General features: G+C 46.4%; 1 long non-coding RNA gene across 1 annotated transcript; it reads left to right on the top strand.

Annotated features, from left to right (window-relative positions):
• The first annotated feature begins 30,268 nt into the window (after window positions 1-30,268).
• Window positions 30,269-142,087, top strand: LOC142069802 (uncharacterized). The gene is made up of 3 exons (XR_012665776.1): window positions 30,269-30,405; window positions 74,560-74,853; window positions 141,960-142,087. It is a non-coding gene; the product is annotated as an uncharacterized LOC142069802 (long non-coding RNA).
• The last annotated feature ends 2,092 nt before the right edge of the window (window positions 142,088-144,179 follow it).

The following is a 144,179-nucleotide window of genomic DNA, read 5'->3' as shown; positions in this document are numbered from 1 at the left end:
AGGTGGGCCATTTCCAGCACAAATCCAGGTTTTCTCACCCTCCACCCCCCCACACAAATTCACTCTCCTGCTGGTGCTAGCCCATCCAAAGTGACAACTCTTTACATAATCAAGTCGGGCTATTTCCTGCATAGATCCAGGTATTCTCACATCCCTCCACCCCCATACACACACAAACTCACTCTCATGAATAGGTTGGAATATGAACAAGAGGCTGCTCGGCAGCTCTCCAACACGAGTTTCTACAAGCCATTACCCTATGATCCCACTGAGAGTTACCAAAAGCAACTCCAGCATTTGCTCAAGAAACTTCCTGAAAAAGCACAAGATCAAATCCGCACAGACACACCCCTGGAACCCCGACCTGGGATATTCTATCTACTACCCAAGATCCATAAACCTGGAAATCCTGGGCGCCCCATCATCTCAGGCATTGGCACCCTGACAGCAGGATTGTCTGGCTATGTAGACTCCCTCCTCAGGCCCTACGCTACCAGCACTCCCAGCTACCTTCGAGACACCACTGACTTCCTGAGGAAACTTCAATCCATCGGTGATCTTCCTGATAACACCATCCTGGCTACTATGGATGTAGAAGCCCTCTACACCAACATTCCACACAAAGATGGACTACAGGCCGTCAAGAACACTATCCCCGATAATGTCACGGCTAACCTGGTGGCTGAACTTTGTGACTTTGTCCTTACCCATAACTATTTCACATTTGGGGACAATGTATACCTTCAGATCAGCGGCACTGCTATGGGTACCCGCATGGCCCCACAGTATGCCAACATTTTTATGGCTGATTTAGAACAACGCTTCCTCAGCTCTCGTCCCCTAAAGCCCCTACTCTACTTGCGCTATATTGATGACATCTTCATCATCTGGACCCATGGAAAAGAAGCCCTTGAGGAATTCCACCATGATTTCAACAATTTCCATCCCACCACCAACCTCAGCCTGGTCCAGTCCACACAAGAGATCCACTTCCTGGACACTACAGTGCTAATAAACAATGGCCACATAAACACCACCCTATACCGGAAACCTACTGACCGCTATTCCTACCTGCATGCCTCCAGCTTTCACCCTGACCACACCACACGATCCATCGTCTACAGCCAAGCTCTGCGATACAACCGCATTTGCTCCAACCCCTCAGACAGAGACAAACACCTACAAGATCTCTGTCAAGCTTTCTTACAACTACAATACCCACCTGCAGAAGTAAAGAAACAGATTGATAGAGCCAGAAGAGTTCCCAGAAGTTACCTACTACAGGACAGGCCTAACAAAGAAAATAACAGAACGCCACTAGCGGTCACCTTCAGCCCCCAACTAAAACCCCTCCAATGCATTATTAAGGATCTACAACCTATCCTAAAGGATGACCCAACACTCTCACAAGTCTTGGGAGACAGGCCAGTCCTTGCCTACAGACAGCCCCGCAACCTGAAGCAAATACTCACCAACAACCACATACCACACAACAGAACCACTAACCCAGGAACTTATCCTTGCAACAAAGCCCGTTGCCAATTGTGCCCACATATCTATTCAGGGGACACCATCACAGGGCCTAATAACATCAGCCACACTATCAGAGGCTCGTTCACCTGCACATCCACCAATGTGATATATGCCATCATGTGCCAGCAATGCCCCTCTGCCATGTACATTGGTCAAACTGGACAGTCTCTACGTAAAAGAATAAATGGACACAAATCAGATGTCAAGAATTATAACATTCATAAACCAGTCGGAGAACACTTCAATCTCTCTGGTCACGCAATCACAGACATGAAGGTTGCTATCTTAAAACAAAAAAACTTCAAATCCAGACTCCAGCGAGAAACTGCTGAATTGGAATTCATTTGCAAATTGGATACTATTAATTTAGGCTTAAATAGAGACTGGGAGTGGCTAAGTCATTATGCAAGGTAGCCTGTTTCCTCTTGTTTTTTCCTACCCCCCCCCCCCCAGATGTTCTGGTTTAACTTGGATTTAAACCTGGAGAGTGGTCAGTTTAGATGAGCTATTACCAGCAGGAGAGTGAGTTTGTGTGTGTATGGGGGTGGGGGGGATGTGAGAAAACCTTGATCTATGCAGGAAATAGCCCGACTTGATTATGTAAAGAGTTGTCACTTTGGATGGGCTAGCACCAGCAGGAGAGTGAATTTGTGTGGGGGGGTGGAGGGTGAGAAAACCTGGATTTGTGCTGGAAATGGCCCACCTGTTGATCACTTTAGATAAGCTATTACCAGCAGGACAGTGGGGTGGGAGGAGGTATTGTTTCATGATTTCTGTGTGTATATAAAGTCTGCTGCAGTTTCCACGGTAAACATCTGATGAAGTGAGCTGTGGCTCACGAAAGCTCATGCTCAAATAAATTGGTTAGTCTCTAAGGTGCCACAAGTACTCCTTTTCTTTCTGCTGGTAATAGCTCATCTAAACTGACCACTCTCCAAGTTTAAATCCAAGTTAAACTAGAACATCTGGGCGGGGGGGGGGGGTAGGAAAAAACAAGAGGAAACAGGCTACCTTGCATAATGACTTAGCCACTCCCAGTCTCTATTTAAGCCTAAATTAATAGTATCCAATTTGCAAATGAATTCCAATTCAGCAGTTTCTCGCTGGAGTCTGGATTTGAAGTTTTTTTGTTTTAAGATAGCGACCTTCATGTCTGTGATTGCGTGACCAGAGAGATTGAAGATTGTCACTTTGGATGGGCTAGCACCAGCAGGAGAGTGAATTTGTGTGGGGGGGTGGAGGGTGAGAAAACCTGGATTTGTGCTGGAAATGGCCCACCTGTTGATCACTTTAGATAAGCTATTACCAGCAGGACAGTGGGGTGGGAGGAGGTATTGTTTCATATTCTCTGTGTGTATATAAAGTCTGCTGCAGTTTCCACGGTATACATCTGATGAAGTGAGCTGTAGCTCACGAAAGCTCATGCTCAAATAAATTGGTTAGTCTCTAAGGTGCCACAAGTACTCCTTTTCTTTTTGCGTGCTTCTTAGAGTTCACCAAACATTTTCATTCCTTAGGGAAAAGTTCAAGTTCTGTTCCAACTTTGGAACAAAGATTCAAGTTAATTCTTGCTATAGATGATCTCTTTAGTATAAGCATAACCCATAGGACAAAACTATATGTCTTTGTCCAGTTCTAGTACAGTCAGTTGCAGCTCTCAGCCAAGAGATTTCGGGCTCGTCTTCACTGCAAAGTTAACTCAAGTTATAACTTGAGTGTTGCTCCTAACTCTGTTGCGTGGCTTCAGGCAAGTCTGACCTGAGTGCTACTAGTCCTCCCATGCCTGCCCCACAATTCCCCAGAAAGGTCAGAGAGGTTCTCCCACAATTCTTTGGGAAAGAATTCAGAGCAGCTCAGCCCACTGCAGGGCAAAGAGCCATGGGATGTGCCCCCAGGAGTCGTTGTGCCATTCACAACTGAGTGAAGCGTGAGTGTTGTTTCACCGTGTGGCTGCTCCCACTGGAGCTAGGCTGCTTCCTGTGGAGACAACTCGAATCAACTCTGCAGTGCAGACAAACCTTTAATTCAAGTGGTGAAGCCTCATGTGTTTAGCGCTGTAGGTCTCAGCTTCACAACGTGCTGATAGCCCAAGGGGGATGATTAGAAGGATCACTCTTGGTTTAGTGAAAACTCTAGGGTGAGCCTCTTAGATGAAAGTCCTTGCCTTCTGGACTGATAGTCTCAGCCACTGAACCTGTTCCAGCCTCTCTCTGTTCTCTGGTGCAGGCCCAATCATTCTTATGACAACACTAATTCCTTGTCTCCTTCTCATAGCTTCCTTCTCCTCCTACCAGATTTCCTGGCTTTGCTGCAGCACTTACTGCCCTGGGGAGTGAAAGCCCATTGGTCCAGAATCCAGACTGTAGTGACATAGGTGCTGGCACTAAATAGCTGGTGCATCTGATGCCCCTGCTTTTCCTTCAGCCTTAGCATGTGTCACAACACTTCACAATGAATTCAGCTGTCGCTCATGTTTTATTTAGTATAAGTGCCTTAAAAACAGATCAGAGATTCAACTAATTTAGTCGTTAGTAAACGGAAATTAGCCATTTGAGATTTCTTCTGATAAAATTAGCTTGGTGACAAATGCTTTGTTGCTGTTTTTATTAGATTACCATTCTTTCTGCGTTTTAAAGTCAGCACTAGCCCTCAACAATCCTTCAAAAATATTCCCACTGCTTCAATCTTCCCCTGACTTATTTCTTTTAGGGCCTTCTTAATTTGTCTGGAGGGTGGGGGAGGAGAGAGGCTGGATGGCACTGGGCCACAATAATCGTGTTAGGCTTAATTAAAACCCGAGACCAGTAAAGGCTGAAACAAGGTGTCATTTGCATTTGGTGCAGGTGGAAGGTGCTGGATGAACAGCCCTGGAGACTGACCTCTGCTGTTTATCCGCAGGGCACAGGTGCTGGGAGCACAAGCTTCCCATGTGCTCTGTCCCCTGCCAATGCACCCCAGCCCTGAGGTGGATGAGAGGGAAGTTTGGTTTCTGGTGTCCATTCAGTCCTTGGTCTCTGTTGAGACTGCCGGTGAGCAGGCCAGTTATGCTAAATATGGTGAAGGCTTTTGCAGTAGGGTCTTCTGTCCCACTGTTAGATCAGCAGCTCATTCCGCACGGGCCGCTACTCACCATGGAGGGGAGCTAGCGGACTAGATGGATTGTCTGACAACATGATGTTCTGGGCTAGGGAATTGGTGTTGCCAGAAGGCTGAGCTGTACCAGCTCGAGAGCGTCCGGGAGAAAGCCATGAGGACTGAGAGTGGATCCTTAACTGTAAGGTACTGCAGAATGCAAATCAGCCTTGTTTCTTTCCCATCTTCCCAGCCTTTCCTGCAGGCTAGGAAGGAGGGGTCCCCATGGCTCCTTTCCTCCATCCAGGTGGGGAGTGGATCATAGCTCCCAGGTGGCTGATGTGATTTCTCACCACTCTGTGTGTGGCACGGAGGTTGAATATCCTTGTGTTAGGCTAAGAGATTTGCTCTCACTTTATGGCTGGGAAGCAAATCTGGAGCCAGACTGTAAGTGGTGAAAGCCCAGTGCACCATGACACTAATGCCCTCCCCCAACCAGCCTGGTGCACTATCCATTTGCGTTCACACCTAAGCCATTCATTCTCTGCATTTGGGTGCATGCATCCTTGGAGCCTGGCAGCACCCTTGCCTGCTCTAGGAGCTAGAAGGGGCAATCATCTTCAAGCAGTGGCATCCTGTGACTAAACCCCAGTACCACCAGGGTAACACTTCCTGCCCTGCATGTGACCCTGCTGGCTGTGGTGTGGCTCTCACGGCTTAGATGTTCATTTCCTTGCACCCGTAATCACCAGGCCACCAAGAGAAACAAATGCTTAAAAAGGAGTGAGAGGGAGGAAAGGAAAGTGTCTTGGGTTTTGTTATGGGGTCAGTGCAGGGCTAGTGAGCCAGGTACCACCAGGAAGCATATACAACTAATTAGATTTCCTTGTAGCTGCTTTGCTGATGCTGCCAACTTCTTCCACAACTGTGCTCCCAACAACAGACTCTGATCTCCATTCAGCCCCGACTTTCTCTCCATTAAGACTTACCATTAGGCAGCCAGAATGGCTGGCTTGCAATAAAGGTTTGTGAGGAGAGATTGCAAAAGATTAGGACTCTTTTTGCTGGCAAGGAGGAGAGTTAGAGGGGACGTGATTGAACTAGCCAGAATTTGAAAGGGCTGAACAAGAAGCTATCAGTCCTTTTTGCATACCCTGTCTTGCAGCTGGGGATCAAGGAGGGAACTCGGTGAATTTAAAAAGCTGTCCCTTTAGAACCAATGACTGGAAATACTACTTTGCACAGCATGAGGTCACTCTTTCGCAGTATTTGCACAGGGCCCCAAAATGTGCTTCACACAGCAAATAAAGACACCACACTGTCTTTGCAGTGAGTGAGAATAACAAACACCAGGATAACGAAGGGCAAAGGGCACAGTAATAAGATCAAATGGTTACTCAGGTTTGGTAGATGCACATCTTGATGTTTGTCAGTTTCTCCATTTACCTCTAGAAAGGCCCCGGTAAGAAGGACCGTAGCAGGGAAAAATAAAGCTGGATCCATAAGAACTTTTGCAGCAATGCAGGAATAAGAGCAAACAAACGTGATGTGGCAGGGTGTAGAGCATCACCACCTTTCGGGGTCAGGAAGGGACTCCCACCCACAAGATACAGCATTGCACTGCATGCTGGTGCATTATAGGATCTTTTGCCTGGCCACGCGTGGAGGCAGGATGTTAGGCTGGATGGACTGATGCTCTGCTCTGGTGTGGCAAAGCTTCCGTTCCTGTTTGCATAAGGGGTCTGCTGTGCCTGCCTGTATCTCTCTACTGCAGCTAGGCAGCCTCCTGTTTGCTCCATTTTTCTGCTCCATTCTTCCTGGTACAAATCATCTGCTCAGATAACAGCCGACATGTTCATCCCAGGGGATATGACTCTGAATATTAGGATGTCAAAACCAGACGCATTTGCAATACATTACTGTCAAATGGGAAATAAAAGGGGAGTTGCCGTTATTTAATTTGGTGCCCGTGCACGAGAGTCTGGGCAGGGGAAAGGGAGCCTCTGCAATCTCCTCGCCAGCTGGTGGTGGGAACTGGCACTTAATAATGACGTAATCAAGCTAAGTTGAGCTGTGGGGCTTCCTTACCTCTCACCCGGAGCATGTTATCAGCCATTCTCTTGGCACAAGGGGCAGGGAGATCACTTTAATTAGTCCCTTTGATGCAGCTGCACAGGCCCTGTGACTAGTAAGCAGGCACCTCCTGTGCCGCGGAATGGGCTGAGGACGTATGGCAGGTGGACGCTCACTGTGATTTGGAGAGTACCAGGCGCACACAGCGTGTGTGTGGGAGGGGTCTCCTGTGCCCCTGGGCATGCCAAGCATAGCCTGGGGAGTTACCCCCTTTGACACGTTCTCCTGTAGGTCCCAGAAATCTCACTGAAGGTGCTCACTCTGTCAGGGTCGCTGCACGTAATTAAACGCATGCCCTGATGCAATATGTGGGACTTTGCTGAACTCCTCCTACCCCACAGCTACACCTGGAGTTTGTAGAGCACATTCCCAGAGCAGCACCTGGCAGCAGCCTCCTCTCCTTAAAGTGTGGTGAGTTGGGGTTTCCAGTCCAGTTCTTGGAGGATAGGTATCCATGTAACCCTAAATCCCCAAATGTCCCCACACACACAACTGATGCTAATTGGCACTACTTACTAACATGCTCAGTGGAGATGCTGAGCTATGTCTGCTGTCTGGATAGATCCAGAGCTTCAGGGTTCCAGGCTGTCAGTCCAGCACAATTCACACCAGTATCAGAAAGGGGCACACGTCACTGAGGCTGCCCACGGAGATGCAGGGAGTTTTGCAGGGCCCTTTATACCAAAGTTACAAATTCAGGCTCTTCCTCTTTCTTGCTAAAACTTTTGCTTTAAAATCAGCAGCCCCATCTGTGGGCCGGTTCACCAGAGCACAGTGCGGCTCATTCATGCATGCCCAGGAAAATGTGTATTTAATTTAATAAAATAAAAGAAAGGCTTTTTGAAGACAAACATCCCAGCTCCTTACGGGAGGCCCTGAGTTTGTGGAATACCAATTAAAAATATAAAAGTGCTTACAAATATCTACGAAGCAAAGTTCTGAGACTGGAGAAGCAGGAGGTGACTAGGGGGGAGGGGGAATGACAGCATGTCCTTTGGCAATAACATGTTGCAGGGAGGGGAGAAGAGGTAGTGCAGAGCTGGTATCACAACTGTGTCCCTTATCAATCAAGGGCAAGTTCTTCGCACAGGTGTCTCTGCCCTTTGGATTCCTGGCTTGGAGGTGTGTGAGTTAAGGCTGCGTCTGCTTCTGGACTGAGGGGGGACGGAGGTTCCAAAATCTGCATCCCAAAGTTCATTAGCTGAGGGACAAGAGCCATCTTGTAGACGTACTCTGCTGTATGGATTAACATTTAAAATGCGATTCCACCCTTCGTGGAATGCTTAATCAATAAATAACTGCATCCCTTTCTGGGTTCCTTGGGGCCACCGATGTAGCTACTGAAAGTGATGTTTGATCTTCTGGAGAGCTTGAAAGGAGGGATGGAATTTGTTCCCAAGCTCCTTCTCTGCAGGGGGAATCCAGGGGTGGGAGCACTCTTCAGGAGATAGGAGGATCTGATCACCCCCAAACCCCCTAATCAAACACTATGTGCAGACAAGCTGGGAAAGGACAATGCCTTGCCCAGCCCTGCTAAAACTTGGGAACTGGTTGGGCAGAGGGGGCACCGATCAGCATGGGGGACCAGGGATGGTCCAATGGTGAAAGTGCTAGTCTGGGACTTGGAAGAGTTGGGTTCAAGTTGCCCGCTCTGTTCCAAACTTCCTGTATGACTTTGGGCAAGTCTCTTAGTGCCTCCGTTCCCCCTCTGTAAGATGGGGAGCGTGGTTATTCCCTATGTTGCAGGGCGTTGTGAGTCAGGCAAATGCATTACAGACAGGAGGGTGTTCAGATACCAACAGTAAAGAGGGCTAGATAGCTGCCTTTGATAGAGAGATTCTATCCTTCCTTCTGGATCAGAGCCCTGTGTTGGGCTGGGTGCTGGGGAAGTTGCTGCTGTTCTGATAAGACATAACACTGGAGCCCTGACCAGTTATGGCCAGTAAACAAACCAGAGGTCTTTGTGCAGCCTGTGAATTGGAAGGAGCCACATCTCTGTGCGGTTAAATCAAAGCTGTTCCATTTTCTTGTATATTGGGAGCTCCTTCTGGCAGGGATAGTCCATGTGAGTCCCTTTGTCCGGGTGTAAGTGACTGCACAACGTGCAGGGCAATGGTGAATTGAGACCAGAGCTGGGCAGGATTGGCCCCGCAGAGAAAAATTGGGCATTGACAGGCCAGAACTCAGCATCCATTTAGAATTCCTGTGAATATTCACAGACTCCGTCTTTGCATCCTCCCCCAGCACTGCTAGGAACACTGGGTGATAGTGATAGTGGTTTTTTTGTTTTATTTTAAGAGAAGACACAAAACCCAAAGCACTAAAACATTCCCCCCTCCGAAAATACACAAATCCTCAGGTGGTTTTTGCAAACAAAAAATATGGCGAGTTAAATGTTGAACCTACAACGCTTCCCAACTTTTATTTTCATTAGAGTTCTTGCATATGCACCCCCAAAATCAACAACACAACACAACCCACACACAGCAACCCACATAGGGGTATGTAGAGATAACGTCGATAATAAATACAGCAAATACATGATAAATGCACAGTGGAGACCTGTGACAGCCGCAACTTGTTGCAGAGAAGACAATTTTACTGTTTCTTCTTCTTTAACTAAAAACGATTGATTGTTTGTTTTTTGCAGAGGATCGGTGCATAAAAAATGATGTCCACAGTTGCACAAAATCGAAGAAGGTTTTTTGATTAACTGTGTAGTGAGATGGTAGCCAAAGCATACAGCTGGGAGACAGCAGCACAACGGGATCTATAGATGAAGCTATAAGAGCTGGTCTTGTCTGTCTTTTTCAGCTGCCCCAAGAGTGAAATTAGACTTGGAGGGCCACTTTCTTGGTGATTTCATTTCCACATGGTATTGCCAAAGTGATACCTGTGTTTGGCCCCTTTCCAAGGCCCTGACTTGGGAGAGTAGTTAAGCAGGTACTTCCCTTGAACTTGCATGGCAGTGGGACTAAGGCATGTGCTTAGGTGCTTCCCTGAATCAGAGTCCAGATGTAGACATCCAGCTCTGAGGAAGTTCTGGGGGCATCTGGAAGCTATTTTTATTTGTGGAGATAGGCAGGACTTGTCTGGCAGATTACTTTTCATTGTATTTGTTTGCTCAGCACTTGTTCAGGCTCCAGCTCCCAGGGGAAAGACACCGTAGGGGTAATACTGACCCCTACAGCCACCCATAGGGGTCAGTATACTATGACTCCTGGCCGTAGGGGTAATACTGACCACAGTGGCCAGTGCCAGGTACCCCAGAAGGAATGAACAGAATAGAGCAATTGAGTGATCCCATGTCGTCCACTTCTGGCAGTTAGAGGCTTAGGACACCCAGAGCATGGGGTTGCATCCTTGGTCACCTTGGCTAATAGCCAAGTTCACGGAGGATCAGTCCATCAATAGCTAATTCTTTTTTTAACCCAGTTATGATTGTCTGATCTCCTGCATAATGCAGGACAGAGATTATGCTTGCCTGCCTCTTCATCCCAGCCTGCATACATGTAGCATCTCACATCCTCGGGCGATGCTCCCATTGGACAAGGTACCATCAGAAAGTAACAAGTGGCTACATATAAACCTACAAGGGTTCAGTGAGAAAGAGCTATTCCTCTGCATCTACACCCATTTGTCAAGAGGGTTAAATCTAGACCTACCAACTGTAATGTACAAAAGACTGAAAGGACTTGGGACAGGACAATATGTCACAGGATAGAAGTCTCCTGCCGCTACTCAAATGGCAAGGGGCTTAGCCAGCAAGTCAGTGCGGTTAATCCTTTGATGTGTTCAGTTCCATTGACCGTGATTTGTTAATTTCCATGGCTCTTGCCAGAGGAGGGAGAGTGGAGTAAGACAAATGGTATGAAACAGAGATGAAGAAATTCTGTCTTACTAGTTCATCTTGTCCATCCCCACAGGCCCCAGCACAGGGTTGTTGCCTAGAATCTATTCTCTTGGGCAAAAAAAAAAAAAGATTTAAAAAATGTTTTGGTCAAAATTTTGCTTGGGGTGGGCCTTCTGCCCCTGCCCCCCCACCCACTTATTTTCTTTCTATTTATGACCTGACAATTGACTCTCAGAAATGAATGCTTCCCCCTCCTTAGTGCTAACACCCTTCAAACACATGTAGGGATTGTCACCAATACCATCCATGAACATGTAGACCTGAGAGTTATCACTGAATCCACCGCCATGTGGGGACCAGAGTGAGTAGGGTGATGGAATTCCTTAGACAGGACACTGTCTGAACAGGAGAGGTTTAGTGCAGATCCATCAGCAGCGTAGGTATTTTGACCCCGGCCATTCCTTCACCTCACATTCTTCCTTACGAAGAAGGGGCTGGTAGAGTAGGTGGCAAACCCATCATTTCTGTTTCAGGATGACCTTCCAAAGATGACCTAGGTCTGACGGGGGAGAGCTGGCACTAGTGTCAATCCTGCTTAGGCCTGAGCAGGGTGAGTGACAGAGTGCCAATGTCAGAAACCAGTCCCTTCGTGCTGGTGTGGAGATATTGCATTAGGTAATAGTTTTCGACACGTTTCATTGAAATGTAACAAAATATTTGCATTGGGTTATGAGATAAATGGGAGTTGACTGGAGGCAGCGCTCATTTGGAAATGTGATATGAGAATTCATTTAAAATGAAAGAATGTGGAAGCTTACGTTTATGGTAATGGATTGATTGCAGATAGTATCTAATAACTCCCAACAAATCTGTTTCAATCATAATATCCTTTCTCCTGCTTGGCTGCTGAAGTGTGTGTGCGCACGCATGAGTGTTACTGGCTTTCCTCGTGTGTAGGATTAGAATTCAGCAATGGCTAATATGCTGGCATTATGTCTGAAGTCAACAAAGGTCTTAATGTATAGGAGCCAAATAACTAACTTGTGATTCGATTGGACTCTATCAGGGATAGAGGGAATTAGTGGAGGGAAAGTGATCTGTACTAGGGGAAAGGCATTGCCCACCACGGTCACGGGTCTGATACATTAGCCGTAGCATTTGAGATAAGTGATGGTGTAATAGAAACGGAGCACCAGAACTGCGCCCCCAACTCCTGGGTATCTGTGGGGATTTCACTTTGCTTCTAGATATTGAACAGCCTCCTGCTGTAAAATGTTAGCAATGCACTGATGTTGAACTCTGCCTATGTGTGCTCAAAACATCTCCCCGTTGTGCCTGAAACTTGGCATATGCTTGTCAGACCTCAGTGATCCTGACCTGTGCTTCAGTTTGAGATGGGAACATAGGATCAGATCAGCAGTCCCTCCAACCCTGTGTCCTGTCTCCCACAGTGGCCTGCACTGACTGCTTCAGAAGCAGCAGCAAGAAATCCTACAAAAGGCACGTATAAGATCTCCACAGGGACAGTTTCTTCCTAATCTCCATTAGTCAGAGGTTGGCTAGTGCTAGATAGGGCCTGATTCAAACCCGACTGAAATCAATGGGAGTCTTTCTATTGGCATCAATGTGCTTTGGAACAGACCCATAAATGAGGTGAGGTCTTGGCTGTGATAATCAAAGAGACAGGATGAAGGAGTGAGAAAGGAGGCTGTGTTGCTCTGGGATAAATGCCTGGGTTTAATTTTCATCTCCTGATACTAAAGCAGATTGAAAGAAAGCAATAGAAAAACTGCCGATGAGAGGGGGGGAATTTAATAATGTCATAGTAATAACAGTAATGAGTGGCTGTACCTGTGCTAATTAGTTTGGAGCTCTGTCTCCAACATCCGTGTGTGTATAGCTTTAGCAGGCTAGCTCGTGAATTCTGCAACAGTGTTCTCGCTCTCAGGTGAGAGCGAGATCCTGTGTCCACCTGCGGAGAGTTCTCTTTGTTAATGTCAGATGGCCACTCCAAGAGCTGGGGGGATAATTATGCAAACCAAGCGCTTGGGAACATGGGCGGTCATAAAATGTGTCTCTGAGGTTCCCAAAGCGGTGTGAAATCCATTCACACCACCACTGGAAATGAAAGTAGATGCACTCCAGCTTCAGAAACCTACTAGACCCTCAAAGCAAACTCCATCATGTACCTTGGAGAATCCAGATTTTTGTTACAGAACCGCCTTTGGGGTGGGGGTGGGGGAATAAACTCCTCACTAGAGAAGCATCTTCCTCCTGGGCACAGGCCATCTTTCCCCGTAAAAGGGACAGTCAAGGGACGCGTAAGTGTGCTCAGCAGCCATAGACCAGCTGGTAAACCTCAGATTGTGCTTGAGACTATAAACAGGAATAGCAATGACGCTACAGAACTTAGATAAAAGCTAAGGGTTATTCTCTGGTAATCAAAACGAATGTGTAATTATTACCCTCTAGTTACAAAACGTTTACCTAGTAAGCCCTTTGTAGCTATTGCAAAAAGAACAGGAGGACTTGTGGCACCTTGGAGACTAACAAATCTATCTGAGCTATTGTGTTACTAACAGCATCTGTACAGGAGAACTAGGAGCTTTGGTCTTGGCCTATGATTAGAAAGGTGTTCAGACACCAGGGTGAGGGGCAACTTCATAAAAACAAAAATCTACAGAGAGGCCTCTCAAGCACTGTTCAGGTTATTACATAAGGGGACAGACAAGCCAATGCTCCAGCCTAGCCGTAATTCTGCCTGTGACAGCTACAGGCAGGCACTGAATTCTTGGGTGGTTGGGGATGTTATGTGAAGGGGTACACAACACTCCCCTATTCACTTTCTCCAGACCATTCATTATTTTATAGACCTCTGTCATATCCCCCCTCAACTGTCTCTTTTCTAACCTGAACAGTCCCAGTCTTTTTAATCTCTCCTCAGACAGAAGCTGTTCCAGACCCCTCATCATGTTTGTTGCCTTTCTCTGTAACTTTTCACATAACACAAGAACCAGGGGTTACCCAATTAAATTAATAGGCTGCAGGTTTAAAACAAACATAAGGAAGTGTTTCTTCACACAACACACAGTAAACCTGTGGAACTCATTGCTGGGGGATGTTGTGAAAATCGAAAGTATGGCTGGGTTCCAAAAAGAAGTAGATAAGTTCATGGAGGATACGTCCATCAATGGCTATTAGCCAAGATAGTCAGGGATGCAGCCCCATGCTCTGGGCATCCCCAAACCTCTGATTGCCAGAATCTGGGACTGGACGACAGAGTATGGATCGCTCCATAATTGCCCTGTTCTGTTTGCTCCCTGTGAAGCATCTGGCACTGGTCACTGTCAAAGATGCGGTATTGGGCTAGATGGACCATCGGTCTGACAAAGTCTGGCCCTTCTAATGTCAGAGGTAGCTGCGTTTTAATGATGGCTGAAGTGATCCCACTGTATGGTTTGTAATACGTTGTAGTGTGAGTAACTAACTATTGGAAAAACTTACCTAGAGATGTGGTGGATTCTCCATCACTTGCACACTTTAAGGCAAGGCTGGTTGTCTTTGTAAAGGTTCACTACTGCTCAACCATAAGTTCTGGCCTGGATACAGGAATCCCTGGGTGAGGGTCTCTGGCTTGTGCTATGCAGGAGATCAGTCTAGATGATCATAAATGGTCCTTTTTTACCTTAATAGTCTATAAATTTATGAAGTTTGTAAAGAGCCGTGTGATCCTTGGCCTGACAGGTACTGATTATTATTAAAGTAAAATCCATGGGTTTCAATTTGTGTTCAAAGCCTTTTGGTAGCTTAGACAACCCAGGAGAGGGTTAGGTTGGTGTGATGGAGGGTTACTGCCTTTTAAGGGCTGGCCAGGAGCTTCAGTCAGAACCACCTGCATATTATCCAGTAGGGTCTCTGTTTTGCTCTAGGGCTGTCCAATTTTGAACAGGAGGCTGAGAAGGTGGGGTGTGGAGATAGAGGCTGTACAGCTGGCAAGGGGTGGTGATCTCTGGACCCACTTCCTGCGTGTTGGGCTGACCAGACCCATAGATTTTTTGGTTTGGGGCTTTAAAGTTTTGGGTTATCCAAACTTGGGTCCTGAGGTGAGAGCCTTTAAGCAGTTCAAGTGCTCCTCTCAAGGTGGCTTCATTCAAGGGAGACACCCTTATGTTAACTAGAATGTTTGGCTTCTCCTTGGCTGGGCTGTTAAAGTGAACCCATTACTGCCCTATTGAAGGGGAAACTGAGGTAGATCTCAGCAGAATCCCACTTGGCCAGAAGGTGGTGCTAAAGGACACACATGCCCTTTTTGCAGTAAGTTACTCTTCATTTTCTCATGGGTTAGAAATAAAGAAGCATACCTTAGATTGGATCACTTGGAGTGGGGAAAAAACAGCCCTGAAATAAAACTCTTTTTCAGTAACTAACTACTCATGGACTCTTGTCAACAGTCAGTGATGTAATCTTGATCCCTCACTAACAAAAAATATCATCTTGAGATCTAAAAAAAGGAAATCACTACTTGCAATACAAAAAAGTAGAGATTTTGTGAAGAAAATGATGTGCCAAAACAGCGAAATGAAAACTTTCCAGCCTGCAATTTAATATTGGGCTTCCTCTCTTGAATGTCAGTGGAGCTGCCATTAGTATTCGGAGCCAGCACAGGAGCCATTTAGGCCTAAAGCCACTTAGGCTTCGCTGACACACTATTGAAATATTTGTATAAATGACCAGTGGAGTTTGAGTGACATGCCCTTCTTAAGCAAAATAAAATTAAAGATAAACCTTCTAAAAAACACATGAGCTAAACATCCTCTCTACATTTCATTATGTAAATGCAGCTGTCCATTGCTGCACAAATTAGCTCTCTTTAGAAGTTGCTTGGTTGTTGCTCTGGGAACAGCTTTGTGTTTTTGGCTAGACAGTTGGAAACAGAGGAGGAGGGTGGGGGATGAGGGGAAACCCAATCCACAAACAATTCCCCAACTTTCTTTCTTTCTGGGGGAAAAAAGGAAGCAAAACAAAACAAAAAAGTCAAAATCAGACTCCAACTTTCCTTCCAGGCTGCTGAAGGAAGCTGTTGATGTCAGGGGAGATTAGCTAACAAAAGCAACTGTAGCGGCATGTCTCAAGGTGACATGCTACGTATGGCCCAGGTAGTGTGAGTTTGATAGAGAGGGAGGATGATCCAGAGGTTAGGATGCCAACATGGAACTTTGGGAGACCTCTATTCAAGTCTCCACTCTGCTACAGATTTCCCATGTGACCGTGGGCCTCTCCGTGACTCAGTTTCTCATCTGTAAAGATAGGGGTTGCTACCCAGTACTTATGTTAGATGTAGTATACACCACATTAATCAGTGTTATGTGCATGGTATTAATATTTTATATGCATAGGTGTTGGGAAGTTATGTTAACTGGAAGTATTATGCTCTTCCCACAATTCTGTTCACTCATGTCAAGCATCTCTCAACACTTTGCAAAGCTGAAGTCAGCTTTGACATTAGAAAATAGGAAACTTGTCAAAGCAAAGATGCCTGAATGTGACGGCGTACTCTCTTGGCTTGAAGAAAAGGAGTACTTGTGGCACCTTAGAGACTAACCAATTTATTTGAGCATGAGCTTTCGTGAGCTACAGCTCACTTCATCAGATGCATACCGTGGAAACTGCAGCAGACTTTATATATACACAGAGAATATGAAACCTCTGAAACCTCTCTTGGCTTGGAATGTAGTATTCAAAACAAGATATGGGGATGTAAAGGGTGGGACCAAGGACAAAGCTGGCACAAACTAGTGGGCTAAACGTAAGCTTAAGTGACATGTTAAGAGTTTTGTCAGTTGTAAAATCGTATTATAACTAGTACCAGCTGAAATGTTCTGTGAAAGGTGAACACTCTGCGAGAGTTTGCTTTCCAGAAGGAGGATATGTGTGTTTCCTTCTGATATTGTACTGCTCTGTCTTTTAGACAACCAGTCTTAGCCAAATTTATTATTTGGCCTCTTGAATGTTTTAAAGAATGAACTGTTTGCTCATACAGTTGGCCGCACCTTGTAGTCAATAGGATAGTAGTACTGCCCTGCTGCATGGAGTGTGGTGAGGAAAAATACACTGGAGATTGTGAGGTGCTCAGATACTTCATGTTTAACTGTAAGCATGCGAATAATCACGTTGAACTCAATGGGAGAGTGTAACCGCTTCTACTCACAGTCTTTTTGTCCAGCGATGGCTTTGCATTGACCTGCACTTCGAGCACCGCCTTTGGCTGCTTCTACTGTGTTACACTGGCTTATCCTGTGGTCACGGCTTGTTCACATTTATAATGTGCACACAGAGAAAAATCCAAACCAGACATATATACTTAGTGCTTTAAAAAGGCCAGTTTCACAAAGCAGAAACCAACTGAGCCAAATCTGCTGGGAAGAAGAACTTAATCAGAAAAAGGTGAATGCTGGTTGGGAATTATTTAATAACACATTACTAAATATCTCAAAAGCCACAATCAAAGAAGTCTGACTTGATTAAAAAACCAACCTGAGGGGATAAACCTGGGACTTAACAAATGTGGAAGGTCTCAGATATGGTGCTGAGCTGCACAGATAAACTCATGGGCTCAGTGGTCAGTGCCGTCACCTCTGGGTTAGCATGTTGGGGGGTCTAGTCCTTCACAAAAGCTTGGGACTAGTGCTGAAGATGGGTCTGAACTGGAACATCGGGTTGGACCTCTGGCCACACAGGAGATTGTGAGAGTCCAAATCTAGATACGGATGCAGGTTTGGACATTGTTGCATTATGCAAAGAAGATCAGACTTGAACCCTAAAAGCAAGCAACGGCAAACTCTGGGGAAGTATGTAAGCAAACACAAACTTAGCAGCATGGTCCCATCTCTCCTGATTGCAGGGGAGTGGCAGGGAGGGTGCTATACAGTTAGAAGAGCTGTGCTTCAAGTGTAATGTTAAACCCTAGGGTCCTAGAGTCTTTGGGGCTGGGCAGACATCCATTCTGGGAAGAGCCAGTGGCCCCTCTCCCACACCTTTGCATAAAGCCCACGGAAGTCGGTGGTGAAAGTTCCATATTCTTGGATGGCAGCTGAATCAGGGCTGCAGTCCCAGTGAGCTGCCAGCTGATTGCTTTGCCAGGTTCTCTCAGATGCCTGGAGTAGGAAAGGTGCAAATGAAAAACAAAATTCTAGGTCACACATTAGTGCCTTCAGCCGGATTGCTGGGTGACATATTGTAACATCATGTGAGCACGATATCACCAAGGTCCCTGGGAGCTCACTCATCTTGCTGCCAGGGGGTTTGTTAACTGGACTGCGAGGAAGTGATTTGCCATCCACTGAACCTCAACATTTTTCTGAGTTTAAAAACAGACTCTGATTAACTGTTTAGAAAACAGGCCACGATCCATGTCTGAGCCACGCCTGCACTGCCTCGGCCTGGCGGGAAGAGGAAGTGGCAGAAATGCTGGGTTAGAGCCTGTTCATAGCAGGAAGGATGGGGACTCTTGGATGGTTCCCAACAGAATTTTGCAGTCAAGGATGCTTCTCCTTTGGGCAGTCCATAAATATCCTCAGTAGGGTTTGTTGCTCCTTCCTCTTAAGCATCTATTGCTGACCACTGTCAGACACGAGAAATAGCATGGTCAAGTGGACAGGGCACCTGCGTGGGGCTAAGGACACATGAGTTTTATTCCTGAGTCTGCCTGTGATCTGTTGTGTGGACTCGGGTGAGTCTCTTTGCCTCTGGTTCCTCTCCCTTTCTTTATCTGTCTGTTCTGCTTGGATTGTAAGCTCTTCGGGGGTCTCTTACTGTGTGTTTGTACGGTGTCTAGCACAGTGGGACTCTGATACCAGCGGAAGCCTTTGGTTGCTACTGGACAGAGAGGCATCTGGTCTGACTCAGAATGCCAGCTCCCACCCACTTTTCCTCCTGGAGGATTTTGACGTTCTTTGGTCACTGGCGATGGCCAACAGCTACACAAGGAATAGCTGGGTGGGCTCATGATCACAGCCCTGAAATCATGCTCAGGTTCAAGAATAAATGGGCTGTGTGCATTTCTGCTGTGATTTGCTGTCTAATTGCCGCTGTCCTTGTTAACATGTTCACCCCTTCTTTGCACTCCCCCTAATGAGTGACTCCTGCTTGATGTACAAGATGTAAGTATACAAGTTATTAATCTTGCACTAAAGCAATTACATCAGCACAAAATTCCTCGCTGACGGTGCGCTTGTTCTCCTCTGGCCCCTTATCAGGTTAGCAATTTCAGATCTACATTAAGTGTTCAGAAATCAATTTTCAGCTTATTTTGTGCTGCAAAATTTTCCATGCCTGAATCTGTGATACTAATTGAACAAGAGCAATTGATGTTTTAGCAGTAATTAAAGATGGTAATTATTACCAAATCTCCCTATGGCCCCATGTGTTTGCTTTGGACCTGTCAAAACTACACGCAGGCGGAATCAATCTTAATAAAGTTGGTACTTCAAAGCTTCTTCCCAGTAATGGTTTCCCACAAGGTCAGGGATGGAGTGATTGGGAAGGAAGAGGAGAAATTATGAAACCCTGTAGCGTGCAGGGTCACTAATGGATGTTTCTTCATTTTTTAAAAAAGTATTTATCCAAAATGAAAACTTCTCATTGCTTTTTAATCTGAGACTCCTACAGGGCAACATTGAAAATGACAGGGACAAATATTCTGTGAGTTCTATTTACTTACATAGGAGCCACAGCGATTTTCCTTAGTAAATAGAAGGTAACTACACAGTAATTAAACATCCCTGCAGATTACTTGTTAATTACACTAGAAGTCTGAACCTTTGCTCCCAACAAGGACAAACCTGAACTGGCTATGGGAGGGTTTTTTCCCCTGCCCCAGGCTGTTGATATTTGCTTTGTAAAATGTATTTGGGATTAGAGACCAGAAATATCTGAATTCCAGGCCACCAAACTTTGCTCCAGGTATGAATTAAGCTCTGCCACCCCTGTATATTCTGGGATACTCTTTGCATATTCTCTGTTATTAAGTCCCATGTTTTCCCTTGCTAAGTACGGGTCTATGGTGTGATTCTTTTGGTCAGCACCTTTTGCACATTCATCCAGCTGCCCTATGGCCGGCCTGCCATGGCAGATGTTCTGGCTTCATTCCTCACACACGTCCCAGATATTTCCGTCTTCTTTTCTGTAGAACGGTTAGGGGGAGTTGAACTCTCTGACCAGTCTCAGCACTGGTTATAAATTCATTCCATTTAACACCTGATATTTTCCCAGGGTATTTGCTTTCAGAAGCATTCAGATGTCTGTCTGTATCTTTGTTGATTTCCAACTCTCACATTTAATCTATCATTGCTTGGTGAGCATTTACCATGCAAAATTACCCCACTACTGCAAGATGGCTACCGGTGTCATTAAATAGCCACCAGCAGTGTCCTTAACAAGGGGCCAAATCCTGTGGTCTTTAACTGAGCAAAAGTCCCTTTGAAGTCAAGTTACCGGCAAGCCCTTACGATGCGATGCTCCTGTGTCATCGTCAGTCTTACTGTGCTGTATGGATTATCACCAAGAGCATGCTAGTTAATCTCCTGGGCTCCGAGGAAAGAGGGAGAGCTGCTTTAATAACACTTGATATGGAGTAATGGGGTGAAATTGAGCAAAGGAACATTTAGGCTGAATATGATCAGGGGAAAAAAGTCCTTGATGGTGAGATCTATCATGCCAAGCAATCACCTCCCAAGGGAAGTGAAGGGAGCCCAATCACTTGAGACGTTTAAAACTAAGCTGGGTAAAGTACACAATAATGTACCACTGGGAGCAATCCTGCACTGGCAGAGAGATGGACTGGATCGTTTAATAGGCCTTTTCCATCTCGGAGCTCTATGATATAGTGAAGGGAAAGTGGCTATTGTTATTTTTATTTATGTTACAATAGCTCCTAGAGATCCCAGATGCAATCAGGGCCCCATTGTTGTGCCAGGCACTGTCAGAGACAGTCCATACCCTAAAGAGCTTACAAACTAAACAGGCAAGACAGACAACATATGTTTCGTCTCCAGCCCTTTGTCGGTCTCGTCTGTTCAGACGACAGGGTCTTTGGGGTAGAGGCTGTTTCTCACTGTGTGAATGTGCAGCACAAGGGGGCCCTGATCTCAGTTTGGACCCAGGGCGCTTCTGTAATATAAATAATGACAGTAAAAAGGGCCTGCATGAGCCTGTTGTGTCCTGAGACCACCGAGACTGGCACTGGATTTATCAGCTAGCCCTCCGGAAACCCTGTGTTATTGCTTGTGTTAAATGCTGCCATGTTGCCTTTCAGCAAAAGCTGGCTAAGGAGATTTCTCCTGGTCTGTAGTGGCTATATCCGTTTCCCACATCTTCCCATCAAAGAGGCAGGTGCCTCCTTGTCTAACGGCAATTCCATAACTCTGTCTGGATCCATGCTCCTGAATCTCCTCTCTTGTTGCTGTGTTCACCACTGGAATACCCAAGTGCCTTACTCCGGCAGCAACCAAGCTAACAGAATCTTCACAGGCTTTTGAAAAGTTGTATTAGGAAGATTCCTTTTTATAGTGAAGCTTAATAAAATTAGTACTTTGAATTTCCCCCCATCCTGAAGAGGTTAGCCTGGGGTAGGGGGCGTGGCCAGAGCTGGATTGCCTCTGTTGTTTGAGGGCTGTTTCGAGATCAGAGCCACCATCTCTCTCTCTCTCTCTCCAAGGTACTTATCTGGCCCCCATTCTCACTTTATCTGAGCACTTCACAGTCTCTGATGTGTTTATCCCTGTGAGGGAGGGCAGCGCTGTTACCCGCATTCTGCAGGTGGGGAACTGAGACATGGACTTGGCTGAGGTCACACAGCAAGGCTGGTGGGCAGCAAGGGATTAAACGTGGGTCTCCAAGTCCAAAGCTAATGCCCTACTCACCGGACTCTCTTTCCTGTCCACTCCGGGGGTCTTGTGCAGAGTGGATGGACCAGAGGATCTGGCCCTGTACTTCCATCTACCATGTGATTTATAGTGCCGCTTGACTATGTTCTGGAACCTCTGCATCCCATGCTGATTGATGAATTGCTGACATATAAATTAAAACATATTTTCCTGGCATTTGTGCCCTTTCATGCCACATCTCATTCCCCATTGTAGTTGCAGTGACAGCCTGAGTTGCTAATGGGAAGACAGTTTACAAAAGCATTTAAATAGCACTTGCCATTAGCTTGAAGAATGAGCAAAACAGACCTAAAATGCCAATGAGGAAAGGGGCAGCTTTGGGATGCGAGAGACGCTAGCTGGCTGATGGATGGGCTGGAAGAGCAGCAGAGGCCATTAGCCATTCCCCTCTTGTGGTCTGGCTTCAAGTGTGGATTAGGTCACAAGTGAAATGAGTTTTATGGTCTCAGTTTACTCCTTAGTGTGCTTCCTTTTTTTTGCTGAAGACCGTTTAAATGCAGCCTGGTTCGTCACCTCTTCTCCGAATGGAATACAGCTCTTTTCTGCCTCCCTCATTTAGGAGCGGGACCCACATTTACCTGTGGCCAGTACCAACCTGCTGTTTCTCTCTGTTTTTTAGTGTGAAATCCTTGCCTTATAAAGGCTGGGCCCAGAAAGGAGAGCGTACAAAACTTGTATTTAAGGTGGAGTAGCCCAGGTCAGGCGCACGACAGATTTGCGGGAGTGGTTGGGCTGGAATATTAGGGCTGGAGGGCTTTAGCAGAGTGGTCTGCGAGGACAGAGGGTGCAGCAGGTCAGGAGAGAGGTGCATGGATTAGGCTGTGTTGGTGGCTGTCATAAATATAAAGGGAAGGGTAAACCCCTTTGAAATCCCTCCTGGCCAGGGGAAAGCTCCTCTCACCTGTAAAGGGTTAAGAAGCTAAAGGTAACCTCGCTGGCACCTGACCAAAATGACCAATGAGGAGACAAGATACTTTCAAAAGCTGGGAGGAGGGAGAGAAACAAAGGGTCTGTGTGTCTGTCTATATGCTGGTTTCTGCTGGGGATAGACCAGGAATGGAGTCTTAGAACTTTTAGTAAGTAATCTAGCTAGGTATGTGTTAGATTATGATTTCTTTAAATGGCTGAGAAAAGAATTGTGCTGAATAGAATAACTATTTCTGTCTGTGTATCTTTTTTGTAACTTAAGATTTTGCCTAGAGGGGTTCTCTATGTTTTTGAATCTAATTACCCTGTAAGATATCTACCATCCTGATTTTACAGGGGGGATTTCTTTATTTCTATTTACTTCTATTTTTATTAAAAGTCTTCTTGTAAGAAAACTGAATGCTTTTTCATTGTTCTCAGATCCAAGGGTTTGGGTCTGTAGTCACCTAGGCAAATTGGTGAGGCTTTTTACCAAACCTTGTCCAGGAAGTGGGGTGCAAGGTTTTGGGAAGTATTTTGGGGGGAAGGACGCCTCCAAACAGCTCTTCCCCAGTAACCAGTATTAGTTTGGTGGTGGTAGCGGCCAGTCCAAGGACAACGGGTGGAATATTTTGTACCTTGGGGAAGTTTTGACCTAAGCTGGTAAAGATAAGCTTGGGAGATTTTTCATGCAGGTCCCCACATCTGTACCCTAGAGTTCAGAGTGGGGGAGGAACCTTGACAGTGGCCCTGGGCAGCAGTAGCAGGGACCTCGGTAGAGCTGTTGAAGTGGGGCATTCCTGATCCCACTCTGGCTCCATCGACACTGGGAGCTGGGGAGGCTGATTCCCAGCTCAAGGAGACGTACTTGTGCTAGCTGTCATCTGGCTCTCACGCCATCATGCTCTCGCTGCTGCACTGTTTTTAGCATGCTAGCACGAGTACGTCTGTGTGAGCTGGGCCTCGCACCTGAGCTCCACGCGCAGGCATTGCCTGTGGTATATTGTGGTAACGAGCAATAAGATTCCTGCACAAAGCTGGCTCGCAAGAGAGAAGCAGACATGATCTGGCTCTGGGGGCTGGTACATTTGACCATGGACCATACTCGGGGCCCCTGGATATTTCTGGCGTCTCATCCCTCTTTGATGTCGCTGACTTAGGCAGTCTCTGTGGCATTGTCAGGGGAACTGAGCATGCAGCAGAGCACTTTGCCCACTGGTGGAAGATGGTAGAGGTCCTACGTATCCCGCGGGCCTCTGTGTTTGCATGGAAAAGTAACCAGACCCCTCTGAGCCCAGCGAGAAGGCAAGCTGCAGAGAGGCCCCTGCCGCGAGCATGAGCGGGCTGCATGGGGACTTTCGAGGGTTTGTGAGTCAAACCCAATGAGCTGTAAAAAGTTAAGTCTCCGAAGTCTTCCAGCAGCCGCAGCAGAACCTCAGCAGGCTGTGGGGTGGGGTGAGTGACACATGGACCTTGCTACTGGACACGGCTTTGTTCTGCTCTCGGTATCACCAGTTCCTCCCTCCCCCCATGTAACGCCTCTGCTTGCATGCAGTCTCTCCTGACTTGCATGCAAGTGAGAGCAGGATGAGGCCTGCTGACTCTCTGTCTTGGTCCCCGTGGAAACGGATGATGGGATGCCGTGGAATAGAACAACTTGTAGCTTTAACCTATGTGAGTGAGAGAGTCCTGATCCCTGGTACCCTGTAGAAAAGCTATTAAGAGAGGAAAGGGGGGAAAGAACCAAAACGAAAAACCCGACTGAAATCCATCTTCCCTGAGAGAGAGGAGCAAGACTATTTCTTCAGGGAAAAATGGAAATGTAATCAGATCAGTTTGTATAGTGCCAATAGAAAATCAGTTTTAATAAAGCCAAAAGGAAATGCAAAGCAGCCTCTTGAGATGGAAATTGTGTTAAATAGACACCTCTTTAGGAAAAGGCAGATCCAGGGATGTTTTTAAGGGAGCCATAGAGCAGCGGGTTTTTCTTTTCTTGAGCAATAATTCAAACAGCAGTGTGATCAGCTTTCGGTGATGGGGCTAGCGTAGCGGTCAGTGTCAGAGCAGCTTCATCTCTCTGTAAAGAGGCATAATAACTGCATTGTAGGCATGTCTTTCCAGGGGCGAATCAATAGCTTTAGAGTAACCCCCTTCTCTAAAATGCACCCCCTTCCCAGAATGCCCCAAGCAGTTCTACGCTAACAGCCTGTGTAACTTGGAAATAGCTCTTTCTCCAGCCTCCCTGGCTTTCAGCCTGTGTGATTCTTAATTATAGTTCTGGGAAGGCACTTTGGCTTTACTGCTTTCATTTATTATAAAAAGACCAGTGTCTGTTTTGTGAAATCGCTATCTGCTCAAATCATGGTTTATAAGCAACACTGGTCTGTCTTCGTAAGACAGCCAAAATTTATCGTTTTTTTGTTTGTTTGTTTCTTTGCAAGGCTTTGCTGGGTGTGTGTGTGTGTATATATATATTTTCAGAAGTGACATTTTGCAAAAGGCTTTATTTTTCCTCTCAGCCTTAAAAAAATTGTTGCCTTTTAAAAAAACCAAACCAAACCGAGCAAACAAACCCCCCCCCAAAGGCCTCTCAATAATAAAATCTATCCTGAGGGGAAGGTGATAACTTTGTATTTGTTCTAACGGTGCTGAACTCCTCAAGTAGTGTTTGTCAGCTGCTATTTTTTTTTTTTTTTTTTTTGCAATTAGCTGTTAAGTTGCATGGTGCCTTTCTGAAATGCAGGTCTCAGAGCAGCAGCCGTGTTAGTCTATCTTCGCAAAAAGAACAGGAGGACTTGTGGCACCTTAGAGACGAACCCATTTATTTGAGCATGAGCTTTCGTGAGCTACAGCTCACTTCATCGGATGCATTCATTGGAAAATCACTGTATTTTCCACTGAATGCATCCGATGAAGTGAGCTGTAGCTCACGAAAGCTTAGGCTCAAATAAATGGGTTAGCCTCTACGGTGCCACAAGTCCTCCTGTTCTTTCTGAAATGCAGTTATTGTAAATTATAGCACAGAGACTTGTGCTGGATAAATTTGGAGCATTATGCACCATGCAATGCAACATGGGGATTTGGTTGTGCGGGGTAGGGAGGCTGTTAATGCATTAATCTTTCATCTTTGGATAACTGAGCTCATATCTTTGATTATTGCATGGAGTGAGTTTGTCTGGCTCACTCTGCTACCTAGTGGATGCCTGTCCATATTGCAAAGCAATGCACAATAAAGCGTGACTGGCAATCTCTGCTTGCAAGAGAATGAGGGCTGGAACACAAAGGATGCTGCAGAGCAAGACGGAGACATATACAATAATTGGAAGAACTGCTTAGATGGCTCGGGACTGGAAGAGTGGTGCTTGGGCAGAGCTCTATGGAGGAGGTTAGGGGGTGCTGTGGGTCAGAGATGAAGGGCTTTGGCAAAGCAGCTAGAGCTGGAGGCAGGTCTGGAATAGGGATTCAGCACATCAAGACTGAGTGGTGTGGGAGAGGCTTTCAGGTCCTGTGCATAGCACTAGGACCTCTCTCAATCTCTCACTGTCCTGAGTGGCAAAGATCCCCACATTTACCTCAAAATCTTCATGGCAAATGAAGTGAAAAGAGGGGGAATTCAGTCCATGAAACTGTCCTCAGAACCCAGGAGCAGCATAATCCCTTCAATGAGTGAGATCATAGGGCTGACACGCTTACCCCAGCTCCTGTAACATGGCATGAGGTTTTCCATGCCACTCGAAGTCAGTGGGTTTTATCAGCCATGCACAAAGGGGCCGGAACTCAGGGTAGCTCAGGGTAGACCTTCGGAGCTAAATGCATGAGCCTCTACTGCATGAGCTAAAAGCCACGTGGCTCTTAGCTAAGGCTGTAGCAGACCCATTAATCTCTAAGTGGTCTTGGTGCCACTAGAAGGTGACAGAGCACCACACCCAGGAGGTGTGGGTTATAAATGCACAGATTAACTATCCACCCACGGCTGGTTTCCATTCTTTGTGGGAGACACTGTCATCTAGATGCCCCTTTTGGGGGAGGTTTCATCAGGGGTTGCTCTTCAACCATGAACCTCTGTTGGTTGAAGTAGGTAGCAGATTAGGTAGCAAACCGTGACTTTGTCCTTAAAATCATCTCTTGTCCCCCTCCTCAAGAAAAAAAATTCAAATCCAAAATCATTAACCCTAGTATCATCTTGAAAAGAAACCAAAAGACAAGAGGAGCAGGTGCTTTGAACTCTGAAAGTCACAGCTCCACCTGGCTTTGTGCTCCTTTTGAACAGAAAAAGATGTGTCATGAATATTCTAAAAAGCAGACAGTATTTTCAGGCTCTTTGCAGCATAACCCAACCCAACCCACAGGAAGGAATCAGAGATATTTAGAGAAAAGATAGGGCTTGAAAGACCTTTGAGGCAAAGGCATGACTTATAATTGGGCAAGTGTAATTTCATAATTTATCTCCCTGAACCACAATGAAATTGAAAGAGTTTAGATTCCAAAGCATGATGATCATCACTTACGTTCTGCCGGGGCTGAGCTCTCTTCTCATTTGAATTTAATTTAATTTTATTATTATTTTTTCTGTGATTGCAGCGGGCGAGAAAACAAATGCTATTGTCTGATGTGGCTGTGGCAGGAGCGAGGGGGGTGCGGGGTGCAAGAATTAGAGACAGCAATTTCTATCCAGTGACAGGGAAGACTGAGGGAAAGCAGGTTTTTCCTCTCCTTAGCACAAGTGCCAGGCAGGGAAATCTATCATTCTGAGTCTAATCAGTTAATGCTGATAAACTGCCAGCAATAACTGACAATTGAACTGGGGTTTTCAGGCTCTGAGTTCATTCATTTTGGAAGTGCCATAACTAACCTATTTAAAAAGAGGGCCCAGCCTGGGTCCCCTAATGAAAACTGCTGTTTATTCTTTTAGTGGGGGTGATGATGTGTTTAGCAGCTGGCGATGCCAGAGGTTCGGCCTCTGCTGGAAAAGCTGCTTGTTGCTTTGGTGCGTACCCTCTCGAAGCTTGTGTCTTTGGCGTCTTCCTGCGTGCCCCCTCTGGCCAAACTATGGGCTGTCTCAGCAGAAAGGGCCAAGAGGGAATGGGCCACAGAGACTGAACACTCCTCTCCCTCCTAGAGGCCTTGTTTCCTCCAGGATGGGGCTGCAGCACATGGCTGGTGCAGGGTGGAGGTAGCTTACATCAAATCTGGGTGACCCTGTTCGGAGGATTAACAGGGACTTGTGCCCCCTGGGACTGCCAGGGCCACCTTTCACCAGCGTCAAATTCACACACAAGTCAAAGCGACCGAAAAGGCAGAAGAGCAGATGAACAAGGCGTGTGTGCATGATGTATCCTCAAAGCTGTGTTCTGGATCAGCGCAGGGAGTGAATAAGGGACTGCTGTGCCCCTGCTGAGGGCTTGTCTCAAGTTCTCACCCTTTGGGGATCAGCAGAGAAACCGAGCTGGCACTGGGAATTCAGGAATCCCAACTCATTTTGTCCATGAACCCAAACTGCATTCAAGGGGTATATTTGGCATGGCAGTGCTGAGCATGGAAAGGAATATGTCCAAGCTGCTTCAACATGGTTAGTGATGCTAAAGACAGCTTTGGGAGCATGAGAGAGAGAGGGGTAGGAGCCAGGGGTCAGTGTGGCTGGGGCTCAGGCTGGAATCTGTGAGTTGCTGGGTGACCACTGAAGTTAATTGAAAATACTTGGCTTGAGGCACTCAACCCTTGTAAGACTGGGTCCTTGCAGAGTTGTGTTCCGATAAGTAGCACTGTGTTGTTATGGTCTACAACGAGACCTGTGCAAAGAATTTGGGGTTCAGTGGCAGTTCTGAAAAACCTAAAAAAGTATTTCATTTTGGGCCTAACTGAATATGAAATTTTTGGTGAATTGAAAAGTAGAAAAGAAATATTTCAGGTCAAATGAATTTGAGCATTTTAAAAATGATTTTAAAATAAAATGAAATGAAAGGAGGTTTGGAAATGAAAAGTCGTTTCAAATAGAAAAACTGAAATGTTTAGTTTAGAAAATGTCGAAACAAAATATTTTGTTTTTTTCTCATTTTTTTTTGTTTTTTGCAACTGAAACCATTTGCCGAGATTAACCCATATTCACAAAGTATTTCAATCAAACCTGAATCTTCATTTTTTGCTGAAAAAAGTTTAGAACATAAGAAAGCTGGGTCAGACCAATGGTCCATCTAGCCCAATATCCTGTTTTCCGAAAGTCACCAGTGCAAGATGCTGCAGAGGGAGGGAAAAGAACAGGGTAATTATTGGGACTGTACCAAAGGGGATTGATCACTCATGTTCTGGCAGTCCGAGGTTTAGGGACACCCAGAACAGCTGTTGCATCCCATCTTGGCTAGTAGTCATTGATGGACCTATCCTCCATGAACTTACCTAGTGCTTTTTTGAATGCAGTTATAATTTTGGTCTTCACAACATCCCCTGGCAATGAATTCCACAGGTTGACTGTGCATTATGTGAAGAAGTACTTCCTTTTGCTTCTTGTAAACCTCTGCCTCTTAATTTCATTGGATGACCCCTGGTCTTTGTGTTATGTGAAGGGGAAACTAACACTTTCCCTATTTACTTTCTCCAGACTTTTCATGATTTTATAAAAAAAGAAAAGGAGGACTTGTGGCACCTTAGAGACTAACCAGTTTATTTGAGCATAAGCTTTCGTGAGCTACAGCTCACTTCATCGAATGCATACTGTGGAAAGTGTTTTATAGACCTCTATCATATCTCCCGCTTAGTCGTCTCTTTTCCAAGATGAAAAGTCCCAGCTCTACATGTAACATCTTGTTACTACTATGCATTTTCTGCATCCCCAGAATGCAGACACGTTATACTGATTAAGACAATTATTGGTTTTCTGTGAATTCCTAATACAAGTATAGTCAGACCAGAATATACTGGCTAAGCCTGCAAACTGCCTTGGACTTTCAGATGGTGACACTTCACTCCAGAAGGCAGATGTACTCTGTATATATTCATTAATTGCGAAGTGGTCTGGGTACATACAGGCTACTGGCGAAGGCTTAGTAAAACAAGACAACATTAATGCAACTTTATGTCGCTTCTTTCACAGTCTGTATCTCCCCAGAGCACTCAAAGAGCTAAGCAAACCAAACCTGGGTGGTGTAAATGATAGAAAACTGATAGGAAAACACTGAGCCAAATCCATCCCTGGGGTAACTTCTCCACAAAGGCTGCACAAGTGAGTGGTATATGGCCAGCATGCACCCTCTGCCGTGGGCACTAATATAATATCTGCCATCAGTTCCAGTTGTTCCCCATCCTGCATGCCGCATCACAATCTTGTCTAAATGGAGCCTTGACCATTTAGCCTACTCTGCTTCCATGTGTGCCCGACACTCCATTCAACACCTGCACCAGGAGGGTAATAGGAAATGAAGTTTGTTGCTGCATTAAAGAAGGTGATGAGCTGCTAAAGGACATGTGAGGCAGCCATTACACCGTGCTGCAGCTGTTAACCTCAGGATTCCCATCGTGCCAACGAGAATTGGGTCACTTCATTTGCACTTTGCGTACAGATTTTGGAATGCAACAGCCAATCCATTGCTAGAAGCAGAGTAGTCTGATAGCTACAGCAGGACCTGGGACTCCTGACTCTACTATTAATTTGCTTTTTGGGTTTAGCCAAGTCAGTCATGCCCATGTTTTCAAAAGCGGCCTCTAATTTTAGGTGTTGAAAGTTTTCAGTGTCCAAATTGAGACAACTAGGACTGGGAGTTTCAGATTTGCTTATGAGATTTAGATAGACAGCTATGGTTAATCTCAACTGGTTTTTTTCCTCCCATAGGTTCACAGATAGTCAAGCTGTAAGAGACCATGGTGATCAGCCACAGAGCTTCCCAGAATTACTTCCTGTTTGAACTAGACCAGATATTTTAGAAAAACATCTAGTCTTATTTGCCAATGACAGAGAATCCACCACAACCTTTGGTAAGTTGTTTCAGTGGTTAATTACCCTGACTGTTAAAAATTTGCACCTTATTTCTAGTCTGGATTTGTCAATTTGCAGCTACTGCATCTTGCTATATCTTTGTCTGCTAGATTGAAGAGCTGTCTATTATCACATTTCTGTTCCCCATGTATGTAGCTATAGACTGAACAAATCACCCTTTAACCTTCCCTTAGTTAATCTAAACAGATTGAGCTACTTGTGTCTTTCCTATAAAGCATGAATTGTGCATCTAAATCGCTTCGATTACTCTGAAAATTTCAGCCAAGCTGTCTGAAGTTAGGTACCTAAAAACTACAGAATGCTTTGAAAATTCGACTCTTTATGTCTTTATGTCTGTCTCCTAAAATTTATTTTTGCAGCAAGCTTTGGGCACTACAGCCATCCTCTGCTAGAGAGCTGGTTGGAAACTTTCTGTTGATTTTTGTGTGTGCGCGCGTAGGATAGGAAATAGCTTGACATTTCAATAAAAATAGCCTTCATTGAAAAATCTGAAAACCAAATGAATTTTCAATTGCTAAAAAAAAACAAAACCAAGCCCCCAAACCATACCAAAACAACGAACCCAAACCCAGAGAAATGTAAAAGAAAATGTTGAACAAAAAAGAAAAAAAAAATTCCTTGCAATTTATCATCGGGGGAAAATATCATGACAAATACAAAGTATCTGCCTATCTATTGATCTGCAACAGGGTCTCGTACAAACAAGAATGAGATCACAAATATAGCACATATTGGAAACCTTTGCCTGCTGTGGGAGACGAGGGACAAACATACAGGGACTTAGCATGTGGTCAGCTAGAACACAAATAATGGAGAAATAATCCCAACAGTGGCCATTGCGGGCATCTCTGAGAACCCAAAGGCTGCAAGTTTTCAGTATTTGCTAAACTTTATGGGCTACAGCTGTATGTTTTATGCTGCTCTTTGGAGAAGGTCTTTTATTCCTTGCTGCTATGTACTCCATAAGGTTAGGAGATTCATTCACAGGTTAATAATTGTGCAACCATCACACACCTTACCACTTTCCACTCCAACTGCAAGGTGCTTCTCTAGCATAAATACAGAGCAGTCTACCAAAACAAAACCCTCCACTGCACACACAGTTTCCTCCCTGGAGGAAAGAAAGAATGAACCACATGTGGCATACGTTAGTCATGACCCAACTTCCGCAGTGCTGAGGCAGGTGTAAGAACCTGAAGAGAATAGAACCAATAAACGATATGCTGGGAGTGGGATAGTGTAAACTAGAGATGGATGAACTATATGTTGTGAAAAATAGATCAGTCTCATTAACTCTCCTTTCCTGCCTCCACTCCTGCTTGGTTCTGTCTCCCCCACAGTCTTGGTTTATAACAGGGGTATCCAACTGTGCAACCCACAGCATCCTAAAGGGCAGGCTGCGGGTGCCCTAAGGGCAAAGGCAATTCACCTCTGGGGCATGCCAGCTAGCAGGCAGATGTGACTGAGCTCTCAGCGATGAGCACATATTCTTTGTTTACTTATTTCAGAGTAAAAAACAACCACCTCCCAAAAAAACCCTTTACGCAAGACACCAGTATGAGTCTTGCTGTAACAAATATTGAGCATCCCTGGTTTATGTCCATGTCTCCAATGAGATGTGGAAGAATCAATCTCTTGGGAAGACAAAGAAAGTTGATCCGACAATAAGCAAATTATGATCCCCTCTTCCAGAGAGTGACGCTAATGTTAATTTACAGCCGTTCTGTACAATAATACTTTCAGTGAGCAGGGTGGGGAGGGGCACCTCTCTCTCTTTGTCTCCTTTCTCCCTGCCACCTCCCCATTGTAATTAGTTGTCAAAATTTTGTGGATGGAAGGGGGCGCACTCGGACCCTGATGAGATGATACAGCAAAGATTCCATTTCATCTTGAATTTGACATTAAACTTTAATAGTCTCAAGGACAAGAAGCCAAGAGATATCAGATGTAATGAGATAAAGCAAAGTTTCTCTGACAGCAAATTTGATCACAAATGGGCTCTGAGATTGCTTCTTTGATATAAATGAAACATAATTCATCTTCCAGTGCTTTGAATGGGCTTTGAGGCCATGTATAATAACTCTGTCGCCATTGCCTAGCCCGGACAAGTGCCCGCATAGCAAGAGGAGAAAGGGCTCGCTGAGACCCCGCTCTCCTTTGTGGTTCTGGATGGGAAAATCAAAGGGAAGCAGTGAGCTGCCAAAAAGCTAAGTGAGCAGCCTGGTAAATGGAAGCTGGTGACTGAGATAGGAGGAACCATTCCTGCCAGGCACACCGAGCCGTGGAGCTTTGGAGCCGGAGTGACTTTTGGGCTCCCCTCTCCCCCCATTTAGTGGAGCATGATAACACCTGCCTGGGCTGCTCATGAACAAACGGGGCAGGGGGCTCTGTATGCCAACACAACGGTGGTAAATCATCGCCCTTTGCACAAAGAGCCACCTGCCCTCTGAGGGTTTCCAAAGGCCTCCCAAATGCACTGAATGAACTAAGCGCCAATAACACCCCAGTGAATTTAGTGTGTCCATTTTACAGAGGGGAAACAGAGGCACAGAGACACGCTTGCTGAAAGTTGCTCTGTGAATCAGTGGCAAAGCTGGGAGTGGGACGCAGGAGTCCTGACTGCAAGTGCCTTTCCCTAACTACTGGACTACATTCTGCCAAAACCAGAGCCAGGTGAGACAGCCACAGGGCAATAGTGCTGCTGGCTTTTATTGAGGGGTTTGCTTTCCCTACTGCCTGCCACCATTCCCTTTTTGCTTATCACTGGTGTCCAGTGTGAGTGTGTGATCGGCATCCAGGAACTCATAACTCTGGTAACGACCCTCCTCATGGCCTTGGACAGGGCCACTTATTCTGCCACAGTCATTCCATCAGTAAAATGGGGATAACACTCCTTGCAGGTATGCTGGGAATACAGCCAGGCAGATATTTACAGTGCTTGCCAATGTCAGATCAAATAGGGAACATATAGCTCACTAACGATGCTTGCAGCCCTTTGTGTTCATATCTAAAATTATTAATGAATTTTTTATTTTTGCTATTCTCAGGGATGTTAGTAGAAAGCTGAAGTCTTTTTTTATACTGGTGCAAATATGTGTTCACATGAAGTTTTGTGCTGGGACTACTCAGGCAATCATCTTTAAATTGCTTTGAGCATTGGCCAAGTTTCACTCATCCAATCAGCAAGCAGAAATGACAGCATGTGACTTAAGGACCCATATAATACAAATACCATAAATAAGGCATAGCAAACAGTCAAAGACACAAGTGAAGCAAACTGTTTACAACAAGCCATAGGCTGAAATAAGTTCACACAGAAGGTACATTGAACAATTCTGAAAAGCAAGTTCATGAAAATCCATGTGTTTGCACTGAGCTAAACAGAATAAAGGGCTAAATTCATCAGCTAAATCATTTGTGACAAAGAGTCAGCCCAGCTCTGGTTGTGAGGATTAATTAGTTAATGTTTGCAGAGATGAAAAGAGTTGAAAGACTGCCAAATGTTGTTATCAATTAGAGTCATTTGAGAAGTAATACTTGCAGGGAGGATTTGTACATTGTGGCTACATTCTAACAATAGCACTTAAGCATGCTCTTAAATTCCATTTAATTCAATGGGACTTAAGCATAGGCTTAAAGTTAAGCACGTTGTTATATGTGCAGCTGCAGAAACCACTTTTCATTTTCAAGAAAAAAAATCTGCCATGAGACTGCAGTGAGTTCTACGTTGCCTGCTCTGTACCGCATAAGAAACACCCCCCACCGAATCCTCCCCCAGGTACCTTGTTGCTACTGATGTTGTATGAGATTGAACAGAAAAAGCACAGCATGCCATTTTCAGACAATAGCTGCAAGTCGTGCCACTGGGCCAGTTCAGAGAAAATCTGACTTTGATTGAACAATTTGGACCTGGAAATGCTTGGCCTGGGACAGTCAAGATGCCACTTTTCTGAGCGTAAGTGTCACATTCTTTAGAGAGCAGCTATGACAAAGGGACTCAGACAGCTGGAGATGTTACAGGAGGGTCTTGGAATATTCATCAGCCAGGAATATCTGGAATCAGGGTAAACCCTTTGCTGAGCACAGAGACTGGGAGGCAGGATTCCTAAGTGATATCCTGCTCTGCCACTGACTCTTTGTGACCATTAGACAAATCTCTTCACCTCCCTGAACTTCAGTCTGTAAAAAGGGTGTAAGAATCACGCTCATATGGAAAAGTTGTAAAAACACCTTTATCAAGCACCTTTGGCTGAGGATCTCTACCCACTTATCTAGCTGTCACCAAATTTTTATACTGTGTGTATCCTAATAGCTGAACAAATTAAGCCCCACAAGAACCCTGCCATCCTTTCCTAGGCAGGGAAACTGAGGCTCTTGAAATTAAGGTCACGCAGCAGGTCAGGTGGCAGAACCAGGTCTCCTGATTCCTAACCTGTGCTGTTCCTACTTCATGCTTTGTAACAAGGCCCGGTACAATGGCAGTAGCCATGATATAAATGAAATAGCAAAGTATAAATTGTTTTGAGATCCACAGATGCAAGTAGCCAGGGAAGTGCAAAGCGTTTTGCGATTCCTAACAATCACTGTCCCTGCACGGCTGAGGAGGGGACCTTCTACCATGCTACCTCTGTACCCAGTGGCCTCCCACTAACTCCTTAAGAGGCCCCATTCGTCTGCGTCTCTACAAGATGCCTCCGAGGAGAGGACCTTGGGTCTGACAGTGCTGACGCTCTAATTATAATGGATTCATTTTGCACCATTTCCTGATCCTGTTATTATCTTTGTCATCAGAATTAATTTAGTGCTGTGTGTTCCCCTCTCCCCCCCTTTCCCCTTTCTCATTACAAGTGTCTCAAAAAGGATCTGACAGAATTCTAATGACAAACGTGTTCTGTGAAGTACAATGATGTGTGGTAATAGCATGACCTTTTCACAAAGCTCCCTGGAACACAATCACAGAAGAGCCCTTGGTGCCAAGCCACTGTCTGGGCAGCGCTGCTCCCTTACTGCCCTCTCTGATTTGCAGGTCCTGAGACACCCTTGTGGAGACGGACCTAAATTCTGCTGGGTTGCCCTGGGGTAAGTGGCAACCATAGCAACATTCCAGATGGCGCAGCGCTGAGGGGCTGGAATGCACCAATCAGCGCCTGCCCTCAGCATTATATCTGTTAGGTATATTGCGCTGTTTGTGTGCCTGGTGATTTTCAGAACAAATAAGGGTGGATTCTCTGCCCAGATGAGATCATATCTAATATCCTTCTCAAGCAGGTGCTTCAGAGCATGGCAAACATCCTCCTATCCCTGGTCAATTCAGGGCAATTCACTTTTGTGCACAATGCCTCTGGCCGATTGTGCAAATGTCTTGAGGGGGGAAAAACTTTCCTCCTAACCCTTTGGGAGAATCAGATTATGCCCTGAAGCATGAGATCTGATACCGCTAGCCTGCTTGTAAAATCCGCTATAGATTTTTTTAAGGCACTCTGTCTTCTTTGGTTCTCACAGACGCCTGGCCTGACCTGGAAAGGATATTTCCAGGATGTTATGTCAAAAGTGTATCTCCAAGGAAGCACCCAGCCCTAGCCTCTCTGAGGAGCTGGGATTCTGATTCCGAGCTGAGGCAGTGTTTGGCTTTTGTAATGAATGCCATGAACCTTTTGCTTTCACAGACTGGAACCAGATAATGTCTAGGCAGGTAAACCAGCTGTTGACTAGCTCAGAATAGTGCACCTTCTAGTCTATTGATTTGTTATCCTGTCTCCTGCCCAGCCTGATTCTTTGTCTCTTCCACCTGTTACATCTTGTCTTTTAGACTGTAAGCAATTTGGGGCAGTGGCTGTCATTTATTATTTATTTGTACAGCTCTCAGCAGGGGGACAACCCAGCCAGGTTGTGCCTTTTAGGTGCTGATAACTAAATATTTCAAACCAGCAGGGATTTGTTGTGGTGGTGGTAGTGATTTTAGCTTTTACATGAACAGCGCTAGAATCTGCACGGGTCATCTCCAGGCAGCTTTCCTGGCCTAGCACCATGGGGTCCTGGGCTCTGCAGCAATACAAACAATAATAATAAGGGAAAACACACCAGAAATTTTAGAGACATGAAAAGTGGTGGTGGTGGGAATCCTTTTCTCTGTTGTTTGGCTAGCTTCAGATCCTCACTTAACCAGAGAGGACCTAAATTCTTGCTGCGGTGCTGTGCTCATTGGAGAAGGAGTCAAGGCTCTGAGCTGTTTAACGGGAGTGTGCCTATTCATTGTGGTGAAGAAGAATTCATTTTCTTCATGAGCCTGAGTAGACGCATGGGGCAGGCTCAGGAAAGAAGAAGAGGAGAATTTTCCGTTGCAATTGCAGATACATTAATCGTCTGCTGGGAAATGAACAGAAGGTTTTTACATGATAAAGAAGCCTGAAAATTAAGGATGGCAGCCTCTTCATTTTCTGTGGGTTTTGTTATTTTTATTATCATTAAATTGCTTCTAGTGACCTGTAATATTTTTGTACAGTAACAATTGCAAACCTTGGAGGGTTAAGCCCTCCCTACCACACCACACACAGAAACACCTGTTAATTTTATCCTTAAGGGCATGACTGATGCTCCCCAATGCAAAGGAAACTAATTCAGCTCTTCCTAACTCATCTTGCTGGGCCCATGAATCCAGTACCTAATGTTCCCTGGAGCACTGGGGCGAGTTTAAAGAGGAGCTAATTATACAAAAGCTATATACTTGCAAAGATAGATAAACAAATGAAACACTTCTGGTTCATGACTGGTTGAAAGCAGTCATGTGACAAGTCAGAACTTTGCTATCCAATCAGATTCCATATACAATTATCTGCTCGCTCGTTGGCCCATCAGCTATCAGGCATACTTGTTCTTATTATTTTATTATAATCATATTTATTGTTATTTTATTGTTTACTATTGTTATTGCAGTAGTACCCAGATACTCCAGTCAGGACAGGGGTTCCTTTCTGCTAGGAGATGTACAAACGATTAGGAAAACACAGTTCCTTACTCTAAATGCTCAAAGGCCCAGGGACCTGAAGATCTTCATCCACTCACCAACCCCCTTTATTTTATTTATTTGAAAATGTACTCTGCATTGAGCTCATTACAGCATAGGGGCTTCAGCAGACATGTGACATATGAAGGTTGGAGAGAAGGGCACAGGTGAATATATACAATTCTCTTTGTACATATGCTTACTGGCCTGGCTCACATACGTATATCATGTAAATGTCAGCTAACTCCCGAGATCAGACTCTTTAGAATCTGAGTTTCAGTTACATGTGATGAATTCTTGGCTGCCGTGAAATGCTCTGAAGAGGTTGCCGTTGAAGGCATTCAGAACGTGTGTAACAATGCATGTTTCTATGACTTTCAACATTTGGGACTATTTTTTACATGAAAAACATCAAGATCCCTCTTTATTTTGTTTTTTTTTTTAAACACAAAACCACTTCGTCCAATCTCCCTACTGAAAGCTCCACGTTCCCTTCAATCTGTAGCTCTTCATGGTATTCCAGGGCTGCCGAGCCTGACCCTGTAGTCTCACTCATGTGTTGTGCTGTGCAAAAGCCTCTTGCTCAGCCTTTCCTGGGCAGATTCGATTTTGTTCTCAGCAGATTATTGCAGAATTCATTTAAAAAGAATCCAATAGTTATGTTCCCATGAGTTTAGTGTTCGGCTGGCAAAAGGCATTACCCTGGGACAAGCAATCTCCTCTTCAAGCATAGCATGAGGCTATTCACTGGCGAAGGTGCTCCCTTCCTGTGCCAGTGTGCTGCAGCTGTATCCTCGGGACACCATCACTGGGGATGGGCCAGAGTTCATTTCCCATCTTCCTCTGACAAGGGAACCAGGTGCCTGTGGCCTGGAGGCCTTTTCACTAGGAACTGCCCCCAAACTCGTTTCATATGGACCACCTGAGTGAGAACTGCGGGTCGCTACTGACGGCGCGTTGATTTGAACCAGCAAGCTCAAGGCTCCTTGTCCCTGTTTCCATGCCCTGAGCCCCCCCGACTCTGCACCCACTGTCTGGAGATGCTGAGCCAGCTACCCTCTCACCTATTCGGGTGTAAATCAGAAGTAATGCTAGTGAAATCAGTGGAGTTACACAGGGGTAAAACTGGTGAAAACGAGAGGGTCCGGCACTGTGTGTCCAATATGCTTTTCTGAGCCTGCTACTTCCTGGGTTTGGAAAACAGCCCCAGTGTCTGACGCTCTGCGGCGCGAGAGATTTGTCCTCCCCTGGTGTTGTACTCCTGCTGGTGCTGAGTGGGTTTAGTGCCTGTTGTTGACAGGGCTCTTCCTGCGTGAAACTCCTCGTGAATATGAAAAGTTGAATTGATTCGCTCTAATAAATGAAGCAGTTGGATGTCTCATTTGTGGTTTGACATCCATGCCAGCACCGCAGCTGCTGCTTCTCACCCCTGCCTGGGAGATGCACTTATTAAAATGGCATTCTGCAAAGTTGCTGCAGTTTACCAGGAGCCAGTCTATTTGCAACTGGCTTCTGGTAGGGAAGGAGTCGCTGCTGGGGGCAGAAGGAGGCAGGGGGTGCTGGGAAAGCTGGAGTTTTCTTTTGATGTCAGCGTTCTGTCAATAGACCATTGGCTCATTCATTGCGTCCCTGTCACCAAAGGAAGTCCATTAAGGATTCCTGGGGGACCTTGGATATTCCATGCATGGTTCTAATGTATTGGGCCACTGTGTCAGACACGATCTGGGCTCTGAAGAGTTAGTATGTGTTTTGCCACAGGACTTGCTGATTCACAGACCAGAGGCAATTGCAGAGACCGAGAGCACAGCCAGGCGAGGCTACAGCAGCAACTTGCCAGAAATGCTGGGGCGTGGCCCTGTTCCCCTAATAGAGGAGTTTGGGATTGGGTATAGCCGCACCCGCCTGTGCCAGATTTCCTAGCTGTGCAAGTGGAACGCAGGGAAATGAGTCAAATGACGCATTACAAACAATAGTAGAGAGACCAGTGTTCCTGTGTCTGGATCAATATCCCCATAAACAGCGGGTGAGGAGTGTTCTGTGATGCTGTTGTAGCAATTCCTTTGGTTATTTAGTGCACTGGTAAATTGTTTATTAGCAAGCTTTAAAACTAAATAAAACCCCCAAACCCAAGCCCTACAGCAACAAAACTTTATGATGTCACAGAATCCCCTTCTCCTGTCCTCCATCTCCAGACTCAGCCTTGCCCACTGGATTCTACCCAAAGTGCCTTAGCAGCACTGAGCTTTCTAGAAGCTCAGTTAGATATGGAAGCAGAGGGCAAGCTGGGAAAGATTCCCCAGGATGCTCACTGCTTTGGTTTGGTGCTATAGCACTTTATTGGGCATTCCCATGGTATTCATCACTGTTGAATTTGAGCTCTCACAAAGATGAATGAATTACCTCTGGGAAGTAAGCCAAAGACTTTGTCTTCTATTTTACAGGTGGGAAAACTGAGACACAGAGAGGGGAAGTGACTGGGGTAAGGTCACGTCAGTAAGTTTGTGGCAGAACCAGGAACACAAGCCAAATCTCCTGAGTCCCATTCCTAGATCTTAACACTAAGACCATCCTTTCTCTTCAAAGGGGCAGTATGGGAAAGGCTGAGTTTGGTCCTGGGTTTCAATAGCACTTCAGGGAACTAGTATAGGTGGCAGGGTTGGAGAGGAGAGGGGTGACGGCTCTGCCCCTCTGTGCCCTGCTGGGTGGTGCCCTTCTCTGGCAGGTATCTCTGACGAGGAAGTGATTTTGCCCTCTCCTGCTCCCCTTCACTTGGTACTGTGGTTCCATCGCAGGATTAAAAACAATCATGATAAGTCAAACGCTCTCCCCCGGTCTCTGTGAGAGGCTGAGAACCACGGGTAAGAGTTTATCCATCCTCAATAATAATGCACTAGAGTTGCCAGTTCCCTGCTGACTCAATTTGCGTGATGCTAAAAAATCAGTGACCCAGGCGACCCTTTGATGCTAGCAGAAGAGAGTCTAAAGACTCGAGGCTGGACCATCCAGGGACATCAGGATGTTAGGAGCTATTAACAATGTTGTCATGGGCTCAATATGCCCGGGATTTCACACCAATCCAGGTAAGCGGATAGTTGCTGCGAGTGCAGAGATCAGGTTAATTAAATCTTTGTTTAAAAACTCCAAAGCGCCATTACTGAGATCAGGAGGGAGTTAATTAAACAAGAAAGGTGGGAGGTGGCAGCTGATGGGGGCTCAGGCATTTCTGCAGAGACTGAGCTTACACATGGAGTCAGGTTCCAGTTCAGGATTTGCTCTTTGGGCACAGCAAAGGGAGGCATCGGCAAATCTTGACTAGTCACGTTATTGCTAGAGATGTCTGGAGGGGCTCAGACATTTGAATGCATCTCTGGAGTTTCTCCAGAAGGATTTCTCATGAGGTTTCTAGCATTTCCTGCTTCAGCTCAGGCCAGAATACTAGGAAGGACCATCTGTCCGCACTTCCACCCCAGCAGGAATGACCAAGTGCAGAAGCAGCGCAAAAATGGGTTAGGATGAGGGTGGAGGGAGGTTATGGGGGGAAGTTAACCCAGTTTAGTAAGGAAAAGGATCAGGGGGTCACATTTGAGTTTGAAAATGTTTAGAGGACAGGAAGTCATAAGTGAGGAAGCATGGTCCAGTGGTTAGAGCATTTGGGGATCCCATTTCAGTTCCCTGCCCTGCCACAGACTTCCTCTGGGACCTCAGGCAAGTCACTTAGCCTCTCTGTGTCTCAGTTCCCCATCTGTAACATGGGGAGAATAGCCCTGCACTCTCTCAAGAGGGTGTTGTGAGGATAGATTCATTAAATTATTATGGGGAGAGCAGGTTCTGCAGTGTTGGGGGCCATATCAATATGACAGAAAAAGAAAGGAGTTTTGGTTGGTCTCAGACTCATCTACAGCAGACATTAGACCACAACACAAAAATCACTGCCTAACTACAAAAGGAGCTCAGAAAGAGCTGTTCCAGAACAGCAGGGGGTTTTCTGGGTCGTGAATGAGGTGCATTGGCAATGCTGTGTGCGGGCTCCAGACTGGACAGCCAAGCATAATGGGGACCTGGTCCATGACGGTAGGTTCTAGGTTCTACGATAACACTGTGATGTTACACCCCATATTCTTCATGGAAATATGGTTATGATATGAATATGGCTTAACTAAGATATACTTTATGCAAGATGGCTCATGTGAGGTATCATTGGAAAGGTTATGATTTACTGAATGTGTTTATCCAATTTGTATGCATGTATCATTTCTGTATCTGAAGATGGGAATATTGACCATGTCTCCGTACTTCAAATGGGCTATATTGGATGAGGCCAAACAATGTTAATGGCTTATTGAAGAAATGCACACAAGCATAAGGATTGCCCCAGGAACTGTGTGCAACAGAAACCTCTCAGAGAGAGCACGACACAATGGGAACTGTTTGACCCAGTCAGACAGCTCGGATGGAATGGGAACTGTTTGACCCAGGTCACAGCAAAAAAGCTTTCCAGCAAGTGTGGGGAAGATATAAAAGAGGAACAATGGCAACAGGAGGGACCTCACTCTCTGTACAACAACACACCTGAAATCACCTGAGGAACAAAGACTGAACTGTGGGAAGTGATGGTCTCAGGCTGGAAGGATTTTTAGCCTGTGTAAGAAAACGTGGGAAAGCCAAGGCAACTTTTGCCTTAGGAATCTGCCAGCATGTTTATCGCTCAGGGTGAGAATTTGCTAATTTGTATCCTATCTGTCTGGTGTGTTAAACTCAGTTTGCGGCTTTTGTTTATTTACTAAGGTAATCTGCTTTGTTCTGTTTGCTATCCCTTTAACCACTTAAAAATCTACCTTTTGTAGTTAATAAACATATTTCTTGTTTATTATTAAACCCAGTTTATGTAATTTCTAACTGGGGGCGGGCAAGAAGTCATGCACATCTCTCTTCACATTGAGGAAGAGGGCGGATTTTTACGAGCTTGCGCTGGGCAGATTTTTCTATACAGCGCAAGACAGTATTAGTTTGGGTTTATCTCGCAAAAGGGGTGTGCACATGAGTGCTGGGGTAGTCCTCTTACACAGAGCTGACTTCAGTCTGTGTCTGCCGTGGGGTGTAGCCATACCTGTGTGTGCATGCTGCAAGAGGCCGGAGAACCAAATTCAGCAAAGCAGGGAGAGGGAACCCAGGCTGGTTGAGCAGGAGAGGCTCAGTGAAATCTCTGTACATCAGGTGGCAGCCCACAAGGGGCGGGGGTCCAATCCGTCTCAAACACAAATAATAATAAGGATCAAGGCAGCCAAAGATATTCAGCATGTCTTGTACTGGGACAGAGCTGTAGAATCATTACCGGTATCCATTTTCTTCTTGTTTACTCTGAGTTCAGTGGAGTTATTCCAGACTTCCACCAGTGCAAGTGAAAGGAGAATCAGGCCTATAGAGTGAATCCCCTTGTCTGCTTGCACGCACATCTGTGTGTGATTTCTGTGCATGTGTCTGTGAACTGCCAAGTGCTTTTCTACCTGAGGGAAGTCTGAACTAGCACCATGCTCAATTGAAAAGGTAAGGGGAAGCGGATGGGGAAAACCAGTGGAACTTCTTTCGCACATCAGTAAGACAAATTTCTCTCCAGGAGCCGTATTTGTTATTTGGATATCAGACTAGCTGTAATCTGTTTCCATTTTCATTATGTGTGTCCCCGTCAGAAGCTGCAGGCTCAGTGGCAGACACCCTGCTGTTTCCATTTGGCTGTATGAGGCGATAGATTAGATTCCTATTTGGTTCATGGAAGATCCCTAGTGATATCAATTAGATATGTCAGAGGGACTCAGGGGAATATTTCTTCCTTTATTTATTTATTGGAGTTGAAGACATCGCATGCTATCACTGAGTCACTTAATGTCTCTCTCTCTCTCTGGCTTGTAATAAATCACAGCAAAGGTTATTTTCATGAGGAGAGATACTGTTATCGGGTCTGTACCCAGGAGTGCAGGATTAAGAGTTTCTGCTTTAAAGATCTGGACACTCAGTCTGTCTCTCTCTGACTGGTGCTTGCGCGTTTATTTAAAACAAAGTTGTCTCCTTTGTAATGAACTGGTTCCATCAAGGCATGGGAGGATGGGGCTGGCAAGAAATAAGAAGCAGCTCACCAGAACCTTGCTAATGCCCAAAACCCTCACATTTTTGGCACCTTAGAGACTAACCAATTTATTTGAGCATGAGCTTTCGTGAGCTACAGCTCACTTCATCACATCTGATGAAGTGAGCTGTAGCTCACGAAAGCTCATGCTCAAATAAATTGGTTAGTCTCTAAGGTGCCACAAGTACTCCTTTTCTTTTTGCGAATACAGACTAACACGGCTGTTCCTCTGAAACCTCACATTTTTAACATCTTTGAAAACTTTGGGTAACATTTTTCTCCCCAATTTTCACTGTATGCTCCTGCTGCAGTTTCGAGCAACTCTTACAATGAAATTCCAAGGGGGTAGCCATTCTCTGAGGGATTCCATCATAACTCCTGCATCCAAGGGAGTTCAGACTTCAGCAGGGCATCAGATATATTAATAATGAGCATTTTTTATACTCTCCTGTGCAAAGCCCCCTACAGGCAGGCCTTAACTAATTAATCCTCACAACATCTGGGGGAAGTAGGTGGATAAATATTTTTAGCCTCATTTTACAGGTGGAGAAGTTGTGTCAGAAAAGTGAAGTGAAGTGACTTGCCCATGGCCACACAAAACTTCAGTGGCAGAGCCAGGACGAAACCTCAGGGCTGCCTGTTTCCCAAACCTCCATATCATGCTCTCTTTTTCGCAAGTGTCCAACCCACACTCATGTATATGTCCGAGAACTATGACTCTTCTATCAATATCACCTAGTTGATGCCCACAAGGACCCCAGACTGAAGTCTCTATTCTCTCACTTGGCCTAATCCTGAAAGGTTCTGAGCATTGGTTACTCCTACTGAAATTACTATTAAAAGATTTAAAGCAGGCATAATCAAATACAGAGGAGAATGGTGCAAATAACAGATATGTCAACATCACAGAGCATGAAAGATGAAAGCAGACCAGAGAATGCCTGTCACCTTAGCTCCATCAGGCACTTCATTAAAATGGTGTCATCACCTGTCTAGGGGGGTGCAAGGGGACATGTTAACTGAGCCTCTCATTCTTCCTGTGTCATGTAGGAATAACAGGGCTAAAGCAAGCCTGACTTGGAAAGAGTGGGGATTGCTGAACTGATGGGGACATTTCTGGTTAAACAAAGGAAAAGCTTTAGCCTGTTTGAGAGCCAGTTGTTTGTCCCTGTAACCATGAAAAAGCAATTCCTGCATCATAAAACTACCAGGCAGTTTGGCATGATTGGCAGTCAAAGAGAGTCCTGGATCTGGAACAGTGAGGCAGGACTAAGTGGCATTAGCAGGACTGTATGGGAAGTCCAAACTGGAATAGCCGGGCATGGCTGGTTAGGAGGGCGGCTCGACAGGTCTGACTGGGAGCCAAGGGCTGGCGTAGCTGGGCGGTCTGCTGTCCAGGCTCAGGCACACTGGCGCTGGAGCAGTAGAAGCTGTGTGCAGGCCATAAGTGAGGCCTGTCTTTCAGCTGTGTTTTACTGAATTCCACCGGCAGTGATTTTAGAGGTGTGATGATGCAGGGCTGATTTCTGCTTTTTCGTAACCATATTTTGCTCATATAAATGGGCTACTGACTAGCCTATGGAAAATCTGGTAGCCTAAGGGATTGTTAATTCTGATATATCCTTGGACTTCCATCACTAGGGATCTCCCCTGCTCCTATTGAAGTTGATTGCAAGACTCTCATTATAACAGGCTATAAACATTGCTGTATGAGCATGATCTTATTAATCCCTCTCATGAGACAACTGTTATAAACAGAGCTGGTGGGGAATTTTTTCCCCTCATGAAAAAAATATTCTTCAATGTTTTGGGGGGTTTTCATTGAAAACCAAACTTTTTTTTGGAGGTGGGGAAGGGGAAGAGGGTTTGGTCAATGAAAACCCAGATTTTTTTTCTGAAAATTGGCATTTCCCAGGGAAATTTCCATTTCAGTATAAAAGACATTTCCCACAGAAGAAACATTTTGATAGAGAATTTGCGACCAACCCTAAGGTACCGTATTAGCCCCATTTTATGCATAGGTCCACTGAGACCCAGAGAGGGAAGCTACAGATCTCTGGTGCCAGGGTCAGGGTCGGAGCCAAATGGGGATTCTGAGGTCTTTTGCTCCCAGTTCTGTGCTCAGGTCACCAGCAATTTGTCCTTCAGGGTGTTGTGTCCTTCACCTCAAGACTAAAAGAAACCTCTTGAATAGCTACAGTCTTGCTCTGAGTCTGAGGCAGAGAGGAAGCTTGGTTCATTATTTATTGCCGCAAGTGCTAGGGACTAGCACAGAAGCCCCTCACAACACCAGCCTCCTCTACCTCATTTGATTTCATATTTAACCTGTGAATAACCCAATGAATATCTAAATCAGCAGCGAGAGATGCGCCCGGCTCGCAAACACCCATTATTAATGCACAAACACCGCTTGAATCGTCAGTTTACTCTGGCTCCATCTCTGGGAGTGAGTCCTGTTTGAATGTTAATGCCCGTAAGATGAAACCTAGCTGATTAAATTTTAGACTTGCAAATGGATTTGGTAAATAGACTTTAGGAAAGGTGGGACAGAGACTGCCTGCTTTGATAGCAGATACCGTGAAAAGCAGCACTTTGTGATTAGGTGAGAGATTCACTCTTGGAGAATAGGCGTCTCAAGGGGCTGCTTTCTGGTGAGAAATCTTTTAAGTAAATAAATTTATGGCAGTTTTTCTTTTCCCAAACAGAAGAGTTCCTCAGCAGCTTCTCCTGGGCTTTCTGAGGCAGACTTAATGGGAAATAAATAAATAAAGAGAGAGGCTGGAAGCAGAACTCAGCTTGACAGTTCTCGAGAAACGTCCAGGCTGATTTGGGACTGGGGAGAGGTTTGGATCAGGTTGGTGCAGCAGGACTTCTACATGGAAGTCCAAAGCCACTTCCTTGTGTCTGTCCCATGCTCGGAGTCGTGGGGAGGAAGATCGAAGACGACATTTAGCGCTTCCCTTGTGGCTTTGATTCCTAGTGCTCCGGGAGGGAAGTGCGGGCTTGTGGGTAACACACTAGACCTGAGACGGAGCTACAGTTCCTGACATAGCAATTCTGTAGCAACAGAAAGAGCTTTTCTGTCACCGTTGCGACGTGGCGGTAATTAGGTTGACGGAAACGTCCTTCCTCTGACCTAGCTGCGTCTACTTTGCTGAGGTTGGCCTAGCTGCAGCAGTTGGGATATGGATTTTAAGTGTAGACCATGCCTCTCTGTCTCTTTATGCCTCTCATCCCTGCCTGTAAAATGAAGTAAACAACTTTCCACTGTCTGTCTTGTCCACTTGGAGTGTAAGCTTTTCAGGGCAGGGACTGCCTCTTACCATGGCCTGGTCTACACTTAAAAATTAGATTGATCTAGCTGTGTTTCTCAGGGCTGTGAACAATTTCTGCTCCTTGACTGCCTTAGTTAGGTTGACCTAAATCCCAGGGTAGACATGGATAGGCTGATGGAAGAAATCTTCCATCAACTTAACTGCTGCCTCTCAGAGAGATGGATTAACTACATTTATGGAAAACCCCTTCCCTTGATGTAGGAAGCATCTACGCTATGGTGCTACAATGCCACATCTGTGCCACTATAGTGTAGACATGTCCTGCGTGTATGTGCAGAACCTTGCAAAATAGGATTTCAAATCAAATTGGGACCTCTTGGTGCTATTGTAATACAAATAACAATAATTCACAAACATGAATGAATTAGGCCTTAGAGTTCCCTGGGGAAGTGTATATGTTTCATTATCCCCATTTTACAGATGCAGAAACTGAGGCACAGAGAAAAAGACTTGCCCAACATCGCCCAGGGCGTCTCTGGCAAGCAGGCAATGGAATTCCTTCTCCTCAATTCCTTTCCCTAACCTTTTTTTCTAATACAGGAGCCATTTTTATTCCTACTCAGCTTTCAGGTTTATTTAATTTTTCACTGTGAAAAGAAAACCAGTTTCTGAAATACTTTTAAAAATGCAGATGACAGGGCACCTCACACCAACCTGTATGTATAATATATAGGGAGATTTTAATAACAGTGCTTGCATTAGTTCTTATCTGGAGCCATATGAAATATTAAGAGGAAAGAGGGGAAAAAATAAGTGCTGAAGCCGGAGTCTGGATTTTGCACATATTAAACCATTTATCTTTTGCTCCCCTGCTGAGCTCAACCATACATGGCTGCGTCAGCCCAAAACCTCGAGAGAAACACAGCACTGGGAGGGAATGTCCTAGGGGAAAGGGCTGCTCAGCAGCATGGGAACGGAGGAGCACTTTCCCTTGCCCCATCTCCCAGTGCCTCATTCAGAGGGAAAGGTGCTGCAGGAAATGGTGCTGGTTATTCAGTAGGGCTGCACTCCCTGCTGAATCAGCACAGAACTAATGCCCCGGTGCTGCAGGGAGGGTGACTCTTTAAAGGGTGCTTTCACCTCTCTGTTCATCCTGACCCCAGGACCCCAGGGTGGTGTTAGGGAACCCTGTGCTGCAGGGAGCCATGTGGGCGAGTTAGTTGGAGCATATTAGTCATAGTGGCGTGGCCAAATTCTAATCCAAGCATGGCCAATTCGTGCCTGGTGTCATGCCACAGATTGTGGTAGAGTTACTTGAGAGAAGAATCTGCCCCGTTCTGTTGATATACATCCCTCTGCAGTTCAGCTGGAATGAAGAAGGGCTGCTGCACCCCACCCTAGAGTTGGCTGCATTGTAGTGTCCCAGTACAGGTAGCCTGTGCTTTGTTGCTGTGATGGGATACACAGGTCTTTTGGTGCCTACCTGTCCCCCTGGAGGAATCCTGCCAGAAAGACCCCCCACCATGTATAGAGAGGCCCCCGTGAGCCAGACCATGCCATTGTTTTTGGGGGGGTCGGAGCGGAGTCCCAGCTAAAAGGCTGCACTGAGCTGAGGTAAATGGGTGCAGCTGAGAGTGATGAGAGGCCTTAAAAGGAAGGGGTGGGGCTACCTGAGAGCGGTGTAGGGAATATGAGGGTCTGCAGAACCAACAGCATTTGGGTCTGAAGCTGGGCACAGGGAACGTGGGTCCCATTTACTCAAAGCCTCTAGAGGGTGAAGGATGTTAGGAGGAGGTTCTGGCCCATTGCTGCGGGCAGCCAACCTGGAACCGCAGGGGGCCCTTCCTATGCAGGGGTCTCTAATCCCTTAGTGCTTGCAGAAGCTGGGGTGTTTCCGAAGCTGGCCCCATGGCTCAGCCCTGGGCAATCCCACCATGCGCTAACACTTGAGCAGTTCTTCTGGCCAGGGACAGGCAGGCACTTACAGTATCCATAGTGACGGGGTCCCTGATAACATCAGCTACCTGCTATTGCCAGCAGCCGTGGGTGTCAGGGACAGGGAAGCAGTCACTGTGTACTCCCATCCCTGTGCCCTTTCCCTTTATTAATGAAAAGCCAGAACCAACTGTTGTAGAGGAGCAAGCCCAGAGCAGCAGAATCTCTCCAGATTTCCAGCATCAAGGCAGTTCCCAGCACAAGCTGGCTTCCATAGCTAATGCGTGTCAGGGTCCTTCAGTTCTCTTTGCTACAGATCCTTTCTGCTGCTTTTGAAGGCATACTGCCTCCCCAGCCCCACACTCCTGGCTTACATCTCAACCCTTAAACCGCTAGAGGGTGCTAAGAGATGATACATACCATCTATCCTTCCCGACCCCCATGACCACTTTGTCCTGGTAGCAGAGCATCACTGTAGTATGCCTTCCCCATGCAGCAACGGACAGCATGAGAGCCCTAAAAGCAGGATTAGCCCAGAGGGACCAGAGGCATTTGAAAGTCCATCATGCAAGAGCCATGTGGCTGATGGGGGCTCCTTGCCTTTCTTCCTTTTTTGAGGATGAATTCTAACGCAAGAGTTTTATTACCACGGCAGCTCGGCGTTCTGCTGGGGGAGTTGGGATTAGTTAACATCAGTCAAGAATTATGCTTTCTATTTACCTGTCTGAAATTTCCATTACTTTTCTTGTTCTGTATATTGAAACATACATCATCTGTTCATTAAAGCATAATCTCCAAATTATACCGTCTCTGAGCAAACAAGGTTACACTGGCTGCTCGCATTAGAATGAATCAATATCGCACCATGCCTGCTGCAGCTGCTTTGGAGAAACCAATGCTAAATCCTCAATTGCTTGGCCAATCCTGCCTCCATACAATCTGCCAGGGGTTGGGAGCTAGGTGTTAGTTTGGCAGGGCAAGGCAAGGAGAAGCAACAAGGAGGCCTAAGGATGAATTTACACCATCTGTTGCTGGAATCAGGATCTGGTCTGGTATGTGCAGTGTTTGTAAAGCCCTTTGGCTGCTGCAGGATGAACGCTCTGCATTAATGTAATTACACGGTTCTTATCTAGTGCTTTCCATCTGCAGATCTCAAACCACTTCATAAAGGAGGACAGTCTCATTATCCTCATCTTACAGATGGGGAAATTGAGGCACAGGGACATGCTGTGCCTTCCCCAAGATGACCCCGCTGGGCAGTGGCAGAGCCAGGGCTAGAAGCCTAGTGCCTAGTCGCTAAAAGATGCCAATCCCTGAACCAAAGGGAGTTGGGTACAACAGGCCCAGCCTCTGAATCAACCCTTTCTTTGAGTTTATAACACACACACCTGGTGGATCAAAGTCCCGCCCTACACATCTGTGCCCATTGTTCTTTATTTGTGTTGCCCCTGGGGCACGAACCCAGGATCGTGGCCTCAGCATAATGGCTGCTGTACGGACACACAATCACTGCTCCAAGAAGCACAGAGTCCATCCCACCACTGCCACACCCACTCTGAGGCTGGGTGAGATGAAAGCCAGAGTCTGATGCTGTTCAGGGCCTCATGTCGCTGCCCACCCTGTCTCCCCTCATCAACCCCGCATGCAGTCTTTGGCAATGGGAATGACTGTGCCCACTGGGGAGCCGACCACGGGAGGGGATGGAATACAGAGCCCAACGGCCAGGGTAGCCCGATGAGCTCATCGTAGCTGGACTAATTACAATTAAAGATGAAGTCAGGGGGGCTGTACTGGGTAGTTGGGGCGATGCAGGTGGCAGAAGTCCGCCCTTCCAGTGTGTTTTGCAGCCAGCACCATCAGTGTTTATGGGGCTCTCACAGGGTTCAAATCTAACATGTGGAATTGCTGATCTGAGACTAAAGCAGGTGGAAAACATTTGACACCAAATGTTTTGGCAGCAATTTTTTGTTGTTTTGGTTTTTTTTACCAGCCCGTGAGCTGTATGTGGTCAGCAGTTTTCAAAACTTCAAACTTGACAAATTTTCATGGAAAAAACGTCAATAAGTGTTTTGTGACAAATGTTCCGTCTTTTTCTGACTAAATCTGCCTGAGATTCCTTTTATTCCCCTGGACTGGACACCTAAAATCCAACCTCACTGACTTGTAGATGGAGGAAATTCTATTGTTGTAAATGGTTTGACTGATGGCTTTTTGGTGACCTGTGCAAAAATGTCAGATTTCACCCCCACCTCCAACACCTTGTAATTAGCCCTCCATAATGAATGAGTGATGTGAGCCAAATTTCAACAGGCTAGTTTACAAGGAGATTTGAAGAGCTGAAGTCTGATAAGAAACACTGGTGAACTCTTGGTGACCTCAAATGGAAAATTCAGCATCAAAATGGGAAGTGGAATTTTCCCTGTTCCCCATGCCTGCCCACAAACAAAAGATGGAACAAAGTTACAGTTTTCAAGAGCCTAGCTCCTTGGGAACATGGAGATTACCTCTGCGAATGACTACAGTAGCGGGCTCTATGGAATACTAGATATAATGTATTGCACACATTTGAAACATCATATTATTAGCAATTTAAAGCAATGGTTAATATACTCTGAAATTAGACAATTGCCAGGATAATATAAAATAGCTCATGGCATGTTAACTGTTGCTATCACCATTTGTAAACCAAATGCCATTCAATTCCATGAAAAGATTTCTATTAACTTCAATGGGCTTGGATTGGGTACCCTTCCATAACCCCTATTAAGCATGTGCTTAAGTCTTTGCTGAAAAGGGATGGATTTACACAATGACTTCAGTGGGAAATAAAGTGGGGTGTTATCCCCAGTGAACTCGCTTCCTTGAAAGGACACTGATTTAAAAAAAATCTTAAAAGAAATGAAACAAGTCAACTTTACTGTAAAAAATGCATTTCCCTCCTGCAGCTTCTTATGTTCCTGGATCTTCAGGGTTTTAGTCTGGTATTACATTCCTTTCAATGGGGGAGTATTCTACAGACTGTATTTGTCTTCCATAAAATGCCTTGTATCATAGAATCATAGAATATCAGGGTTGGAAGGGACCTCAGGAGGTCATCTAGTCCAACCCCCTGCTCAAAGCAGGACCCATCCCCAATTAAATCATCCCAGCCAGGGCTTTGTCAAGCCTGACCTTAAAAACTTCTAAGGAAGGAGATTCCACCACCTCCCTAGGTAACGCATTCCAGTGTTTCACCACCCTCCTAGTGAAAAAGTTTTTCCTAATATCCAACCTAAACCTCCCCCACTGCAACTTGAGACCATTACTCCTTGTCCTGTCCTCTTCTACCACTGAGAATAGTCTAGAACCATCCTCTCTGGAACCACCTCTCAGGTAGTTGAAAGCAGCTATCAAATCCCCCCTCATTCTTCTCTTCTGCAGACTAAAGAATCCCAGTTCCCTCAGCCTCTCCTCATAAGTCATGTGTTCCCATCCCCTAATAATTTTTGTTGCCCTTCGCTGGACTCTCTCCAATTTATCCACATCCTTCTTGTAGTGTGGGGCCCAAAACTGGACACAGGACTCCAGATGAGGCCTCACCAATGTCGAATAGAGGGGGACGATCATGTCCCTCGATCTGCTCGCTATGCCCCTACTTATACAGCCCAAAATGCCATTGGCCTTCTTGGCAACAAGGGCACCCTGTTGACTCATATCCAGCTTCTTGTCCACTGTCACCCCTAGCTCCTTTTCCACAGAACTGCTGCCTAGCCATTCGGTCCCTAATCTGTAGCTGTGCATTGGGTTCTTCTGTCCTAAGTGCAGGATCCTGCACTTATCCTTATTGAACCTCATCAGATTTCTTTTGGCTCAATCCTCCAATTTGTCTAGGTCCCTCTGTATCCTATCCCTGCCCTTCAGCGTATCTACCACTCCTCCTAGTTTAGTATCATCTGCAAATTTGCTGAGGGTGCAGTCCACACCATCCTCCAGATCATTTATGAAGATATTGAACAAAACCGGCCCCAGGAACGACCCCTGGGGCACTCCACTTGACACCGGCTGCCAACTAGACATGGAGCCATTGATCACTACCCGTTGAGCCTGACAATCTAGCCAACTTTCTACCCACCTTATAGTCCATTCATCCAGCCCATACTTCTTTAACTTGCTGACGAGAATACTGTGGGAGACCGTGTCAAAAGCTTTGCTAAAGTCAAGAAACAATACATCCACTGCTTTCCCTTCATCCACAGAACCAGTAATCTCATCATAGAAGGCGATTAAATTAGTCAGGCATGACTTTCCCTTGGTGAATCCATGCTGACTGTTCCTGATCACTTTCCTCTCATGTAAGTGCTTCAGGATTGATTCTTTGAGGACCTGCTCCATGATTTTCCCAGGGACTGAGGTGAGGCTGACTGGCCTGTAGTTCCCAGGATCCTCCTCCTTCCCTTTTTTAAAGATTGGCACTACATTAGCCTTTTTCCAGTCATCTGGGACTTCCCCCGTTCGCCACGAGTTTTCAAAGATAATGGCCAATGGCTCTGCAATCACAGCCGCCAATTCCTTAAGCACTCTCGGATGCAACTCGTCCGGCCCCATGGACTTGTGCATGTCCAGCTTTTTTAAATAGTCCCTAACCACCTCTTTCTCCACAGAGGGCTGGCCATCTACTCACCATATGATGCCCAGCGCAGCAGTCTGGGAGCTGTCCTTGTTAGTGAAGACAGGCAAAAAAAGCATTGAGTACCTTAGCTTTTTCCACATCCTCTGTCACTAGGTTGCCTCCCTCATTCAGTAAGGGGCCCACACTTTCCTTGGCTTTCTTCTTGTTGCCAACATACCTGAAGAAACCCTTCTTGTTACTCTTGACATCTCTCGCTAGCTGCAGCTCCAGGTGCGATTTGGCCCTCCTGATTTCATTCCTACATGCCCGAGCAATATTTTTATACTCTTCCCTGGTCATATGTCCAACCTTCCACTTCTTGTAAGCTTCTTTTTTATGTTTAAGATCCGCTAGGATTTCACCATTAAGCCAAGCTGGTCGCCTGCCATATTTACTATTCTTTCGACTCATCGGGATGGTTTGTCCCTGTAACCTCAACAGGGATTCCTTGAAATACAGCCAGCTCTCCTGGACTCCTTTCTCCTTCATATTAGTCCCCCAGGGGATCCTGGCCATCCGTTCCCTGAGGGAGTCGAAGTCTGCTTTCCTGAAGTCCAGGGTCCGTATCCTGCTGCTTACCTTTCTTCCCTGTGTGAGGATCCTGAACTCAACCAACTCATTGTCACTGCCTCCCAGATTCCCATCGACTTTTGCTTCCCCTACTAATTCTTCCCAGTTTGTGAGCAGCAGGTCAAGAAAAGCTCCCCCCCCTAGTTGGCTCCTCTAGCACTTGCACCAGGAAGTTGTCCCCTACGCTTTCCAAAAACTTCCTGGATTGTCTGTGCACCGCTGTATTGCTCTCCCAGCAGATAACAGGAAAATTAAAGTCACCCATGAGAACCAGGGCGTGCGATCTAGTAGCTTCCGCGAGCTGCCGGAAGAAAGCCTCGTCCACCTCATCCCCCTGGTCCGGTGGTCTATAGCAGACTCCCACCACTACATCACTCTTGTTGCTCACACTTCTAAACTTAATCCAGAGACACTCAGGTTTTTCTGCAGTTTCATACTGGAGCTCTGAGCAGTCATACTGCTCCCTTACATACAGTGCTACTCCCCCACCTTTTCTGCCTTGCCTGTCCTTCCTGAACAGTTTATAACCATCCATAACAGTACTCCAGTCATGTGAGTTATCCCACCAAGTCTCTGTTATTCCATTCACGTCATAATTCCTTGACATCACTAGGACCTCCAGTTCTCCCTGCTTGTTTCCAAGGCTTTGTGCATTCGTATATAAGCACTTGAGATAACCTGCTGATCGCCCCTCATTCTCAGTATGAGGCAGGAGCCCTCCCCTCCCAGACGTTCCTGCCTGGGCTTCCACCCGGTATCCCGCTTTCCCACTTACCTCAGGGCTTTGGTCTCCTTCCCCCGGTGAACCTAGTTTAAAGCCCTCCTCACTAGGTTAGCCAGCCTGCTCGCAAAGATGCTCTTCCCTCTCTTCGTAAGATGGAGCCCGTCTCTGCCCGGCACTCCTCCTTCATGGAACACCATCCCATGGTCAAAGAATCCAAAGCCTTCTCTCTGACACCACCTGCGTAGCCATTTGTTGACTTCCACGATTCGATGGTCCTTACCCAGGCCTTTTCCTTCCACGGGGAGGATGGACGAGAACACCATTTGCACCTCAAACTCCTTTATCCTTCTTCCCAGAGCCATGTAGTCTGCAGTGATCCGCTCAAGGTCATTCTTGGCAGTATCATTGGTGCCCACGTGGAGAAGCAGGAAGAGGTAGCGATCCGAGGGCTTGATGAGTCTCGGCAGTCTCTCCGTCACATCGCGAATCTTAGCCCCTGGCAAGCAGCAGACTTCTCGGTTTTTCCGGTCAGGGCGGCAGATAGATGACTCAGTCCCCTGGAGGAGAGAGTCCCCGTCCACCACCACCCGCCTCCTTCTCTTGGGAGTGGTGGTCGTGGAACCCCCAATCTCAGGACAGTGCATCTCATGCCTTCCAAACAGCGGAGTCTCTTTCTCCTTTCTTTGTACTTGTATTTAAAATCTGTACAGTGGTGTGAGAGACATGGAATGCATAATAACTATTAGAGAGCTGTCCAGCGTCCATTGAAATTGAAACAGATGATAGGGCTCAGTGTGTTGCACACGGTGTATTGTTCTCCAGCAGGAGCATGGTAGACATTATCATTGAGAGACATTACTGCAATACCTGGACCACTATCCTCTAGGGTGAAGTAGCTGCTTTTGATTTGACAGTATTCATGGGAAAGTATTTTAAATAATACATGACGTTTCTGTGCAGTTCAAGGCTCATGTGCTAGTTTAACAGCAGTTGTGATGTGTTATCATTTGATAAACATGCTTGTTATATATTATGTATATCATATCCTGATGCCAGATTCACAGGAAATTTTTTCTGGTCATACAGCTGGGCTGTTTGCTCTGCATGTGGATTAGGTTATGTTAGCATCTCCATTGTAAAGTGAAGTCTAATCTCCCCATGCAGCCTGTGCTTAAACCAATGCTGCAGTGTAATAGAAAGGAGATTCTAATCACTACATCTAATTACAGAAAAGGACAAATCAATACAAAAGATTTTAAGAGTGTCTTAAATATTACAAATTCTCCTCTCCCTTTGGCTGGCACAGCCTCTTAGCTTCAGTGGAGTTTCATTGGCATAAGTGAGAGAAGAATTTGGCCCTATCTGCATAAAGCAAAACATAACTACCAGGCAGGAAGAGGAAATGGCCATTTTGGCAGTCTGATGAGATTGACACCTGACGTGCCAATCAAAATTTGCATGCACGAGAAAGGCCGGAGATTTCCAAAGCTGTTGTAAGTTCTGTTTTGTTTCATGGTTAAGTTAACCCATTTAAACAACAACAGATCTCATTGGAGCGCTTTGGGACCCCAGGCGTTCAGTTGCTGTGTCTCAAGCCCCCTCACCACACTGGAGCTCTTACTGGGAACCATCGCTAAAACGGCAGATCCCCCGGTGTGGACAGCAGTCCGTTTGTGGATGTGACAGACTTCTGAGAGTGAGGGTACCAAGCCCAAGCCCATGCGCTAAAAATCAGGCCCTTTGCCTGGCACCCAAAAATTGAGGTCCCGATAATCACTGGTCACCTCTGAAACTCTCAGCCTCAGGTTCCTCTGGTTCTTTCGGTTTGGCTTTGTCTGCCAGTATCGGGCGCCAAGTCTGTAAGTGCCTCAGGGCAGCGACTTCTGTGGAAGCTGGCCCAGCTCAACTCATGCTCATGCTCTACAAATACAGAATAAAAGGGAACCTGGAGATACTGGAACAGTGACAGGAAATCCCCAACTGGCACACTTGTGCATTGAGGGAAAGAACCCGGGCCTTTCAGCAGGCTACCATAAACACTACTGTAAAGCTTAGACCTTGGGCAGATGGACAAAAAGTAGCTGAGTAAAAGAGAAATAAATGAGTATGACCATGTTATAGGTTGCATGTACCTTTTACATGAATTTTGACAGCTGCAGATGAGGGGGTTTGGATTTAAAAATGGAAATTGGCACTAGACTTTCATACTGAGGAGCACAGGCTTAGACTGGCTCAGCCTAGAGTCCATTATCCTGTCTCCAGCAGTGGCTAGTATGTGATGCTTCAGAGGAGAATGAGCCTCTTGAAAATGCACCTGGATGATTGTTGCATATGGGGATGGAGGGTGGGCAATTTCTTCCTGATCTTTATGGGGATTATTTCGCAGTCTGAAGCATGAAATCCGATTATCCACATCCCAGTGGGCATGACCACTGTGCAAATGGTATCAGTCGCACAAATGTTCAGTGTGCCCAGGCCTTGAATAGTAACTGCTCCCCAGCACAAACCTCACCACTTTCTATTCCAAGTGTTTGGTACACTGCTCTGACCTGCCTTTTCTAACATGGACACAAAGCAGAGCAGACATTAAAAACACAACCCTACCAAAGTGAGACACTGTGCTGCCCACACAATTCTCCTCTGGGGAAGAGGACCAGAGAGAGAACAAACCACATGTGCCTAGAGCAGGACAAATTTTATTGATCAAACTTTTTCTGGTGAAAAATGCGGAGTAGGTGACACCAAAACATTCTGTGAAATCAGATCAATTTCCTTGAATTGTTTCAGTTGAAATAAACCTTAAAGATTCAGAAAACCTCCCCAAACATTTCATTTTGAGATTATCAATTGAAATGATTCAATTTTTTTATTCAAAACAACTTTTTGTTTCAAAATTTCCTTTAATTGTATTTTAAAAATGTATTAAAAATGTTCAAAATCAAAATGAAGCATTTTAGCTTGACCTGAAATGATTTTTTCTACTTTTCAATTTGTCAGACGTGTCAAAACCTTTCATTTTTGGCTCTACCAGAAATGATTTTTTAAAATTATTTTTTGGAATTACCAGCAAACTGAAAGGTCTGTTCTTTGCCCAACTCTACACGTGGCAGATGTTAGTCACATCGCTTAATGTGCTCCCGGCAGGTTCTCAGATACTAAGATGAAGACAGGATAAGAATATGTATAGTATAATACAGTGTAGTATGGCATATAGTACTAGGGTTTCACATTCCCTCATTTTGTGCATATGACAGACCACTCTGCTCTGGAAGGGGAAAGGCAAAAGGGAGGCAAAAAGCAACGACAAACCAAGAAAATTAATGAAAAAAAGAAGACAGCCAGGCCCTTCTGGGATCATTCTGCCCATCTCCTTGTTATGAGGGAACCAGGAATGGAACAGCAGCAGCGTGTGCTGCAGGTCGGGACTGAGGGGCATTGGGAGGGATGTGAATGGGGGGCTCAGAACTTGAGTAGGGGGCTAGGGATGTGAATGGGGTGCTGCAGGTCAGGAGGGAAGTGCATTGGCAGAGCTGTGTGTACGCGTCTCCTGTTACATAATCAGCACTGAGCACACCCTGCATCGAAGGGCACCAGCCTTTCCGGAATGCCAAAGGATTTGCAGTTGAAAGCTCCAAAGAGTTTTTTCTTCTGCTTTTCTGACTGACTGGTTGACAAAACTGGTTGACAGAATCAGTCTGTGGAAGAAGGAGGCATTTCTGACCCTGCTGTCATTTCCTCATTACATGCGATACGTCAACTTCTCACCTGTGAGAGTCCAATTCCATGTCTGAATGCAGCCCTCCTCCCCAGAAATTCAGTCTCCCAATACCAGCAGCCTAGTGACAGGGCCATGGCATCACGCACAGAGCATACATCTGGTGCGGAGATGCTTTACTCCTGGCCTTACACAGATCCCTGGGTCTACCTCCAGCTTCCTGCCCTACTGACACTGTCCTATCTCAGCATTACCAGCCTGGGATAAACTGCAGCAGCTCTGCAGCCCAGCCACACTCACCACAATTGAACCTGAGTTTCATCTCCTTTCCCAACCACATGCAGGTTGGCTCACTCAGTGCTCAAGGGCCTGGGCCAACCTTTTATTTCTTGGTTTGTAGCATTTGTGACAGGGTCAGGCCAGATGGCTACAGGAGAGTGACAAAGGCAGATATATTAGCCCCAGGTTAAGTAGGTCCCTTTTCCCTGGGTAAGGTAACAGGGAAGGTTCCAGAACAATCAGGAACCTTGTGGAGACAATTAAGACAGACAGGATGATTAGAACACCTGCAGCCAATCAAGAAGCTGCTAGAATCAACTAAGGCAGGCTAATCAGGGCACCTGGGTTTAAAAAGGAGCTCACTTCAGTTTGTGGTGCGCGTGTGAGGAGCTGGGAGCAAGAGGTGCGAGGAGCTGAGAGTGAGAACGTGGACTGAGGAGTACAAGCATCATCAGACACCAGGAGGAAGATCCTATGGTGAGGATAAAGAAGGGGTTGGGAGGAGGCCATGGGGAAGTAGCCCAGGGAGCTGTAGCTGTTGCACAGCTGTTCCAGGAGGCACTCTAGACAGCTGCATTCCACAGGGTCCTGGGCTGGAACCTGGAGTGGAGGGCGGGCCTGGGTTCCCCCCAAATCCTCCCAACTCCTGGTCAGACACAGGAGGAGTTGATCTGGACTGTGGGTTCACGAAAACGGCCAAACTGAAGGCTGCCGTGAAGCTCGAAGGCGAGCAAATCCTCCAATAAGCGCAATACCCACCAAAGTAGAGGAGGAACTTTGTCACACATTGTTTAAAGGTGGGAGTTAGTTTAGCTCTCATGAAAGTGATCAGGCAGGTAGTATTGGCTTGAGCTATGTACCACACAATCTCCTCACCTCTCCAGCTTTGCAAATGCCTCTCAGTCCTGACTGGTAGCCTCCCCTGATATTCCAGTTCTGGATTACCCGCACCCCCAGCTACGCCAGTACCCCTCCATCCTGACCTGCAGGTCTCCAATATTCTGGTCCTGGTCCTGCTACTTAGCCAGTGCCCATCTGTAGCCTTACAATGTTCCAGTCCTGAGCATCCCACACTCAGCTCTGCCAGTGCCCCATAGATGTGCCCTGTAGCCTTCCTGATAGTCCAGTCCTGTGTTCTTCTCCTGTGCGCTCACCCTGGCAGGCCTGCCAAGCAGTGATCTTCTGATGTGCTCACACACAGACACTAGACTGAGACCCAAGCTCCTTTTCAGCTGACGACTCTAGCCAGCATTTGATCCCAGGTCTCCAGAGGTGACAGGCTAGGGTACGGACCTCATTCTGCCCTTTTGCTCTACAGGGCCCATGTCTCCTCTATTAGCCAAGACAGACTGTGGGCTCATCTGAGCATGCTCTAGAGCACACACATGGACCCACCATCCTCAGCAAAAACAGCCTGGAAGTGCCTCTGTCTCAGTTTTCTGATCCTCATACTCTGATTGTCCCCCGTCACTCCGTTCCGAGGAGCTGAGACCTTCCTGTCGGGCTTGGGAAGGGCAGCTGAGCTGCTTCACCTCCAACAGGAGGAGAAGGAGCAATTAGCAGTCAGAGAGCAAGATTAATAGCAGATGCTCATAATTAACTCACTATGCATGTTAGCAGCTATTGTCTCCACTTTATCTTGGAGAGATTGATATTCTGGAGTGACTCATTATCGAGAAGGGACCTATTTTGCCTGCAGAGCACAGTCACTAGAATGGAAATTGCAATTAGAGTTGACTGTGTCTCTGCCAAAAGATTTTAGAGGAGAATGAGTTAGGGTGGGGTAGGCGCCTCTCTCCATTTGGGCAGGTTGCCACGGCGGGCTGGCTTCTCTTTGCTTTCCCACTGCAGGAAGTTGTTAAAACAGAGTTGAATGGGTAGGTATTTGTGCCTGGAAGAGAATATTTCTGTTCAGACCTATTTGGCACCTTGGGGTGGATGCAGAAGGATTTCTCATGAGAATGGGGCTGCACCCGGAGCAGAATGAGAAATCATCATAATAAAAAAAAATAGAATGAGAATGACCCAACATATGAGCATCCATCAATAACAAACCAACGTGCCCATCCCCAGATGCTCAGATCTGTTATCGTAACGTTTCTCATGAGTCCTGGAATGAGCACACTGATTTGTTATTATAGACTCATGAGCAACCCTACAGTAACAAAGCAGTGTATCTACCCCAGGGTTCCCAGGAAAAGTCCTACAGTAACAAATCTGGGCAGCCTGGGGTGTGTACATTGGTTTGTAATTGTAGGATTGCTCCTGATCACTTGGAAATGGGCCTGCTGATTCTGTAGTTTAGAGTTGCTCATATGAAGGGCTTTTCTCATTCTAATTTTTTAAAGAGCATCAAAAAACAAACTGTGAAACTGGACACATGCTGAACATTGCCTGGATTTTGAAAACAGATAACAGAAGAAAGAAAGGTTAGATACTTCATCTCTATCCAGAGCATGGCAGTGTTATTTCTGGAATATCGCTTAGCACCACATGCGCTTTCTCCAGATCAGCAATTTAGCAATTCTTCTCCTGGTGTGAACCTGCCTGTTCCCAGAATTAGACTCTAAGCCCTCCAGGCCAGGGACCTTGCCTGACTAGCAGAGTGGGGGCCTTTGGCCTCCCAGTTACACAACTCGTACATAATTATAAGGGATCTGGTTATCCTGCAGCGATTGTTAAACCTGCATGTATTCTCAGCTTCCCTAAGTCCATTGCTGTCTGGAGGGGCAAAAAGCACCCAAAGGAATTTGGATAACAGCAGTTCATCTGTTCCCTGCTGCCCCTGTATTTAATGGCCAAACAAGTTGAGCAATTCCCTCAAAGTCTGTGCATCTGCCTTTCAGATCTTGTGTAAATCGTCTTTCTTTTTCCCCCTCCCCTACCTGAAGCTTGGAACTAGCCTTTGCCATAGTTCAGTAGCCTCCACACTGATCTCAACAAGGCCTTGAAAACACATCTCTCATGGTTCAAGAAAAAACAAATGATTCAGCCTGACTGGGAGATAGAGCTTCACCGCTCCTCTCGAAACACGCATTGATCAAAGAAATCTGTCAGGTCCTGTCAGTGGCTGAGTGGAAATTGGCTCCAGCTGGGTAAGGAACAGGGATTTCATGTTTCAGGCCATTGTGAGCTATCTCAGGGCTAGAAACCCTGAAATTAGACTGTTTGGGACCATTCAGGAAGCAAAGTATTAGAAATCATAGAAGCCCCCGAAGTAAGGGATACCTGCTGTCATGGTTACAGGGCTAGCTGCACCTGTCCCCTTCCTGGTCTCCTGCGTGCACTTCTTCAGGTGTCCAGCCTTGGGCCTTTACCTCTCTTGGGGTAGAATTCCACAGTTCTCCCACTCTGAAACCAGGCTCTTGGCTACAGAACTCTGGGCATCCACCGTGCTTACCTAGCAGGTCCAACTGGGTTTGGCTCCTGTAGTTCTTCGTGTCAGGAGTCTGTGACCAGTGGTGCATACAGAGACCAGCCAGCTTTCTTCAAGCCAAAATGTTGTTTGTTTATCACAGGAGGAACAACGCATAAGAGAAGAAGGACTTTAAAAGTTTTGCAATGATCCCAGTGTCGTCAGGGCCAGAACTTTGGGAGTGTCACTAGCGTCATATGGTATTCCTGCAGTGCAGATGCAATCAATAAAGCTAATGATAAGTTATGTACCTTCGTATTGAGTGTCACTGGTTCAAGAATCTCCTTGTAACCTGGGACACAACACTGAGGCTTCAAAACACAAGTTACTTTGCTCTTATGCATCCTGAATGACATATTAGCCATATCAAACATCTCTTCCTGTGAGACTATCTGGCATGCTTAATGAGTTACGTGTAACTTGGATAAAGGCAAAAGAAATGATACCACACAACTGGAAGAATTTTTTCTCTCCTGCCTAGAGCATATCTGGTTCTATGCAGCAGGTTGACAAAAGGATACTGTGTAGACTACCAAATAATAGAGAGACATTTAATAACATACATGGGGAAAAAAGTGTATTGACTCTTTGGAGATGAGTGATAAAATGTCATGTAAAGGGATCCACCTCTGAAATACAATCACTTCAAGGGGAAATGCAGCATACAACAACCAATGCAATGTTATAAAAAAGGAATTGAAGAAGAATCCCTTATCCATTTGTAACTGCAGAAGGAATGTTAGGGACAATACGGATCCAATTAGAATGTAATTCATCACCCAAGGTGGGATTTGACCAGGACGCTGGGGTTAATATTACTACTCTTAGAAAAAGCACAGAAGGGTATGAAAGACCCTAAGTGCCCAGGATTAGAACTGAGTGAATTATTCATAATGTGTCTTTTACTTGCCATGTTTCATCAATGCTCTCACTCTCCATGAAGTGATTGCGATTGTACCACATTCATTTGTTATTTGAAATCATTTGCTGAATAATCCTGCTAGAGATTCTTCGTCTGTAGCTTGTTTGCGAGCAATTCTTTGCAAGTGTTCAACATTCAACATAACTGTAGTTTTGACTGGACATGTTGGCCACATCGAGATTATTCCTGTTCAAGGTAACTCTTAGCTTCCTTTTTCAGTGTGAACACTCATGATTCTGAGTTGAAATTTGCTGCCTGTGAACATTCATTACATTTCCCTGCTTTGACGAACATCCCTGCCAGTGAACTTGTTTGCTGGAATATTTCTGCACAGGAATCAAACTCAGAAGAAATGGATTTGTTGAATGATTTGAATGCAAGTTTGCAGAAAATGTTTTGAGGACTTTGCCTAGCTGTGAGGAACATAAGAATGGCTATACTGGGTCAGACCAAAGGTCCATCTAGCCCAGTATCCTGTCTTCCGACAGTGGCCAGTGCCAGGTGCCCCAGAGGGAATGAATAGAACAGGAAATCATCAAGTGACCCATCCCATCGCCCATGCCCAGCTTCTGGTAAACAGAGGCTGTGCTGAGCCTATTGAGTCTCCATCAACACTCCCTACAGTGGGTACATGTTCCATCGAAGAACAGAACTAGCCCAGTGAGCTTAAATTGTAAGACATAGTTTGCAGCACAAGGCAATGATGTAACTATTAAGACATATATTTCTCCCTGTTTGCTGGCTATTCTTTTGCTCTCACCTGTCAAGCAACAGATTTAAACAGAATAAGCATGGGGAAAAACTCTAAAGAAAACATGCAAATAATTACAAAAACATGGTACAAGCACTTCCATTACTGACTTGGCTGGTGTGAGTAAATGTAATGGAGGTGACCTCCTGTACTCTGCAGAATGCTGCTCCAGCAAAGTCCGCTGGTTTGGTGCATCAAGGCACCTGTTAAACATCCATTAAATATAATGACAGTGCGGTGATAGCAAAATAAAGTCAAAATTACTGTTCATTATTCCTTTGCTCACATGGCCTTGCTGATGGGGTAATAAACCAACTATAGAATCTTACTGCTTAGGAAATGACACCTGTGAACACCTGAGCCAACCATGGGATGTCAGCCAAGAGTCATTACCTGAGATTGATGGACATGATGCTTGTCTAGAAGAAAAGGCCCTTCAGTGTGAGCAGCACCATCTCTGATCTTTAGTTTTCTGCTCTGGCTGAGCTCCCTAATCTCCATTGACCCCTGTAATGCCTCATGTAGGGAGTGCAGCTGGGTTTGCATTTTTTTAGTGCTTGCAAACAGCTGATCTGTGCTCCAGCCACAGACCTATAATGGGGCTGGTGCTGGCTGAACAGCTGATGCTAAATTCCTATCAAGACAGAGAGGCCATATGTGGCACATGGTGTGTGTGTCTGAGAGACACCTGTTTACACAATTCCCTTAGAGAGAGGTGGAAGGAACTAAGCAGCAGATCTGGATCTGGTTGGGTCAGGGGAGGGCAGAGACAGAGAAGAGAGAGGCTAATATGTACCAGAGCATGTGCATTGTACAGAGAGCAGCACTTCACCATGTCTCTGACTGCGTGGCACTTGGGTGAAAAATCAGACATTAGGAAATCTATTAGAAAGAGCCAGGTTTGTCTGAAATTTGGCCAGGCTTGTATGAAAACAATCCTCTGTATTCCAAGGGTACCCAGCAGCTGAGTTGCACGTCATTTGAGTCAGAGGGACAGTCATGACCCCGGTGAGAATGAATGAGGTTTCATTGCAGCTTCTTCAGCCACCTGGGTAACATGTTTCTGACCCGGCCTTTGGAAGAACTTGAAGTCAAGGCAGCTACTTAAAGACTCAGCCCACATCTTATACAAGAATATGATGGAGGACTGAGTTTTAGGCCTCAATTCAGCAAAAGACACAAATACACACTTGCTGAACTTTAAGCACATGGTTAATCCCATCCCTCCTCAGCAAAGCGTTTAAGCATGTGCTGAAATTTGAGCATGTGCTGAAGTGCTTTGCTGAACTGGGGGCGTAGTCAGTTTCAAGTACAGACCTGGTGACGCTGGATGATTCCAACAGAGCAGCTTGTTCATCACCTTGTTATGAATCATCGCTAGGCCAGGCAGGCATAATGGAGAGGGGCCCTCAGTTGCAAAACCCTTGGCAGGAATAGTGATGTTCTTGCTCAGAAGCAGGACCCGAACTGGTTGAAGAATGGTAGCATCTGCAGGAAAAATTTCAGAAGATTTTGAATTCCGGATTCCGGAAAGGAATGATTTTCCATTTTTCACAAGAATTTTGGGGTTCAAAAATTTTCAGGTTAGAAAAATGTGCGTTGATTTGTTTTTAAGTTTCCCCCCTTTTGCCTTTTTCCCACTGAAAAGGAAAGGGGTGGGAATGCAAGCCCTAAGAATCCCACACATGACTCCCTTGGAACTGGGGTCCCCTAAAGAGGCCCTGGGGTACCACAGAGATGAGATGAGTATGTAGATGACAGACAACATTGATTTCCATGAGACTTCCTAATTTTGAAGGGACGGGATGATCCTCCCACCTAAGAGTCAACCCCCTTCTCCCCAAATGAACAACCAAAACCCTTCCTTCCCCTCAGGAAAGAACTTCCCACGGCAAGGTACACAAAGCAGAGTCAATCTGTCCCATGGGGGCTGGGAGTGAATGCAAGGAGCTGTGAAAAGCAGGGGCATGTTCCTAGGCAGCAGGACCGATGCAAAGCAAATGACTGAAATACGCCGTATGACCCGGTAACAATTAATGCCATTTGTGTAATCCATCTGCCCCGAGTAGACTTGCTATGATCTCCTCAGAAACTCCAGAGATAATCAAACATTTTGGGCTAATATCATAGGCCCGCATAATTAGCCACAGTTACCATCTGGGCTCAGCATGTTCATTAAAACTGTAGACCCAGCTGGGGCATTGCTGTGAGGAGAAAGGGGAAGGGCTGTCTGGGGCAGCCTGCCTTGCTAATGTCGGATCTGCATCACAGCTGTCTGCATAGTGTGGGTGAGAAAACCTAACTGATCTTCCTCCCTAAAGGGGTTTCCTGAAAGAATGATTTGCAGAGGGCAGGCCGCTGCAGTGGGTGCCTGTGTTTGTGTGATGGTTGTTTTGGCCAGATAAAGGAAGGCTCAATTATCCCCATTGTACAGACATGGAACTGCGAGATTCCGTTATTTGACCAATGTCACAAGGGAATCAGTACCAGGGGCAGGATTTGAACTCAGGTCTGCTGAGTCCCTGTCCAGCACCTTAACTGACTGTCCTTCCTCTTGGTCATTTGGTCACGACTATCATGGATCTGGTCCTCAGAGGCAGGAGTGGTTCATCAGTATTTGTGTTTTACTTGGGAGCCAGTTCATAGCTGCTTCTCCCCTTGGGATTAATATGGAAGGGGGCAGACTCCAGCCTCCTCCCTGCATCGGCCCGAGTAGTCACAAGAACCGTGGGCCAATGGCAGAGGTCCAGATCCCACAGAGACAGGCATGCAGCAGGCTATGCTCATTTGGGAGGAGACCCAGAGCAGATCCACAGATGTTTATTTACATGAGCAATGGTTCCAGCATGGGCTGGTGGGATGCCAGGCTGGCATGCGTCCTTCTGAGCTTCCAGCTCTTTGCTTCTACATCTTCTGACTGGCTTGCATTACCTCCTAACAGACAGCGACGGTGCAAGCATATGGTAATGCATATTTAACTGGTATTTACATTCAACATTGTCTCTGTGTAGCTCTGTTTTCCTTCACAAACACTTTGATTCCTCCAGGCTTCTGGCTGCTGCAATTTAGGAATACCCAGGAGAGAACATGATGAAGGGAGTCAGGCATGATTGGCACATGCCAGCTTTAGACTCCCAGGCACAGAGAGTAACTCCATACTTAGCAAGTTCCACACAGTTTCAGTCAGGTACCCAGCATGATGAGTTCTACCTAACAGCTCCCTTAATTAGATAAAAAGGCCTGTCATTAATTATGGATGCCTTCATTCATAATTAATAAGCAGAGGATGGCCACTGTCTGCATGGTGTGTTGGCAGCCTCTGCTGACAGGTGGCAGAAGGCATTGCAGAGGGGGTTATGGGGCAGGGTGGAGCTATTTGGGATGCGTGGAACATGTAGGAAGGGTGCACATCTCTTCTCTGCATTCTCCCTGGCTCTCACTGAATGGACTCCCTGTGCCTGCAGCTCCAGCCACATCCTCTCGAGACTGTTTCTATCAGAAGAGCATAGGAACCATAACGGATCCCACCAAGGTGTCACCTAATCCAGTATCCTATCTGCAATAGTGGCCAGTACCAGCTGCTTCAGAGGAAGATGCAAGAAGCTCCTTAATGGACCATTGTGGCACAGCCTACCCAGAGGGGAAGTTTCTTCCTAACCCCTGTCAATTGGAAGTTGATTAATGCCCTGAAGCATGAGGGTTTAGGTTCCTCCTAAAAGAAAAAAATACGTGTTAATCCTATGGGATGTAATTATGGGTGTTCTCACTACCCAGACAAATGCCTAAAGCTTTTTTTGAATCTGCCGAGGCTCTTGGCCTAATTGCAATCTTGTGGGCTAATTATGTATTGTGCAAAAATATTTCAAAATTTTGTTTCCGTTTTAAGCATGTTGGCTTTCAATGTCATTGATTCATCCTTGATCTTGTAATGTGAGAAATGGTAATTAGGAAAGTCTGGTTTACCTTCCCTGCATCATTTAAAATGCATGTTGTTTGCTTATGCCCAGCTTACCAAGCATCTAGATCACTTTATATCCATGACCTGTCCTCTTCCTTATTTATCTCTCCCCAGTTTGTGTGTCATGGGCAAATGTTATCAGTGAGGAGTAACGTTTTTCTTCCAGGTCATTAATAAAAATGTTAAATAGTGTAGGGCCAAGTTACTTTGACAAGATCTGTTTTCTATAAACCCATGTTGATTGGCATTAATTACATTACGCTCCTTTCATTCTTCTGCATTCTGCCTTCCCTTGCTCTTGGGACAGGAAGGCTCTCTGAGAAGATTGCTTGGACATTATTCTTCTCCAGTATGCTTCCAAGTTCCCTGAAGTCATCTGCTATCTGCATGATATCTCACCACACAGTGCCATTAGTGCCGTTATGAGCCATCACCAATGGATCCTTTTCTGTCGACTTCAGAAGCCTATCCAACGATACAGTGATGTCTTGTGTCCTCGCTCCAGGAAGGCAGCACACTGTCCTGTTGCCTGCCTGTCCCTTGCAGAATGTTCTCTTAATTATCCTGAGTATTCAATCCCAACAAGGCCTGTCTGTCTTCCTGGATGGTTGGAGAACTTCTTGTGGACAAGCATGATTTTCTTACAGGTTGGGATGACCTGCCATTCACAAGTGTATCCCGTACATCTCTCCATTCCTTTGAACCAGCTGGCTCTTGAGAGGTCTCTTCCACGGTTTCCATGTTGAGGATCTGGAATCAACTGGAAACTTCCAGCAGTGTGGAATTCCTCCCAAGGCTCTGGCCATCAGAGAGAAGAGGATATCTCCAGTTGTGCAGAATGCCGCTGTGACCTACTGCCTCTAGTGGTTATGAACTTCCCAGCCTCCTCTCTGACTTCCTCTCTCTCTGACTGCGTGGTGGCCAGCTGCTTTCTTCCTTGGATCCGGGGGACTGGTGTTTTCCACGCCTAGCTCTCTAGCAACACCTCAGCTTCTCTGATTTTCAGTAGCATCTCTACTTGCCCCTCGAATCTCAGAATCTTCTCTGCAGCACAGCCATCAACTGGCTCTTTGTCCCTTCTGGGTTCAGGCAGGAAAGAAACATGGCCCATTCATTGTAGGTCACCACCACTGTTCCATCTCTGGGCCTCTCGATAGCACTGAACCTGGAAGGAAAGCCACTGCCTCCAGAACTCTCCTGGCAGCTTCCTGTGTTTGCAGCTCCTGTTAGTAAGTGACTTTTTATAGGAAGTATCCCTGCTTAGTTCAGCCTAGCTCCTCCCCTCATCACCAGGGAGCAATTAACCACTCAGAGACTTCAAACAGTGGAGCTGATCAAAGCTCCGAGTTAGAGCCTCCCAGACTTATTGTTATGTGATGTCCTCTCTTATGTGTTTCCTCTCTAAACCAAACGGTTCAAAACTTTTCAGCCCCTTTTCCGACAGAAGCCTCTCCAAGCCTTTAATCGTTTCCATCACCTGTGTCTGAACCTTTCTACTTCTGCTATCTCACTGTAGAGATAGGGCAAACAGTACTGAACACAGTGTTCCAGGGGCGGGCAAGCCCTTGATTTATTCACATCATGGCACAGTAATATTTCCATTATTGTTTTCCATCCCGTTTGTGATGCATTCTAACATGTTGGTGGATTTTATTGACCCGTGCTGCGCTAGCAGTGAGCTGTCCACAGTGATGCCCAGGACTTTTACTTGTGTGCTTAGAGCTGGTTCAGAATCCAGCAACGTGTGTGAGTAGATCAAACTATTCCTTCCAGTATGCAATACCTTGTCAGCAATGGGAATTATTTGCCCCTTGGTTGGCCATTCCCTCTGTTTGCTTAGGTCCCTCAGTCATCTGTAGTCTTGATTAATCTAAATAATACTGTGCCTGCAATTTTTTTAACCGAACCTAGTGAATTCTATAGCTGGCGTGTATAATTCGCTAATAATTTTTATTGGGTTTCCCAAGAGGAAAGAGTTCACAATAGTCTTACCAGTTAGGTCTCAGTGAGAAGGCAGGGATAGCTTTTTGTCTAGCTTCGCAATCTCCTTACCGTGAGGTATGTTAATATTATAATTATTTTATTGCTGGATCAGCTGAGGCAAAAAGAGGTTCCAGTTAAGTGACCTGTTTGAGGTGATGCAACAAGTCAGTTGCAAGGCTGCAACTAGAACCTGGATGTCCTGACTGCCTGTCTTCTGCTCTACCCAATAGATGGCACCGAGTTAATAGAATCAATGCAGACAGATCATTTCTCCAAGGAATGTGTGTGCAGGAGCTTCCCTGGCTAAGAGCAAAACAAATATATTTACTCAGTGAAGTCTCCCCTCTGAAAACTCCCGCTGGTCACCTTGCAGTGTATCATCTGTATAAGAACCATGTTGTTATGAATATTACTGTGCCACCTAGACCCCCAGCCCTGCTAGCACTGTACAAAGGATGGGAGCGGACACAGAGGCACAAAGAGAGGAAATGATTTGCCTGGGACACAGCAGAGTTGGGAACAAACCTAGGTTTCCTGACTCAGTTTCCAAAGGCCTGTCTATTCCAGTCTAGTCTATATAGTTTTTCTTACCATGCCCATCACCATGGTATCTGAGCACCTTCCAGTAGTGCATTAAGCAACATGACTAGACATCTGTCACAAATTTGACCTCTCACTCTGTCCCCTGCAGGAGAAGTGTGTGCAGTGGAGCATCTTGTTTTGGTAGTTTTTTTTTTTTAAATAAATAGACCGATCCAGTAGGCCATTCCACCTCCTTCAGATTTGCTGGAACAGCAGGAGCAGACAGTCATGGATTCACACTGCCACACTCTCTCCTCCCACTTATCCTGTTGTCACTCTGCTGCCCCTGCGGGCTTGAGATGTGTTCAGACAAAGCCCCTCCCCTTTCTCTCACCCACAGTTTCAGTAATTCTCGGGCTTTACAAATAAAGTAGAAACGGGGGAGGGGGTCAGACGCTTCTAGGCATCACTTGCAATCACTTACCGCTCATTAAGAGAAGTGAAAACAAATTAATAGTGGAAGAAAACTTAAAGAAAAAATAAATAGCTCCCGTTCCAATTGACTCTGCTTCTTGGCCTCAGAGCTCGGGAGCCATCATTATTCCAAACATACAGGCATAATAATTACACATAATTACTTGTAGGTTCTGGGCTAGTGACTATCTCTACCTAATGCTCCTAATGAAATTTTTGTTAAGGAATACACCACCTGTTTAATAAATAATAACAATGCCTCACTGTAAAGTCATTTGGAAGGGCTGCAAACTGCATTACAAACTCTATCATGGTGATGGCACTGGGTGCAAGATGGAATCAACATTGCTAACACCATTTTGCCCCCTCCAGTGCCTTGTACCCAGGCTACCAAAGTGCTTTGCAAACACTTAGGCCTTGTCTACATACAGACACACTGGGTTTTCCTGCAATAGCAGGGAATGAACTTGTTGACTCAGGAGGTGCTGTCCAGTCTGAAGTCTTATGTTCCCAAATCAGATTTAAAAATTCTTTGGTTAAACTGGTGAAAACCCTGTGTGGATTTTCTTTATCATTTTAAATCTGGGTTATATTGGTTTAGTTTGCAGTGGAGCCAGATTTAACTGAGACGTGTGTGTCCAGACATAAAACTCCACTGGTTTAATGAATTAGGTATACAAATCAGTCGCAGCTTTTATGCTAGTACAAACTGTTTGATGATCAGGGACTGATTGTGCTACCCCTACTCACAGTGGGCCTGGTTCTTCTCTCCCTTATACCGGTATAAATCAGGGGTAACTCCGTTGGAGTGGGTGGAATAATACTGATGTAAAAGAGGGATGAGAAAGAGTAAACTCTGGCTTATTGAGGATTCCTCTATCAGACCGGATGAAGTCAATGGGACAACTCACCGAGCAAGGTGCTGCCCAGTGTCAGCAAAGGAATCAGAAATTCACCCGGAATAATTTTAGCCTCACAACCTCTCTGTGAGGTAGCGACATATTGTTGTTTCCATTTTAAAGATGGTAAAACTGGGACACCAGAGGTAAGAGACTTGCCCAGTTCAGACAGTGAATCACTGTCAAGGCCAGGCTTAGAGCCCAGATCTCCTGGGGCCGATGTCTGTTTCTTAGGCACCTGTTGTAGAGCTCAGATCAGGGCTCACTCCAGCTCTGCCTTCCGAGCCTCAGTAGGGAGGTTTTGTGTCTCTGAACATGGTCTCTCCCTGGCCTTGGCTTCCCAGTCCTAGTTTATAGCAGATGAGCCCGGCCAGGTGCCTGAGGAGCTGTAGAGCATGGTGACATCACGGCAGCTCAGAGGCCCACCTTGGGTACCTGTGTCTCTGATACAAACAGAGGAGTAGGCCAGTAGTTTGGGAAACTAGGGATCCTAGTTACATGACTAGTACTCATTCACTCTTAATTGCTGCTGCAGGGAAACGATAGGGCACATCTGTCCTGGAAACATTCTTAGATTAGGAACCCAAGAACCCTTTGCCTATGCAGCCAATAAACAATGAAGTAATGTAGATCACCCATGTGACAGTTAGAGTCCATAGACATGGGGTAATCACATGGTGAACCCAGTATGTTGGTCGTCTGGCATGGTCTGTTAGTCATGTTACCACCAGAGCCTCTGGGTTTGCAGGAGAGGCAAAGGAAATAGGGAAAAGGAAGGAGTGGAGGGTCTTTTGTTGAGGGGCAAGCCCCCTTCCTCCCCACCTGCCCCCAACATGCAGACTGTATGCACACTGTCTATGTTCCGCATCATGAGAACACTTTGAAGGACCAACTCCCCATCTCATCTCAGAGCAGACCTCTGGTAGGAGGCAAAACTTTTCCCAACATGTTGGGAATTTCCAATCTCAATTGTCGTAAATCAGGACGAGTGTCTCCAGGGAAGCGTTGCTGAATGCTACAGTTTCATGCTCGCAATGGAGGGGTGAATCAGGCAGTCTGTTTCCAAAGGAGCTGTCAAGGTTCGTTCCCCACTCTGAACTCTAGGGTGCAGTTGTGGGGACCTGCATGAAAACCTCCTAAGCTTATTTTTACCAGCTTAGATTAAAACTTCCCCAAGGTACAAACTATTTTACCCTTTGCCCTTGGACTTCCACTGCCACCACCAAACGTTTATCTGGGTTTATTTTTATTAGGAAAGCATTGTTTGGAAACGTCTTTCCCCCCCAAATCCTCCCAACCCTTGCACCCCACTTTCTGGGGAAGGTTTGGTAAAAATCCTCACCAATTTCCATAGGTGACCACAGACCCAAACCCTTGGATCTTAAGAACAATGAAAAAGCATTCAGTTTCTGAAAAGAAGGATTTTAATAGAAGTAAAAAGTAAAAAAGAATCACCTCTATAAAATCAGGATGGTAAATACCTTACAGGGTAATTAGATTCAAAACATAGAGAATCCCTCTAGGCAAAACCTTAAGTTACAAAAAGACACACAGACAGGAATATCCATTCTATTCAGCACAGCTTAATTTCTCAGCCATTTAAAGAAATCATAATCTAACGCATATCTAGCTAGATTACTTACTAAGTTCTAAGACTCCATTCTTGTTCTGTTCCCGGCAAAAGCATCACACAGACAGAGTCTTTGTTTTTCCCTCCCCCCAGCTTTTGAAAGTATCTTGTCTCCTCATTGGTCATTTTGGTCAGGTGCCAGCAAGGTTATCCTAGCTTCTTAACCCTTTACAGGTGAGAGGATTTTCCCTCTGGCCAGGAGAGATTTTAAAGGGGTTTACCCTTCCCTTTATATTTATGACAGGTGCACTCTCTCTTTCGGTTTCCGAGTTAGCATTGTCAAGGGTTCTATGACAAGGCCTTTGGAAAGGAAATCACTTTTCTTACTTGCAGCTTCTTCTTTCTCTGAACTTTCATCAAGGAACAACTAGTCAATTGTTTGTCATCCCCTATCAATTATCATTCCATTCAGCTCAGCCAAGAACAATCCTGGTTCCAACACTAGTCTCACAACTCCTTTCCCCCTCTAACCATGAGCCAGTTATCTAAGCTCTAGGCATGCGTCCTGGGACTCTTGTGTTACAGGTTTTTTTCAGAGTCTCCTGCAATTCTCCAAAGCGCCACAAGCCCATTCTAATGTTACCAAAGGTTGCATTTGGGTTCACTGAGTTGGTTCTTGTTTAATCCAAGCTTGGGTTTTCCCTTTACCTCCTGATGTTATGTTTAACTGCCTAAACCCTGTCAAATAGCAAGGAAGCAGCTTCTAAATGTCACTCTGGTCCCCCACTTCTCTCTCTCTCTCACACACACACAGACACACACACACACTCACTCACTGCTCTTTGGCCCTTATATCACATTAAGAGTGCAGGTTCATAGGGAGAATTTCAAAACGAAAGGCTTTAATTGATGTGATTATGCCCTCGAGTGAGACTGGAAATTGGGTTGGTCTGGAAATTAATGGCACACTAAAGGTCACCCTTTGTGTGCGGCCTCACGCTGTCAGAGTGGCAAAGGTTCATCTGTTATCTCCGTGTGACAAACAGATCAGACTGTAGGGCCTGGGCTTTTATTTAGATGTGCCCCAACTCTGCAAACACAAGCCATCAGCACTGGCAGAGGGACTGGCCGCAGCTGGTGGGATGCATATCAACAAGGAAGGATAAGTATTCGGGGAAGTCACTCCTTCTGAGTTCTAATGATAGTGACACCCACGTTCATTAAGGCCACAGAATGACTTTTCTTCCTGCCCTTTGTCACCTCCCTGTTTCATGTTTAGCAGCTGCAAAAAATGTTACTGAAAAGTGAACATGATACCTGTGAGAAAGGCCACATTGACAGCCCTGGTCCGTGTGATTTGTCTTCCAGGCAGTGGCATTCCAGGGCCCCCCATCCAGCACATTTCACCCTGATCCATGTGGAGTGTGGCACCATCTCCATGGACTGTTCTGCCTTGGGATGATTGGTATCAATCCTAGCGTTGATCTTTCTGCCCGACCCAACCCTGCAGTCCGCACCTGCTTCTAAAACAGAACCAACTCCAAACCCAAGTGCCGTGACGCTGCAGTTGGAACTTGTTGCTACAAACAACTAAGATGACATGAGCCACCAGCCTCATTCCCCACAGTGACCTCAGCCGGGACTGTGCAGCTTTTGGAAAAGGTTAGCCCTTTTTTTATCTCTCCATATAAATGTTAAAAAGCAAATGATTATTTTAGTAACCAAAATGTCACTGGGAGTTCCACAGAGAGCGAAACAACCTGTTTAGCATGGAACCTTTTCCTTGAGAATTTATCCTAATGTAGGATCCAATTATAAACATCGAGGGTGATATAATGGCCTGAAACATTAGTCAAGGCAAATTCCATAATTGATGACTGCTAATGTGAAACAGTTTGAAAACGAGGATGCATTTTGTTTTTAAATTCCACCTCCTTCCCCTCCTCCAGAGAAATCTGCCAGGCTTCTGGAGCGAGAGCACTTCAAGAGAACAAAGACCCTTTGAAAGCTTCTATTTTTCCCCCCTTTCAAATGCTTATCTGAAAGGACATCTTTTTCCCCTTAGTTGCTGTAATCATAAAAGCACAGGTGACAAACTGCTTCAGACCAGGAATCATCAATGCTAAATCATTTTTTGTTATAAAAAGGCAGCAGTAGGAGAGTGCAGCCTCTGCACTACCAGATGATCCTGGTTGTATTACTGGGGGCTGAGGGGTGGGCAACAAACTGGAAGTGACAACTTTTATCTCCGGATCGCCTGTTATAAAAATGCCGAGTTCCTGGGTGATGAAATCTCTCTGACAGCTCTAGACACTCGGTGCTGTCACCAGTGCACTCCAGATTTCCTTGGGAAAGGGGCCCACGAAGTATCTCGTGGGCAAACTCAGCCCCATGTGAGTGCGTTTTACTGATACAGGAACAGGCTTTACTGTATGTAACAGGCTGAGGAGTGCTGGGATTCTCTTAGCAGTGCCAGGGTTATCAGGTTTAAAGGGACATATTATTACGTTCCGACCACCAGTGGGTTACACATACAGCACAGGCTAGGTTTGCTGGTCCAGTCAGTGGTTCCAATTGTGTGTTTCCTGCAGGAAAGCAAGTGAACTTTTAAGGTGATGGGTGAAAGTTATCCTTGGTGTAAATCCATTGGACAGATGTAAATTGGTATAGCTCCAAGGACTTCAATGGAGCTATGCTGATTGACATCAACTGAGGAGCTCTCCAATTAATGCCTCTGTAATTACAATTAGCTGCAGTGGAGTCACATCAGGGATGAACTTGGCCCACTGAATTGAATGCCAATAGCCCCATTACAACAGCTAGATGAAGGCTGCTAAATGATGCTTGCAAACACTCCTTGGCCTCCCAAACAACTGTTCACAACAGGCATGTTTGCCCCCTACACAAAAGCAAAGTAGTATTCATATTATTCCTGTATTTATTCCCTGCATGAATGAAGTGTGTTCATACAGAGATATGGGAATCTTCAGTTCATGTGGAGCTTATTCACTGCTTGCTGCTTGTTACCCAGCTTAAAAAGTTTCAGTCACCCAATCAGGAACAGAAACCAGGCGACTTAAATAGGAAAAAGAAAAGGAGTACTTGTGGCACCTTAGAGACTAACCAATTTATTTGAGCATGAGCTTTCGTGAGCTACAGCTCACTTCATACAGCAAGTGTGAAAAATCAGGACGGGGGTGGGGGGAAATAGGAGCCTATATAAGAAAAATACCCCAAAATCGGGACTGTCCCTATAAAATCGGGACATCTGGTCACCCTAGACTTAAATGACGGGTGCCATGCCATGAATGGCGAGTATGAGCCCACCCCATAGGTTGCAAACTGGATAAACACATCACCCAACAATTGTGAATAATGATTCGATTAATAAAAATCAAAGTGTATTCAGAATACTGGGCTCCATAGCCACATTTTGGAGTGGAACTGCACTTTAATATTAAACATACACAGTTAGAGGTGTTTGTCTTGTTCAAGAGAAGCATTCGGGACTTCTGTTAAGTAAGGCTGGGACTCATCTTTTCTCCATGACCCAGTCCTCATTCACATCCACATCCTTCCCTCCCCAAGCAGGCTGCGGCTCCCTTCCCAACGGCCTGAGGAAGCAGAGCCCAGGGTTCCGTGCACGGCCGTGCCTGGCCATCACTCCTTGTTTCCAGGGTGACTATCTCCTTTCCGAGTCTTTGGACTCCAAGGTGATTTCTTGTCTCTGAGCATAGCATCAGCTCTGCGAGCATTTCCAGATGCAGTGCTGAGATGCCCCCGCTCTCTGGGATGCCTTTCCAAGGCTGATCAGCACAGAGGTTCGGTCAGATAAGACTGAATGAGATTGTCACACACTTGAAAAATATATAAATATATAAACCAAAGTCATCCTCCAACACTTCACAGGGTTTTTCTCAAGTTTTCTTTTGCAGACTTAGAAGGGTAACCATTAAAGCAAAGAGAAGCCCATGGTGAGCCAGAAACCTTTAGAGACAGATAGGAGCTGGTGGTAGGAGATGCACAGCTCGAGAAGTCAATGGGTTTTTCTTTTGTGCCTTATACAGATTATAGGATCTAATGCGCTGAAGTCCTGGGGCAAAAAATCATTGTATCTGGAGTGGTGGATTGTGACTGTCTGAACCATCAGAGCAGCCTCCTCCTCACTCAAAGGGGCCTGATTCCTCTTGCTTGGACTCTTAGGGAGTCATTTCCATTAGTGCACAATGTGGCTGACTCAGAAGGACAATGATTTTCGCCCTCTTTGCACTGGTGCAGGGAAATGGTGACTTGGGCCCAAAGGAGTTGAAAAGTTTCTCCTGGGTTTGCATTTGAGACTCCGATTTGGCTCTACAACCTCAGAGGCCCAGCAGCGTGTCCATTTATAACCTACCAGTCCTTCAGGTCTGTATCCCTACCTAGAAAGTAAAAAGAACTAAGCCTTGTATTGAAAGCCCCTGATGCATTTGCCACTCAGAGAAAGGAAGACCCAGACTGTGTTTCTGCACAGCTCCTCTAAATACATGCGGCCCACTGGAGAGAAAACTAATCAACTGACTTCCAAGCCACAGTACCTGTCAGGTGGTTACAAATTATAACCTTCTCCAAAACCCTGTGTCCAGGGACCTGAATCACCCTGGTGTGATTCCTGTTTGGTGCCACAAAAAAAAAGGTGAGAAATTCCTCTGTGCTGAGCCCCATTGCCACCTCTGTCTCCAGACTGCTTGTTAGCGGTTAACTCAGCATTATATCTCTGGATTTAACAAATTAGGGGTCAGGCTTCTTTTGTGAGGGTGGATGAGATAATCTGTTTATCTGGGAGTCCATCACACTGATGCAGCCCTTCCTAGCTGAGAAGAGTTAGTGCAATACCATTAGGGATTATATCCTTCACCCTCCCAACTCCCATAACCCTCTCAATCTTTGCCGCCCAAGTGATGTGCTTTGGGATGGCTGTGCCGAGCACTGATAGCATTGCATCAGAAATTGCTTCTTCTCAGCTTAAAAGCCTGTAATTTTTATTCCACCGCAAGCTTTAGTGCACATCATAACGGTGCTGTTCGTCAATCGTCAACACGAACCCCTGGGAGGGGAGAAGGGAGGGGAATTGAGAGGGAAGGTGCTGATGAAAGAGGTGAAATATTGTCGTCCTGTGATTAGATCTGGGGCTGGGAGTCAGGACGCACCTGGTTCTATTCCCAGCTATGCCACTGACTCACTGTGCAGCCTAGGGAAAATCACTTCCCTTCACTGTTTCCCCATATGTTAAAGGAGGATAATAATATCGGCCAGTACGGTGCCTAGCACAATGGGGTGCTGGTCCATGACTGAGGTGCCAAGGCATTACGGTAATACAAATAATAATACTAATAATTCCCAAGAATGGCTGGTGGAGCTTCAAGGCATGTGTCCAACTTAGAGATCACACGTCTGAAAATGTGTTACTTGCCTTTGTCACCAGTATCCCCGTGGCCAGATGCCCAGCAAGCGGAAATCGGCATTGCTCCATCAGAGTTCATAGCACCATTCCGATTCCACGCCTCCTGAGGCATTGTGATGGTAAGAGATTGCAGGAGAGGAAAAGGTTTCTCTCTTCTTTTCAGTCTGCTTGCTTTGTGCACTTAGCAGCATTGCACGCAGAGTCTGTTTAACAGCTTCCACTATACAGTTACTTCCTGGTTGTGTGGGTCTTTCCTGCAGCAGCAGAGAAGAGGAAAATATATTTTTGTCAAAGAGGAGAGTGTGATTGAACCAGAAGGGGATTCAGGTGCAGAGGTGGCACCTTAAACTACATCTAATTTTTTTTCGTTCTTAAACTGACTGGATTTTGAGTTAGGGGATGTTTGTTAAGGTGCTTTGGGATGCTCAGATGAAACCATTGTGTAACTCCAAAGTATTATCATGCTCCTTTGAAATGGCTCATTATGACACCAAAACCATGGCTGGAACAATCAGCTCAAGTCCCCCCCGCAACCGCTCAACTGCATTTTGAGTGTTGAAAAAACAGGGGGCTCTTTATATCACAGTGTTTGGCACTGGAGAGGTCTTTAGTAATGCGCTCCTGGCCGGGAAAACAAGCTGTCCACGCCAACTGTGCAGTCCTGGCGTACTCACATGAATAAAGGCTTCCCATCAGGATGCTCAGCAGGATGGAGAGAGAGATACTGCCTCCCCTTCAGCAGGGTTGTGTAAACATGTGGCAGGCAGCAGGTCCCGGGAAACAACCCTGGAGGTGGCAGCAGCCCGTCTGGTGACACATCAAGTGCTGATGCTGCTCATACAATGAATGTGGATTGCCTTGCCAGCCGGGGCTGGCTGGAGGGTCTTCCATCTGCAGCTCTTGTCTCATTTGTGGGAGGGTGTTTGTCATGAATGATGGGGTCGTCATGACAATCACAGCACCATGCTACTCCATCCAGAGCCTTGGGTAATCTATCTCCCCAAAGCACCCAAAGAAATTTACCCATGCCCAGCCCTCAGAGCAATGGCTCAGTCTTTGGCCTGGCCTGATGTCACTGCTTACCTTTGCCCTGAGACCTTTAGCAGTGGCCTCAGCAGTGTTAAGGAACAAAAACATCCCCAATGCATGGAATGTGGGACAGTGCTGAATCTGCTGATATAACACACGAGGTCCCTATTAAAGTTTTGCATTTTGAGCCGCAGTTGGATGGAGCTGGAGTACGTATAGCTTTTGGATAGACGTTCGTTATGGACAGTGTTGCAGGCAATACGAAGGTGGAAAGGAGTGTACGAATCTTTCCTCTTCACTTCTTATTTCCATGCTTTTCTGGGTGGGGATGGACGGGGTGCCCTGTCACAGTTTCAACTGCCCCTAAACATAGGTTTTGTTTGCTAGCTTATATTGCAATCAGGGCCCTGTTGCTTTAGCTGCTGTATGAACACAAAAAGAGAAACTGCTTACCCTGAAGACTTTACAACCTAAATAGACAAGGCAGATGGGAAACAGGGGTGAAGTGATTTGCCTCTGATCACAGAGCAGGCCCGTGGAGAACTTAGATTGCAGGTCTCCTGACTCCTAGTGCAGCACATGCTTCCTCCTGGAGTCTTGTTCTCCTCTGAAGACGTGAAAAGCACTGAAACATGGAGAGAGGAAGCAAGAGGGAGAGCGAGCGAGAGAGAGAGAGAGATGTGGCTTTCAGATCAAGATCTACAATTTCAAGAGCTTCAGATAATTCAGTGACTCATCCAGACGTTTTGCTCCAGGCATCAGCCAGAATTGGGCTGCCTATTTGCCGTTTCATCCCCTCACCACTGATATTTCCAGCTTTAGTAAAACGAGCGTTTTAAGAACCATTTTTTGAGGATGTTCAGAAAAATCAACTAATTACACCTGGTGTGCACTGATTGAATGTTAACTGATCATAAACCCAAGTAATCTTGTCCAGGAAGTATTGGTAGAAAGCTAGAACCCTAGGTAGTACAGTATACTGTTTTCTGTGCACTGAAATAGAGAAACTGAGAGCCAATTAGTTCTGCAAGCCTCTTTGCTTCTCAGGGCCTGATTCTCTGCAGGCATTACTCCAGTGTGACACCTGAATTGATGGAGTTACACCAGCAAAAGACTGAAGTAATGTGGTGGTGAATCAAGCCTTCTGAGTCTAGTCTTCCAGAGGCAGGCAGTCCTTAATCAATCAATAGACTCCAGGAATGCTATCTAGGTGCTGCAGGTTTTATATATATTAGTACTTGAATCCTGAGCTCCAGTGAAACATTTCCGAGGGATTTGTAGTCGCAGAGTGATTGCTACACATGTCAGAGTTTCGCTTTCTCCCTCTGTGACATCTCTTTGTAAGTCTGTTTTGAAGAAGGCTTCCCCCCCCCACTCCTCTTTTGAAGATTTTTATAAAACTTTAATTATAGTGGCACTGTTTAAAAAGGATCATTACATCTCGTGAACAAGCAGCAGTCAAAAGTGATACACAACTACACCGCAAAATATCAGGGTGACAAAATACTCACAATGCTATCTGCAGCGTGTCAGCTTATTCAAGGCTGTGTAACACCTCAATTTGTAAAGAAGATCGCATGCCGTGCCCTATGATAAATGTTTAAATGAGGTGTTCAGACAAGTCGGAAGAAGAAGGAACTGATTTATTCTTCTGAAGAAAAAAACATCCCCGTCATACCTGCTAATAATCCTGCAGATGATAAAACCCAGCTTTCAGACTAGAGCCTGACTCCATGCTCTAGTCTATCCCAAGCAGTCAAGAGGAGATAAATGGGATTTGATTGTAATAACTGTCCCAGATCTTTGTCCGCCTCTCAGCAGCTAAACCCCAAGACTTTGGGGCTAGATTTTCAGTGGTTTCCTAGCCCCAAATTCCTTTCCCACCCAATTTTAGATATAACATCTTCACTTTTTGTACTCAGGCACACTTAATGTGTCTTTAGAGTCTGCTCTGAAGCCAGCATGGGTTGGCCTAAACTATGGTAACCCCCACCTTTAGATGTTGGCAACATCACTCCATGGCTTTAACATTCCTGTCATGCCTTTCTGTACCACAGGCAAGGGCTAGCAAGCTCACAAGTAAGGTGGGCATGTGAGATGTTTGTTCTGCTTGCTCTTGTGGCTAGTGCACATAATAAGAGACAAGACCTAGCTCTTGCATAGTGTTTTCATTCATAGATCTCAAAGAATGTTTCAAAGAAATAATATTATCTTTGCTTTTCACATGGGGAAACTGAGGCACAAAGGGAGGCAAAGTGACTTGCCCATATTCACTCAGCAACCAGCAGAGGAGCTAGAAACAGAACTCAAGTCTTTTGGGTCCTTGTCCGGGGTTCTGTCTACTAGGCAGCACTGCCTCCCTCCATAACTATTGGCCAACAGTCTATTACTGAGGCCAGCTAATGGAATTATCCCCTTTTGCTCAATGTCTGGGGCTGAAGATCTGTAGTTCACAGCCCACAGAAAACGTGTAATGGGGCTTGTTACGGACATTATAGCAATGATTCAATAAGTCACATTTGAGGCGAATATGTCCAATAATTGCTGAACTCAAGAGAATAAATCGCAAGCATAAGGGGCAGTATCATAAAGCAAAGAACCAATATAGCAGCCTACATAACACCATTAGTCTGGGACCAGAGGTGTTTGATGTAGAACAAGAGTTGGCATGAGCCAACAGGTCTGCACTTATTTATTTTTTCCCCTACATTTAATAAAATGCTCCGGATGCAGCTTTCTATGCTCAATGTGTTTTATTGTTTCCCTCGCCCTGAAATGGGAACTGCAGGCGCTTTGATAAATGGATTGAAAGGTTTGGCTAGTTTCCTTGTAGCTTCCTTGTTCTCTCCTGAGACTCTGTTGTGTAACTGCTTACAGAGACCTGTGCAGCGAGCAGTTCCTGACGTAAGGGGAGCCTTGGGACCAGATTCGAGGGAATAGAGGTGTGGGGGTGGCAAGAATTGGCCAGCAGGGTAGTACTGTGTGGGGAGCCCAGGACTGAAATAGCAAGAGGTGCTGCCGGACAAGACTGAGGGGCGCTGGCTTTGCTGAGTGAGGGGCCCAAGAATGGGCTAGTAGGGGGATGCATCAAGGCAGGGCTGGGGTTTGTTGGCAGAACTGCATGGGGAGCCAAGGGCTGGAGCAGCAGGGGTTCTGTAAGACGAGGTTGAAGGGCATTGTCAGAGCTGTGTTGCAAGCCTAAGACTGGAATAGTGGCAGGGGTGGTGGAGTTGCTGCAGGACAGGACAGAGGTGCACGAGGAGAGCTGTATCGGAGCACAGGAGTGGAACAGCAGGGGAATTAGGGGGCCGGGGGGCGGGACGCTGCAGGTCAGGAGTGAGCAGAGCTGTGTTTGAAAACCTTAGTACCTGGCAACAGCACTTGAGTGCTAATGATCTTAATTCCTCACTTTCTTGGAAACAAACCTATGCCGCCAATGAATGGAAAGCAGAGAAAAGCTAACGAGACGGACTCCTGCCTTGTGTTTGGAAGTCCTCCAGAAAGGAGATGCTTTGCCTCCCCATGTCCCCTGGGTCCTGTTCTAGCGTTCTCTGCTGGCCGCCAACAAAAGCAGCCTGCAGGTAGTTTGCTATCACTCTAGCTGAGAGAAAGACCCCGGATGGCTAGAGTGAGGGAAGGAGCAGTATATTAGCTGTTGAATGACATCTGCGGTTTATGATGCCCTAGAGAGGAAGGAAAACAATTAAGGAATTGATAGTTTTGTTTTATTTCTAAAGTGACAGAGACCCGGGGAGGTCTGCTGGGAGAATATTGTTTGGAAGCAGAGTGAGATCATCCGGTAGAAAGAATTCTAAACCTGACAGCGACCGTGGGAGCTGGAATCCAGCAAAGAAATAAACTGCCAGGTTTGTCATGGTTCGACACCCCCCGCCCCAGCCATGTTTAATAATATATAGACAAAAGAACAGAGCTATTTGGGGGGCATTACACAGCACACAGTTTCCATTGTGTAACACAGATATTGGGAGATATAAACACATTCCTGACTCTGCCACTGTTTCTGGGTGGCCATGGGCAAGTCTCTTTGCTTCCCTGTGCTTCACTTTCCCCATCTGTAAAATGGGGATAATTAACCAGAGTCATCTTGTGTGAGGCACATAACGAGAGACAGTCCCTGCCCCAAAGAACTCAGTCTGAATAGACATAACTGAGGATGTGAGAAGGGAGCAGAGCTGACTTGTCCAAGGGCAGCCTCAGAGATGGAAACAGGTCCCAGATCTGGTTCTAAGCACTGGACCGTGTTGCCTTAGTCTGTGGCTACTACTGCAAAGTACTCTGAGGTACATACATGGGGGTCTAGACTGTGCAGAGGCATGGCCCTAGACAGCCTGCCTTGCGAGCTCATCATGATGATGCAGCACAGGCCGGATATCATAGAATATCTGTTCTCTCTCCCAGTGACACATCCCTCTTTCCAGCAAACCAACACAGGGGAGCCGTCTCTGTCTGTATCAGCCTTGGTGGCAAGGCCATTTTGCTGTTCAGCTCCCGCTGGCTCTGAACACATCTTGGGAGCGTGGATCTGGATGTTCCTGAGGTCTGTTTCATATGATCTCCAGGCAGCATCCTGGCAGTATCCCCTTGGCCTACGGATGATCAGACCAGCTTTAATCCAAGAAGCCACCCCAAGGGCAGTGGGAAGGGTTGGTTGAGAAATACTGTAGAGACGGGGCGGGGGATATGCACTTGGATGGATGGTCTTTGTCTCAGGAGAGCTGTTCTGTGGCCTACATGGGAATAAGCTGCTGGAGCATGGTCTGTGTTGCTGTCTCTCTCCCCATGGGGAGTCTCAACAGAGAAGCCAAGGCATCGATGCTCCATGCTGGCTGAACTCCATCCAATCTCTCTCCATGCGGGTGTGTTGCTGGTGTAGGAAGCTTGTCCTGCCACCACCCATGCGGTGCCTGTGATATAAGCAGAGGGCCTCAGTTGGCAGGGGCGTCCGTTTAGTCCCTTTCACCAGCCCCACCTCCAGAAATCACACTGATGCGGGAGCTTTGGACAGGTCAAACATTTCTGGGCTTAGTTCCACGGCTGGGGAAGTGGAAAAGCAGCGTCTGGCTTGTAATTCTCCCAGGGGAAGGGGTTGGGACCTGCACAGAAACATAACATGAAACAGCCACCAACTTGTATTAGCGCTTCACATGCCTCAGTCCCCCCTCTTCTTCCCTGCTGAATGCTTTTCTGCCCATCACTGGGGGCAGCCAAATTCAAGTCTGCAGCAGGGAACAACCGCACGTGTTGTTCCTTGACTTTAGCAAAGCTTTTGACACGGTCTCCCACAGTATTCTTGCCATCAAGTTAAAGAAGTATGGGCTGGAAGAATGGACTATAAGGTGGATAGAAAGTTGGCTAGATTGTTGGGCTTAACAGGTAGTGATCAATGGCTCCATGTCTAGTTGGCAGCCGGTATCAAGGGTCAGTCCTTGGGCCGGTTTTGTTCAATATCTTCATCAATGATCTGGAGGACAGTGTGGATTGCACCCTCAGCAAGTTTGCAGATGACAATAAACTGGGAGGAGAGATAGATACGCTGGAGGGTAGGGATAGGATACAGAGGACCCTAGACAAATTAGAGGATTGGGCCAAAAGAAATCTGATGAGGTTCAGCAAGGACAAGTGCAGAGTCCTGCACTTAGGACGGAAGAATCCCATGCACCGCTACAGACTAGGGACCGAATGGCTCGGCAGCAGTTCTGCAGAAAAGGAGCTAGGGGTTAGAGTGGACGAGAAACTGGATATGAGTCAACAGGGTGCCCTTGTTGCCAAGAAGGCCAATGGCATTTTGGGATGTATAAGCAGGGGCATTGCCAGCAGATCGAGGGACGTGATCGTTCCCCTCTATTCGACATTGGTGAGGCCTCATCTGGAGTCCTGTGTCCAGTTTTGGGCCCCACACTACAAGAAGGATGTGGAAAAATTGGAAAGAGTCCAGCGGAGGGCAACAAAAATGATTAGGGGGACTGGAACACATGAGTTATGAAGAGAGGCTGAGGGAACTGGGATTGTTTAGTCTGCAGAAGAGAAGAATGAGGGGGGATTTGATAGCTGCTTTCAACTACCTGAAAGGGGGTTCCAAAGAGGATGGCTCTGGACTGTTCTCAGTGGTAGCAGATGACAGAACAAGGAGTAATGGTCTCAAGTTGCAGTGGGGGAGGTTTAGGTTGGATATTAGGAAAAACTTTTTCACTAGGAGGGTGGTGAAACACTGGAATGCGTTACCTAGGGAGGTGGTGGAATCTCCTTCCTTAGATATTTTTAAGGTCAGGCTTGACAAAGCCCTGGGTGGGATGATTTAGTTGGAGATCGGTCCTGCTTTGAGTAGGGGGTTGGACTACATGACCTCCTGAGGTCCCTTCCAACCTGATATTCTATCTATCTATCTATCTATCACCAGGAACATCTCTCTACCACTGCACATATCACCATGTGCTTTGGTCTCTCCAGGGTCAGACTGGCACCCTTCAGGGTGGTACTTTATGAATGTGGAGACACTGCAAAGTTTGGTGTCTATGCCTGATGCTGAGACCCTGCCTCTCTCATGGTCAGAGCATGTTGGCCCCCGATGAGTGATAGGAAACCACTAGAAAGCTGAGAGCTTTCTTTCTTTCTTTCTTTCTTTCTTTCTTTCTTTCTTTCTTTCTTTCTTTCTTTCTTTCTTTCTTTTTCATTTATTTTTGGTCTCCTACTTTCCATCCAGAGCCCTAAGGGCTGCCCCGGGACTGTGTCCATCTGATACTGTCACACTCTTTTGTTCCAGAGGAAGGAGGCTCTGGGTGGATGCGCCTCACTGAGTCTGCCCCAGCTTCTCCACTTGAGTTAATTCAATTAATGATTTTGCAGATAAAAGGGAGTTGTTGTTGGGGAGGGGAATGGAGCCAGCGCTGGTCGCAGAAAGCATTTGCAGCAGCATCTACTTCCCTGGAAGCATCACAGAGCTCCGATTACTCCCTTTGATGTTGGTGGCCAAGGCTGGATCCATCCAGGTTTCATCAGCTTGATCTCCCGGTTAGCGCCTTGGCCATTCTGACAGACTCCTGATGAAAGACAAGGGTGGCTGTGAGTGGCACAGAGACCAATCTGTCTCCCCAACTCCCCCTTCTGCAGTGCACTGCCTTGCTCCGCCAATGGGGAAATGGGAATCAAAGGCCGGGAGGTTCAGATTGGTCCCTGTGAGTGGGTCTCTCAGCCTTCTCCTGATGGTGTCTGAGAGGGCAGCGCTGAGGATGGAACCATTAATAGAACCCAGGAGTCCTGGGTCCTAGAGTCCTGCTTGAACTACTGGAACATGCTCGTCCCTGTGTCTAAGAACTAGAGATAGACAATCTGTGAAATCTTAGTAGGAGAGTTTATAGTCAACCCAGTAGTGTCCCTTCCCAGCTCAGACCTGGCTGCAGTGGCTCATCGACCTTTCTTTGTCATTTCACCCAAAGCAGTACTGGAGATGCTGAGAGACCCCTGATGGCTCCTGCATGAGGATGCAAGTGAAATCCTGTAGAAAGGGAAAGCAGCGCTCTGTAGTAGGGATACTTGGCCGATGAGCTGGTTGCATGATCACAGAGGAAGAATGGTCTTGTGGCCACGGCTCCAGACTGGGACTCACGAGACGTGGGGTTACTTCTGAGCTCTGCCACAAACTCCCTGTGGGGCCTTGGTCAAGTCACACCATTGCTCCCTGTCTGTAAAACGGGTGGTTAGATTGGGATCATTCTATAATATCAAGTATATGCAGCATTCTCCTAACGAATGACAACAAGCATTGAGGAAAGGATGTTAAACCTCTGCTTCAGTGCGTAAATCGATCCCTATTGGAGATTAGGATGAGACCTAAAGCACATTATCCCACATCTGCTACTGTAGGGTTCTTCCCCCTTCCTTTGAAGCTGGTCAGTGCCAGAGACAGAGGTGGACAAGATGCTGGGCTAGGACCTTGGATCTGATCCAGTCTGGCAATTGTAGTTTTCCTAATGGTCTTTTTAGCTGGGACTCTCTCACTATATATGCAGTGCCCAGCATAATGGGACCCCAGTTGCAGCTGAGGCATGTTGGTGCTACTAAAACACAAATAATATGTGCTAATCTACTGGAGTGGGAACTGGCTGAACAAACACATCAGAAGACGAGGCTGGGGAAGGAGTTAGTGACCAAGAAAGCAATTTTGAAAGACAAATGTAATCTGTGGATCTGAATAAGTGAAATATGGGGAATGATAAAAGGAGCAAAAAGTCAGGGATTCCAAACAACACTGGTTGTACTTCAAAGGGGAAAGGAGTTGGTTTATAGATTTACAGCCAATTGGGGCTGTGCCTGCATAGAGGGGAAAGCCAGCATGGGAGAGAGCTGGGGAGGCAGAGGAAAGGGAATTTTAAAAGCAGAATTTCAAATGTGTATTTCCACCCAGGGGAAATTACACACAGAAATATTCTGGCAAAATGTGAAAGGGACTGAGATGAAAGCCCAGCCTGGAATATGCATTGCCAATGACATCTGTCCAGGAGGGGCAATGAGAACCTGCTCAGAAATAAGGAAGGTGTTTTGTCTGTGTCTCCCTGAGGGTTGATTTTTGATGCCACTTTCCTGGATGGAGGTGTGAACTCCTAAATGTGATGGGCTACATGCACCTATAGGTTCCCTGCAGTACCAGACAAATTCCCCCACACCCCTGAGGTCCACTCAGTGCTTTTATTGAAGAAGCTGCCAGTTAGAAGTGGACAAAGAGCACAGCAAGTTATTTGGGAATATTCATTTGACTCTGAAAGTGATGTGTGATTTGCCCATGCTCAGAGCTAGAGCTGGTTGAGACATCAGAGGTGCCGTGTTTGTGAAATAAATAGGGTCCTGATTATTTGCATATCTCCAAGGATGAATTTAAGCTACCTAAGACCCTAGGCATACCCTGTGTGGCCCCCACCATCATGCCATGGGCCACACCTGAAGCCATGACCCCCGCCCCCGCGCCTGGAGTGGCAGCAGGTTCCGGAGTTAAGATGAATAGGGCAATCACCCCTTGTAGAGCTATCTGCACATTCAGGCTCCGTTCATGTTTTCACGTTTTTCTTTGCATCTATGAGGTCTGGAGACATAATTAAAAATAAATGACAGCTGAGATTCTGGGCTCATCGGGAGACTCCAGAAAGCTTGGGTCATAGACATGAGTCTGTATGTCTGTACCTGAATCCAGCCCTGCTCATCCTCGTTCTTCTGGACAAGAAAATGGTAGCTGGGCTCAGGTACTTATCTATATTATCCCAAATGCCTTTGACAACTTCTGTCTAGAGTATTTCAGAGCTACACCCCCAGGTAGAAATAGTAACACGTCTTGTGGTGGAGGTACAAGACTAAGATTCAGGAGAGCTGGGTTAGAAGGCTGGTGCTCACACACCGCCAGGGCTGGGCAAGTCACCTGAGCTTCCTGTATCACAATTCTCCATCTGTAAGACGGGGAGGAGATACTTCCTTCCTCCCTCCCATTGTGTGTTGTGTCTCGTTCAATTGTGAGCTCTCTGGGACAGGGACAGTTTCTTCCCTCGTGTCTCTACAGTGCCCAGCACAATGGGGGCGTGGTCTCAGCCTGGGGTCTCTATGTGCTACTGAGAAACAAACCGCAATAATAATCTAGCCCAATGCATGTTCCCAAAGGGTTGGGTGAAGACAGGCTTAGAAAAAATATTTGTGTTTTGCCACCCGACAGGGCTTTGGGTGAATGACGTCTTGCAGGTTTAACTTGCTGGGCTTTCCGTTCCCGGAGACTGCTGGTGTATCTATGGATGTGTTCCTTTCCAGTGGGGTTTTGCTGTGTGCTACACCAAGGGAAGGTTCTGCCGTAAAAAAAAGAAAGGAGAAATAAAGCAGGCAGCGCTGTGGTTCTAAAAGGGTCGTTTCTGTTCCTAGCCTAATGTGCTGGGCAATAATAATGTAGATTTATCACTTGGCAATTGCCATGGTAACATCTCCTTGTTACCAGGGACAGGGATCAAAACAAGTGAAAGATAAAATATTTCTTGCTCTGGCGGGGACATAGAGTCCCCACTGGCCTAGCGTGTTGCAGCAGCTCCTCATCCCTGACCCTGCTTTCCCAGTTCTCTGGCCTCATCTTTCAGTACAGACCAAAATAAAATAAAAATAGTTCTGCTGAGCCAGGCGGTAAGGGAATAGAACCAGATCTGCAACAGGACAGTTCAGCACAAGTCCAGGACTTAAGTGGAATTCTGCTGATTTGCACCAGTTGTGGATCTGATAGGTGGACCTTGATAGGTCATCTAGTCCAGTCCCCTGCACTGAGGCAGGACTAAGTATTTCCTAGACTATCGCTGAGCAGTGTTTGTCTAACCTGCTCTGAACCCCCCCCCGCCCCCCCAGTGATGGAGATTCCACAGCCTCCCTAGGTAACTTGTTCCAGTGCTTAACTATCCACACAGTTAGGAAGTTTTTCCTAATGTCCAACCAACCCTGCCCTTGCTGCAATTTAAGCCCTGTCCTCCTGTTCCCAGTGGATAAGGAGAAATTTATCTGGGCTTTTTTCAGTTTATCCACATCTTTCCTGAAGTGTACTATCTAGAACTGGACACAATACTCCAGTTGAGGAGTATCAGTGCTGAGCTTACGGGGAGAAATTAGGCCTGGGTGCAGAGTCCATGCATAACTCTCACAGTGCCCCGTGGATTCTCCTGCATCCCCATAACATGGCAGCTGCATTGTCACATGGGGACTTCCTCACTTCCCTTTTGCCTGCTCCATACCTATGCCTTCCCACTTCACCACTCTTTTAGGCTTGGATTACATTGCATTCTACTCTTTCCGCATGTCCTGATCCAAAGACATCGGTCCCATTGGGTATGCTCCGAAGACTACCAGAGTCAATGGAAAGACTGCTGTTGACTTCAAGCCCCATTGAGGTCAGCAGGGTCTGTGAGAGCACAAGGCTCACCTGCATGCTTAAGCCTTATTACCAGAGATACGTCGGTGTGATGAGCTCAGCATTCTGCGGTGCAATGTACTGTCACTTCAGGATAATTTGCAAACACCCACGCTTTTACGATCAGATCAGTTTTATTAACTAAACATTTTAATTATGTTTTGAAAACAAGGGGTTGCCCCGAAGCCACCAGTAATGACTGTGGCTCTTTTCATGGCAGTTGACGTCTCTTTCCCAAAGCCAGGTTTTGGAATGTTTGCCCAGCCGAGCCGTCGGACTGGTGTGTGTCGCGCTGCCTGGAAGGGGCACGCTGGCCTCAGCCAAGTCTCTATTACTGAAGCTGCGAAATATGTTTTTAATAATCAAGCAAAGTTTGTTTAGCATGAACCAACTCCCCAACGAAATCAAAGTGGAAACAGGGTTAAGCACAGTTCAAAGGCATAATTTAAAGGCTCGCTGGCAACATTTCTCACCAGTGCTGGTGAGTCCATGAATCTCCCCCAGCATCTGCGGAATCTCGTTATGTTTCTGCCCTCCAGGGCAATGCTGGCCTCGGCTGCCTAGGCTCGGGTTTCAGATTCGTTTTCTGAAATCCAGGTGAAATGGCAACTGCCCTGACAGAGCAGTAGGTAGTGACTGATCCAGGGCTGGGTTGGGCCTGGGATCCACTTGGGAGGGGGGGTCCCTGTCTCCTTTGTACTGGCCATGGAGGAAAAGCACCCGGCACAAGGGGTGCATTAGCAAGAGGCTCTCTGTGCATGCTGGGGAGATCCAAGATGGATTATGCCTCCTGGAGTTTCCACCATGGCCCTTATGCACAGCTGTGCCTATCAGGGACAACTGAGCCCAAGGAATCTTTTATCCCCATGAATCCTGAAAGAACTTGAAACACACCCTGCTGAAGTGCAGCCACCTTTGCGGGGAGAGCGTGGCAGCCAGCCCACAACATAACAGTGGGGAAGAGTGGGAAGTTTGGCTGGGATCTTCAGAGCAAACATCTTGTGTCCCATACAGTTCTGTGGGGTCTTCAATACTTATGCAGAGCATGAACACCAGCTGTTAAGAAATTAAGGGAAGGCTCCACCCTCTGAAAAAGAAAAGGGTGGGAATTTCAACCTGTGGGTTCTCGGGAGTATTTAATTTTAAGGTTTCAGAGTAGCAGCTGCGTTAGTCTGTAGTCGCAAAAAGAACAGGAGGACTTGTGGACCTCAGAGACTAACCAATTTATTTGAGCATAAGCTTTCTTGAGCTACAGCTCACTTCATCGGATCCAATGAAGTGAACTGTAGCTCATGAAAGCGTATGCTCAAATAAATTGGTTAGTCTCTGAGGTGCCACAAGTACTCCTTTTTTTTTTTTTTTTTTTTTTTTTTAAATTTTAAGGTTATGCTTAGGTCCCTCCTCCATTCTGGGAGAGAACTCTGGGGCTTAACCCTGCAAGGCACCAAGTACCTGTAATCCCCATTGACTCCAGCAGGAGCAGCGGGTGCAACTCCTTTCAGGAGATCCTCTGAACCAGCCAGGATTGAGCCCTCAGTCCATGCTGCACTATAGGTGTCCAGCCAGACTGGCTGTGCTCTAAAGAAGCTGATAGTTTCTGATAGTACATTAATGCTGCCTATTAGGGCCTGAGTCTCCTCTCGCTTATGTTGGTGTTACTTCACTGCTGTCAATGGAATTACCCAGGTGTGAGTGTGAGGCAAATCAGGCTCTTACATCTGTATGTATTCCAGGCTTCCAGCTTGCTGGGGCACATGCTGGTGCTAGAAGAAGGGTATCTGTTGTGACTTCTGGATGAGGGCTGCTGCAAGAAATTACATCATCTCATTTCAGCAGCGGATGCTGTGTAGATTCATTGATACCAGAGAAACCTTTCAATCCATTTATCAAAGTGCTTGAAGCTCCCAGTTCGAGGTAGAGAGCATTAAATGAGCACAGAGCTGATCAGCAGCCAAAATGTTTTAAATAAATAAGGAGTTCTGGGGAAAAACATCAGTGTTGTTCAGCTGTGGGAAAGGAGGGGAGGGGAGGGGAGGACTGGAAGCATATTTCAGCACAGCATGCTGTTAACCTGCGGAACTAGCTGCTTTACGCTATGGAATGACATAGCTCAGAGAGGTTTAAAAATTATTTGATTTCAGAGCAGCTCAAAAATGGATTTTTTCTTTAGTGGGAAATTTCAATTATTTTGAAAGTAGTGTCCATTGTGAATTGGAACAAAAAATTGAAATATTGAACATTTTTGCAGGACAAAAAATTCCGCAATGTTTTGAATTGGAAATGTCAGAATGGAAATTGTCAACATTTTGGACCAAAATGAAATGATTTGATGTGTCAAAAAGGAATTTTTCATTTCACATTTACATTACAAAACTAAACCCATCTTTTGTTCTCGTTCTCCCACTTGGAAAATCCATGTTTTCTACAAATCGACAAAGCCACGTTTTCCAATGGGAAAAATGTTCAGTCAATTGTTTTTGACCAGCTCTGTTAGAAATGCATAAATAAAGTGATCCTTGGTAGTTAGGAAGACTGCTGTGAAGGCTCTCCTATTCCCGGGACCATCCTGAACTTGCAGAGAGAGGGAGTGGATAATTTCATAGATTGTTTCTACCTCCTATGACAAGCGTCCATCAGTCCTCCTATTCCAGGACGTAAGCTAATTGCTAGCATGGGTCCTAGAAAGAAATGTATGCCAAGGGATGGTACTGCACAAGGAACATTAGAGAGAGGTTATACTTACCTGTGAAGCTGTGGCCACTGACCACTATTGGAGACAAGAGGCTGGATCAGACGGGCATTGGTCTACTCTGAAGTGGTGAAAGCGTGCCAGAGAAAAGGCTGACACTGCACTAGTTCGAAGCAATCCGCGGGTGGTATTGAGAGACTCCGGCTGTTAAGTTGGAGTAATGCTGAGGAATGACAGCAGCAGGGCCATTGCCTCGACTGTGAGCAGCCCCAGTGACATCTAAACCAGTCCTGGGCTGAGTTCGCTTGAGAAAAAGAGAACCCAGACTGGATAAGTTGCCTTTTCAAGGGATTGTTTATCTCTAAGATTCATGGGCTTGTGGAAAGATTGGAATCAGGAGGGTGCTTTTAATAAATAAATGTTTTAAAAGCAGCTGCTGCCTTTGAACGGGCAGCTGAGACTTTATCTTTGAGGAGGAGAAACCGAAAAAGGAAGCAGGCTGGCTCCTATTCTTGGAAAAACAGTGCGAGGTGCAGAAACTGAAATGGAGTCTGTGGAGTTAGCAAATCCTTTATTTTATATTTGATATCTTGTTCAGATCAATATGGATTCCTTGAGCAATTCGGGGGCTTGTAGTCTGATTAGCTGTCCTTTTTATCCAGTTAGATTTTCCTTATCTACAGCAATTGTTGTTCCAAAGTACATCTACAGCTGCAACATGACCTTACAGGCAAGGGTAGAATAATAGGGTGCTGAGAGTTATACACTGTGGTGGGTCCCGGAGAAATACGTTTTCCTTTTTCTGATTGTTTGCCTCCATCTCCCCACCAAGTCTCTCTATATTATCGCCCCATAAATTGTTGATGAAAGCTTTTGTTGCATTTTCAAGGTGAGACAGGGCAATCCGGAAGGCAAATATATAAATCTCAGCAGTTTAAAGTCACCAGAAGAAACAGTGGGGAGGATGGGAAGGGATTGTTTACTGCGGCGGCTTGCATATTTTAGTGGCCTGCAATCTCCCTCTAGTATCTCTTTTGTCTGATGTGCTTTGATGGGAGTTTATATTAACTGGTGTAGTTTGTAAGTCTATTTACAGCTCCGGTGTCTTTGGTGTGTTTGTGCGAGATGCTCCAGCCTGAGATTAGTTAAATTGGAAATAAATTGGTTGTTAAATAAAAAACCTCTCCAGATGTGACAGTGATGAATGAGGGAGGTGAGGAGGATGCAGAGGTTGCTCCTTTCTTGAGACTCCAACAAAAATCTTGGCTTCACTCTTAATAGCACCGAGGAAAACTTTATTTGCCTTGGGCCTGGCTTCCCGAGGAAGAGGCGGCTGATGCCCAGAGAGGAGATCAGCGGGGGCACTGGACACTGCGGTGGCGAGTGTGATGCATCTCCTGTTGGCAGCGGGAAGGGCAGAACCAGGGAGAAGAGCAGGGCACTTGGTACATCTCATTCTGGTCAGTATAGGTCAGCCAACAAAACGGCGTGTGGTCAGTACAAGGGCCCGGAGTTCTCCTCCCAGCCCCGCACTCTACTGATTAGCGAGTCGGGACCCCCAGATTCCAGAAAAGCCTATGCAAGCGTCACTGCTCAGTATTGCTTTTCTGTTTTGAGACCCCGTGAGTCAGGACAGGGGTCCTGTTTCCCAGACCCCATTTTAATCTCTAGAGCATAGGGTTGGTAGTAGAACCCAGGTCTTCCATATATAACAAATAAATGGGTTAGTCTCTAAGGTGCCACCAGTCCTCCTTTTCTTTTTGCGAATACAGACTAACACGGCTGCTACTCTGAAACCTGTCATATTAAACATTGTCACCTTTGTCAAGTCACTTAACTTCTCTGGGCTGGAATCCCCTTTGCCTTGCATAATACAAAATCGGTGTGAAAAGCCACCAGGCTAGAGTTTTCTACTTGCTGACACCTGGGTTAGCGTCTTGCAACCACTTTGCACAGGTATCTTGGGAAGGCCCCAAGGCACAGACTGGTTTTGTTTCTTTATTCCTCACTCCTGTCTTCTAACTCACGGTCTCAAACCAGCAAAGTGCTGCTGAGCAGCGACTCATGGAAAGGCTGCTCTAGGGGCAGGGGAGAAGGATGGTAGCACACAAAGGCATCCTGCCCTCTGAGCCGTAGGCTGGGCAGCACAGGGACGGAGACCAGTCACAAAGTTGGCACTCACAGTGCATTTGCTGAGGCTTTCTAGCAGTGTTAAGCTGAGTCATGGCCACGCAGGCCAAGCCAGAGAGCCAACAGTGTAGCTAACATAGAGATGAAGCCATTTCCTAGGCACCCAGGGATGCTGCCAGAGATTTGCTTTTTCTTTCCTCCTAGCTCTTCAATCCCTATTATCCAGGGAGATTAGCAACTAACCAAATGTTTTCAGCTCCCTCTCTGGCTTGCTGTGACTCACTGTCTCCTTGGAGAAATAATCCCCGGTCTTCACTCCAGCTATTATCAGCAGCTCTCCCATCTGGCACATCTCCACATGCCCATTTAGTTTCCCCTGGGCCAGCTTGCTGAGAGAGCCAGGTACAGAGAGAAGCTCAGGGTCCTTGTGCAACTTTGTGTGTGTGGCTAGGGTAATTGCACATGCAAAGCTGCCCAGCCAATGCATACAAAGGTGGCAAAGAGTTGAGAAAAACAGAGTCTTTGTGTCAATAGAGATGGAGGGTTAGTGATGCTGGGGATCTGGGTTGCCACCATCAGCTCATTTCACACAAGCCACCGAACAGTCACAAGACAGCCACTTCCAGGCGCTAGTTTTAGCTGGATATGAAGAAATGACCTAACGTCCGTCTCTGTATCCCAATGCGCTCTGCTCTGGGGATGCAACGGCACAGGTGGTGCAGAGGCGAAGGGCTCGTTTCCCATTTGGAGCTGTGGGATTAACTGATTTTTCAGCTCACTGACTGTTCCAAAAAATAAACATTGGTTTTGGGTCCAACAAAATGTTTTGTTTAACCTGAAACAAAATGTTTCCTTTTGATTTGGAGCTTTTAAAAATGTTTTGTAACTTTTACAAATGAACCCGAAGGAAGTTTTCAAACAAAAAGTAATTTTGAATTGAAATATAAACTAGCTCATTTAAACAATGTGGACATTGGACAGTTAGATTTTCCCCCCGGAGACTTTTGTTTTTTTTCATCCAAAACAATTTGGTGTGTTCGCGGCACATTTGTGAAATGTTTCAGTGGGCCTGCATCAGCATTGTTCTCTGAAAAAAGTTTCAGTTGAAAAATGTTGCCCATCTCTAATCCCATCGTAGACCCTTGGGGCAGGTTTGAATGAGTGACCCATTCTGCATCCCACTCCTGACCCACTGAACCGATTCACTGCCCTGCCCTGGGCTAAATTTGAAGCTGTGCCTGGAAGATGAAAGCCCATAATCCCCATACCAATCTCAAAGAAGTCGCCTGTGTATGTATCTAATCAATCTGACATGGTTTCTTTTTGAGAATGATCCTGTAGGAGATTGTAAATCCATCAGGGCAGAGACTTCTCTTACTCTGGGTTTGTTCAGTGCCCTGCACAATGGGGCCCTGATTGCAATTGGAACTTTTGGATGCTACCAGAATATAAATACTCCCTACCCATAGTACCCGTTGTGCTGGGGATAATGTATTGAGTGGAGTCACGATTTCCCCTCATTGCAATGCTCTCATTTGCTCTGCACCCAGCACTCATGATAATCTAAGGGTTGCCTTTCTCTGGGCTGTTTGCTGGAGCAGACACCAATCATATCGGGTTGCTCCTTCCTCAGCTTTTGCAGGCTTCTATTCCCCGTCACTCCCCGCCTCCCTGTCTGCTCTCCTGATGGAATCTCTCTTTTCTCCTAATTAGTTCATGGAAACAAATACAGAGCTGACAATAAAGAATAGATTTGTTGGGTCAGACTCAATACCAGTCCCTCAAATGCTGTCTGACTGTGGTGCAGGCTGTACTTGGAAAACAAACAGCTCTATTAAATTCAATGCATGTGTGAACAGCTCTGGAGAGGCTGCCTCCACCTACCTGCTCTGAGGCTTTGTCATCACTGCAAAAAAAGAAAAAGCCAAGTGTGTTTTACCAAGGGATAACTCTAGCACATTAGCTAACCTCCTGTGATGCCCCAGTGGGGACCGGGCACTGGAGTCTGACTATAGGGTAAAGAGGCAAGGTCAACCCCTGGCAGGGTATCGTGCTGACCTTGGCTAGCTCTGTCGTGGTAAAATCTAGAGGTATCTTGTCTCTGCTAGGATTTTGCAGCGGGATGGCTAATACACATTAGTTATCTGACTGTAAACCCCCCTGACCGACACACGTACTCACACATAAACCCCTTCTTTGCACCGAAGACATGGCCTTAGATATAATGGGGCTGTCTCCTTCACCAGGATATTTTTCCATCGCACGTTCCCACTCTGGCTGAGCACTGCAGAGCCGGCTCAGGAAATGCCCTTCCCTGGACCCCTCACAATCCACTGGGGACACTTGTGATGTTCTGATGGCAGTCCATGGTGTGAGAGGTTTGGGAAGATGGCACCCATCCCCTTTGTGGAGGACCTTGGTAATGAATGTGGGATGCTCTCTCTCAGGATCACAGGGTATTTGAATCCCCACCCAACACATTCTGCTGAGCAACCTCCCCCTTCACAACCAAACTCCCATGCCCCATCAGCTTCAGTGATGGAGATCCACCACGACCCTTGGGAAATTGTTCCAGTTGTTAATTGCTCTTACTGTTACATTTTTTTACCTTATTTCCAGTCTGAACTTGCGTTGATGAACTTGATTTTGCTCCCCTGCTGAGTTAGGCCTTGTCCACATGGCAAACAGTCACTTCACAGCCCTGAGTTTGTCAAGGTTCTTTCCTGTTTGACAGAAGCGTCGTGGAAATCTATAAGCTTTGGACCAGATTTTTAGCTGGTGTAATTGGGCATCGCTCCACTGCACTCAGTGAGGCTGATCTACAGCTGCTGCAGATCTGGCCTTTTGTGCATCAGAATCTTCCAAGGGGTTTGTTGTTGGGGTTTTTTCCCCTATGTACTGCTGCCATTGAGCCATTAGAGGGAGCTCAAACCATTGCATTTTTGTAGGGTCTGCTAAACCCGTCTATAGTTTTTGTTTTTTATTCTACTGGTGATGAAAGAGGTAGATGTAGAACTGAGACAAACCAAGAAAATCCTAGACATGTTGACTCTGGGAGACTGCCCCCCCAGCCATATTAGAATGACAGTGAGACAGTTTAAATTCTGCTCCTAACCCCCTGCTATTGGTAAAGGAATTTGGTGCTGTGTGCGTGGGTGCTCATGCCTGCTCATGTGGATCTGGTTGCACGCCCCTTATTCTCCCTCTCTGAGTGTATTTGTATGAGTGTGTATATCTCTATTTGTCTCTTTGTGCTTGCGTGCCTGCTGGCTTCTCTCCCTATTTGCCCAAACATCTCTTTGTGTGCATATCACAGGCTGGGCACGTGTATTGTCTTGTCTACCTTTTCTAACTCTCTGAATGTGTGCGTGTGTTGCGTATTTTATTTCATGTATGCATAGCGGAGTGCATATGCCTGGTATATGTAGCAGTATGTACGTATGTCTCATTTTCTGTGTCTCTCTGGATGGGTGTATGTCGTTCTGTGCATGTGTCTCATTGTGTGCATGCATGTATGTCTGATTCTTGTGCCCGCCCCCATCCCCCATCTTCCCTTCCTCCTTTCACCTCCCTCTTTCTTTGGCAGGGTGAAGTTCTTCCATCCTAACTGGATAATTTCTTGTCTCAGTGCTCTCTGAATATATTGACATTTCCATTCCAAACTGAATTGTTTGTTTCTCGACTGTTCCTTGGTACATCATCACTACTGACATCAAAGATGCGTCAGGCACCACCACAACGAGCCCTCGTGAATTAGCCATAGTGATCTAATTAGGTATTAACCACCTGTTACGTAGTAGTGATGGAATCTGGTCATTCCTGAGACAAAACGTTCATGCCAGTCTCAGAAGGGAGGCTAGTGATGAAACTGGTGATCGATCCTGGACAAGCTTCTCTTCCCTGGAGCTTGGTCCCTCCAGGTCAGGAATCGGGCACAGTGGAACAGTGGCTAAAGAGACGCTTGCACAGCTGAGCTTGCCCGGTGGAAACACCTTTCAGTTAATGGAGAATTCTGTTTCTGACATAGGATGCTTAGCAAAGAAACCTACAGAAAGGGTATCATTCTCTATTCTATTCGGTAGGGTTATAGAGTAACTTCAGTAGAGCCCCATTAAATAACTATGGAACACTATTGATTTCACGCCTATTAAATTCCATAGGACATTTCCATAGGGAAAGGTAATCAATCTGGCAACTTTCACAAGCACTTAATAAAAACAAATGAACGCTGAGTACCTAGGACACGAAGGAGGCAGAGATTCTCTCCTCGTTTTAATTGGGCTACGATGGAGCATGACAAAAATCTTGGCAGCCTGAAATGAAGATGGCAGGAGAGGTGGTCATTAAGGGACAGATTCTCCCAGCATTACTCTCCCTGAGAGAAACCTTACTTCCCCCGTTTAAATCGAGAGGGTGACTAGGGGAGTAAAGTACTACTCAGTGTAAATGAAGGCATCAGAATCTAGTCTTACTTTTAGGTTCTTCAGCACCTGTGTTTGGCCTTTAGTTTATTACAACATAGTAAATACAAAAGGGAGTAAATATTTCTGCCTTTCTTAAGTATAATTTCATATAACAGATGATACATCCCTTAATAAATCAGCAATTATTTTATTATGAAGAATGAATGAAAAATACACTTGAAAGTCTAAATAGAGCCGATGGCAAAGAGTTACTTAATGGAATAGATCACTTTAAATCAAGCAATTATTCTCTTGATATTTCCTCCTTAAAACACACACTTGCTAATGGTGCTTCAGTTACCTTTTTCTTTAAATAATCACCATGTGACATGATAAAGCAAATGGGACAGATGCTGCTCTAAATTAAACTGGTGCAATTACTGGAGTAATCGGGGATACTCCAAAATGACACTGGTTTAACTGAGAGCAGGGTTTGATCTAGTATGAGACTATTAGTAGCAAGAACTGTGTCCCCTTTCTTTCAGTTACATGAATCAAAGGTTTTTTGATTGTGCATGCTGCAAGGCTGTCTCTAGAACGTGCAGTGTAGCAAGAGTTCCAACGGGGACATGGCACATGGGACACAGTGAAAGATGGGAATCACTCAGGGTGATTGGATGTGAAAGCCAGTCAAATGCACAGTGAGCTAGGTATGCATCTGAGCAGGGGATCTGAAAATGATCATGCAATAATTTGGATAAGGACATGACCCTTATCCAGCCCTATGGGGAATGTGGCTGGGTGCAGAAAACGATGCCATATGCCACCAAATAAGAGACCTGTAAAACTTAGTTTCCTAAATCTGTCTTTACTTATAGGATGAATAAAATAGTACACGAAACCACTGGAGTGCATTGAACTAGTTGCTTGAGAGAGAGCAAATATCTCCTTAAAACTCACCTCTGTCATGATGCCTACAGATCACTTGATGGTGATGGCAGTCCATAAGCACTAAGAAGCAACGCTCACAGCACCTTCCAGTGACCACATTTGTGTCTGTTTCCTTGTACTCCCCCAGCTATCTGTTGTATCCCCCTGTTTGCTCTTGGTGGTAAGCTCCTTGGGACAGGGATCATCTTTCTGTTATGTATATATACAGCACCTAGCACAATGGGCCCCACAATGGGCAATACAAACATGAGTAAGAGTGAGCTGCAAATTGGAGGTGTCAACTCGTGACTGCCTCCCTCAGTTCTTACCCACTGGGGTCAGGTTAGGTTCAGTCAGGGGTCTGGAGTGAGTATGGGTTCCGGGTTTGGCTCTCTGAGCTTATATTTGGGATGGAAAATGGTTTGAGCAAGAGGTCCAGTTTGGTGCCACTTGAGAGTCCAGAAAAGGCAGCCCATGACACATGCTTTGGTTTATCAGCTGCTCGTCTGTGACTGTCCTTTGAAAAGTTGCACCCCCATTTTCTCTCAATGGAACATGGTTGCCATGCAAAAGACAAGGGGAATTTCCCATCAGTTTGCTTTCCTGGATGCAGCAATGGAGAAAGCGCTGACATTTTAAAACGTTCACCATACATCTCTCATGACAGCATCATAGGAAGAAATGCAAAGGGCCACCAGGGACGTGAAACTCATACAGACTCTGGTGCTAGAATCCCATTGCTAAAAGAGAGAGAGCATGGAAACTCAACCCATGGACATGAGTACTGTGTATGTATGGATGGTTGAAGCATGTCAAGTCAGGTCAGGCTAGCATTTGTGATAAACCACAGCCTCGGAGCTGTGAGTCAGCAACAACAACCCAGGTAAACACTGAAAAATCTGAACAACTCATTAGCTGCAATAGGAGAGTAACCCCTGATAACCTTGATGCTAATTTGGACTGAACTCCTGCTGCAGTACAGAGAACTGCACCTACCATGGGCTTTCCTGAAGTGTGCACAGGCTGGCTCTCATGGAAATACAGCGACATGTGATACAGGCTGCGTGTTCGTTGTGAAAATTTTCGGCACGTTTAGGAACTGTTATGCCTTTGTTTTTCCTGTACTGAGACTTTAAATCTCTTAGGATTCTGCTGTCTGCAGAGAGGCAGCCATTTTGCATTTGATCCATAGCAGATAGATGGAGACACACACAAAGTGCTCTTTTCTGGATATTTTATGAGTCCTTCTTCATGTGGTGTTCTCAGTTTAAAAGAAAGCTCATTCACACTGCAGATATCTGCTGCTCTTTGTGCATGGAGAAATGTAACAATTTTTAAAATAAAAAGCTTGCAAGCATTACAGACTGTCCCAGGAAGGAAGGTGCCAGGAATGCTGCTAACATACAGGCATTTGGGGACCCAAGTACTGATCTGTTTGTCCAAATTCGGAAATGCTATTGCATGTTGAGGGGAGAAGAGGCCCACAATAAAAAACACAGTTGCCCCATTGGTAACAACACTGCCATTTGAATGCACTATTTTGGAGTGGCTGTGACCCAGAGATGATCCTGGGTACCAGTGTTCAGACCATTAATCAGAACCAGCTGTGAGACCTGGGACCACAGCACGTTGGTGAGAAACGCCTGACATTAAGAACTAGTAACAACTGGGCAAAACAAAGAGATATTGATTTCCTTCCCCTCAGTCACATTAAAACGCATTACATAATGCCACAACAGGTCACCCCAAGCCAGAGGTGGCTGAAGAACTGCTGTGGCCGCAGTCTGTTTACACAGGATAGGAAGGAAGGGCTGGCATCTCACCCCCTCACCCACCTCCCTGCTGTCCTGCCAGGATTCCTAGCCTGATTCCTTCAGAACCGATCTCCATAACAATTGAAGAATTACGGGGATGGGGAGCCTATTCGAAGAACAGCGGCTGGGAGATAAGGCAAGAGAGAGACGATAAATAAATATCCCAGCTCTTCGAGGGGGAAATGGGGGCTGTAAATCAGGCAAAGATGAATGTGTGATCCCAGAAACACAGCTTCATGAATATTCACAGATGCGTCTTAGGGGAAGCAAATGGCTTTGCAGCAGCTCATTTGGAGCCTGTTTGGTTTGCTCTGGATCAGGGGGTGGTGGGGTAGGGACAGGGAGAAAAGTTTAAGACACATTCCAACAGGAAGGGAATTTCTCTCAAACAAAGATTAACTCACAGCTTAATATGGGTGCGATTCACTCATGTACAGTGGGCCTGGGCACCCATGATGTCCCACTCACACCTGCCTGTACAAAGGACATAATGACACATCCTTTCTCCCACTCTGTCTGTCTCTGTCTGCTTCTATTGTAAGCTCATTTGGGCAGGGACTGTCTTTCACAGCACTTAGCAAAATAGGTCCCTGACCTCAGCTGGGGACAGTAAGCACTGGCCTAAGATAAATAATAATAATGGTAAATGGTTTGGGGCCCAATGCTCAATGACTGGCCCACACCCATGCCTCAACCTGTAATGGGTGCTCAGCTGGTAGGCTGCTTTGGCTGTCATCAAGGATGACCTTTTGGGTTGGAAACTAGGACTTCCCTGAGGGAGGAGTGCTCTCAGCTCTGGGATTCACCCCCTCTTGTGGTCTGCTAGAGGCCTTGTCTGGCCTTGAGGACATGGTACACAGCGTAACTTCTCAATCTAGGGATTTAGTTGGCAAAAGGTTGACTGTGGTAGCTTCATAAAGCTCCAGGACATTCAACTTTGGCTCGTGAGAGTGCGGGAGCCATGCCTTCAGCAGTGTTCAGGTTTGTTTACCTTTGGCGTCGTTCCCACACCAGAGACCATGGCAGAGAGGTGTGATACTGATAAGCCAACTCGCATATCCCAGTTTTACTGTCTATCGAGTGCTCCTGGCCCTTTCACGCAGGCACACGCTCTCATCTCCTTCCCTTCTTTACTACAGCTCTTTGATAAAAAATAAAGTCAAGATTCTAAATGGTTATTGTATTATCTGTGTGCAGTACTATCTGTCTGTCAATCAATCCCCTTACAGGTCTCTCTCTCTATTCATCCTCTTATGTATTTATCCATCTCCATATCTACCCATCTATACTGTGCCCATCATCTTGGTATGTGATTGCTGCTGTCTCCTTTGAGCTTCCTCCCGCACAGCTGCAAACTGCCTCTGTTCTTCTTGCTGGATTCTCTAAATCAACCCTGTAAACAGTCAAGCGCTCAGGCCCAACTTGATCAAACCTGACACAATCAAACAATCAGGTGATAGAATGTGCTCGCTCTGATTTATGCCCCGTTCCGCTGGCGTGGATTGGCATGCTGAGTGCTCCAAGCCATGTGCTGGCATGAATGAAATGAGGTCCCGTCAGGGTTGACTGGGTGGTTTGGAGGGTAAGTGTGCAATCGCTGGGACTTGGTGTTCTATTCAATCTACAGTCCTGGGTCTGAGATCATTAGGATCTAGGGTCTTGCCATGTCACAAGTGAAAGGAGTATAGATTTTGAGTGTCTCTGCTCAGCTACTAGTGATCCCATGGGCAGGTGGAGTGGGAGGAATTGCAGATAACCACTTGCCAGTGGACCTGTGCTTCAGAAGAAGGGTTTTTGTTTTGCTGAGTTGTGCAAAGCATGTGTGTGCTGCAAAGAAAGCAGCCAATATCTGCCAGCTTGGAAATTATGGGTCAGATTCAGAGCTGGTGTTATTCCAAGGAGCTGGTGTTATTCCAGGAAAGTCACTGGTCTGTGCTGCCTTATGCCAGGTCTTTGTGTAAGGCAAATCAAACTCCGCATTCCCCGTTTGTAAGATAGACACGAGAGGACCATCAGGAATTTGTTCTACTCTATTCTATTCAGATTCTTACACTGCACCCGTCACCATGGTATCTGGCACCTTATTCATAGTGTTATTGTAAAACCACTTTGCCTGGAATTGATGATCTCAGAGTGGGTCACTCTTCCAGGGTGATTGCCCAACACAAAAGGTATTTTTTCAAAGCCTGTTACAATTGCTTTCCCTCGACTCTTCTGAGACTTTATTTAGAATGACCCGTGCTCTTTGTGCTGCTAAGATACATTAATTTTGCTGTTACCCCTTTCTCCATCTCAGCCTGTTCGTCCATTTCATCCCCCTTCTGTGCTCGATTGTTGCTGGGGTTGTAAGCTCTTTGAGGGCAAGGACTACCTCTTTTAAAAAAATCAGTGTGCACAGTGCTTATAGCATACCCCGATCCCTAACAGGAGCCTTTCGATGCCAGCTCCATAGATATAAATAAATGCAATTAACAAATAGAAAACTAGGATTGAAATTGTTTTTCTGTCTCCCCTTTTATGGGGATGGGAGAGGAGCTGGGTGTGGGGAGGGGCAGGCTGGGGACGCCTGCTCTTGAAAAGCAAGTGCCGTTATACAAGTTGCATGACTGAATGTTCTCTGCCTCTCTTAGCTGCACTCACTCTAAGAGTGCCCCAGCAGACTGAGTGCAGGACTCTCCTGGCCCTTATGTAATCTGGGACCACCTGCCCCCTTCTGAGCCTCTCACAGCAGTATCAACGTAAGCAGCACAGCACTTACTCCTACCCCCCTGTGGAGTCCACCCTCCCGCTGGTTTATTTGTTAAATGCCCTGTAATTAGATGGAAATAACAGGCTCCCACAGATTTGTGGGTAATTACACTTAATAGGAACAAAATGAATATTTCCTGTTAACCATTTGGGTTTTTAAGACAGATGCCATAACCCTGCGTTTACCTCGTACCATTACAATAGCAACTAATTAACCAAGTCATTAATTAGTTAACAGTCACCATGCATGTGGCAAATGGTCCGACAGAATATTGATGCTCCTCAATCCCTGTACCATAAAGCCCCAGTAATGTTCAGTCTGCCTGACCCCTTTGTATCTGTCACAGGGTCGGTAGCCCTGCACTGGAGCCCATCGCTGTTGTGAGTCTGGCCCTTTAAAGAGAGGAGCAGGGAGTTGTAGGCCCTACAGGGGTCAGGTGACTGAGGGTTATCTGACAGCAGGATGATAAAAGAATTTCTTGCCGCCCAGACTAGTGGAAGCATGAGTGGTCGGTCGATGCATAGAGGGTTAAAGGGCTTAGGAAGCCATGCGTCCCCAGGCAGTGACTGGTCTTGAAAGTCTGCACTCAGGAGGTGGATCGGGGAACTGTTTGTGGCTCTATCTGCATCGGAAGGCTGTGGAAGGAGCCTCCCTCTCCGTGAGTCACCTTAACCTGCTCTGCAAATGGGGCTGATGGTTCTGCCCTGATTTGACCAAGCCTTTCCTGTTGTATGGCTCAGGGCTCTCCAGAACTGTGCATTTCTTACCTCAGTTGCAGGGGGCATCGGGGGTGGGGGTGGGAGCGGGGATGTGCAGAGGGTCAGTGAAGTGTGTGGGTTCAGGTATTTCAGCAGAGGAACTGCTGGCAGCAGCAATGAAATGAACCCAAGCTTTCACTCCTCTGGGCAGCTCCTTTCCAAGGCAGGTGTAACCGCGATGAATGCAGAGTGAGGAGAAAGTAGATCTCTATCCGGAGAAGCTTAATAAAAGATGGTTCCAAAAAAAGTCAGTACAGGAGCCTGGCTCCTGCTTCTAAGTGAGTGGCTGCGGAGCTCATTTCTCTGTAAATAATCAGAGGAGGGTCAACCCACCACTGTCTGATCTGCCAGCCGGGAATTGAGCTGCCTGCGATTGGAGGGAGAATGCTCATCCACTATAATCAGGTCCCACATGGTTTAAAAGAAAAGAACCTGCAGACCTTAGAAGTTCCTGTTATAAGCACTTAGACACCTTATTAAACACCTCGCATTTGTGCTGAGAAGAGCTTCAGCAGTTGCTGAGAGCTGTCTTGGCCCGTGAGGGTCAGACTGCTGGAGAGACACACATCTGTTCATTAATGTAAAAATATGGAAAAGTCCATCTTCTCCCAGTTAGCGTGGAGCCAGTCCCGGGAAGCCATGTGCCAGGTGGAGATGCATGCACACACAGACTTATGATGTACAGAGAGAGATGGGCAAAAAGGAAGCATGCTCAGACTGACATAAATACAGACAGAGATACTCGTGTACAAAGACTCAGACAGTCACACACATAGAAATAGAGGCAAACTGATAAAGATACACATGGCAACAGGCACAGAAGACACGTATACAGAATGACTAAGCATTACACTCAGTGATTAAGCACGTGTGGACAGACATCCCCAGAAAGTACAGGCTTACACAGACACATTTCTGTTCACACCAGGGCAGCATATTGATTCTGATTCTTTTTCACCCCAATGTCTCGAAGATTTGCTGGAGTGGACTCATGCAGTGGCTGGCCTCTCTCCAGAGACCTGACTTTCATTAAACACTGACCGTGGAACAGGGCTCCCTTTTACTGTAAGATGAATTTGATGGAAAAGCTCATTAATGAGAAACATGACACAATCCTGGATGTGCTAATGCTCTCGGGAAGTGTAAATATAATTCCCCACATTATAAAAAGTGCTTGTCTTGTTTATTTCAGGACAAATTCCTGCTGTTTACTCAGTCTTAGTATAAAGGGGCGGGGGGGGGGGGGGGGAATATCCTTTCTGTTCCCCAGAGAGGTATTTCCTGCTTGATAACCTCATAACCAGTGTGCAGGTGTACGTACACACACACACACTCTTTTTCTACTCCACCTCCCTACTTTCAGGTTCAGGAAAAACCAAAGATTTGAATTGCCTTGAGAATTTAAGTGACAATACCCGCTCTTAAGCCATAGCTAACCTCTGTAAGGCCAATGGAAACTATTTAAGGAGACAACTTCTTCAGGGATATTGAAAATTCCATAATGTACTTCTGCAGGATACAAGAGCTCGAATGCTGAAGTCCTTTTCCACACCAATAACGCCATATTCCAGGAGCCGTTCCACTGAAGTTAATAGTTAGGGCCAGATTCTGATACCTGGATTCATTTTCACCTAGAAGGGCCTCAATGAGCTCAGCAGAGTCACTTGCAGAGTAAAGTGCTGTTCAGCATGTGTCGGGGCATCAGAATCCAGTCCCGGTGATGTAATTGCCTGTCTGAGGCCAGTTCCTGCAGGCCTGAGTCTGCATCACAGAGCCTCTCTATCACAGCTGGCTAAAACTGTTCCCGTGCTGTCCATCTCACAGGGAGGCCATGGGTTGAATGGGTCAAATATTGAACAGTGAACTTCTCACCCCCTTGTGTTCCTTTTCTAGTCAAATTCCCGGCCAGCTCTCGGCTGCTGACAAGCTGGATGCGCTGGGATTTTGCTTCTCCTCTGCTCCTCACCCAGCACAGTCTCTGCGATACCAACCTCTGTGGCTGTGACCCAGTGTACAGCATGAGGACATCCAGGAAAGAAATTATGTCAGGTCTGCTACCCAGTGTCAGTTTGGAGAGAGAGCATATGATCCAGATGTGCCCTGGCAGATGAAGCAGAGCATTCAGACTTCCCTTGCAGGCAGGTTGGAACATCTCTGGCTCGAAGCTCAGCCCATGCAGGAGACAAGGCATGTTAATTTCACAGCACTCACTGTGCGTCATATGGGCGCCTGAGGGACCTGCCTATTTAGTGGTGAACACCAAGGGTAGTGTTCCATCTAAGGATCTCTCAGCGCTTCACAGGCAGGATTTCATTCAGCCCTCCTGGGACCTTTCTGAGCACCCATAGCCCCATTTCACTCATGGAGAGAGCACGGTAGAGGGGTGAGGATGGATTTGCCCACGGTCACATGGTGGGTCGGTACCAGAGCTGGAAATAGAACCCCAGAATCTTGAGTCTTGGCATCCTGCCCTAATCAGTAGATCCCACCTCTTCTCAGACCCTGCGTGACCTCTGTCATGTCTGGGTAAAGCAGCTCTGGGTATGTTTTTTCTCACTGCTAAAAAAGTTGATAAACCCACCATTGTTTTCTTTTTTTGTCAGAAGGCTTTGTCCAATGCCAAGGTGAACATCGTCTATGGAAACAGATGTTGTTTGTTCAGGACATTTTTCTGTTTTGTCCAAAAAGCCGTTTTTCATTTTAAAAAAATCATGACTCTACTTTGGTCCACTCTACTTCTGTTCCTTCTTCCAAATGCCCCCTCCACATAGCTTAGCCTCCCTGAACTCCTCTGCAAAGCACCTCCCCACCCCAGTCTACAGCCTTCTTAAAAACTCACTTCGGTCTGTTTGTCTGCCTGGCCATCCTTGAGACAACACCCATTCCTTCTTGTACCTTTGGAGAGTTGCTGCTGCAACAGGGGGCTGCTGAAAACAGGATAACGACAGCATGGAACAGAAAGCAACATGTCTATTCAAAATAGTTTATCCCTCCCCGCCCCCTGTTTGTCCAGCTGGTCTGCAGATAAGTAACATGGCAGTTGCTGAGTAATGGTGAATGATTTATAGGGCTCCTGACCATACACCCAGAGGATGACATTTTAAATCACATCTGCCTTTTGCTTTTAGTCAGGAATTGAATGATCCTATTTTGACGAATGCATCACTTGGTGGCTGAATCAGTTTTTCAGGTGGGCTCAAGGAATAGTGTTGTTATCTATTTTTATTATTTTGTGTTACAGTAGAACAGAGACGCTCCAGCTGAGCTTGTGGGGCCCTGTTGTGCAGGGCGCTGCACAAACACATAGAAAGAAACAGCCCCTTCCTCCAAGAGCTTTCAGCCAAAGCTGAGAAGACAGACCCAGGGTGGGAGTGGAAGTGGAGTCACGGAGCGGGGGAGTGACTTGTCAGGGTCTCACAGCTGGCCAGACACAGCACCAGAACTAGGACTCAGCTCTCATTAGACCATGCTTCCTCTCAGAGTAGCTGCTAGAAGAGGCAGGATCGTCTTGTCCCTCGTTAAACCCATACAGGGTTGCTGGAGCTGGAAAGACAGTGAAAAGCAGAAATCTTACCTCTGTTCTCCCTCCACCCTTGTCCCGGGTACAGTGCCTGTGTGGTTCTGCCGTGCTGGGGGAGGACATTTGGAGAGGCAGCTTTGGGGATCCTGCCATGGTGTCTGTATGCCATACAGCAGAGCTGCGTCTGGACTCCCTGCACCCAAGAGCAAAGCGGGATGATGAGGGTGTGACTGGTGAACCAGTGACTATACAGGTTTACGGGCCATTTTCCCCTGGAGGAGGCTGCACCACCATGCTTCAGCCTGCAAGAGAAGGTGTAAGCTTGTGGGCAAACTCCCAACAACCACTCAGTCAAGCCCCTTTCCCCAGGGCGGGCTGTACTTTCAAACTGGAGCGAATAAACTCAAACTACTAATTCCCGAGGCTCTCCCAGCTCCTCTGGCCAGCTGGGATGGAGGGAGACACTGTGTATCTCCTATCTGCTGCCTTTACCTAAGAGGCATGAAGACTCCCCATAGGTCGCCTGCTGGCTCCTGGCCACTGACTCATCACGTACAGCCCTGTTCCTGGTGGATTCCCGTAGATGGGTGCTCAGGCTGTGTGGAGGCTGTGAGGTTTATCACACAGCAGCACCTAGTTCCCTGAGCATTGCGGGCAGGTCCTAAGCTATACCACTGACACCCCTTGAAGATCTGGCCTATGCACATCTGCCTAGAGTTCTTCGGTGAAGCTGTGTGTAGCAGAGGTTGCAGAGGGTGTGATTGTAGCTTCTGTGCACTGGATTCATCACATCCGACCTGACAGAAGACCCTAGTATCTTCTCATCTTGTTGCACCCTGAGGTTCGCAGCAAGAAGGGCTCCTGCATTCCTCCATCACTAGTTCTTTCCCATGCACATACAGCCAGACCAATCTGAAACGACCTGTCAAGGGGGTGGCGGAGCTCAGGTGCTCAATGCAAGTGACTGAGTGAAAGTGGAACAGACATTTGGGGGCTCTTTCGAGCAGTCACATAAGACAGAGGGCTTGTTAATAGGAGTGGTTTCACGTTCAGGTTTCATGGTTGGCCCTGTATCTGTTTTTCCTTCCTTCCTCCCCCTCCTCTTCAGCACATACTGCAAATACCGTGAAGTTTTCCTTCCAGGGGGAGTGCCTGTCATGCTCTCTCTTGTATGCAGACGCCAAAGCTCGATGTCCAGATGCCTGTCACGCTGCACTCCCTTCCCTCCGATTCCTCCCTCTCTGCCAGGCCCCTTATACCTTTGTGCATCTACTTTTATCCTCAGCGTGGCGGACGTTCCTTGCCGTCAATAATCCATCTGTCTCAGCAGAGCCTCTCTGAGCTGCGAGCCACATGGGCTGCCAGCGTTCCGGCACACGCTAGGCGGTAGATGAGTGCTGACCTTTGCAGCTCACAGCATGGAGCCTCCTCAACAAGCCCTTCACCCTTAACTCTGCCAGTGATGCTGCCAGTTCTTTTAGCAGTGAAGTCGGGCTCGGAGATTTTCAAGTGCTGCCTTGCAGGAGAGCAAACACGCCAATCCCCCCTGCTGACTCCCCACCCACTGTGCAACATGAGGAGGCAACCCACACCGAGCATTTTCAAGCCGGGGTCTGTGCTTTCATATGAACAATGCTGTCAAATGAGAAATCGAAGTCTGATTAAGGCAGGTGGCTATGGTCTGTTTATGACAACTCCAGGCTTAGCTGTGAGAGAACAGAACATTTCTGACAGGGGGGAGGGGCAGGGAGTATGTGTTTAAAATCTCTGAGTGTTGCTGGAAGGAAAATTGGAGCGGGGAAGATACTTTGGCAGCTGGGACAAATAACAGGGCATCTCCTGACTCACGTGAGGATTTGGGCATTGGCAGCTCTGCTGTGATCAGTGGGCAGCAAGTGAGAGCTTCTGCTAAAGAGGCTGCCAGGACATGAGCTGACCATGCCTTTTAGAAAGGGCAAGGTGCTTTTTCGAGGTGGCTGGATTCGACAGCAAGTGCGAGAAGGAAAGAGAGAGGGAAATGAATGGGGTGGATGGAGAGACCTCTCAGGCTAGGCAACACTCAGCTCCAACAGCAGGAAAAGGCCCACAGGCTCCTCACAGCCAGGGCAGTGCTCAAAGGGCCTCAGTCCGAGGGATGAAAAACACCCTGCCTCAGCCCTCAAAAGTGTTAAACAAGCTTCCTGAAAAGTGCTGCCCTTGGGGCCTAGGCTACCTTACCCCTCCCTCTCCCTTGTTCCTGAGTGATGAATGGGATTGTTGCCCACATAAGATCTGATCACAAATCTCTGGTTCCTCGGGGTGTTCTGGTTTTGCCTCCTGACCACATGACTGCTGCTGTTGCCATCTATCATGCTTAAGTGTGGTGCGGCTCTTGGTGGAGGGCCCCTCTGGCATGTCAGTATTTAGCTGGCTAATGTATCTGTATCTATATCTAAAACAGACTCCAGGAAGAGAAAGTAAAAATCAAAACCCTCATAAGGGACAAGAGGACGTTTGTGCAGCTGTTGCCTCTGCCTGTGCCCTTGACCCCAGCGGTGGCATCCCCCGCAGTTCCAGGTAGCAGGTGTGAGTGAGCCCTGTTCTGGTGGCCGACGGCCATGGACCGCGCTGGAATAACCCTGGAATTGCTGAGGTTGGAAGGATAGAGGTCTGCACCTGTCTGCTTCCCTCTCATCCTGCTGTGATTTGATGAGGACATTTTGCATTGGGGTGGGGTTTTCTCCTAAGGCCTGTGCGTAGTGGAGGGTGAGTTTTCACTTGCCTCTAGAGGATGTGGCAGGTGACTTCCAGTCCAGGCCTGGTTCTGTCTAAGATGGGGTATAAAGTTTGAGCCAAAAGGCCCAGTGTGGATGGAATTTCTACCCTCCCCTGCATGTGAGAGAGAAATGAGAGAGAGGCATAAGAGGAGGGCTGCTGAGAGATTCACACCTTAGGAACAGGGGACGCTATGCAGCTGTCCCATCACCACACCCCGTTCCATGTTGGTGTGAACAGTGATGGCCAAGTGGCTGTGCTGGGAGATGGGAAGGGGATGACAGTAACAATTTCACAGATGATATGGCAGGATCTCGCCTCCTGCAGTAGGCGGAACCAGTCATCAGCACGGCTGCTTGGCAGGTGATAGCTCTGGGACCAGCAAAGTCAACTTCAGGGCATGTAAATCCATTAGAAGAACTTATTCTCTTGACTTGCCATCATTTCCCATTCAGGAGCAGCCTCTGAGATCTGTCCAAGCCTATCAGATATACCACACACATTCCTAATTCAGGGCCCTCTTACCTATAAGGAACCCAGTATCCCAGAGGCAAATCAGAACTGTAATGGCGTGCCCTAAACCCTCCATCTTCATGTCATTTGCTGTGCCCTACATGCCACATATCCAGTGCTCTTTGCCCCAGGACCTGCTTAGAGATGTTTACACTTCAGTCCAAATAAGCCCCTGGTACAGCAAGGTGCTATGCTACCTGAACTCTCATTGCAGGCAACTGGGCCTAACACTGATCCCATGGCAAGCAGTGGGAGCAGGGGATGCACGGAACCTCTGTTAAATTCTATGGGCCAGCTCCTCAGCGGGTATTAATCCGTGCATCTCCAACAAAGTCAGTGGAGCTGTGCTGCTTAATGTTACCTGAAGCGCTGCCAAATTGCATTTCTCTGTGACTCTGTTGGTCTCATCCCTATTGCATCCTACAGAGCTTTTCCAGAACAGTTTCCCTGGCCTGTTGCGGTTTCACAGGGCAAAAACTGACTTGCTTGGTAAGAGTTGCTTAATTATCCCAAGGGTGATTCTTCAGTGATGACCATTAAACAGACAATGAAGGAAGGGTTAAAGCTTTTTAGGCTCCATTGACAAATGACATCTGCAAATCATTGCCGAGGACCATCACAGCCTAATTTTGCTACAGTAAATCTATCTGGCATTACCTATTCCGGAAATACATGCGACTAGTCAATTGAAAAAGGCGTCTGCTGATGGCAGCATGACAAGCAATATCCATAACTGCTTGTAATCTTCCTCAGACATTCAATTGCTCCAATCCAGCTCCATTGTCGATGAAGAGGTTCCTATTATCTTGAGATCCCTCTGCCAGTGAGATTGCAAACTGATGCTGACACATGGCCCGGGCCCTCAGAGCAACGCGCTTATTAGAATATGTATTTTGTCATCTCTGGCAACACAATGAAACTGGGGGGAAGAAACGATTATTACATCGGGATAATGTGACAAGATTAACAAGCCAATGCCCTGACAGAGCGTGCAGGAGAGATAGCACCCTAAGGAATAACAGGTCTTACCAACTAGGGTCCCAGATGAGGCATGAGATGCAGCTCTCTCTGTCTGTCCTGGGAAGGAAGATGACTAGCAGCCCCCATTGGAGAGAACTGCTCATTTCCCTCATGTGGCTCAGGAGTGCGAGAGATCAGATCTTCATATGGGAGTCTTGGCTGCCTGCCCTCCCTTCTGAGGGCAGAGGGTTTTGCTAAAAGGTTTCAAGCACCGGGCATCTTCACATTGCTGAATGCCATCAAGAGAGGTCAGAAAGCAAAGGAAGCTGATAGATCAGTCTCTCAGGAGGGGAAATCAAATGATGCTTTCTTTTTAGGAAAACAAACAGAGGAGTTGCCTTGTGGGGCTGGGACAATGCAAGAGGAGAGGAAATTCTGAGGAAAGTCAGAGGCTGTGTGTGAGAGAGGCAGAAAGGAGCTGCTCAGCTGTCTCCTACAGAAAAGCAAGGGACATTCAATGAAACTGAAAGATGGCAAACATACCATATATCAAAGAGTGCAAGACCTCAGGATGGGATAGTGCATTTGCCCCATCCCTATAGCCAGCGTGAGACATTTCCTACAGTCTATACTCCAGTGCTCTGTCCAGGCCAGTTTTACATTACTTTGGGCACAGTTGAATAGGTCTCACTACTATGGGTTGGTTGTTTAAATGCACTGCAGTTTACATGTTCCTCTGTTCAGTTGCTTAGAGGAATTATATCTCATTCTTGGCTTGTAAGCCAAATTCTTCTCCACTGCCCACTGTGTTCATGGTTGTAGAATGGGTAGCTCAGACAGGCTAAAGGAGTTTTGGGTTCTCCCATTTCAGCCAGGGATGGGGTTTGTTGGTGGTGGTTCCTTCTTCCTCTTCATTAGGTCTGGGGCAGGAAGGGGTTCAGAGTTTGCGCTGCATTTCTTCCTCGTCCTTTTGACCGATACTTGTATTTGGGATGTTTGTGGGTGATGTGGTGGCTATGAGTGCAGCACATTTATAAAGCAGGGTTCACACTTTTGCAATGTCAGATGGCCTGGCCCACTGGATGAATGGAGGTCATGTGACCTCCAACCACTGCTATAAAAAAAACAAGCCACAACAGGCAAGGCAGACTCCACTTGGCAGCTGGCATGTGTAGATGGAAGTCAGGGGTCTTGGGTAAGGATCCAGACCAATGGCTGTCCTTGGCTCTTACAGTAGGTCCCTGATCCTGGCCCAAGGAACCACCAGCTAGTCTATAAATAGCCATTGTTATGTCTCTTTGGCTTAGCTAGTCAGTGCACAATAAGTTCACGTAATGGTCTAGTGCCCACTGAATGAACATGATTATCCATGGAACTGGATGTCTCCCATTGCAGCTGGGTTTATTGCCAAGCTCGCTGTGCATTCTCTAAGCCACTCACTCCTCTGCAGGGGGACCATCCATCTGGTAACATGGTTTCCTCTGCCCTCTGGTGCAATGGAAGAAAAGCCATTGGGCTAGACGTCTGTCAGGGGACAAGGCAATGGAAGAGTGAGATGTTTGCAGGGTGAGGACAGAGCAAAGCATTGTTCTAGAGCCCCGATTGCTCCCAAATCCCACTAGACTGCAGGACCATTTCATAGCGTCTCTGCACTTTGTTGTCTTTGACACCGGGGCAATACGAGTGCACAGTGCGGGTAATACGCCATCACATCTGAAGTATGTGCACTTTGAACTGCTGTTAATGTCTGTCTGTGGGGCAGGGTTCAGGCCCCAGGATGGTCTCAGAGGCATCTAGCAATGGTTTGTTGCTGTTGTTTGAAGCTGTTTGAATGCAGGCCCTCTGATGTGTTCAAATAATGTTAATAAATACAACAGCAGCCACAGGGAGAACTTGGTATTTACTGTAAATCCAGCATCTAAACAGAGACATCATTTTGTCTTCCATAGTTTAACACCATTCATAATTATGTGTTTTAAGAGATTTCCCCCTCGGGCTCTGAGTCGCCTTTTTAGTTTAGGCTAGTGCCAGTTACCCGCTGTGCCTTTTAAGAACTGGCTCCTGGTAAAACACATGCAAGACTAACTTGTTTTTGACAAAAAATTCCAGAGCTGGTGTGAATTCACTAGTACCTGCCATCCAAGCCCTGTGCAAAGAGACCATCCTGCATGATGTATAATTTATCACAAGGCAGTGGCTGCATAGCCTTTCTTCTCTTTTGAGGGACTTCGCAAAGCGTCTCTTTCTCTCTGGCTGCTGAATCCCTCAGTGTCCTTTTCAGATTTAAATATGAAGAATTTTCTTTCTCTTCTTGTAATCAAATTCCCCCTTGGATTCCTCTTTTCCTTCTGAGCTTTTTCAATCCAAACACCCCCAGCTTATCTTCCCAGTTCTTCTCTGGGGAAGGTGGGTTTGTTTGTTTTCTAAATAAATGCCACATGCTTCTCTCTCCTCTTTCAACTCAAATAAACTTCTGGTGACTCCAGGTCTCTAATGCTCGCTCTCTTCTTTGGAAAATGAAAGTTTGTTGCCTTATTTACTAACAGAAGAAAGGAATCCATTTGCATGCACAGAACAGCTGGAGAGTTGCTTTTTTCAGAAGGGACCCAGCTGAGCGCTGGATGTCAAAGCACCTGAGTAGGTAGGTTTCAGAGGAACAGCCGTGTTAGTCTGTATTCGCAAAAAGAAAAGGAGTACTTGTGGCACCTTAGAGACTAACCAATTTATTTGAGCATGAGCTTTCGTGAGCTACAGCTCACTTCATCGGATGCATACCGTGGGGCTGTCAGGTTACCTAGACAGAAACAGCCTGCTCTGTATCAGCCCTCAGGTAGGAGGAATGGTCTGCATGCTTCATCTTGCCCCTTAATGTAACCTTCCTTCTCGCCCACCTTCTGTAGACTCTGCCGCTTTGGGATCAGACCTTCCTCCCCACTTAATATATTGATTATCCTTAAGAACTCCAGCCAAAGACGAGGACCACAGTGTGCTAGCCGTGTTCAGGCAAGTAGCGAAGAAGACCGTCCCTGTACCGACAACGCAGTGCAGAGGACAGGTTACTCACACAAAATTCTGTTACGCACACACTCTAGGGGCACGCACCTTTACCCAGTTCCTTGGGCTCAAGGTGAAACCCTCTTAATTTAGGTACCCACCCTCACCCCATTCCTAGGGCCCAGGCATAACCTTACACTCTACGGCACCCACCCGTTCCCTATTCCTAGGGCTCAGATGTAACCCCGCGGGTTTGCAGGACCTTTTACCAGTGAAAGAGCCTATAGCGGGTTAGACACCCACTCCTGCTCTGAGGGGCTTAGAATAGCCCAGGAGAGGGCTGGGGCTGGGGCAAGAAGCCTAGGCTGAGTCGGGAAGTAGGCTCAGCTGGGGCCATGCCCCAATTAGGGCTCAGCTGGCCTCATAAGTAGGCAGTGAGCCAGGAGCTGACATACTCTCTCTCTAGCCTTTGGAGAGGGAGGGACCTGGCTGCAGGGAGCAGAGAGTACCTAGATTGGAGCAGGGCTGGGGAAAGGCCAACGGAGCTGGGGAGCTCTGGCTGGGAAAATCCCAGGCTGCAGCCTCGTAGAAAGCCAGGCAGGTACCGAGTTTGCATAGGGGGCAGCCCACGGGTAGGTCGAGGCAGCAGGTCCAAACCCCTCCTTGCCAGTGATGAGTGGCTTTTACACTGCAGTCTGCCCCCCGATACAAGGGGCTAGTTGATGACTGGAGGTAGCCTTATACTGAGGCAAGGTGGGGATAGTGGGTGGAGGTTACCCTTGGGGGGAACCCTGAGAGACACTGGGTATACTGCCTGGGGGCAGCCATCCAGGAGACAAGAGGCACCAGGTCTGGGAGGGATGCGGGGCCAGCGGTAAGGTGGGTCACCGGCCTGCAGAGGGCGCTCCAGAGCCTGGTGAGCTAATTCCCGACCAAGACTAGCAGGAGGCGCCGCAGGGGTGAGTCCACTCCCTTACAGAGCCTTACACAGTAACATCCTTATCCTCTTTTTATTAACAACCACCAAAAACAGACTGCACATGCTACACATACACTGCTCACCACTCCCAATAAGACAGATGAACTTTTCTTGATGGCCAATCAGGATCAGGTCCATCTGGGGGACCCTAGTTTCTGCATAATGTCATTGGCAGAATGTTGAGGTCTGGCAGCTCTGATCTTTGGGGCTGAGCCTTGGAGTTGGTTCCCAAAGAACTTCCTTTTGGACTCCACTTTACATAGTGCAACTTGAGTCCTGGGGTGAACCTATACCTTAACCAATCATTATACTAAAATTTTACTAACCAATCCTAACAGAGTGTAACAAAATTCTCTAACCAATCCTACCCCGTCACCTTAATAAATTTACACCTAGCAAAACTAATTATGGAACAGACAGAAACAATCAAAGAACCAGACAGAGACCATACAGACAAACAATAGGGAAGTGGGAACCATAATGACAAAACAATAAGAAATGAGGATTTCACAACCACAACTATTGACAAGTGATTTCTTGCTAGACAGAATGCTATTGAACTAAGTTTTCTTTAGCCATCTTAAGACCTGTTTCTTCATCTGGTGACAGTGGGTGCTATTAGGACAGGGTCTCCTTCTTAACAGCCTGATCTTACCCTGATCTTGTTTTAATCTAATTTACATGGAATGTGCGGCTGTGTCTTCCTGCTTCTCAGCTAATGGCTGCTGCTCAGCTGCTCTTTTAATCTGGCTGCAGACGAAGGCCTTAGGCTTTAGGCCGTACAATATAGCTGCAGACAAAGGCCTGATCCTTACAGCCAGGTTCTCCATTTCCCTGCACCTTGTGCAGCCATTTCCACTAGTGCAATGTGAGTGAAAAGTGCATTCAAAATACTGCCTTCCAATTGGGTAGCATTGCTCTGGTGTGAACTACGGACCAAGGCTCAGGGCAGCAGACTCAGGCCCAGCGTAAGTAAGAATGAAGCCCAAGGAGTGGGGGAAATGCAGTGGGTAGATGAGACAGAGGAGGATGGGCAGGGAGGATACAGTAATAATGAAACAAATGGGGTTTAGCAGAAAAAGCGAAGCCCCAGCTGGCCACGTGTCTTGCCAATCCCAGGCAGGAGGGATTAGCGGCAGAGATAGGTGATTATTTGTTTGCCTGTTTAAAGCTCCAAAGATGCACTCAACCCTGTACAAGACATGAGCCAAGACTCAGTCCTGAAGTCCCAGCATGATAAACGTCAGTGTCCATGTGAGTCGCTAGGACTTTCACTTTTCAAATCCCAGCAAAGTTAGGGAGTTGAGGAAACTCTATTAGCTGGGAAGACGAAGAGAGGTCAGGCAGCTGCGGAGACCCCAAGCCTTCAGACAATAGTCTTATCGTCTCCAGCTAGTCAGGGAATGAGGAGAGGATTGGATGGTATCATTCTAATTTACACAGGATTTTGTTTCCTTCCAGGTACTTAGCATGTGGATCTAGGTGATATCAAAGGCAGAGCATTATACAATAAATAGGCTTAACCTCTATCTGGCTCACTCTCATCTCACTGTCTCTTCATTGAGACCATGGGAAGCTGAAGCTGCTGGGGTTGCCATAGTGACCAGTTAGGATTACTGAAACGTTCCTTCAAGTAAGGAGACCATATTGATTCCTCATTGATGGGGGCCGTTTATGGAAAAAATAATATCCATGGAACTTCACTCCCATCCACACCCAGGAAGGAGCCGAGCCCCTGGGCTTGGAAGAATGAGGCGAGACATTCCAGGAGAGATTGTTCCAGTGTGTTCATATCATCTAATAATAATGATCTTAATGCCATGGGTGTAGTGCATGTGTGCTCTTTGTGTGTATGAATGTGTGCTGGGGTCTGACACAGACTTGTGTTATATTGCTCTGGGTCTCAGTTTTCCTTTCTGCATAATGGGGATAATACCACTTGGCTACCTCACAAGGGGATTAGTGAGGATTAATTAATCAGTGCCAATAAAACATATTCGGCTTCCTGGGCAGAAGACGCTAGAGAAGATAAAAGCACTAGAATAAATCCATAGGCTTGTTTTTCCCCTTCTCTTTTAATTATTTGACATATCTCAGGTGAGTACATTAATGAAGCAGTAAGACGCTACCGCAGGCATTATATTTAAGGAGATTACTACATCTTTCAGTCACTCTGCCTTTAGCGTCCCCTCTCTTCACCCCAAGATACAGGGTGTGCTCTAACATCCCAGAGCCATATGAAATCACAGACCTATATGGTGTCCAGGTAACCCAGCTTCTGGAGGACTGACTTTTGTTTTGAGTTATGGCCAAGCAGAGATGGTATTTCAACAGGTGCCTCCCACAAAATAGGTGGGAATCAGATTTAATTGGGGTCGAAAGGTAAAGTTACCCATGGAAAATAGACCACCCAGGAACTCTCTGTGGAATTTAAAAAGTGCCTCAGAGACAGCATGAAAGAGCAGGAGCCAGTGATTAATTTCACCTCCGGAATTATTAAAATGCCTATGCAACCCAGCTGGCATTAGAAGTTTTCAGTCAATTAATCCACCACTTGTGAAGAGCTCCCTTACTGGGGGAGTTGCTTTGATTCCCAAAGCTTCATGGGCTCAGCAATAAGGTGTGCTAGCTCTCAGCATGGCTCACTGTCACTTGAGGAGGCATCTCAATGAGGGTGTGGATACGTCTGTACATACAGAATAGCCAGTCTGTGGGTCCCTACCACATACCCCCTGGAGCAATGTAAAGGTAATGCACTGAGCTGCGGGTGCATGAGGAAGGGAGGAAAGATGGCTGAGAAGCAGGACACTGAGCTGGGAGTTAGAGGACCCAACTCTGATGCTGACTCCTTGGGCAAATCTTGTAATCTCTGCATCTCCCTTCTCCATCTTTAAAATGGGGAGAAGGAGACTTCTTTGTATTGTCTACTTAGAGTATTAACTTTTCCGGAGTCTGGATCTGCGTTTTACTCAGTCTGTGCAGTGCCAAACACAATGTAGCTCCAAGCATGCTCGTCATAAATAATAAGGCGGCCCCTAAACTCCTGCTATTTCCAGAACGTGCATCATTTATTTGGAGTGGCACGGCTACACAGGAGCCTTTACAGCGGCGCTGCTGCAAGCTCTCTAATGTAGCCACTCTAAGCCGACGGGAGAGAGCGCTCCTGTCGGCTTAACTCCAGCCCTCCCAAACGGCAGAAGCTCTCCCACCAACATAGCTCTGTCCATACTGGCACTTACGTCGGTGTAACTTATGTGGCTCATGGGGGTTATCAGGCTGTAAATGGCTGGTCTAGTTAACAGCTCAGTGGAAGTACTTTTAATATTTGGGATTATTACATTCTTTGGGGAAGAGTTGCTTGGTTGAATTCTGAGCATCTCTGGGCTCCCCAATTCTTTGGTTAAGTCTATGCCATCCCTGTCCCCAGTGTCAGGGGAATCCAGAGCTGCCAGTTTAGGGTTAGCTTTCCAGCCCCCTGTGTCACTGGGGCAGCATAAAGGGATCTGGCCCACTGATTGTGCTTTTAATTAAATATTTCAGTTTAAAGTGGAAACAGCCCCACACCAAAATGCCATGTACAAACAGCTCAGAAATTTGGGAAAGTTCAGATCAGGACACCTAGCTTTGTGCCTAGCCTTTGTCTCTGTAATGACTGAATCAGAACCCTTGACCTCAACAGTGCTGAGGTGTGAGAAAGTTGAGATCTGACTGGATCTGACCAGTCTGGCTTGGGCCCATCTCTGATTTAAAGTTCTCCCCCAATATCTGTTTCTATATTCTGCAGATTTGCATTCAGAAAATCTGTCTCCCTTTTGCAGTCTCCCCTTCTTCCAGCAGGTTGTCATAGAGGGAAGGGTGGGAAGTCTTTTAAATTAAGTCCTGCAAACTGGAATTGCCATTTCATCAGTCTCTGCACTAAAAGGCTGGCCCATCCATCAATCTGTGCCCAGGTCTGAAATCCATTATAGTGCAAGCAATGCTTCTCTCACACTTTTTGTGCAGAGAACCAGAGTGAGGCACTTTAAATATTGATCATACATGAGATCATCTGAGTTCATTCAGCATAAGCCAAGAGGAATGGATCAGATGTAACTGGTTTCAGAGTAGCAGCCATGTTAGTCAGTATCCGCATAAAGAACAGGAGTACTTGTGGCACTTTAAAGACTAACAAATTTATTTGAGCATAATCTTCCGTGAGCTATTGCCCACTTCATCGGATGCATAGGATGGAACATATAGTAAGAAGATATATATACATACGGAGAACATGAAAAGGTGGAAGTTGCCACACCAACTCTAAGAGGCTAATTAATTAAGATGAGCTATTATCTGCAGGAGAAAAAAAACTTTTGTAGTGATAATCAAGATGGCCCATTTCAGACAGTTGACAAGAAGGTGTGAGGATACTTAACATGGGGAAATAGATTCAATTTGTGTAATGACCCAGCCACTCCCAGTCTCTATTCAAGCCCAAATTAATGGTATCTAGTTTGCAAATTAATTCCAGCAGTTTCTCGTTGGAGTCTGTTTTTGAAGCTTTTCTGTTGCAAAATTGCTACCTTTAAGTCTGTTACTGAGTGACCAGGGAGGTTGAAGTGTCCTCTGACTGGTTTTTGAATGTTATGATTCCTGTTGTCAGATTTGTGTCCATTTATTCTTTTGCGTAAAGACTATCTGGTTTGGCCAATGTACATGGCAGAGGAGCATTGCTGGCACATGATGGCATATATCACATTGGTAGATGTGCAGGTGAACAAACCCCTGATGGTGTGGCTGATGTGATTAGGCCCTATGATGGTGTCACTTGAATAGATATGTGGACAGAGTTGGCATCGGACTTTGTTGCAAGGATAGGTCCCTGGGTTAGTGGTTCTGTTGTGTGGTGTGTGGTTGTTGGTGAGTATTTGCTTCAGGTTGGGGGGCTGTCTGTAGGCGAGGACTGGCCTGTCTTCCAAGATCTGTGAGAATGAGGGATCGTCTTTCAGGATAAGCTTTAGATCTTTGATGATGCGCTGGAGAGGTTTTAGTTGGGGGCTGAAGGTGACAGCTAGTGGCGTTCTGTTATTTTATTTGTTGGGCCTGTCCTGTAGTAGGTGACTTCTGGATTCTCTTCTGGCTCTGTCAATCTGTTTTTTCACTTCAGCAGGTGGGTATTGTAGTTTTAAGAATGTTTGATAGAGATCTTGTAGGTGTTTGTCTCTGTCTGAGGGATTGGAGCAAATGCGGTTGTATCTTAGAGCTTGGCTGTAGACAACGGATTGTGTGGTGTGTCCTGGATGGAAGCTGGATGCAAGTAACTGTAAGTCTAACCTTTCTGGCTAAAAGAAAAAGGCAGGCGAAAGTAGACAGACATGAAACAGCAACAATGAAAAAGGGATGGTCGGGTTGAAGGAGCATTTAAATGGTGGGCAGATGAAGGATTGTGATTAAAGCATTAGACTGGTACTCGCAATCTAGGTTCTGTTCCTGGCTCTAACACAGATTTCCTATAGTGGTAGGTGTCAAGAGTTGCACAGAGGAAGCCATTTGCAGTACACTCAGTAACAAGTTTGATTGGTCTTACAAAACCCAAGAACTCTGCTACATATCTTTAGCACCATCTTTGAGCTATTATCCTGGAATCTATCAGCTATTTACATATATACACCCATAGACCATTCTTGCAATGAAAGGAACCACAGACGTAAACTGCTCTGGCAGTTTTCCCAGTTCGAAGCACCAGAAATCTCTCAGGAAAACCTCTTTTCACAAGATTTCCAGCCCAGTTTTGCAGACTCAAATGGTTCAGAGAGTTCAGTGAAGCATCCAAACTTCTAGGCATTTATCTGAAACGTAGGAGGTTCACCCATTCCTAGTAGAGATGCCATTTTCATAATCAGTAGGGTTGCTTTCAAGAGACAATGAAATAAGAGGGGAAGAAGGGACCCAAAAAAATTAGAACAGGGAAGAGGCAAGAATGGAGGCCTCATGATACCGCACATCAACTCTACTTTCGTCTCACCCTACTACAGAATTCGTGGTCACACAACCTGGAACCCCCAGACTTAGAACATTACTTTAAACTGCAGACCTACAGTTGTGCCATGGCCCACACAGTGCAGGCTGAGCTGCCTAGGGACAGTGCCCTGAGGAATGGAGTCCTGTCAGGGGGAATGCATGGGGATATTTCCTACAAGGCTGTTCTTTGCCGAAACAAGGAACACACAGCATGCACCAGGTGTAAGAGGAATAACTTAATGCCACACATCTGCACAGCAGGGTCTCCTTTCCTCCCCAGGCAGCTAATAACCAAGTAGCTAAAAACCTGTCTCCTTCTGTGGGATTAATTCATTATTATAAATCCCATCAGCTTCGAACTCCGGAATTTAATATTCAGCTAATGAGTCAAAGGCTTTCTCTCTCTCTCTCTCTCTCATTTTTTTCCCCTTCCCTGCACACATCTGATTCTGCAGGTGTGGGGTAATTAAATGCACTCGGTGGAACTCAGCGCAGGATAGTCTGTGAGATTGGCACAATAGCTGCGTTGGTGGAAGGAGACCCAGAACTTGGGGTAAGAGATGTTAAGCATCATCTTGAGACAGCGGGACCCCAGTGTCTGAAGAGTGTGAACCCCAACAGAGAGAGAGGAATTACTGGTAAACTGTTCCACGCTTGCCCCCACAGGTGTGGCTCCCCCAAGGATAGGAGTGCCCCTTGCCGACAGGGGGCCTGCAGCTGCTGCTGTTGAAGCATAATTTTGCAAGCTCTTGCGCTGGTCAGGGTTAGACAGCACAGTCCTGTCACCTTGTCCACGCTTGTGCTTCAGCTGTTGCTGTCACTAGTAGCGTCGCATTGGCATGAGCCGTGGTGAGGACTTTTAGAGGGCCATGGGCTGGCATAGACGGAGGCAAAGATCGAAAGCATTTCACCAGCATTAACCAGCCAGGCTCCATAACACCTTGGTGTGTTAGGGAAAGGCTATGTAGTGGGGTGGTCACCCTGCTCCGGCCTGGTAGGGGTTAAAGCAGCCCTGGAGAGGGCTGCAGCTGGGAAAGGCTAGGCTGATGGGGGAAGCAGCCACAGCTGTGGCCAGCTCAATCAGGCCACAGCTGGCCCTGATAAGAGGGCTGGGGGCCAGAAGCTGGAGGAGTCTCACTCTAGCCCTGGAGTGGGAAGGGCTGGCTGCCTGGGAGCAAGGTACCTGAGGTGGAGTAGTGCCTGGGGAAGGGCAGAGGGAGCTGTGGAGTTCCAGACTGGTAAAACCCCAGGCTGCAGGCCTTGGTGAAGGTCTACAAAGGTACTGGGGCAGCCCAGAGATAGGCAAAGGCAGCAGGTTCTAACCCCTTGCCAATGATGAGTGGCCACTACAGACTGCTGTCTGCCCCAGTGAGCGGGGGTTAGATGATGACTGGCAGTAGCCACTGAGGCAAGGTGGGGATAGAGGGTTGGGGGTTCCCCAGGGAGGGGAAACCTAGCGTGTGGGGGTACTGCTGGGACAGAACCCCAGGGCACTGGGGACTGGGAGGGACACGGGGCCAGTGGCAGGCGAGACACTAGCCCGCAGAGGATGCTCTGTAAGCTGGAAAAGAGCTAATTCCCAGGATGACCAGCAGGAGGCTCTGTGCCAGTGAGTCATCGTATCTTCATTCCCCATAAAAATCCAGCCAGCTTTGGGATGGAACACAGCAATAGCTTAATAGCAGTCAGGAATACTACACAACAGTGTTGGCCAGGAAGACTCAACTCCCCCAATCCCAGACTCTTTAGGCTCCAGTCTCTTATTTTATTACCAGAACACTATGGACAATTTTCAAAAGCATCTAAAGGTTTTAGTAGTTTAAGTCCTATTTTCAATATACTTTTGAAAATGGGAATCAGGCTCCTAAGTCATTTAGTACTCTTGAAAACGGTACTCAGTCTTAACATGGCTGGAGGAAAGAAATACCCTGTCCATTTTTACCATGTCCCCACAACACCCACCACATATAATATAGCAATTTGGGGGCTTGCATATGTTTAAATGAGGGTTTAGCCATAAAATGAATTTAGATTTAATTTGCAAGTGAAAAAGATTTTTCTTTTGTAGCTTACACTGAAGCCCAAATGTCTAAGCTTCTAGGTTTTAAGTCTAATTAACTGTATTTCACAGCTTATTTAAAGAAAAGAATGGAGGCATTAAAATTGTAAAATCTAATTTTTAAGTAAATCTTTCAGCACAAAATTAATGTCGTAGTCTTCCAGCCGTCTCGGCAATATATCTCTTGTCTTCAAATTTCAAAATGAGCTTTTGCAAACATGAAATTATTCATTAGACCACTGGTAAGGGATAAATAAGTGTCTCTTCACATCCAAGATCTCCCATTCTCCAGTTAGTAAAAGACTGATTAAAAAACTGCTGATCAGATCTCATAAAGCAGACAGGTAAGTGGGAGGTTGAGGAGCAGGGAGAAGAAAATGTTCTGGTGAGAACATCCTGTGGGATTTGTACCAAGGGAGTAGGACTTGGTAATAAAGCAAGGACTCTAGGGAGTTCGTAAAAAGAAAAGGAGTACTTGTGGCACCTTAGACTAACCAATTTATTTGAGCATAAGCTTTTGTGAGCTACAGCTCACTTCATCGGATGCATACTGTGGAAAGTGTAGAAGATCTTTTTATATACACACAAAGCATGAAAAAATACCTCCTCCCACCCCACTCTCCCGCTGGTAATAGCTTATCTAAAGTGATCACTCTCCTTACAATGTGTATGATAATCAAGTAGGGCCATTTCCAGCACAAATCCAGGTTTCCTCCCCCCCCCCCCCACACACACACAAACCCACTCTCCTGCTGGTAATAGCTTATCTAAAGTGACCACTCTTTGATGTAATACTTCAGGCAGGAGATGGGACTACTGCGTTCTCTTCCTTGCTATGTAATCATGGGTAAGTCCCTGCCCCTTGCTGTGTCTGTTTCCCCACCTGTAAAACTCCTTACCTAGGGTGACCGATGTCCCAATTTTATGGGGACAGTCCCGATATTTGGGGCTGTCTTATATAGGCGCCTCTTACCCCCCACCCCCATCCTGATTTTTTACACTTGCTGTCTGGTCACCCTCTCCTTACCTGCCACACAGGGATGGCTCTATACCTGCAAAGCACTGAGAGGTCCTTAGATGGGCAAATGTAATTGGAACTGTGGAAGCAGGTGAGTTCATTTCCCAGCTAGATGAAGCACATGAGTGAGAACAGACAGCATGATCGCATTACCCTGAGGCGGGGGGAAATGAAGGTGGTTTGGAGCTACGTTTGCCTCCCCATCTCCTCAGCTGCACCAAGCGTTTCTCAGCCTGAGGATCTGACTATGGATCTGCTGCTTCTCTCACGCACACCAGAGTTACATCAGTGTAAAGCCAGCACAAGAGAGAGAAGACTCAGACCCAATATGTGTCCCCAGAGACTCTGTCTTGCTGATTTAGAAGTTCCATGCTCCAGAAAGAGAAGGGTGAGATCAGGTTTAGGACAAAAGGGGAACCTTGAGAAGCAGCTTTTTGTCTATGGACTCTCTGTGGGGACAGCAAATCTAACAGAGCATTGGTTCAGGAGACACTCCCAAATGGCTAGTAAACTCCTTTATTCTGGTCGGCAGCTTGAGGTGTCATACATGGGGCTGATTTAGGTAGGTGCTCAGTGCTGCGGGAAAAACCGAACACCCGAAATCACACCTCACTTTGGAAGAGTCCAGCCTGGCCTCACTTCTTCCTGCCATGTAAACCTGCACATTTGAAAGCAGGGTTTCTTCTACACCCTGATTCTCTAGCGAGAAGGGGAAGTGTGTGCCAAGTGCTCAGGAGAATGGGGGGCACCAGTGAAGATGGAATCTCTGTCAACACAAACTATCTTTATCTCCTAGTCTGATCTCTTCTCTATCACTTTTTTCACTGTTTCTTATGCCTGCAGCTGATCTGAACTTTCCAGGCCACAGAGCTCAAGCAGTAATTAGGCTAATTGAATCCCGAGGCGCCCCCCCTCCTTTATTCTGCCCTCTCCACATCCAGTGTTTCCACCAGTGTGGAAGCTTTTCTCTAAAGGGAATGTGCCTAAACCCTCAGTCTAGGGCCGTCTTTTCCTCTGTGCACAGCATGGAGACCATCAAAGAGCCTTTAAGGACATTAAAAATTAAACAAAAGCTTAGCACTGGGCAAGCAGGTTCTCAGGGGCTTATTACTCAGCGCTGCTCGTTGTGAGAGTTCCACCATCAGTCGGCTCTAATTGGGGTCTCCTCCTCTGTCCATGGAGATTGCTTCCTCAGCGAATGTGCAGCGCTGTCCTGCCTTGAGAATAGTATCATCAGGACTCCACCTGGCTGGAATCTGAAGCAGACCCAGCACCAGACCTGTCCCTGGGGTCACTCCACCAAAGCCAAGGCAGTGGCATCAGGGCAGAGTTGGTCCAATATGTGTTTTGAAAGTTGGAGCTGGGTTCTAGTCCCAGCTATGGGGAAGATTGTGACCAGTGGTTAGAGAACAGGTCAGGGGGCCAGCGCTGTTACTCGCAGCTCTACCCTGGAGTCATTGGGTTTTGCTAGGCAAGTCATTTTGCCTCAAATTGTGTCTGCTTCTTCATCTGCTGATACTTACTGACCCCCCCCAGGAGGGTGAGTCTCTGCATACATCTACACTGCAAACCTCCCTCCAAAGCTGCAAGTCTCAGAGCCTGGGTCATTTGAGCTTTGGGCTTTGAGACCCACTCCCTGGCCAGGTTTCAGAGCTCGGGCCCTGCCAAAGTGGGAACATCTGTGCTGCTATGTTTAGCCCCGTAGTGCGAGCTCCACAAAGCAAGTCCTGTGACCCAGGCTCTGAGACCCACTGCTGCAGGGTGTTTTTTTGCAGTGCAGACGTACCCTTAATGTCTATATCTATGTTCCTCACCCTACTTCAGCTCCACTGGTTAGGAGCCCGAGTGTTGCTGGTTGCTGTTTTAAGTACCATGTTGTTAAGATTTGTTCTGAGCAGTGTTAGATGAACTGGTGGTTAGATCCACAGTGGCGACTGGCAGCCTGTCACCCCAGGTTCCCGGCTAGGGGTGGTACCTCCGACGGAGCTCAATCCATGTTAGCAACCAGTGGGGAATTTTGGTATAATTTTCTTTAGGGTAGACAAGGCCAAAAGGTGCTAACGGTTTGCAAAGTCCTTGGTGGGGGTTGTGTGCAAGGCATGGGGGAAGGGCAAATTATTAGAATAACTGTAACTGTGTGCAGAGAGAACGAGCAGCAATCTGAGAGAGAAACATGATTGATTGCAATGGGAACTGCTGCAGGACGCCGGCTACGCCCACGCCGACATCCACTAACCCAATCTGTGTCTAGCTAAATTCAAGGCACATCGGAGGGGACAGGGATAGCCTGCAGTTGAGTACCGGGTGAATGAGCTGACAAGTTACAGAAGACACATTTTATAATCCCCCAAGGTGAACAGCTCTTTGCTTTAGGGATGCGGCCATAGCTGAGGCCTCTCAGGTCAGAGACAGCTATTGATCCTGCGGCCAGTTCTATTGCTAGTCCTCAGTTTGTGCTCTGCACCGCACACCGCCCCCACTTCAGAGATGGCCCTGGGACTGAAGCCTACTTGGATTTTGAGGGCTAACCTCATGGGGTTGTCACCCAGGTAAGGACTCCACTGCCACTGGCATTACAAAACTCTTTATTCGTTAGGGGCAGATTTAGTCTGGCGGTCTATGCTGGCAGCTTGTTGGACTGGATTCATTTACTGTCTGCCACGGCACCTTGGGCGGTTCTTTCTCTGGCAAGAGCAGCTCAGGGCTGCTGTAACTCAGGGCAAGTGTGATACAGGCCCTTCGGTGAGCTCCAGTACTGGAAATGAAGTCAGCTGTAGCTGTGAGTATCCAAGACATGCTGCGCTCTCTCTCTCTTCCTTCCTACAGATGATATCAATAGATCTGCAATATAGCTATCACCTATGTACAGTAATTAACGGAGCTTCACGTCCCCTCCTCCTGCCCTTCCCCAAGGCAGTTGCATCCCCATTTCTCAGATGGGGAAGCTGAGGCATAGAGAGGCTTAAGGGCATATTTGTCACACGTGTTGCTGCCCTGATTGCTTTCAATGGGCACCCAGCAGCTCAGAAAACCAGCCCATATGTAGCTTGCCCAGAGTTAGTGATCAGTTAGGATCCCACGAGTCCTGACTGCTGGCCTCTGCTCTCCCCACTCAAGCACACTTCCCAGAGCAGATGCCTGAATCTGGCTTCCTCGCTGATGCTAATATCCTCAGGAGGGATTGCTCAGCATCACCCCATGTCTGTTCCTCTTCCTGCATGGCTCGTTCATTTCCAAGCCATGTTTAACTTGACAGGGGTGGCCACCTAGCTGCTCCCCTCGATGATTCATCAGCTCCTCTGTGCTAATGGAAGACATCTTTGCTCACCTCATTTGAAGTCCCGGGCTTCAGAGTTTCAGCAGCCCTGGTCCTTTCCCTCCCTCTAATTTACCACGTACTGCTCACCTCCTCCCCTTGTTCGTGTGGCCACATTTCCTATCTCTAGCCTGGCTCGCTATGATGAATCTGGCCTCTGGGGCACTCTAATTCATGTGGGAAGGATGACCTGGACTTGAGTGAGACTCATTGCATGTCTTTGGACCTACCGTCTCTCCTGGCACCGTAAATCCCCCGCCCTGCCTGACAGGGTCACTGCCTTGGTGCTTTAATTGCACATTAATACCCGGGGAGCACTGGTGATTTTCCTTCCCCTGTTCATTCACGTTCTCATCACTCTGCCTGTCCCCGAGGAGAAAGGCAGCCTCTTGGGGAGCTCAGAGATGTGCCTTCTGTTCCCAGCTCCACCAGCCACTTGCTGTGGGACTGGGAGCAAAGCCACTTATGGCCAACGTTTTCAGACTTGGGTGTCTAAAGTTGAGCATCCAAGTAAAAGTGAAGAGAAGCTTGAGAGTGGGGGGGGGGGAGGGGGGGGAGTTCAGCATCTCTGAAAATCAGGCCAGTTATTTAGGTCTTGTTTACACTGGTGGCCGTTTGCAAGGTACGTGTAGCCGCAGTGAATAGCAGGCTGCGACTGCACTGCAGTGTAACTACATGCAACAGTGACAGGCCCTGGAAGCTCCCCACAGCCAGAGCCTTTCCGTGCTGCAATCCTTCCCTGTGGTGGGGAAAGGCTCCAGCAGCAGGGAGACAACGGGACCGTACACTGCTATTTCTAGGTGCTAATTGGGGCATGTAGAGAGCTGTGTAGGGTACATACCCTAGGTTCTGGTGTCTCTGTGCCCTCCTTGTCTCAGCACTGCCTCATCTGCAGTACTGTTTATACCCCACCAGAGCGGGAGGGGCATGCAGTGTATATACTCTGCATGCCCCTGTAACTGTAGACCTAACCTGATGTGCCTAACTTGAGGCAACTGAGTCTGAAATTGTTGGCCTACACCTTTTGGGTTTGGCCACATTATCCAATCCAGCACAGGCAGGTTCAATCCACATTACGGATTTTAACTGTGTTTTAATGGGTCCCTTGACTCGGTTGCTTTGGTATGCTGACAGGCCCTAAGACACAAAGCAGAGAGTGCAAGGGAATCCTCTGCGCTAGTTTAGGCAGTTGTGACTTGGGCAAACTGGTTTGAATGAGCTTAAGTTTTGTGCGAAACTCAGTTCAGGCTGGAAACCTTTTCTTGAGTTTTGGAAAAACTAAGTCAAAAATTGCTCACCCAGTGAGTCAATCAGGAAAGCAATGTAATGAGAAATTTAGAAATATCAAAGTTGTGGGGTTTGACATGGAGCCATTTTCCAACTTGTGTGAAATTTCCTTTGGTATCTTTTTTTTTTACCAAAATCTTTCCAAGTGTTTTTCCATTTTTTTTTATTTGATGAAAACCTAGTTTTTTAGTAAGAAAATGTAGTTTTGGGAAACAACAAAATGTGTGTCATAATTCTGATAAACATGTTGGTAAAACATTGTGGGAAATTTAGTGAAAACAGAAAAATCCAATGTCAATTTTAGTGAAAAGTTTTTTGTTTTTGAAAAAAGGCCACTTTACATGTGAAAAATGGTGGCTAGGTCCATTTTTTGTTTTTTTTTTTTTCCTTTAAAAACCTGAGGCATTTCCTTGGCTCCTGTCCACTCGAAAAAACACCAGTTAGAAAACAATTTAAACCAGGAATCCCACAAAAATCCTCTCCTTGCAAGATGTCCAACCCCGTTTTGCCAAGCCAGAGGTTGTGGGTTGCTGAGAGTAGCTCAATCTTTGGCTAGTGCTTCTTGTCCAAACTTCTGTCTGATGAGCTGAACCAAAGCCAAACTCAAAATCTTTGGTCAGTTTATCCATTGCTACTAATCTTTTAAATCACTATAAGAATTTAAACTGATCCATGGCTGCCTCTAGGATTTAACAGTTGTATTATGCTGCTTAGTGTGGTCTCAGAACTTCACAGGGCCAGAACTCATAGCCTTCTGCTCTGGAAGCCACGGATCCCTATCACTTGAGACAAATAGGAACCTCTGTTAGCAATAGGGGGCCTTTGGCCCACAGTTGAGCAGCTCTGATTCTATCCTGTGGAGGGCAGTCACATCTCAGACATTATCCAGTTCATTACAGTGTTTTAAAGTTACAGTCAGGTGTATATGGTAGAAGAGCAGGAAATGGTTATTCATGACTCTGTGTGTCATGAATTGTTGGAAGGAGGCCACTACAGTCTTGTGCTAACCCACAAAGAGAACTTGTCGCAAAGATCGTTTCACCCATTGTAATAATTGCTCTGGCTATCATTATTGCTTTTGAATGTCACCTACTTCCTCTCTTAGTCACCATAGATGAAGACCTTTCCAAGGAAATGAAATAAATGATTTACAATGGCCTTATATATTGAATCTCAGAGTCAATATTACCAGGGACTCCTGGCATTATTAGATCAAGGCAACCACACGGGGTTCAAGTGAAATGCAGTGTAATACCTGGGAGTGAAGGTTTGAAACCCCGGGAGCTGACACAATAGAATATTAAACTTGCTTGGCCCCTTGGAGGCAAAAGGATATTGTTGTGACTCCCGTCCCTTAATGAATATTTGCCCACATCATAAAATTTCCCAAGGACTGGTTCAAGTGATCAACTCTGCATAAGAAAGGCCCAGGCTGGACTAGCAGAAGGCACTGCAGAAAGACAGTGTGTCAGTGTGGTGCTGTGAGGAGACAGGACTGGAGTAGCAGTGGGTGCTGCCAGTCAGGACTGAGGTATATTGGCAGAGCTGGTTCAGAAGGCTAGGTCTGGGAAAGCAGGGTCCATGGGCAGACCTGTGGGGTGAAGGAGTCCCAGTGCAGGTTCTGTGCTAGCCTGTCAATCAGGACTGAGAAGCATTGACAGAGTTACACTCTGTAGCTTCACTGAGCAGATCTCGCAGTAGCCAGTGCTGCCAGCCCCCCACTGTGTAGAGCAATCATTTCTCCCACTTGTTTTTTTAAAAAATTAAATGGAAATGAAGAAAATATTCTAAGTCCATTTTTATGCCACTCTAAAAATCGAGTATTTTTTTACATAATTAAAATGAAATAATTATTGTAAAAGTGACACATTTAATACTAATTACATAATTGCTTGCTGGTAGGGTTTCTCCGACTGGGAAACTGATGCTTTGACCTTGAAAAGGCTCCTACTCCTTCATGGTGTGACTGGGGTGGAGAGAAACCAAGAGGAAGAAGTGAAAAAATTGTCTTTCAGGCTTGCTGTTTGGTTTCTCTCTTTCAGGGTAGGAGAAATACACTCTCTCTCTCTACTATATTGCTATCGCTCCTAGGCCACTTAGAGTGTTATAGGTCAAAAACAACACCTTTAAGGAGTCTGTTTATCTATACACACACTCACTCATGTATCTTAAAGGTGTTGTCTATGACCTATAAAGTCCTAACTGACGTGGGCCATATTTAGCTGAAAGGCCCTCTCTCTTCCTTGGACACACTGCCCCAGCTGTGAACAGTAGCAGTGCCCAAGCTAGATGCCCTTCAGATAAAGAGCAGGGGCAGCTGGCAGGGTGTCTCTGTGAACTCGGTTCCCATTTGGATTCACAATGGCCCTAGTTTCTTGGCCTCAAGGACTTGGTGCATTTTTCAGAGCTATGAAGGGTAAGGATGGCCTTTGGTGAGAGATCTTGAAGATGGTAAATGTGTTTCTTATTGATAAGTTCTTGCTGGTGGTGGTGGATTTTGGCAGAAGGAAAAGAGAAGGCAACTGGCAGGGCATTCTTCAAGGGGGCCTAGAGACTTTGGAACTCCATCCCTCCGCAGGGCCAAACTAGCACTCCCTTTAGAGTGTGCTGCAACAACCATCTCTTCTTCTTCACCTGCACGAACATGGATGGTGAGTGTGGCTGGGGGCAGGGAGCCTGGGGGGATTTTGCGGGAGGCTAATTAATTTGCTTCACAGTCATACATTTACTGAGGCTAATCAGCCTGTCGTCTTCCAGGTCATCAGGTTTGTCCTTTTAAAATATTGACATGACATTGGCTTTTTTCCAGTCCCCATTGTTCCAAGAAGCTGGGACTGGATGACAGGGGATGGATCACTTCATAACTGCCCTGTACCGTTCATTCCCTCTGAAGCATCTGGCATAGGCCACTGTTAGAAGACAAAAAGAAAAGGAGTACTTGTGGCACCTTAGAGACTAATACATTTATTTGAGCATAAGCTTTCGTGAGCTACAGCTCACTTCATCGGATGCATTCAGTGGAAAATGAAATTAGAAGACAGGATCCTGGACTAAATGAACCATTGGGCTAACCCAGTCTGGCCGTTCTTATGTTCTCATGTAAGATTTGTTACAAATCAACATTACTGGTTCAGAGAGCTCTTCAGCTAATTCTTTTAATACTCTTGGATGCAAGTTGTCTGGTCCTACAGATTTGCTGCTGAGGGGTCATTTGACTTGATCTTGGGATAGTTGAGCGGGTCTGTTTACTGATATTTTTTTAAAAGTTTGTCCAGGGCATGTGATGGGCACTTGTCATTACAGAGTAGAAAACATGACATAAATGAATAAACCTGTTTACTAATGGTCATAAGGAATGGGGACTAATTGGAGTGGTCTCTTTTATGGTGGATGATGAGCTCTTAATGCAAGGGGGCTCCTTTTTACTGGGTAAGCGTGTGTCTAAATGCATATGTATGTGTGACTACACACACACACACATATTTGATTGATGTGGATTTTCACTCTAATTCAATAACAGGAGTGTCTATTTTTTTGCATGAGGTACTTCTTGAGGCATTTAAAAATACAATTATAAAAATAGACTACTCCAGTAATCCCCACTTCAAACAATGATTATATATCTAGAAGAACCCATAATACCACATAATAATAGGCATGCTAAACACACACAAACCTCTCCATCATGTGTTCTAAATTGAGCACTCATAAATCGCCTTGCTATTTGCATTACAGCACTAAACACCATCATTATTTATCTCCCAAACCTCTGGCCATAAAGAACTAAAATCTTCTCCTCTTTCTTCCTTTGGAAGGATCTTTCTTTTTCCCGATTTATGGAGGTCGAGCAAACAACAGGCCATCTTACAATCTGAGATCTTTTGTGCTTTTCAACTCCTGGAATATTAACTTTTTAGTCATTAGGCTTGCTCTCATAATTTATTTTTTGTAATTTATTAGCAAGTCGAGCTCTCCCAACGGATATACTCTGGGGTCCTCTAATATGTTGTTTCTGAGGATCACATTTAGCCTTTTGACTGCTAGTGAAAACAGGGAAACACAGAATTCTGAATTCAGGATTTGAATTTATTGACCCAGAAGTGTTTCAGAGAAGAAAGTTGTTCTTGGGGCAATGGGATGGGACCCTGGGCAGCTGGGCTCAATTCCCAGCTCCACCACAGACCTCCCACGTGACCTGGGGAAAATCATTTAATCTGTCTGCGTCTGAGTTCCTCAGCAGTAAAATGGAGGTGACACTTCCTTTCTCCCACCATTTCTCTTGTCTAGTTAGATTGTAAACTCTTCAAAGCAAGGACTAAAAAAGATGGAGAAAAGTTGTTCTCTTTTGCCACAGAGGGCAGGACAAGAGGCAATGGGTTCAAACTACAGTACAGCAGATTTAGATTAAATCTCAGGAAAAACTTCCTACCTGTAAGAAGAGTAGGACAATGGAACAGATGCCTCGGGGGGTCATGGAATCTCCTTCACTAGTGGTTTTCAGAAGGAGGCTAGATAATTTAGTTTGATGGTTTAGATGCAACAAATCCTGCATCTTGGCAGGGAGTTAGACTCGATGACCTGTGTGGTCCCTTCTAACCCTATGATTCCATGACTATCTCTGTGTCTGTACAGAACCCAGCACAATGGGGCTCTGATCTTGGTTGGGTCCACTAGATGCTAATGTAATATGAATATTTCTACTAGAGACAGAGAAGTTTTGTGTTTTTTAAAGCCCAAATAGTGGTAATTCTGATCTAAGTCACAGGTTTTCCAGAATACCTCACATCAAAAGGGATTTGTATAAATGGTCCAGAGTTTTGTTCCAACTCTGGGCCTGACTCAGGTCACACTCAAGAATTGCACTAGGATAAAGCCACTGCCATATGCAGAGTCACTCCAGATTCACACCAGGGTAACTCAGACCCCGCTAGCCTTAGACTAGAATTGGGCCTGAGTCACCAACTTTGGGTGGCCTCCAGATAGCTCAGTGGCTTTGTTTTGGGCCCCTTGCTAACATTCTGTTCATGTTTAAGTGTATTAAACTTTAAAAAAAAAAAAACTCCTTTAATTATTCTGTAAAGGTTTATTTCACATTTCCACTGGCTGGGTCACATGACAATCCCCTATAAAATTCAGTCGACTGTGCTGGCTGGTGCAGATTCATTATCTGCGCTGACTGAACCTCCGTTCCAGAAGTGAAAAAAGGCAGGACATGCCTCTTAGGTTTGCAGTCGAGGATTGAAAAGCACTTTTGAAGCCGTGGCGATGCACTGATATAAAAAGCATGTTAATTAACAATGGGAGGCAGAGCGCAGGAGAGGAGTAATTAGCCGATTGGGGTGTGTGTGTGTGTGTATTATAAAAAAATGCTTGTTAGCATATCCAAGCCTGCTCGTGTTAACACTGGATGCGAAGAAGGGAGGAAAGTTTTCCGTCCACCAGATTTACCCACAAAGCAATATCACCCTGGGAGATGGAATCATATGTGACTAAGGGGGAAATATTAACTCCTGAAGGGAAGTTAACTTAGAAAGTGGGTGTCAAAATTCCTGAGCAGCATTGGTCATCGAGAGACATAGTCAGCATTTGGACCACTGGTTCAAATCCAGATCAGACTGGTAGAAATGGTTCTTCCCTTGATGGTGGCATCTTTCAATGTAGGCATGTGGTGGGGCAGTGCCCCACCCCCAAGCAAAACTGGGCTATAACAGGCCAGAGCAGTTGCGTGGAACAGCAGCCAATCAGAGAGGACCTGTGGGGGAGTCAATCAGTGCCGAGTAGAGGGCAGCCAATCGGGGCCAGGCTAGGCCCTATATAAAGGCTGTCCAGGAGAAAAGCAGTCAGTCTCTCCCAGACCTTCAGAGGGGAAGTTCTGTCTCCTGAGCTCAGGAGACTAGCACCTCGGACAGCACAGTGCTGGGCAGGCTTGGGGGAGCAGAGGCGAGCTCCAGCCCAATACCTGTCAAACTGCGGGCCCTGACCAGAAGGGCCTAGAGGGTGCAAGGGGTCAGAGGGGAAGTGACCCAGGGAGGATGGACAGACAAGGGGAGAGAAGGAGGGCGGAGAGGGCCACCACTAGAGGGTTGGGACCTAGAGCAATGGGTGGGCCTGGGTCCCCCTCTTTTACTGCACCTGGCTGTGGAGGAGTGGCTGTGACAGACTGCAACCAGCCCTTGAGCAGAGGGGCTAGACTTTGGGGGTTGTGGTTGGCCATTGGCCATCACGGAAGGGGCAAATTGGAAGACTGCTGCTAACCCCCCCTCCCCCACCTCCCAGGAAGGGGGTGAGACCAGAGTGGTGGGCACTGCTGGAGGACAGTGTCCTGAAGTGGCTGCAGAGTGTCCTGCAGAGGATGCCGCTGAGGACAGAGCTAATTCCCAGATGTGCCAGCGGGAGGCGCTGTGGTGGTGAGTCCAAACCTCATCACAAGGCACTTTCAATCAGTCCCTTGTGCAGAGGAAATTAAAGCAAGAATGCACTAGAGGAGGAGGAAGAGAGGAGGTAAATCCAGCCACAGATGCCTTCGCACCCCTATGGAGAGGAAGAGATCATGCAACCCTCATACAATCTGACTTGGAAATGAGATTTTAATGAGAATGCTCCATAGGAGTGAGGAACCATCACACTTTCACAGAGCTGTCAGCTTCCCACAGAGCTGGAGAGATAGTATCACACAGAGCTTAGAGGAAACCCAGCTCGGAGCTGGGAATGAGAGGCCAGATCCACAGCTGGTGTAAGTCAGTATAACTTCCTCAGAGACAGTGGAGCCAGGTCAGTCTACATGAGCTAGGGCCATAGCCTGACATCTTTATCGAGAAGAGCAAGGGGACAGTGAGGTTGGCCAGAGCTTCTGCAAACATGGATAAATGAACTCTGAACTGGCGTGCCAGTGAAATTGGATAGAATGAGCAGTCTCGGGCCTCTCTGTGTGTGGTGAATTGATGCATTGGGTAGCAAACTTTTTACTGTTAACTGAAGATATTGGCATCATTGACAGCACACGCTGTGTAAGTATTGCTGCCTTCCACATCTCATAGGCTAATGCTGAAGCTTTAAGGAGAGTTTAAAGGAGAGCTCAGACCACGAGACTCACTGCAATTTCCAGTCCTTCCAGGGCAGACGAGAAGCAGCTTTGTGTCCTGCCATAATAATGGGGTTTCTATAAGGAGAGGGGGGAGGTTTTGAGCTGCATTGTGTGTGTTTGGCAGATCAGGACTGAAGCGGCGAGAAACAGCACAGATCCGTGGCGATGCGGCGGGGGGAGGTTTAGGTTGGATATTAGGAAAAACTTTTTCATTAGGAGGCTGGTGAAACACTGGAATGCGTTACCTAGGGAGGTGGTGGAATCTCCTTCCTTAGAAGTTTTTAAGGTCAGGCTTGACAAAGCCCTGGCTGGGATGATTTAATTGGGGATTGGCCCTGCTTCGAGCAGGGGGTTGGACTAGATGACTTCCTGAGGTCCCTTCCAACCCTGATATTCTATGATTCTAGGACAGATATTTGTGAGGCAGGCAGATACTTGTGAAGGAAACAGCCAGGGGTGCTTTGGCCAGAACAAAGGTCTCTTTTCCAAGCTGGAATAGCAAGGGATGGCGCAGGTTAGGCAAGCAGCTGTGACGAGTGACCTCACTGTGATGGCGAATGGATGCAAACATCACTGTCTCTACTTGTGTCTTCTCTCCCCCTCCTCTCTCTGTCCCAGTATGTCAGTTTATTCACCTGTTGTCTCTAGATGCAACATCCCAAGTGCCCTGGGGCAAGGACTTTCTTAGTGTTTGCTTGTACAGCGCCTAGCACAATGGGGTCTGGATCCCTGATTGAGGGGTACCACACTAGAAAGAATATATAATTATGATATTTAGGGCTGGGGGGGGCATTGGAGAGGGTGTGTGGGGAGTCTTCATTATATCTGCCTGCACTGGCCCTGGCTTCAGAGTTGCAGCAGGCCAGATTTTTCAAAAGAGCTCAGCAACCAAAACTGGGGCCAGGTTTTCAAAGGAGCTTAATGTCTTGGGTGCATATTTCATGTTGAGCACTTGCAAATCTGGCCCTGAACTCTTTTGTGCCCCCATCCCAAGGAGCTGAACTGAATAGAGAAGGAGTAGAGAGGGACAGTCTTGTGCACCACTATTAAAGTTCCAAAGCCCACCCTCCCACTCTCCAAAGGGTTCCTGTCATCCTCACAGCAAGCTTTGCCACGTGATGCTCTAGCAGAGATTTTGATAGACTAATTGGGTGATTTAAGCGTAAACCTTTGGAAAAGCCCAAAAAGAGCTGCAGATTATCATTTCGTAATTGAATAAATTATGTTTGTAAGAACAACTTTCAAAGCTTTTGTGTGTTCTCCCCTCCCATGTTCTCGGTGCTGACATTCTCCTCTTACTATTGTCCTGATCCACTGTGCGATGGAGGCAGCCTGAAGACTCCTCCAGGAGTTAGGGGGACATTCAAGGGTCATCATAATCCACAGAGGGGCAGTTTGCTTCTTAGCCATCTCTCCGGGGCCTTTACATTTTCTGTGGCAGATATGCGGCAGTTGCTAGATGAAATCTAGTGAATTGCAATGCTTTGCTCTTGAAATATTGTTCCACTTGCACACCACACGTGCGCACACAGAGCCCTGAGCAACATACAATCGAACCTCAGAGTTATGAACAGATCAGTCAACCACACACCTCATTTGGAACTGGAAGCGCACAATCAGGCAGCAACTGTGCCCCCCCTCCGCAAAAAAAAAAGCGAATACAGTACAAACCCACTAAAAAATAAGGGGAAAGAAGCATTTTTTCTTCTGTCTAGTAAAGTTTCAAAGCTGTATTAAGTCAATGTTCAGTTCTAAACTTTTGAAAGACCAACCATAATGTTTTGTATAGAGTTACAAACATTTCAGAGTTATGAACAACCCCATTCCTGAGGTGCTCGTAGCTCTGAGGTCCTACTGTAAGTTTTGCCAACATAAGTGATGGTGTTGACATGACCTAGCATGATGTTTGTGGCCATCACATTTCTCAGTCTGCTTGCATGTCCTCCCCCTTCTCCCACTCTGGGTCCATCCGGTCTATTTAAATTGTAGGCACTTCAGGGCAGGGACCACCCTTTTTTTTTCCCCTCTGTTTATACAACACCTAGCACAATGAGGCCCTGATCCAGGACTGCAGCTCATGGATATACACTATGGTAATGCAAATGAATAATAATACTGATGGGTTTTGCCAGGCCCGATCAGAGCAAAGTACTATCTAGCCCAGTACTCTGTGTCCGACAGTGACCAGTACCAGATACTTCAGTGGAAACCCTATGCTGGGAAGTTATAGAATAAAGTGCCTCCAAGGACAGTCCTTTCCTAACCCCCGTTAGTAAGAGGTTTTTCCTTCTGCAGGAAGGGGTACAGCCCTTCCTGGATAGTTTTTAACTCTTTCTATTGTAATGCTGGATCCTCTCTTCATCCACATAAAATCGGTTTCTTTTTCTGAATGCTACTAACCTCTCGGTCCTAATGATCTCTTGGGGTGATGAGTTCCATGAGCTCACTGAGCTGCTGTGCAGAAGTACTCTTCTTTTACCACTTTCCAAAGAGCTGTTTTTCAGTTTCATTGAATGGTTCCTCGTTCTAGTTTCTGAGGTGGGGTGAAGGAAAATCTGTGATTTTTTTTTTTTAAAAAAATCCATTCTGAAACAGAATGAGAACAGAAAAATTCAAAATTTTCCATGAAATGAAATGCAAGAAAAAATGTTTCTACTTAATCTAAAAGTTTTGTTCTAATTTGGCTATGCTACATTAATTATAATTAGGTTATAGCAAGGGGGTGTCTACCTCACACAGGTGAACATTAACAGGCATTTGAGAGTCCAGTTAGCTCGCTTAGCTGCATCTGGAGGGTGTGTCGGGTTTGATTTGTTATTAGACTCGGCTGGTGCTGGGGAAACTCTGGCTTCTTCGTAAAAGAAGGAAGGGAAATCTACAGAGGGGTCCAGGAGAGGGAGCCAGGACAGAGGAAACCCGGAGTGAAAAGGGGAATGGCCTGGGAAAGGCAGACTGAAGAAGGCCCCAGGGACGGAATTAATTTCTGTAGTAAGCCCTGGCAAGGCGGCAAGGCACAGAGAGGCAGTCCAGAGGGGTTGATATTCCAGCAGAGAAAGGAGTTCGGAGGACCAAGGGCAAAGCCAGAGGCCTGAGAACCAGAGGAGAGGCTGTGTTAAGCACAGGTTGCAGAGCTGCAGTGCAGCTCAGAGATAGGAACTGGCCCAGGGAAACAGCACCATCTCTGAAGGAGCAAATCTAGCTGCTCAATACAGGGCCCATGGCTGGAACCTAGGACAGAGCCTGGACCTGGCTTCCCCTCCCAACCCTGAGGAAGGGGCGCCCACGCCCAGCGTAAGAACTGAGCCCAAAGTGGGGCTGATGATGGATCAAGGGACAGCCCAAGGGGGAGCAGAAGGACCTTTGGCGTTGGGACGTTTTTGGACTCTGAGTTGTACTTTTGTTACCTTAGGAGGAGAGAGACTTTCAAGTGACCTGGCTGGAGCTCAGGCTACCGTGGGACCAGAGTGAGAGTCACAGGGACCGTGAGAAGAGGAGAGGCTGCTAAGCCACACCCAGACATGGTGGGGCATTGCACAGGTCAGGCAACTCTTCTACTATTCTGTGATATTATATAACAAAAACTGAAAGGAAAAGTTGTTCCAAAACAGAAAATTGGAACATTCCATTCGGACACTGAAATCCTTTTTTCAATTTTTCTTTCAAAATGAAACTTTGTTGAAATTGTTACATTTCCTGTGAAACATTTAGCTTTTGATGAATCAGCATTTTTTGGATGGGAAAAACGTTCTATTGGAAAATTTCTGACTGCCTCGAGTCCGAACCTCCAGCTTAGACCCAGTAGGCTCATTGTGGGAGGCTTTCCATTGGCCTCTGCGGGAGCTGGATAGGGCCTCAACAGCTCAAGTATGATTGTTCAGAGGTGCTGAGCACCCAGGATGCCAGCTGAAGTCAATGCGAGTTGCAAGCACTCAGCACCGCTGAAGTGCAGGCCCCAGGTGCAATTAAAGAGATCTAGCAGAAGGTTTAAAACTAAACAAAAAAGTAAGGCCTGGATGAAGACTAGAAACTGGCTGGTCCTCGGTAATAAACTCTTGCTCACTGCTGTGAGAGCATGCAATGTGCTGTACCTGCTCTGGTGAGTCAAACATTTGGAATATGTCCTTGTAGTACTTCTACCACCATTTCAAAGTAATTCTGAATTGCAAGGCATTTTTGCTGGCTCTACTGTATGCCTGACAATCAAACTATGTGCTAAATCAGTCCACAGCAATCAATGCTTTTCTAATGAATTCTGAATTCCTAATGTCAGGACATTACATTGCCTGTTTATTTTCTCTCTGCCCTTGTCTTATTCCTCCATATTATTCCTATAGGCCGCATAAAATACAGTAGATATATATAATACATAGATTTCCCTTTCCCCTCGGCAGACCTCATTGGAAAAGTTAATGGTGTGTTTCTCAAGTAATTAGAATGATTTAAATGGCCTGGTAAAAGTTCTTTAGACAGGGAAGCACTTCTCACCCTCTGTCATATCTTTGCAAGAACTATGAGTGGGGAAAGAAAGAAATGGGAAAGGAAGGGGAACAGACCCCCAGTGAGGAGATCTGGGATCAGATTGGATGGCAATTAATTATTCATGGCAGTCAGTTCTGCAACTAAAAATCAATTAAAGTAAGTACGTGTGTTGCAGCAATATGCTGCTAGTGGCCCTCTGACCTTTCATCTCAGGGTCTCCGAGCAGTGTCAAATAAAACAGGGCGAGGCAAATGGTTTCCAGGAACATTCGTTCACACTTTAACAGATTTGTTTGGGCTGTGTCCCTTCCCCTTTTGAGGTCACTTTTTGCAACTGTTCTAGGGAGTCCACTGGCAAGAACTTTCATAGAAATGCTGGGGCCTATGTGAACAATGGAGAATATTTACAGGTTGTGACTTTGGAAGTGGTGGGCCAGATCCTCAGCTGGTGTCAATCAGCGTAACACTAATCACTTCACTGGAGCCAGGCCTGTTTTCAGCAGTGGAGGTTTTAGTCCATTGTGTGTCTCGAGCAAAATGTACCATTGGGGATAGTTGTCTTTTTGATCTCTAACACACAAACACACATGTGTGCATGCACAATTAGAATGGACTGTGTTCTGTAAATGCAAGATCATTACAATACTGATAAACACCTTGTTTCCACAAACTTTCATTCGCTGCTCTAGAGCCAGCATCTTCCCCTGCTGTTCCTGCTCACTCACGCCTGTGGCCCAGCTAAGTCTCCCACACCAACTGCAGGGTGCAATTGAAGGGGAACCAGGGTGATCCAGGCCTGGCCAGCTGGATTACTGCTGCTCACAGCACGCAGGGTGGGAACGAAGGTACAGACAAGGATTCAGCTGGTCCAATGGCTGAGTGATGCTGTCCACCAAAAGCACATCACTCCAGTGCCCTGCTCCCTCCATTGGCTCCTTGTGGAATCAGAGGTTGATTTCAAAATCATCGTTAAGGCCTTCCGTATCATTACAAGCTACCTAAGTGGGCCCCATCCCCTTATTAACTGAGCATCTCATGATCTGTAATGTGTTTATCGTCCTTGCAGCCTTGTGAGTAGTGGCAGGGCTGTTATCCTCACTGCACGGGGAGCCGAGGCACAGCGAGGCTCAGTGATTTGCCCACGGTCACAC

This window comes from Caretta caretta, chromosome 22, assembly GCF_965140235.1.
Source record: "Caretta caretta isolate rCarCar2 chromosome 22, rCarCar1.hap1, whole genome shotgun sequence".
Taxonomy (NCBI): Eukaryota; Metazoa; Chordata; order Testudines; family Cheloniidae; genus Caretta; species Caretta caretta.
The sequence above is the reverse complement of the archived record's forward strand: the minus strand, read 5'-3'. Positions and strand labels throughout refer to the sequence as shown.